The following is a 134,990-nucleotide window of genomic DNA, read 5'->3' on the forward strand; positions in this document are numbered from 1 at the left end:
CACTAATTAATCATGGACAGGAAATGAAGTCAACATTTACATTGGATAACTCGTCCTAGATGATATTGCCTTAGGTCGTTCAATGATAAACTAGGTTATCTATCTGTCAACTATGAATAGTATCATTTGAAAGTTTGGTAGGTAACTTTTGAATTGGAAGAAGAGTTGCAATTTTATTGAACTTCATCTTCGGAAAGCGCGTAATTTGATTTTCAGTATGATAATATGGTTGGTATTCGGTTTTAAACAGGTATAAAAGAATGTTATTATTACAATAATATATCATTTTCTATGTGATGAAGTTTTTTTTTTCTTTTTTTTTTTTGAGAGTACTATGTGGTGAAGTTAACATTTAGGTATTGTGAGATTTTTGTTAATAGGTAAACTAATAAGTATTCTAACTAGATAGTGTCATTTGGATCACTATGATTTCATTGAATTTTATTTTATTATATGTATTTTGATCTTGGGTGACAGGTTGGAGAAATTCGCAGTCATTATCTAAAAGTGTATCTTGCATAAACTATATTCATGTGTAATAGCATGCTAACTACATATGAGAGATAAATCACATTAGAAAGACCTTATGCAACCGACTTGAACGAGATGTATAAACTAAGAAAACAAATTTCAAATTTATCTTTTATGCTTTAACGTGACATTGGTAGTTGTGGGGGGTGCCCCCCCCCCCCCCCCCCCCCAAACCCCTACTCCACCTTAAAATATTTTAATAACTATTTATGTATATATTGATATAGTAGGGATAAATACACTTTTTTAAGTGAACTCAAAATATATATTAAAGTTTAAATTCATTAAATAGAAAGAAATAAACCAAATAATTAAAGTCACCATTTTCTTTTTATCTTATTTCTTTTATCAAGATTTTAATAATGGAGGGCATCAAATATCCATTTTATTTTAAAAAATCTCCAAATTTGAGATATATGCTTTAGTTTTATTAGTTATGTTGATTAATTAATTAATGATTTATTGTGTGTTTTAATTATTTATTTATGCTTTGAAGATGTATATTTGCTTGTTTAAATAATTAGTGTTGAAATTGTCAAAAAATTAATATTGATTGTTTAATTTGTGATATTGATTTTTGTCTTTTACCTCTCAAATTTTGAAATATTCTTAATCAGAAAAATGAATGTCAATTAATTATGAAAAAAGTTGGTGACAAAATAATTGACAAAATTTTTTATTTGATAAAAATTGACAATTTATATTTAAATAAATATTGTTGTTGTTATTATTATTATGATATTTTGTGTTATATGGAAAAAGTCTAAAGTAATGATCGACACTCGTGTCAATCTACTCATATAATTATATATTTCATACGTTATTATACAGAGTATAATTAGAAATCATTATAAATAATAATTACAATAATGTATAGTATATATAATAATATAGTACGATTAATTATAATGTTAACTAACACGGCAAATTTTCTCTAGCATATTGGCCCCCCCAACTGGAGTTTTCTGGCTCCGTCCTTGAGAACAATCCCCTCATATAAAAAGTATGGATTGATCTTAGCCACCCATCAGAATTCGTCGATGGTTAAGAGTTTTAGTAAAAGAAAAATATATGGCCAATTTTATAATTATTACAAACTTTCAAGTTTGCAATATTATAAACTAACCCCGTCATATTCCCCTTATTTTTAGCAACCATCAATCATTGATCTACCTAAATGAATTTATCATATTCATCCTCACCGTTTACTTTGTTCGATTTACAAAAAAAAAAAAAAAAAAAAAAANAAAAAAAAAAAAAAAAAAAAAAAAACATTTTTATCTGTTTTGAAGAATATAATAAACCAAACTAGAAGCCGAACTGGATCGGTTAGATTCGATTTGGGTAACCCAAACTGAAATTCCTAGGCCTAAGATTAACCCTAGGTACTTTTTTGAATTAATTATGTTTTAATTCTTTTTATATTCTAGAGTTTTCTTTGTAAAAGCCTCTTTTAATTAGCTTACGTGAAGAGCGCATTATTATTTTTTTTATTTTTTTTAACACTTTTGATTCTTTCCTTTACAAATTAGTATCTATTATAACTTTTTCAATTTTTTCAGCCTAACAAATTAATGCCCGACCACCCGAATTCGATCTTATAACCACGTACTCATTTAAAATACTAATACATGTGTCATCGCACTACATAGTAGTTGACGGCAAATTATACCGTGCACCACGGTGCACATCCACGTACCTAAACCACGTCGTTTTGAGTATTGTAAACTAATCGTCCGTTTTTTTAGAAATTATGTTTCCCGTTTCGACCGGTCTCTGTATTTATTATGTTAATATTCTGTGTATTCCAGGCAATCATTATGTGTATTCTAGGCAACCATTCTGTGTATTCTAGATAATTGTTATGTGTATTCATGTTAGTAACACATGTTGTGATGTGTTTGTGCATTCGAATGTTTAGGAGGATGAGTTCTGTGTATTTTGTGTCAATATTCTGTGTATTCATGTTATTAACACAGGTTGTGAAGTGTCTGTGCATTCGAATGTTGGAGGATGAGTTTTGTGTATTTGTGTCAATATTCTGTGTATTCTAGGCAAACATTCTGTGTATTCTAGGCAAACGTTCTGTGTATTCTATATAATGATTATGTGTATTATAGATAATGAATTCCCTGGAGTCATTCGCGTTCACGTCCGCGTCCATTAACATCTGTGTATTTTGTGTCAATATTCTGTGTATTCTGGGCAAACACACTAGTACATAATTGAAAATATAAGGAGGACTTTATGCTACACCTCTTAAATAGAGGTGTAGTGGATAGTTGAAAATGGCAATATCGTAAATACGCGAAAAGGTATATATTAAAATAATATATTAGTTTCCGAGACACCCACTACATGCGGGTGACGCAAAAAATTATATATTAAAATAATATATTATTTTATGAGACACCCACGTGACGCAAAGTTAAACAAAATAACCCCTCATCAGTAGGATCACAAGTAGAGTCTATACAATAGGAGTAATCTGGCCAGTGCTGCAAATGAGGCACTTGTGCTAGGAATTTTGTTGCATATTAGGGGATTAAACAGCATATCAGAAAGAGAGCAGTAGGTGAAGCTGCAGTTTTGAGAAATGCAGCTTCAGGAGATCAAATGATGGTGGAAGCCTGGGCAGTGTTTCATTTGATGGCACTAGTCTGGGCAATTTTGGTGAGTGGTGGCAGCAATGATACCCTGAAAGTTGGGGTTGAGCTGGTTTTGGTGTATTAGTATGCTAGCAGGGCTTTTTTATTTTGTTTGAGCATGATTACAGTAGCCGGAGCTGGGAGACTATTGCATGAAGGGTGGGTTCTCAAAGCTTAAATCTTTAGTCTCCCTGTCTTGTTATTATTAGCTTAATGTGGCACAGGTTTCTGGATAGCGTACACTCTGAGGTGGGAGTGCTTTAAGTGGTGATTGTTGAATTGTTTAAATAATGTTGAAAAATGATGAATGATGGAGGAATGGATGATTGACAGAATGAAAATGATGATGAAGGGAAGGGGCTGTGAGTGTTGGGAGAGCCATTGCTTGGCATTTGGATTATAAGGATTCCCCCCGGTAAAACGCAGGGCTCTGTGCCATTGGCCAGACTGCTATTTTCCTCTTTCCTATCATTGGTTGGGCCATGTATTTGATGGGAACTAACACAGTAATTAACGTAGCTTGTTAGAGTAACTATAATCTGCTGAATATGTCATCATCTTTGTTTATTTTCCAAAAACATTTTGTTATATCGTTGTGGTTTTTGAATCCTAATTTATGTTTCTTTTTATGAATAAGGATTGGCTTAAGAGATGCATGGATCTTGTCACCGGGGGAGCATCAGTGGGATGGGTGTCGCGGATAGCCATAATTTAAAATAATAAAAAAAACTTTTCGCGTCACCATATACGGTGACGCAGAAACTCTATACTTTCCGTGTCACTTGAATCCGCTACACCCCTACAGGTGTAGCGGAAACTCTTTTATGGGTGTAGCGAATTTGTATTTCTGTACTAGTGACATTCTGTGTATTCTAGGCAAACGTTCTGTGTATTCTAGATAATGATTATGTGTATTATAGATAATGAATTTCCTAATGTCGTTCACGTCCGCGTCCGCGTCCACTAACACCAAAACGACGTCGTCTTACGTACGTGGTGCACATTGCTATGTGCACCGTGGTGCAGGGTATAACGATTGGTAGTTGACATTGTATTCACTATTATTTCGGAAGAGATTGAACTTAGTTCAACTATCCAATTCCAAATACAGGAAAAATAATAGCGTTTGTTTAGCGTAATTAGCTATCTACTTTATAGTTTGGCATACGTAGGATCGTCATTCTATGCACAGGAGCTAACAAATGATCTCTTTTTTAATAGCAAGGTTTTCTTATTTTGATTATCTCGACTCTTGAGATACATTTTATGGGATAAAAAAGTTAATATGAGAAAATTTTCTAATTTTAAGAATAGAAATATCATGAATTTTAAGGATAACTTATATTTATAGACTAGAGGGAGTGCTAGCGACAAGAATTCGTACAAGGCTGGTAGAGGAGGGCTATATGATACTCCGTAGTTGATATGACTAGTTAATTTATTTGTACGCTGACTACCTCACAAAGGAAAGAGTTCGAGTGAGATAGAAGCTCCAGGTGAGAAGTAAGATAGAATCTCAGTCGTAGATCAAAAAATGCGCACTGGAAGCACAAAGATGTGAAACAATTATTGAAAAATTAAATTTAATATAGGATCATCATCACAAATCATAAACGATCATAAATAATAAACAAATAAACAATATTCAACTCAAATTAGTAATTAGTGATGAAGATTAATTGATCTTTTAAAAAAAGTTTGTCATCTACAATTTAAAAAAAAAAAAAAAAAACTCTAGAAGGCACAACAATTTGCACTATATGGCATAAAAATGTGCACTGTATGAAGGAACAATGTGCACTGTATGTCTGTATGGCACAACAATGTGCTCTGGTAGAAGCTAGGAACAATGTGCATTGGAAGAATGAACAATGTGCACTGTATGGCATAAAAATGTGCACTGGAAGAAGGGAAAATGTGCACTATATGGCATAACAATGTGCTCTGGTAGAAGGAACAATGTGCATTGTATGGCATAAAAATGTGCACTGGAAGAAATGGAAAAATGTGCACTATATGGCATAACAATGTGCACTAGAAGAAAGAACAATGTGCACTGTATGACATAACAATGTGCACTAGAAGAAGAGAAAAATGTGCACTATATGACATAAAAATGTGCACTCGAAGAAGGAAAAATGTGCACTGGAAGGCAACAAAATAACTTACACAAAATTACAATAATGCAACCGCATTTTTTTTTAAATCTCTAATTTGGACCCCTGATCTGAACCCAATCTACGAATACAATTTCATATTATTTTTCACCTAAGGCAATTGTTTCACAGGATACTTTATCACCTCACCAATATAAAACAAAATTATAGTAAAGAATACATCTCAATTTGTAATAAGGGTCTATATCTCCTCTGCATCATGCAATTTCCCTTCTTATCTACTATACTAATAAGAGTCAAAGAGTGTTAGGCCTAAAATGGGTAGAAAAAATGGCAGTCAAATTATTTAACCAAATGGATGGTTCAGATGAATTATTATTTAATCAAATAGAAGGTTAAGATAATTCAGATTAATATTATTAATAGAGATTACCTAATTTAACCTTACTTTTATGATTATCCGTTAAGTTTTCCGTTAAATATTCTCTTCTCCGTTAATATTCCGTTAACTTTTAACATACTCATTAATTTCTATAAGAAAGATCTTAGGTTCGAACCTCATCTCAATCAAATTTGACACAATTAAGTTTCTCACTCTATTTTACTCTTATTAAATTAAATAAATTAGTAGCTACAACAAAAAATGATACATATGTATTTCTTTAATTTAGAATTATGTGCCTACAATACCTTTATTTGAAAAAATTATTCATTATCAAAAAATTAAATTAAGTAAGAGAAATAATTTCATTAGTTATACTGTCTTTATTTTCTCTCATGCAAAGATTCTTTACATTCAAATTTATCAATTGATATTCATTACATTGTCCATTATCTTATTTTTACAATATCTTTTAATTAAATATCAAAGTTATTGTACAAAATAATGTTATATATTTATTTACCAAGTATTTTATTAATACTATGAAAAAAAACATTTTAAAATAATTTGAAGCTAATCATATTAACTACTTGGGGATTGGTTGACAAAGAGAGTACTCAAATAATAACCCAACAAACTGAAGCGGAAAAATAAATTAGTAGTTATACCAAAAAATGATACATATGTATTTCTTTAATACCATAAAAAAAATAAAAAAGAATAGTTTGAAAACAATCATATTAACTACTTGGGATTTGTTGACAATGAAAGTACTCAAATAACCCATAACCCAGCAAATTGAAGCGAGAAACTACCTTTTAATATCTTTGGAATACATAATATTTTAAGGTTTCAAATTTTTATTAATTTATTTAATCTTTTTTTTTAAACTAGGGATTTATTTATCCACAATAACTCATTCAACAATAATGGTTGAACCAAATGAACCCCAAACAGAACACCTAAAGGAAAGTCCATAGCTCCTCCTATATCATAATCCCATTGCATGGCGTTGTCATCTATGTTACCAACAATAACCGAATTGCAAATAACACACTACCAACAAAAAGAAAGAGAACAAATAGTAAAGATGAAGACAATCACAATGTTACTCAAAAGAGAATTAAGAACACTTACAAAAATTCAAATTAAAAGTAATATTTATTTAGACTATCATTTTTACACCAAATATTTAGACTATCAATTTTACAATGTTGCAAACATTTATCTTAGTAATAATTATAATGAATTTTTTATATTATCTTGGATTCATATACTTTGAGTTAGATATTTAAATAAAAAAAATTTGACATTCAATTACCCATGTATAAACTTCTCCTATATAATATTGCATTGATATACTTTCAAATATTTATTTAAATATAAACATTGGGCATTAACTCATTCGCGCAATACGCGTATAAAACTAGTAAATTTAACAAGTGTGTACGTTTTCTAAAGCGGGTTATTAGGTTGTTTCCCCTACGTACCAACTAATATGAAAACCAAGTTAACATTAATAACAAAAAAATTCCGTTTTAGAATGTCAAATGTCAATTTCTTTTCCCTTCTTTTAAGAGTGTTTTGAAAACCAAGGAATGTCTTCTGTAAAATGTTTTATGAAAAATGAATCATTTTTCAAAAAATAATTTCACTTTTAGTGTTTGGTTGTATTCTGAAAAATTATATTGGTATGTTTTGTGCTAAATACATTGTGGTCAAGCGGCACCCGGTGTACACTCCCAAGTGGAAGGGAGTGGGTTCGAGCCTCAGTGGAGGCATCTGACTCTTTGTGCTTCAGATACTACATTGTAACCGAGTCAGTAGCACTCCAAAAAAATTTTTATTTATTACAAATTTTTTTTTTTAAATCACCACTGATTTTTGTCGGAAACCAAGGTTGTCATTTTTGGAAGGTCTTTGGAAAATGACTTCCACCAAATTTTGGCAGAAGTCATTTTCCTCCAAAACAGGCCTATTATCCCAAATCAACGGAAAATAATTTTTGTTGACTTAATTTTTCAGACACTACCCAAACACTGAAATTCCGAAAAATAAATTCTAAAAATTATTTTTTAAGTTTCCAAACACACTATTTTTAAGTTTCCAAACACACTATAAACTCACCGCGCTACAGCGAGTTCAAATTAAAACGTAATCTCATTGGATAAACTGAGAATATCTACTATACTAATAAGAGCCAAAGAGAATTAGGCCTAAAATGGGTAGAAAAAATGGCGGTCAAATTATTTAATCAAATGGATGGTTCATATGAATTATTTAATCAAATAGATGGTTAAGATAATTTAGATTAATATTATTAATAGAGATTACCTAATTTAACCTTACTTTTATGATTATCCGTTAAATTTTCCGTTAAATATTCTCTTCTTCGTTAATATTCCGTTAACTTTTAACTTACCCATTAATTTCTATAAGAAAGGTCTAAGGTTCGAACCTCATCTCAATCAAATTTAACATAATTAAGTTTCTCACTCTATTTTACTGTTAATAAATTAAATAAATTAGTAGCTACAACAAAAAATGATACATATGTATTTCTTTAATTTAGAATTATGTATCTACAATACCTTTATTTGAAAAAATTATTCATTATCAAAAAATTAAATTAAATAAAATAAATAATTTTATTAGTTATATTGTCTTTATTTTCTCTCATGCAAAGATTCTTTACATTCAAATTTATCAATTGATATTCATTACATTGTCATCAACAATGTAATAGCAGGCCTTGGCTACACAAGAAATGGACCATTTGTGTTCTCTAGAAGAGATAATTGCGGGCGGTTAATTTTATGGAGACAAAGTGTTGTGCGGAAGATAAGCTATTATTATTGGCCAACACGGGAATGACAGCAACCTCGGAAACAATCCGTTCAGAAAAACCATGAATAGAGCTATCGTTATCGTTAGGAGCTGCCATGGAAGAAACCCAAAAACAACTTATACTAGATGAGGATGGGAATATCTGATGTTACATTTCCGAAAGACTGTACAAGAGTAATATAGAAATACAGAGTACTAGTCCTAACAGAATACAAACACTACAATCCTAACAAATACTACAAGGATAATTAGAGATGAGAAACTAATACAAGGAACAATCTACACCAATCACTCTCACACGTTTTTTATGTAGCATTATATTCACGAAATAAAACAAACTGATCTTTGGCAATATGTGTGTGAAACCGCATTTTTTTTTTTCAATATGACTATATCATTTTTATACTTTATAATAATATTGTAATATTTGCAAATATTTGATCACCACGATATTTTGTAAGTAAATTTTCTCTCTTAATCTTAACTTCTTTCAACCTGATTTTTCCCCCTCATATTTCTTTTGTCAAATGAAGAGTATTATCAAGGACCTTGTGGTCCAGTGGCATCAAACCCTTCCCTTTATACGGGAGGTAGTGGATTCGAGCTTCAGTGGAGTCAATACTGACTCTTGTGCTTCAATAAAAAAAATGAAGAGCATTATTTTTCTTCCTAAATTTAACTTCTAATATTCATTTATGATGTATTAATAATTTCTTTTTTATTCATTGATTATTCATGAACTAATTATCAAATACAAATAAAATTAAAAATAAAGAACTAAATTAGGTATGCTATAAAGGAGATGAGTGTACACGAAAATAAATATAATGTCTATATTATTTTATTTAACCGTATTAGCAATTTACAAATTACAAGGGAACCGAAAAAGAAAAAAAAAAACAAAATTTTAAAAATTATAAATATACAAGATATAGCCCTGTTTGGTAAATGGTTGTTAGCTGTTTGGTAAAATTTCTTTTCTCAAAAAGCTAATTGAAAAGACTGCCTTGAGTAGCTTTTTGAATTTTAGTATTTTGGAGTTACAAAATGGTTATTAACCAAACAAACACTTATATTGATTTTTTAACCAAGTCAAACAACTAATAGTGATCAAATAACCCAAAATTGGTTGATAGGCTGATTATTTACCAAACAGGGCCATAAGTACATTCAAGTTATCACTACAATTAATTATAGAGTTAATTCCAGCAATGGTCCTCCGACTATGTTGATTTTCCAAAATTAGTCCCCGACTTTTAATTTAGACAATTTAGGTCCCTTGACTTTCAAATTTTTTCTAATATTGGTCCTTTCGTCAAATTTTAGTTAAGTTGAGGTCAAATGAAGGGGTAAAATTGTCCTTTCACATGTTTAGTGTATTATTACTTGTATTTCTACTGTTCTATACGCTATATATATGAATATAATCTCATTATATGTCTTAGATTGAGACTTCGACTGAGATTATATTTATATATACAACGTATAGGACATGAAAAATAAGACTAATAATATACTAAATAGGTGAACGGACAATTTTACACCTTCTTTTGACTTCAATTTAACCAAAATTTGACGAAAGGACCAACGTTGAAAAGAATTTGAAAATTAAGGGACCTAAATTGTCCAAATTAAAAGTCAGGGACTAATTTTGGAAAATCAACATAGTCGGAGGACCATTGCTGGAATTAACTCATTAATTATATTAACATATTTTCTATTCATTTTAAAGTGTAATCATTATTGACCTTCATGTAATTTTTATATAATTTATTTTGTTAAAAACAAAAAGTCATTAAGCTAACTATAGTGATATACATTTTATTTTTTTTTGGTTTTTTTTTTTTTAATACAGATTTTTTTGTTATTTAAAATAATTATCCCTTTTTTTTTTAGAAATAGGATTCGCATTAATATCATTATTATATTACCTTATCAAATAAGGTAATAGATCAAATGAACAGATACTACATTTTAACAAAGTCAATAGTACAAAAAAAAAAAAGAAGGTAATAGATCAAAATAAATTTGTGCACTACATTCACCTAACTTTACTCACAATTTACCACCCTAAATTTGTGCACTACATTCACCTAAATTTACTCACAATTTACCACCCAAGAATTAATTGTTCTACTCACGAATCTTGTTCACCTAAACTTAGGGGGCGTCGATTATGTTCAAGTGATACCCGAATTTTATTGATATCCAAAAATTTCAGGTGATGTTTTTGACACCCGATATCCAAACCAAACTTAATTTGGATATGTCCAGTTCAGGTGAAATTATTTTGGGTTAATTCGGATATACCTAAAATTTTATTTTTATAAATGCTGAATTTTTTTAATGATTTGATTATTTTTGTATTTATTTTTCATATATTATCAAACTAAAAATAAGACAAAATACTAATAATTAAGTAAGAGACTTTTGAAAATTAATATATTATTAATTATGAAATACATTTAAAACTAAATATATAATTTATATTATTATATTTATAATAAAATTTTGGTTAATTCACGTTTCAGGGTAAGTATGATTAAAATTTTAACTCTTGATATCCAAATCGAATTTATATTTAAATATACCAAAATTTAAAATATTCAAATAGATACGGAGTAATTATTTGGATTCACCCGAAAATTTAAAATTTAATTTGAATTTCGGGTGTTAGTTCGGATCATCTGAATTATGGCAACCCCTACCTAAACTTAGGTTTGGGGGTGCTTGATTTACCTAATACGGAGTAATAGATTATGTTAAATAAGTTAAACCCGTTGCCTAAAACAACGGGGTGGAAATGTGGAATTGCTTTCGTGGTACGATAGAATTGTGAACAGTCAATTCAATACTTAAAGAAAAGAGGTCAAGTTGTCATTCACAGAGTGGGTTTAACAGTACAGCACTACAGCAGAGGAGTATACTGTAGTCAGAGAAAACAGAATAAACTCTGAGTTTCAGACCGACCAATTTCTCTGTAATGCCCGGCGTGCTGGAAAATTGAACCTTTCTCACCGGGAGAACTTCAGGGCAGCATGGGAGTGTACTAGATCCTTCTGCTCAGGTATTTGTCTTCAATCTTTCTTTTGAATATCAATATGAGCCCAATAAATAAATAAATAAATAAATCTTGAAAACCAAGATTAAGAAGAACTGATTTTGAATTTCACCAGATTCTGTTGTTTATTTCCCTATTTGATTTTGCAGGATGATTTCTGGGTTTTGAGGAGCAGAAGTTTGTGTTCAAAAAAACAAACTTTTTTACTGAGGTTAAGAGCTGAAATTGTGGTAAAATTAGCAGCTTTCCCAAATCCCAGTTTTGATTCTCAGGAATCCTTCTAAGTGAGATAATTTATGGTGTGATGGGTGTGGCTTTGTGGAGATTGCTGTCTCACTGATGTGCCAGTGTTTATTATATTGTGAAACCCATTGTAGAAAACATATAGGATATCTTTAACACTACCTTGTTCTGTCATGAGGTAGAATTGCAGCTTCCATACTTGTCTTTGTTCATTTTATTTGTCCATAAGTTTTCCTTTCCTTAGCTGAATTCCATTTGGATGTGAGGAATTAACTATGTCTTTAATTTCAGAAAAGAGTATGGTTCCATCAAGATTTCTTTCATGCCTAATAGCCATATCTTTGTTTCTTATAATCACCTCTTCTTTGGCCCTCCTTCATTTCAATACCAGTTCTTTCCTACCCAGATCAGTTTTCCAGTTAATTCTCGTTAACAATAGTACTTCGGGTTTTTGGAATTCAAACATTAGTGGTGGGGAAATTGGAACGCCTTTGTTTCCTTCTGAAAATGTTAAAAACTCAGAGGCGGTTCGCTCGACCCCCTCTTCCAATAACAGCCTGGGTAGTCAAGAACCTAATAGAAAGTGTGAAGTGAATCGGGCTCTTCTTCGAGTTTATATGTATGACCTGCCTCCTGAATTTCACTTTGGGCTGTTAGGTTGGAAGGGAAGTAAGGACAAAATGTGGCCTAATGTCAATGAACCAAGCCAAATTCCACGATATCCTGGTGGCTTAAACTTACAGCATAGCATAGAATATTGGCTCACACTTGACCTATTATCATCGAATATCCCAACTATTGCTAGGCCATGCACGGCTGTCAGAGTGCAAAATTCAACTGAAGCGAACGTCATATTTGTGCCGTTTTTTGCTTCTCTGAGTTACAATCGGCATTCTAAGATTCAAGAAAAGGAAAAGATCAGTACTGACAGGCTGCTGCAGAAGAAACTGGTTGAATTCTTGAAAAGTCGGGATGAATGGAAGCGATTTGGGGGTAGGGATCATCTGGTTGTGGCTCACCATCCCAATAGTATGTTGGTTGCGAGGAAGAGCCTGGGTTCTGCCATGTTTGTACTTGCAGATTTTGGAAGATATCCAGTCGAGATAGCAAATATTGAAAAGGATGTCATTGCTCCTTACAAACACATGGTAAAGACTATAGGTGCTGGGAATTCACGCTCGTTTAAAGAGCGACCTATACTGATCTATTTTCAAGGAGAGATATACAGAAAAGATGTAAGTTGCTTAATCTCTTTCTTCTTCCGTATATAATTTTTTTTGTGTGGTAATTGGTATTGACATTGTTAACGTGTTATTGACATAGTGATACTGCCAATTGAGATATTGTTAAGCTTTGAACTGACTTTGATGGCCTTCTTAGTGTGAAGTTCCCATCGTTTTAGTAACGATGGCATTTTGTTAACTCACAATTAGTTCTATATTTGCTGCCCTACTTTCCATTGGCTCTCAACCGAAATTAGATCCACTACATGACTTAAACCAAACCATCGATTTGCAGTTCATTCTATAGTCCTCTGACCCTCTGCAAATTATTACAGAAATTGCATTAATATGTCTGAAATTGGTTTATCTAAAAGAAAATCGAAAACATCCAGAAGATAGAGATTTGGAATTTTCGTGCTCTGGGTTTTTCATTTTATGTTACGAGGGACAGTTTTGCATGACTGCACATATCGTTTTTCTTATTGCCAGGGTGGAGCTATTCGTCAAGATTTATACTACCTTCTCAAAGATGAGAAAGGCGTGCACTTCAAGTTTGGAAGTACTCAATCAAATGGTGTTGTCTCGGCTAGCCAAGGAATGTCTTCATCAAAATTCTGTCTGAATATTGCCGGGGACACTCCCTCCTCGAATCGACTCTTTGATGCCATTGCTAGTCACTGTGTCCCGGTGATAATTAGCGATGAGATTGAGCTGCCATATGAAGACGTCCTTGATTATTCTGAATTCTGCATTTTTGTCCGAGCTTCGGATGCTGTAAGGAAGGATTACCTTCTGAATCTTCTTGGAGGAATCCGAGAAGACAAGTGGACCAAAATGTGGAAAAGGCTAAAAGAGCTCACCATACATTTTGAATACCAGTACCCATCCCAACATAACGACGCTGTGGATATGATTTGGCAGGCAGTTTCAAGAAAGATATATTCTATACAACTGAAGGCTCATCATGATAACAGATACCATAGATCAGAGCTCTTTTTAAAGAAACAATGATGAACGTTCCAAAGATTGTATTATCTATGACAGATATCAGCTCCAGGTTAGGCTTTACCTTATAGAACACTATCATCTGTATTTTTATTACCATTACTAGACTCTAGTAAAAGAAATTAAAAATAAAAGTAAAAATTCTTATTATGAAGCTTAAATATGACTTTTCTGCTTTAGCATATATCAGCTTTTCGTTCACTGCTAATATACTAGGTAAACAACCATTGTGTGTACCCTTAAATCCTATCGAGTTAGATGATAAAACTGCTTTATTTGCTTGTCTTCATCAACTTTCTTTTGGAAATTTTTTGCTTTAAAAACAACCATACAGTAATGATGTATTTGTGTTGGGTGGAGGCTGGTAAAGGGCCAAGTCCAGCAATTGGTAGCTAGGGGATTGTTGAGCGGAGGCCGGTGAAGGGCTAAGTCCAGCACCCTGCGTCTAAAAAATGTGATGGCGGTGTAAGGAAATAAAGTTGTGCCTTTGCTACGAGCTATAGCTTTTGGCATAGTGGTAAGCATTTGATTCTAACTAGTGGTATTAGAGCCAGATCACGGCTTTGAGTCCTGTCTCTCCGAAAATGTGGTGGCAAGTGCTAGGAGGGGGGCCATGTTGGACTTGTAGTGGCAGGTGTTGGGAGGAGGGCTAAGTCAGGGGGCCAAGTTAGACTTGTGGTGGCAGGTGCTGGGAAGGGGGCTAAGTCGGCCAAGTCAGGAAATAACTATAGCTTTTGGTATAGTGGTAAGCACTTAATCTAACTGTCCTCTAGGAAACACAGGTTTTCTCATTTGCTGGCAACATAAAAGCTACTGATAGATATTCATTCTACATGCACAGATGGCTAACATTTTTAGGTATCAATTGTTGATAGAATCTGAAACCAATCGGTAAATAAATATGAGAAAGCAAGAAGGCAAAATGTAACACACTACAAGAAACAGGAAATTAAACATAACATAGGAAATGAAATATTATGTGTAGAAATGTAGAATATAGTAAGTATGGCCATCCTAGTTTTTATGAACTTGACTGTCTAACTTTACACAGAAGGAAGGTATTGCTAGTCATTAGCATGCACTACACTTTTAGATTGAATGAGATTCATTCTTTTTCCTGCTTTAAAACAAAGGCCTTCAACTAAGAAACAACTTCTAATAATATTTCAACTTACCTACAACAAAGACGCTTCAAGGAAGCAGAAATTGCCCAAACTTAGTTCCTGGATTACTGAAAATAATGCACCCACCTCCTTTGTTTTGCTCTTGAACCTGTTCTGGTTTTATCCATCAAAATATCAGCATTTATTGTGGATGGGGTCGGGTCCTCTTCGTACTCTTCTTTTGTCTGATTGATTTGGATCAAAGGTCATTGAAGATACCGGGGATGAATTCACCTGTGTATGCAGGTCTTTCATGGTCTTTAAACCCTGGGAATTCCTCTCAAACCTTGATTTACTTTGTTCCCATCTGATACCAGAAACCTTTTCTGGTTGGATGAATAAGAACCCAACACAAAGAACTAGAATGATCAGCCTACAAGAAGGGCGGCACATTTTTATTTTTTATTTTTGCACCAGAAGAACAAGAAATGCTATCACTTGTCTGCTATAACCAGAGGGCAAGTGAAAGGCCTTTGTAGTATGTGGAGACAATCTCTGTTTATTCTTTGCCTTGGCATCTTTTATGGGATTTTTGCAGGACTGGAAGAATAAAGAACAAAGTGGGGCCCAAAACATCCACAGAAGTTTTTAAGATTCACATCAATCATATGCCTGCAATATAAGGCTGTTTGACAGACAGGTTTGAATGAAAAGTAAGTTGGTAACTTGTTATGCCATTCTTAGGAAGCCAAGAATATTTAGATGGGTTCCCCACATCCCTTTCAGTTTCCTTAGTATGTTGAACCAAATAACTGCAAATTAGCGTTTATCACTACGCCAAAAGTTATAATTCGTGACCTGGCTTTGATACCATTTATTAGGATCAAGCACTTATCAGTTATCACTATATTGGTACTACTTGTTAGGATCAAGCCCCTTGCTACTACATCAAAAGCTAAGCTATAGCTCGTAGCAAAGACGCAACTTTATTTTTATATACCATCACATTTTTTCAGAGCTGCCCAACAATCTTCTAGCTACCAATTGTTGTACTTGGCCCTTCAACAGCCTCTGTCCAACAGAAATTATGTTGGATTTGACTCTTTAAGTCTCCGCCTAACAATCTCCTAGCTACTAATTGTTGTATTTGGCTCTTCACCAGTCTTTGTCCAACCCAGATTATGCTTTCCTGTTTTCCAACACTTAGCAACCAAACTTATAACTTGTGGGTTGTGCTAAAAATAAAATAAAATTGCATTAAACTACACGAAATTATATTTATGTATGTATAAGGACAGGAAATAAGGCAGGCAAAGATGAGATAGGTACAGATGCAAGAAAGCCAGATAAAGAAGAGATGTATGTTGAGCAACGGGTGGAATAGGAAACCTTTTCAAAAGAAAATCCAAGAATTTGCTTTACTCTTGAACTCCACTTTGGAATTCCAAGCTCTTTTCTCCATGCAACAAATTAAAAACCCCAATGTTTTGGTTTATTGTGCTTTAGTGCTTTTTCTTGCTCTTTAGTTGCACTTCTTGCCGCCTATATATACAAATCTTCACTACCAAAACTCTTTGATTAGGCTTAGGCAGACCTAGAACTAGGTGAGCTTAGATTACTTATTAGGCCCGTTTGGTTCGCGGAAAATATTTGAAAGGAAGTGGAAGTGAAATTCCATGGAAAAGTAGTTACCAGGAATATGGATTCTATTGTTTGGTTGGTGGAAAAGAAGTTACTGGGAATATTGATTCCACTGTTTGGTTGGATTTAGAATGATAAGAAATAATATGTAAAAAGACCTATATGCCATTATTATTATTATTATTATTATTATTATTATTATTATTATTATTATTACTAGTATTTCCGCCCGTGCGTTGCACGGAATGGATTTGCTATAATATGTTTAGAATATTTAGACCAATATACAATTATGTAAATTATAATATCGAATATTATATAGTGCAATTGAAGAATTGAGTTTGATCGATTATGTTTTTTGATGTTATCATTGTTTGAATTTGAGCAAATAATTACCTAATTAATAGCCAATGTGTATATATATGCATTCGGTGTTGAAACTTTAGACATTTTATATATCAATGTTTATGATTTGTATTAATTGGGCTAATTATCTCGTTGTCCAGCAACTCAGTTATAGAAATTATTTATACGGATGATATATTTTCTGTGTTAATATATAGCAATTTTGTCATCTTTGTATAAAAAGAAAACATAATAGTATATCAATGTAACTGTTTTGAATTACACATTATTGAAAACATTTTTGTAGATGACATTGATAGTATATTATAAGGAAAAGGGTCAAATAAGCCCTCTGACATTACCTAAGGAGTCAATTAGGCCCCTGAACATTTTAAAGTAGCAATTTAACCCATCAACATTGTATTTTGATGCAAAAAAAAGTCCATAAACATGTTAATGACCTGTGATCACAGGTCATTGGGATTCCAGCCAAATTTCCGGCACACTCCGGCCATTTTCCGGCACAAAAGTCACCGGCGACCATCGAACGGTCGCTGGTGACTCACTGGAGAAGGCAACCCAGTGAGTCACCGGCGACTGTTCGATGGTCGCCGGTGACTTTTGTGCCAGAAAATGGCCGGAGTGTGCCGGAATCCCAATGACCTGTGATCACAGGTCATTAACAGGTTTATGGACTTTTTTGCATCAAAATACAATGTTGATGGGTTAAATTGCTACTTTAAAATGTTCAGGGGCCTAATTGACTCCTTAGGTAATGTTGGAGGGCTTATTTGACCCTTTTCCCTATATTATATATTGTTATTGTAAATTTTTATACTTATTTTAATTTACATCACTAATGAAGTAAATTATCTAGAATTACAACTTTTTAGTGCTTTATTTCAGAATTACTGGAGTAAAATATCCAGAACCTTAGTACTTCATGAATTATAAGATATTTCGAAAGCAAGCATGTATAGTACTCTGTTTTTTTAAGTGTATAGATTAACCTTATTTCATGAATGTTTGGTTTGTGGACATGTTTTATTTGTTGTGTGTTTTTGCGTAACAGTTGGACTGTATAATATGTTAAGAGCTATAATTCTACCTAAACATGTCAAAATTTGGCTCTTTAGGTTATACTTTATTTTTACTTAGGGTTTTATTTGTGTAATTAATTTAGTTAATTTTTTTTTAACGTGTTATAGTTAGACTTCTTAGAGTAAAATAATTATGTTTGCAAATAATATGGTGATCGGATGAAAACTGTATAGCTTAGAATAAAAAAAATACATTGGATAAGCTAATTTATTTATTAACATTTAAAAAAAATACATTGATAAACATAGAGTTCTAAAATTATGAACATGGACCCGAGTTGATAAACATAGAGTTCTAAAATTATGAACATGGACCCGAGTCCACCTTGATAGAGTTCTAAAATTATGAACATGGACCCGAGTCCACCTTGCAAGGTGGACTAAATTATGAACATGGACCCGAGTCCACCTTGCAAGGTGGACTCTGGTCTGAACATGGACCCGAGTCCACCTTGCAAGGTGGACTCTGGTCTATAGCATAATTTACTCACCTCTACCATGACCGTTCCCCCCTCTCACTCAATCTAAAATGAGCTCATATCTCAATTTACACTTGCGATGCACGAATAAATTTTTTTATTATATAATTAGATAATAAAATAAAAAATGAAATTATAAACAATTTTAATATTTGAAAGTGTACATTTATCTGATTTTAAGATTAATGCAAAAGTATCACTCAATTAATTGAACAATATATGATTCGTTTGTCTGCAATTATCTTGAAAAAATCTATGTGTAATTATATTATTACTAAAATAAATATGGTTAAAAAGAGAAATAATTTAATTGTAATTATTATAAAACTAAATACAACAGCTCATGTTTAGCTAAATCTATACTAACATTCGTGTATTTATTAACTTAATTAGCATAATTATTATTAGTCAATTATACTAATATCTATGCAATTATTCATTAATTACCATAATAATTATCAAATAATTAAATTAATATTATACAATTACACTTTTATACCTTAAGCATAAAAATATACATTGAGAGATTACCATAATAATTACACAGAAGAATATGAATGATTGTTTATTTTGTTCTCTCTCTCTCTCTCTCTCTCCCTCTCTCCCTCTCTCTCTCTCTCTCTCATATATAATCAAAAAATTAATTTTAATTATAAAATAAAATCAAACACCCCATGTTTATGTGTGTCTGTGTATAATTATAAAATAAAAATCTAACGACCCATTTTTAATTATAATTATATTAATATTTATATAATTATTAGCTTAATTATCATCACACTTATTAGTCAATTATTCTAATATATGTGTGATTAATATTTTAGTTACTTACCATAATAATTATTAGGTAATTATACTAATATTGTACAATTATAATTTTATACTTTTAAGTATAGAAATATATATATAGAGACTACCATAGTAATTAGATAGAAGAATAAGAATGCTAATTCATTTTGTTCTCAAAGTATTATACCTTAAGTATAATATATATTATATATATATATATATATATANAACATGGACCCGAGTCCACCTTGCAAGGTGGACTCTGGTCTATAGCATAATTTACTCACCTCTACCATGACCGTTCCCCCCTCTCACTCAATCTAAAATGAGCTCATATCTCAATTTACACTTGCGATGCACGAATAAATTTTTTTATTATATAATTAGATAATAAAATAAAAAATGAAATTATAAACAATTTTAATATTTGAAAGTGTACATTTATCTGATTTTAAGATTAATGCAAAAGTATCACTCAATTAATTGAACAATATATGATTCGTTTGTCTGCAATTATCTTGAAAAAATCTATGTGTAATTATATTATTACTAAAATAAATATGGTTAAAAAGAGAAATAATTTAATTGTAATTATTATAAAACTAAATACAACAGCTCATGTTTAGCTAAATCTATACTAACATTCGTGTATTTATTAACTTAATTAGCATAATTATTATTAGTCAATTATACTAATATCTATGCAATTATTCATTAATTACCATAATAATTATCAAATAATTAAATTAATATTATACAATTACACTTTTATACCTTAAGCATAAAAATATACATTGAGAGATTACCATAATAATTACACAGAAGAATATGAATGATTGTTTATTTTGTTCTCTCTCTCTCTCTCTCTCTCCCTCTCTCCCTCTCTCTCTCTCTCTCTCATATATAATCAAAAAATTAATTTTAATTATAAAATAAAATCAAACACCCCATGTTTATGTGTGTCTGTGTATAATTATAAAATAAAAATCTAACGACCCATTTTTAATTATAATTATATTAATATTTATATAATTATTAGCTTAATTATCATCACACTTATTAGTCAATTATTCTAATATATGTGTGATTAATATTTTAGTTACTTACCATAATAATTATTAGGTAATTATACTAATATTGTACAATTATAATTTTATACTTTTAAGTATAGAAATATATATATAGAGACTACCATAGTAATTAGATAGAAGAATAAGAATGCTAATTCATTTTGTTCTCAAAGTATTATACCTTAAGTATAATATATATTATATATATATATATATATATANTATATATATATATAATTGTATTTATATTATTATTATGGTAATGGTAATTATTACTATAATTATCATAATAAATATTAGTCAATTAAACTAATATTCTGTAATTACGTTTGTAAAAAAAATATTGTGTAATTATACTTTCATTATTCTTTAAGTATATAAATATATAGAGAGAAAGTAGCATAAAATTATCATAGTAATTACACAGAAAAAATAGAAAGAATAATTTATTTTCTACGTTCTTATAATATTATACCTTAAGTATAAATAAATAAATACATAACCATAAAAGTATCATAATAATTAAATGGTAGAATGGAAATATAATTTATTTTGTACTAATAATATTATTATACATTAAATATAAAATAAGTATATTAGGCAATTTTGCTAATAGATAATTAATATTTAGGTACATTAATTTCGGCAGTTATAAGAAATTAATTTTTTGTAATAACTGCCAAGATGAATGTAAATAAATATTAGTTATCAATTAACATAATTGCCTAATATACTTATTTTATGTGTAAGGTATAATATTATTACAAAATAAATTATATTCTCATTCTTCCATTTAATTATTATGACACTTTTATGGCTTTTATATATATATATATATATATACTTTTAACACTATATTTATTAGTATAATTTGTGTATATACTTTAGGAAACTATTCTATCATTAAAAAAATAATTTAAAAAGTAAATTATTAATTAGATTGTCTAATATAATTGTATTACTAATTGATTACGTACCATGCTACTATAATTCATATTTTTGAAGTCTTTTTATTACCAAGCTTAATACATATCCTTAATAATTAAGATAATCCTTAATCACATCCGTAGTACTAAAAGTATTACTTGAAATTTTTATAAATAAGATATAATATTATTAAACTGAAATAATTAAAAATAGTGTGTCTATAGGTACAAAATTTTATATAATTGACTTAATAATTAAGTATTAGTTTTTATTGCCAAATACAACTTGACAATTATTAAACATTATTTATGATATTTATTGTGTCTCTTGTAATATTAAAATTATTAGGTAGAATTTTTATAACTAAGATATAATATTATTAAATCGAAATTATTAAAAATAATGTTTCCATAGTACAATTAAATTATATTTTCTTTAATAATTAATATAATTATCTAATATAAATTTACATTTATTAATAAGTATTTATGGTAATTATTATTATGTATTAATAAAAGGGATAAAAAAGTTAAGAAGAAGTAAATGAGGAGGAAAGCATATATATATATATATTTATTTATTTATTTATATGCCATACAATATCGTAAATGATATAAAATTTAATAATTATTCCAAAATCAAATACAGAAATGTTTTAAGGAAACACTGAATTTTACAATTAAAAAGTGTGCTATTCTTTTATTGATTTCCAAAAACATCACCGTCGTCACCAACTATGACCCTTGTTTAGCAACTCCAGCAACACCATGTGTTCATACTGCAACAAATATTTCATACACATACATAAATCGAAGTATAAATATTGAGACTAATGTCAAAGTATTAAAACAAAAGCAATCTTGTGCTACAACAAATAATTATTATCTTAAAATCAGTATTGTAAAGTGATATTGTAATCGATATTATAATGAATGCAACACCAATCTATTCTATTTACAGGGCGGTGGAAGAAGAAAATGAGAGAGCCACCAAGATATGATTTCACAGAGAACGGGAAGAAGAGACTGACAATGCAAATTGAAGAATTATGATTTTCAAGATCAACGTACAATCCATTGTATTTATAGGTAGAAATGGTGAGAATTATAAATTTGTTAATTTTTTAAAAGGAATGTATAATTAATTACTTAACATTTTTAATTATTAATTCTAAATGAAATATTACCTTATTAATTCTATAAATAAAATTTTGTTAATTTTTCATATAATTTGATTTTATGATTAGAAACGTGGAAGGAAGGTTTATAATTATATTCAAATCCTATTCTATTTTATCATATAATAATTATCATAATTATTAATTGCCATAATTACTAATTAACATTACCTTAATTACTAATAACGAATTAAAACTAAATTCTATCATAATAATTATCATAATTACTAATTACCATTACCATAATTACTAATAATGAATTACAATCAATAATTAATATTATTCTATCATAATAATAATAATATAATAATAATAATAATAATAATAATAATAATAATAATTACTATATTACTAAAATACCCCTACGTTTGGNTGTATATACTTTAGGAAACTATTCTATCATTAAAAAAATAATTTAAAAAGTAAATTATTAATTAGATTGTCTAATATAATTGTATTACTAATTGATTACGTACCATGCTACTATAATTCATATTTTTGAAGTCTTTTTATTACCAAGCTTAATACATATCCTTAATAATTAAGATAATCCTTAATCACATCCGTAGTACTAAAAGTATTACTTGAAATTTTTATAAATAAGATATAATATTATTAAACTGAAATAATTAAAAATAGTGTGTCTATAGGTACAAAATTTTATATAATTGACTTAATAATTAAGTATTAGTTTTTATTGCCAAATACAACTTGACAATTATTAAACATTATTTATGATATTTATTGTGTCTCTTGTAATATTAAAATTATTAGGTAGAATTTTTATAACTAAGATATAATATTATTAAATCGAAATTATTAAAAATAATGTTTCCATAGTACAATTAAATTATATTTTCTTTAATAATTAATATAATTATCTAATATAAATTTACATTTATTAATAAGTATTTATGGTAATTATTATTATGTATTAATAAAAGGGATAAAAAAGTTAAGAAGAAGTAAATGAGGAGGAAAGCATATATATATATATATTTATTTATTTATTTATATGCCATACAATATCGTAAATGATATAAAATTTAATAATTATTCCAAAATCAAATACAGAAATGTTTTAAGGAAACACTGAATTTTACAATTAAAAAGTGTGCTATTCTTTTATTGATTTCCAAAAACATCACCGTCGTCACCAACTATGACCCTTGTTTAGCAACTCCAGCAACACCATGTGTTCATACTGCAACAAATATTTCATACACATACATAAATCGAAGTATAAATATTGAGACTAATGTCAAAGTATTAAAACAAAAGCAATCTTGTGCTACAACAAATAATTATTATCTTAAAATCAGTATTGTAAAGTGATATTGTAATCGATATTATAATGAATGCAACACCAATCTATTCTATTTACAGGGCGGTGGAAGAAGAAAATGAGAGAGCCACCAAGATATGATTTCACAGAGAACGGGAAGAAGAGACTGACAATGCAAATTGAAGAATTATGATTTTCAAGATCAACGTACAATCCATTGTATTTATAGGTAGAAATGGTGAGAATTATAAATTTGTTAATTTTTTAAAAGGAATGTATAATTAATTACTTAACATTTTTAATTATTAATTCTAAATGAAATATTACCTTATTAATTCTATAAATAAAATTTTGTTAATTTTTCATATAATTTGATTTTATGATTAGAAACGTGGAAGGAAGGTTTATAATTATATTCAAATCCTATTCTATTTTATCATATAATAATTATCATAATTATTAATTGCCATAATTACTAATTAACATTACCTTAATTACTAATAACGAATTAAAACTAAATTCTATCATAATAATTATCATAATTACTAATTACCATTACCATAATTACTAATAATGAATTACAATCAATAATTAATATTATTCTATCATAATAATAATAATATAATAATAATAATAATAATAATAATAATAATAATAATTACTATATTACTAAAATACCCCTACGTTTGGACGAGAAAATTTTGGAGAAGGATATTATTTTTATATATAGTATAGATTATTATCCTAAACCAATAAACTACAAGTCCACAGCCCTTATATCAATTTGGGGGCCCAATGTACTGTTAATACAATTAGGTTTACGTTCCTTCATTATTCATCCATTCTCGAAGCAGTCAGCAGATCAAAGCCAGAGGGCAGAGCCGGACTCGCGACGTCGAGGCGGAGGCGCGGCGTCGCGGCGTCGCGGCGAGGTAGAGGTGTGGATTTGCGGACTTGCGGCGAGACGGAGGCGCAGAGCTGCGGCGGCAGAAGACGAGACTGCGATTGGCGAGCTGGAGAGGAAGAAGAAGAAAACTGGAAGAGACGAAGAAGAAGAAAACAACAAGGGTAAGATCGTCTTGACGAACCTATTTTCTTCCCAACAGCACCGGAAAATAAAATACCAGGGTGTGGCTCGGATTTTGTTTTCCTCCAAAATGAGGAATTGAAGTTCCAATGGAAAACAAATTTCAGTGAGCCAAACACAGGAAAAGAGTAATTTCTTTGATGGAGAGGAACTCACTTCCTTTGGAAAAGCACTTCCAGCCAACCAAACATGCCCTTAGTGATTGATCAAAAACTTGCAGTTGAGAACATTGTAGCAGAATGGCCATCATGCTGTCTGAAAAATTGGGTCTTTGTGGCAAAAGAAAACAATCCTTGAGATAATAAACATGGATGGCAAAATTTGGATAATTTCTTCTACTCATGAATTGGGCTCAGTCTTCTAAACTTCTGAATCAGTTGTTAAACCAAAAAAGTTACACAGTGAGACTACCATGTAATGTGATGATATCTCGATTAGATACAAAAAATATGGTGATGGAACTAATTGACCAGGGATATGTAATTGACTCATAGTAGTATTGTATGGATTAATGTAAAGATATTACAAAAAATATGTACTGTAATGCGACTGAACATGATTTGTAATGTCAAGACAATAGCCTTTTATATAAAAAAAAAAAAAAAAAATTCCAACCGAATTAACTAATTCTATGGTAGGCCATAAGACTAAGTCAAGTCACATGTGATAGACCGCAAGACTAAGTCAAGGCCCATCATTTTAGGCTCGGAGACGGGCTTCAAATTCTGGACTGTTCTTGAGCTGCTCGAATTATCTTCTTGGGCCCTGGGCCTCCCGGACCCCAAGTCCCTACTATTGGACCATTCCCAATATATCCATCAATCATTATTGCATGGATCATAAATAAAAAGTACATTATTTTTGTACATAAAGTACATTATTTTAAGGTACATTATTTAAGTACTGAAATTACATTATTTTATATATACTATAAAATAATGTACCTTCAGTACAAAAATAATGTACTTTTAGTATAATAAAAATGTATCTTATATTCATGGTCCACACAGCTACACAGACCATAGTCCACACAATAATTTGCCAATCACCATCCTCCTTTCATGCATATTGCATAGTATCATCAACCGTATATAGCTGATGAAATCGCAAGTTAATAAATGATATACCTTTCCAACTTCCAAGGGATAAGCCATTTTAAATTCAAACAACGTCATGGATGAGTGAAGCTGCTATTTTTGTATTTAATTTAAATTTCAAGCTTTGAAATTAGCTCCAATTTCGAATGGTAACTGCCTGAAAATTCAAATGTTTTCTACAGCTAAACAAACTACTCTAGTGACCTAGTCGTGGTGTATACTTTGGATTTAGTTGATTTGAGACGTATTTCATGAAAAGTTATAAGAGTTCTCCACAATTTTCATGGTTTGAGTTTCCAAAAATTTGAAAGACATCAAGATAACAAATCACTTAGGAGGTGTTTGGTTCATGTCATATTAGATTACCTAGATAATATGAGTCTGGTAATGTTATATTGTCTTATTTGGTTAAGTTATGAGATTACCTAGTAATGTTATATTATCTTAAAGCTGATGCGGCGGCAATGTTTTAAAGTAATGTGATTATTAGATAATCTTAGATTACCTTGGGAGTGTTTGGTTATTGGCTTATCAGCCAAATTTTAGCTTATTTAATCAAGTTTAGCTTCTTTGACCTACCAATAAGCTATTTTGAAGTGTTTGGTAAATGGCTTATTGGGCCAATAAGCTGAAAATTGAAAAGCTAATGAATGTAGCTTTTTCTATTAGCTTGTTGGGATTAATGAGTATATTGACTATTTTGTCCTTTGAAATCAATGGAATTTACTTATAAATGGGTGGTGTGTTTGTTATATTTAAAGGTTGAAATAATACAATACACGCATACTCTTAAATGTCATTTTACATTCAATCAGCTACTAGTAACCAGCTAATTTACCAAACAGTTTTTTATAACCAGCTAATACAACCAGCTGGTCAAACCAGTTAACGCAATCAGCCGTCAACTACTAGCTAAACCAACCAGCTATCAGCTATAAGCCATCAGCCGTTTGCCAAACACCCCCCTTGAATATTCCAACTTTGTTCTTGTTAACTAATCCTTATACAATCAATCATCAATACTATTAATAAAAGAAAAATCATCCCCCTCAACTTTCCCGCACAAACTAATATTATTAATTACTCCCTCTGTCCCATTTTATCTGTCCTACTTACTATTCATTAGTCAAACCAACTATTTCTTCTTTGTTTATTTTCTTTATCATTTTTTACTTGTTTTTAAATTTGATTTTTTGTGTTTAATAGTAATTTTAGTGTAGTTTCTAAATATATAAATTTTGTATATTAATACTAAACTTAATATTATGAAAAATTGAATTAAAAATAACTTCAGTCAAGCCTCGTTAACCGAACCAGACACATAAAATGGGACGGATGGAGTAATTGGTAAAAAAAATTAATAAAGTTTAATTGGTAACAAAATTAATTTACCAAATTCTGAGAATAGTTAAACCATTATAACAATGAGAATTATGGATAGATATTATGCGTAATTCTATAGGAAAAAATAAGGTAAAATTGCATTTTTCGTCTCTAAGTTAAAGGGTAATTGTAGAATTCGTCCCTAAGTTCTTGTCATGCTCACTTTAAAGTCACGTACTCAAATTAACAAGACCCCAATAGTCACATGACCAAAAGTGTAATTAACTCATGCATTTTGCAAATCCACGTTCGATAGTAGAGCTCGATATATATTTATTTTTAGTATGTTACTTATATTTTGATACACATTTATTTTTAATGTATTGTATATTCATTTTTATTATATTGAAACTCAAAATGAACCTATAATATACTAAAACTAAATATACACATATTAAAAATGAACTTGTATTAGACATTCATCTTGTTACATAGACCATGGTCCACGATATAAGCATTGTTAGTTACTCCGTATTAAATTAATATAAAATATTTAATTTTGTCCATGTAATTATCAAAATTACTATATTGCTCTTGATCCATATAATTTCAAAGATCATTATTTTGTGGACTGTGGTCTACACAGATGTGTGGACCATAGTCCAAAAACACATAAAGTACATTATTTTAACTCATAAAATATATTATTCTAACACATAAAGTACATTATTCTAACTCATAAAATACATTATCTTACCCCATAAATTTCAGTATTCTAACACATAAAGTATACTATACATTATTTTAACTCATAAAATACATTATTCTAACACATAAAGTACATTATTCTAACTCATAAAATACATTATCTTACCCAAAAATTTCATTATTCTAACACATATAAAGTACTTTATTATAACTCATAAAATATATTATTTTATCCCAAAATATTCATTATTCTAATACACGCAAAAAACAATAATTTTTTAATATAAAAACAACATCATTTTGAACCGTGAGTCCACACAATAATTTTTCATAATTTCAGACTATATTATTAAAAGAAATTATACGGAGTAATTAAGTCGCATGTCAAGTAAATTCTCTCACCAATCAAGACATTTAATATGATTTGATTTGTAGGTATGAACACCAGCTTGCATTGGACTTTCGTCACGGCAAAATGGAGAAATATAACAAAAAAATATTAAAAAAAATTAGCAATTTCTCTTTTCTTTTTTGGGATAATCGGTGCATTTGGAGATTTTTTTTTTCTTATTTACTTGTTTAAAAAAAACTTAAATGACAATTTCCAAGGATGCCCTCAGTCTCTTCACAGTTCACATCATACGTTATCTACGTGCCATGATTGCAATTTCGCCACGTGTCCAGAAAAAAAATACTATCTCTAGGTACCACGGTGATTAAACGCCGTCAAATGGGCCCCGACATTTTATACAACGGCGTTGAATTTTGGCGTTAAAATAACGTTACCGGGGCTAAAAATGTAAAACCCACCTGAGAGGTTCGAACAAACCACATTCAACCTATGTTCGTATAATTCTCGATGATGTCCAGAAACCATCAACACTATATTGAAAAACGTTAAAAGTACTCTATTAGCTGTATTCAATTACGCCTTATATTTCAAAGCAGAGTTTTGCTGCGACTTTTGTCCTCGCTTTCGTTTCTCATTCACAGCAAGAATCGCGTTTCTACAGGTAAATTCAGCTCCCCGTCACTGAAGTTTCTTGGATTTTTAGTTATTTCAATTTGATTTCTTGTTCTTGTTCTTCAATTTTTGATCCTTTCTTTTTTAAATACTTTTTTTGGTTCTTGAAAGTGGTATTTTGGACTTTTAGCTGCAAATTTCTGTTCTTGAGTTTGTTCAATGGTGTTTGGTGTCCGAGAATGGAGTTAAAAGAGAAAAAAAATGATGAAATTGAAGAAATTGTTGCGCGTGTTTTTTTGGGGGTTTTATCAGTATCCTTATCATATTGTTTCTATAACGCTAGACGGTTCTTTTTTTTTTTTTTTTTTGTTGAGGGTAAATATGAATTAAGAAACTCATACACTTACTAAACGTTTAAATTTTAGTCGAAGTAGAATTCATATTTTTATAGGGTACCATAACGCAAAGAAAATGCGGAAAAATCTGTAAATGGGACTGTGAATTTGTTGAAATTGATGTGAAGATATGTTGTTTGTGGTATATTCAGGATTTTATTGATAAAGAAGTAATGGGAGAGCACTTAGTTTTGTGCGTTGACCGACTCATTACCCCTGAATCGGTTCAAACACTGCAATGGTCAGAATCTGCAGGACCTTCAGGAGGTAGTTCTTACTCTCCCAAGGACCATAAGGTTGATATTGAGGATTTGAAACTAGAGGGTGCTGGTGAAGATAAGCCGCTGCTGCTTCAGAGTGTTGAATGCCGCATTTGCCAAGAGGAAGATGATCTTAGCAAATTGGAAGTTCCTTGCGCTTGCAGTGGCAGCTTGAAGGTACTTTTGTTTTTTGTTTGGTTACCGACTAACATTTGTATTATTTACTGTCTGAGGGGGGATTCGGGAATGTATTGTTGGAAAAAATAGCAAAAATGATATTGAAAGTGACTATTTTATCATATACATATATGTAGTGTCTATTTTCGATTTGGGTCGGGTTAAAGTAGATTTGAGTTCTTTGTAGTAAGACTAAAAGATTGATATATTGTATGCTCAAAACGAATAGTAGGTGAAGGAGAAATTGATTCTCAAAGTAGACCCATTTGAATTGGAAAATGAATGTAGAAAGGCTTAATAGTAGCTTTTGTCCCACATTGGAAAAATAAGGGGATTTGCACCACTATATATACAAGAGTCTTTTAAAGGTATGTTGAATTGTATAGCATAAAGGCTTTCTTGCTAACTTTTTGAAAATATTTTCCAACATTTTTAGCCACTTTTTGGGGTATCGTTTTGGATTTTAATTCTAATGTTACGGAATTAATTACAAATTAATTTTAATTTTAAATTTTTGAATTAATTTTCAAAGTAGTGGTTGTCAGTTATGAAGGTTACAGTCTGGGTACTAAACCAGTGTTGAATGTCATGTGAATTGCTATTAATTCCTCATCTTCTATATATGCATGGTTGATCAACACATTTTGGACATAACAAATCTTACGTTTTCAGCTCTCAAAACTCTTCACAACTTTCTCCAAAACCTTCTTGTGTTCATCTCGTGTTCTTGTTTGTCGGGCTCATTTGTTTTGAGTGCTCAAACATTGAGTCATAGTACGTTTTATCCTGGGAAAGCTAGGGCAGTGTTATCAAGGCGTCGCCTAGGCGTCCGGTCGGTCGAGACCGAACGCCTAATGTGCTCGCCTCGCCTAAGTGCAGAATACAACCCCAAAACTCCAGAAAACATACATGGGTAGAACCTACACACTAAGGCGAGTCTACCGGTGTAATTTCTAGCCAGAGAAGTCGCCGGAATCGGCCTCACGCGCCGGCGCGTGGAGTCGGAACGGCGGCACGGCGGCGGCGCGTGGAGGAGCGTGGTGGCTCCGATGGCGGAGTGGTTCGAGCTCCGGCGTCGTCCTCCTCTTCCGAGCAAAGCCCACTCCTCTTTGTGGAAACATTATGGAGCAAAATAAGGATGTTTGCATCAGTAGAGTTAGTGCTAATAGTGGGAGTAGTATTTCTGGGAAAAGAGTCCCTTTTTGTCTCAATTCCTATGTATATATATGTGTAATCAGGTATATATATGTGTAATCAGTGTGTAGTGGTAATACATAGAAATATACAAAAGCTTTTAATTTCACACTCTTCTCAAGGTTACAACTTCCTAGAGTAGAGTAAATATGGCTGTTACAACTCCCTAGAGTAGAGTAAATATGGTTGCCTATTTCCAACACACATCATACCTAATTGCCTATTCACATCCTCTCTCTCTCTCTCTCTATATATATATATATATATTACTCATCGCCTAGTCGACTAGTCGATTAGGCAATTGACGGCATCTCGCCTAGAAAGTCCGCCTTGATAACTATGAGCTAGGCTACAAGCCTACAATGCTCCTAGCACTTTTGGGAAATAACAAATAAGGTTTTAAGGAGAGAGTGTTTCACTCGACTTGTACCAACACTCGAGACCTTTTCTTTGCTTGTGCTTGTATTTTCCAGAAATAAATATTTTTATAGGATTTTTGCTACAACCTTAAAACCTTATTTATTGTATCTTTGATATCCAGAAAATGGAGAACCCAATATTGCCTAACAACAACAATGAAGATGAAAATGTTGGAAACAATAGTGGTGGGAGTGGCAACAATGTTGCACATTTCCACCACGCACCGGTGAACACTGGTTCACTGTCCGGTGGTAGCACCGAGGGGTACATTCCCACGATACGGGTACCAGTTTCGGTACCAAGTGGTTCGGTTGAGAAGCCGGAGAAGTTCACTGGATCGAACTTCAAGAGGTGGCAGCAAAAGATGCTGTTCTACTTGACAACTCTCGGCTTGGCACGGTTCTTGATCGAGAGGGTTCCTGAGTTAAAGGAACAGGATGCACAATCTGTGATAGCGGTTGGCATATGGAAGGATTCTGACTTTCTTTGTCGTAACTACATTCTTAACGGATTGTGTGATGCGTTATACGATGTATATCGCAAAATTGGCACAGCGAAAGCGTTGTGGGAAGCCTTGGATCATAAGTACCAAAACGAGGATGCCGGCGCAAAGAAATTTGTTGTCGGTCGTTTTCTCGACTTTAAAATGGTTAATTCCAAGACCGTGCTTAGTCAAGTTGAAGATTTGCAGTTAATCTTTGACGAGATCCATGACAAAGGCATGGTAGTGAGTGAAGCGTTCCAAGTGGAATCTGTAATCCACTTGTTGCCTCTAGGATGGAAGGACTTCAAGCATTACCTGAAGCAAAAGCGAAAGGAAATGAACTTGGAAGACTTGATCCAACGACTCTGAATTGAGGAGGGGATCAGGAAAGATGATGGGAAATGTCCTGTCATTAGTGGCGCTAAGGCTAACGTTGTGGAGCACGGTAAAAGCTCCAAAAAAGTCAAGAAAGACAAGCAGAAGCTAGGTCCAAAAGGAGGCGTTGCCAAAACAAAATTTTATGGTAAATGCTTCAACTGTGGCAAGAATGGCCACAAGTCAGCTGATTGCAAGGCTCCAAGGAAGAAGACCAAGAGCTTACGTTGAGGAGCGAGAAGGTGTAGATAGGAAACTCTGAGCTCTGCTTAGTCTGTTGTGGAGGGCATGGGCAAGGGGTTCTAAAGATGACTTCCTGGAAGGAATTGACATTGAGCGCATGTGTATGTTCCAGAGCTAAGGAAGAATCTGGTGTCTGACTCGTTGTTGAACAAGCATAGTTTCAAGATGGTCTTTGATCGGATAAAAGTAATTTTTTTTTAAAAACTAGGAATGCTTGTTGGTAAAGGTTATGTACTTGATGGGCTTTTTAAGCTCAGTGTTTTGCCTATTTTCATTAATATAAGCAAAGTTAATTCTGTTTACTTGCTTGAGTTTTCTAATTTGTGACATGATAGACTAGGTCATGTTAATTTTAATTCTATACGTAGATTAATTAACATGAACCATATTCCTAATCAACACAAATAATAAATGTGAAATTTATGTTGAGGCAAAACTAATCAAGGCACATTTCAAATCAGTTGAAAGTAAAAACTGAACCATTTGAATTAGTCCATAGTGATTTGTGCAATTTTAAGTCGATACAAACGAGAGGTGGTAATAAGTATTTTGTCACATTTATCAATGACAGCATACGTTATTGCTATGCGTATTTGCTAAAAAACAACGATGAAGCGTTGAAAAATTCATTCTTTATAAGAATGAAGTTGAAAACTGTGAAAACAGTTTACATTCTAATGTTTTTTGTATTATTGCTTCATTAATTGATACACCTATATATACAAGTGAGAGAAGAACAAACTTGCTCAGATCCAACATTATTATATGATAATGCTCCACTATTCCTTAATTTCCTCCACTCTGTCTAACACTAACACATCCACTCTGTCTAACATTAACATATAGGAATAAGAAAGCACAATAATTCTCAACATCCCCCTGAAGCTGGAGCGTAAATATCAAAAGCTCCAAGCTTGTTACACAAATATTCAACTCTGGGACCTCTTAAAGCTTTGGTGAAGATGTCAGCCAACTGATCATTTGTACTCACGAATGAGGTAACAATTTCCCAACCAATCTTCGATATCTTTCTGGATCTGAAAAGGGCTTCCCTTGTTCCACTACAACCTTAATATTAGGATCTATGGGAGTATCAATTGGTCTGCAATCAAGCATACCCGTTTCCTCTAATATGTCTAAAGCATATTTTCATTTGAGATATACAAATCCCTTGCTTTGACTAGGCAACTTCTATCCCTAAAAAGTATTTCAATTTTCCAAGATCTTTTGTCTCGAAGCAAACCGTGATAGTTAGATTCACAATAAAATCAAAGCTGATAGCCTTAGACAAATGTTATGAAGAGGCTGAATGGTTACGCCATTTTCTCGAGGATATTCCTCGTTGGGAAAGACCGGTACCTCTAATATGTTGCATTGCGAAAGTCAAGCCACAATTGGTAGAGTACGGAACAAAATGTATAATGGTAAGTCTAGACATATACGTTGTAGACATAGTACCATTAAACAACTACACAACTGATGTTGTCTCGGTTGACTATGTGAAGTTAAAAGACAACATAGTGGATCTGCTAACCAAAGAGTTGAGCAAATAAGTTGTGGAGAAGTTGACACGAGGAATGGGTCTAAAGCCCTTGGAATAAATTCTAAGCGGACACCCAACCTAGCTGGCACCTAGGTTCAATGGGACAACTAAATTATGAAACGAAGCGTGTCACTATGGGGGGTCTCAAACTCCCTACCACTCCTCGTTAGAATAGTGATTCCCGCACGAGGCTAGCACGTTGATGCTTTAATGATTCGAATGTCGGTTGACTTGTGTGAGTATGCGGGATACTCGAAAAAAAATCTCCTATGTGAGAGAGAAATGGGGTCGCTTCAAAGGAAAATTGATTAGGCTCAATTCTTTAGAAACTCTTGCAGAACCAGGACGGTGACCCATGACCAAAACGGGCACAGTCATAAAAACAGAATGGTTGGGAGGTTCCAGTGTGAGATATACCATCATCTACACAAACGGTAGTCAGTTCAAAGACATCGCATTCTACCGAACAAGCAGTAGAGTAAATATATCTTCACAAGGGAAGGTTCAAAGGGTCCTACCTATCCTATGCAGAGATCGACCTTTGAACACAGTCATTCCGTTTTAAAACACCCTGAAGGTGGAAGGTAGCTTTTGTTCCACGTTGAAAAAATAAGGGGATTTGCACCACTATATATATAAGAACCTTTTAGAGGCATGTTGAATTGTATAGCATAGAGGCTCTTTCTCGGGGTGTAAATAAAATCCCAGAATGAGCTTGAAAAAGGCTTGACTCGTGTACGCCGGCACTCGAACCTTGACTGTCCGAAAGCAAATAAGGTTTTAAAGAGAGTGTTTCTCTCACTCGATTCGTACTAACACCCAAAACCTTTTCTTTGCTTGTGCTTGTATTTTCCCGAAATAATCTTTTTCGTAGGATTATTTTGCTACAAGCATTCTGTATTTTTGAAAATTTGCAAAAATCATTTGTAAAATAGGTATTAGTTCTTCCAAATTCCAATGGAAGAGATTGGAGTTCTCTTTGAACTATTACAGTTTAGTGCTTATGGAATGCTTTCTGTGCCTCGAGTTCTTTCAAACAATTCCCCTGAATCATGCTTCTTTTTTCTTTTCTTTTTTTCTCTCTCTTTTTTGTATATAAAACCAATTGTCAGAGTAATGTAATGTTCTACATTGGAGTGGTTCTATTTGTAATGAACAGGTCTTCTCAATTCTCATCATAGTTTTCTCTATTTAGGAATTAGCACTACCAATATAGGTAGCTATGTCGCTTATCGCATATTCTTTGACTATGCACTTTCCTATTTACTTCTGACTGTTTCTTTGACTGGCTAGTTCCTGTGTTTTTGTTGCATTAATTTCTTTTCCCTTCATGGTTGTTGAAGGGCGTTTCTGTGCTCAGAATATTTTCTAAAAGTGATTCTGGCACTTAAAGCTAGGCTGAAACATTTGTAACATAGAGTTTAACATTTTGTCTCATTTCAAAATTGCAGTTTGCGCACAGGAAATGTGTCCAGCGATGGTGCAATGAGAAAGGGGATATAACTTGTGAGATTTGCCACCAGGTTTATTGCTGATTCTACCCAACTATGTCTTTTAGAAATATATTCTGTATTCCAGTAACAACACGGGATACTTCTTACCACATTGGCCTGGAAGTGTTGTATCTTCACTTTAGTTATTAATCAATAATCGAAATGCTTTCATTGTCACTTCTTCATAGACATTCTCCTGTTTGTGCAGCCTTACCAACCGGGCTATACTGCTCCACCACCCCCTCCATCTGAAGATACTGACACTGATATCAGGTGAGTTTCTGTTATTTGCTCCCCATTTGCCATTACGATTTCATAATTTGGTTTACCTTTGACTCTTTGAGATCAAGTATTTTAACCACTAGTCTAGGTTTTCTAATTCCTTATTCCTTTCGTGTATGTGCATGCAAGTGACAGATTTATCTATAGGGACGAGTTAGTGATTTCCCCAAAGTGTTGCCCTAAAAACATTGAATTTTCATAATTTTGTGTACTTCATGTTTTATTTGATTTCTTTCTTGAATATTTTTGTCATTATATCAGTCTCATCTTGAAGACTGGCTATTTTATCTGTTTTATCCTTAAAATGTTAAGAATTGCACCTACCTTGTTGTTGTAAAGCTCTTTTATGAACAATTTTTGACATTGACTGTTCACCATTGGGTATTTGGGGCAAGAGGGCCAAGGTTTGAAATTCGACAGTGGTAGTGTGGGGATTATGCCCAAAGTGGACAAATCCCTTGTGCTCATTGGCATTTGGCCCTACCTACTGAGCCATTGAGTTTCCGTGATTTACATCTTCCCAAATGCTCTGTCGGGCCGGGGTATGGGTGGCCTTTGGGATTGGGGATTCAACCTTAAATCTTAATATTACCATTGGGTATACTCAGATATCTTTCAACCTTAAATCTTAATATTACTATATTGTAACTAGTAAAACAAACATTAATAGAATGTAACTTTATCTCTGTTATGCTCCTGAAACCTGTGAGGTGATTCAGGTTAACCTTTTTGGTATCAATTTATCCTCATTGTCAAATGTCAAGACATTCTTCTTTTAGTACATTGCATTATTTGATTTTCAGTCCTCTTTTATTTCCTTTCTTTACCCTTTGTGTGAGTTGGGGATGGGGCAATGTGTTCTACCTTGTCGTAATTTCTTGGTCTTTTGACCTTTGATGCTCGAGTCATTGGATGTGACAAAATAAAAGCTCCAAGAAATGATTCATTATGTCTCTGGGAAACCTCAATCCTCTAAATTGTTCTTGCTATAAAATTTTGTGCTAGTAGCTGAATTGGCTTGGGATTCTATTGCAGCCCGCGCTGGACAATGGCTGGAGCTCAACTTGACATAAATGACCCTAGGCTTCTGGCCATGGTTGAGCGCCGTCTTCTGGAGACTGATAATGATGACTATGCTGATTCAAGTGCAAATGGAGCTGCATTTTGTCGCTCAGCTGCTTTAATTGTAAGCAATTAGCACTAAATATGAATTTTTAAATTTTCTTTTTTGAAGTAGTTATTGCTAGATACTTGTGACATTTCTGCTCAAATGATTGCAGTTAATGGCTCTTCTACTTCTGAGGCATGCTATGATCCTTGGTAACGGTGATGGGGATGGTGACGATGAAGTTTCTACCTTTTTCTCTGTAAGTCGGGCCTGTCCATGTAAACAATTTGTTTGTTTCCCCATATCGGAGAATTAATTCTGAGGTTGGTATTTCACAGCTTTTTCTGCTACGGGCTGCCGGTTTTCTTCTTCCATGCTACATCGTGGCTTGGGCTATTAGCATATTACAACGCCGAAGGCAAAGACAGGTTAGAGAGACTTCAGCCCACAATCAGCTTCTTCTGTTCAAGTTTTCCTAGTATTTACCAAGGCCTTTACATATAACTTTACATGCATTTTCTACATTCTAATTGCTTTTTCTTGTTTTTGATATCTGTTATGTTATAATCACATAATGATTATATATTACAGTAATCATCATGACACTTACGGCACATTTGGTTCGCAGAATAGGCCTGAAATGGAATAATATTTCCAGTAATAGATAATATTCCCAGTAATAGGCTTATTCCTTTGTTTGGTAAGAACTTCTATTCCCAGGAACATTGTTTCTGGGAATGACCTATTCCCCCTGTAGGGGAATAGCTATTTGGTTACTGAAGTTACTTGCCTTCCCCATAATGCATTTTGTGACTTTGTTGCTTGACTCGAACAAAAAAATTATCAGGAGGCAGCAACATTGGGCGCAGCCGAAGTTACTTTTATGGTTCCGGCAGGGCAAAGCAGGGGTTTACACGTCACAATCACGCCAGGACCTCCGGTGCCTGCAGCCGCGCCAGAGGCGCCAACTCCTCATCAGCAACTCCTATAAGTCGTTTGGCCGGCCTGTTTCGTCTGGGACCGAGATGTCATCCCATCATCCTTAGCTGGTAAGGAAAGTTGTAACTGCTTGATTATGTAACTCTTGTTCTGTTGTTGAATGAATGCTGCAATGCCATCCAGTTGCACTTTTGCACTGTGATGATGAACTTTAAATCCGTGGTTGTGTATAGGATTCGGTTCCAGTCTGTTTTTCTTCTGTCTGACGTGAGTTGGAATAATAATGAATAATAAATTTGATTGTTGCAGCTCGCAATGATTATGCAATTCATTCTAAAATGAGTAAAATCTAATAAATCAAATGTTCCTGTTTAATAACATATGTTATCATATTTAAAAGTTTTTTTTATTACATATAAAGAGAATTATTTTTTTTTGAAAACAAAGAACCAATTTGATTAATGTAGGAAAGCAGAAATAGAGTCAGGCGGGAAGAGTCCCAGTGCAGAGTACCAATCTGCAAAAAAGCCAATGCGGCAAAAGTATGTGCTATGTTGTGGTTTTCATTATATTCCTCTATAAACAGTACTTATATCTACAATGGTACAGAGTATGATTAGAGTGAATAGAATACCGATTAACTATATGATAATTGATAATTGAATCAACACAAAAAAGTTAGTTTTGGTCAGTTTTGGTCATTGATATTGAAAAACTTTATAGGAGAAGGCTCCTATGAGATCACTTATTTAGGTGAAATTACCAACTCCGTTTGTATACACTTTAACTTGGAATCTTACTCAATCTAGACCATTAAAATATTGTGAGATAAAATCTTGTGCACAATCTAATAAATTTTAATAGTCTAGATTGATTGACACACTCGCTTCGTTTGCACACAGTTAATCACCATTCGCGCACATTTAATCACCGTTCGCGCACACTTCAACTTTGAATCTAGACTATTAAAATTATTATATTGATGCACAAGATTTGATTTCACAATCTCACCTAAACAGGTGATCTCATATGATCATATATATATACTAGTTCTCACACTCGCGTTGCGCGATTAAACCAATGTCCAATGCGTATTTTTAAATTAGTGTTTCTTAATTGGTTAAAGTAATCATATAATAATGAGAGAAAAAAAATGCTAAATTAATAAAAATCAAAGAAATAGTCTCGATGCTTATATATTTTAATAAAACATAACGAAATTGTAAATAGCTAAATTGCAACTAAAATAAGTAGAAACAAATAAGCCACTTACATGGGAGCAAATGGCGTGTCATCATTGTCAATTGTTTGTACACCGGTCCGACCATTTAAAATCCATGTGAAATTTTATTTGTGATCAAGTACTTTATAGTTTGTCCGGACAGGTTTGACAATGACATTTGAGGTGATGTACCATTTGTTGGTTTGTAAAGTGATATCATACATTTCAATGTCATTATCAAACACTATTGATTGAATCCGAGTTGCTTGCATTGACATATACCATTTACAATGATGTTGGTGGTGAATGAGAGCATCTTAATAATAATAATAATAATAATAATGATGATAATAATGATAATAATAATAATAATAATAATAATAATAATAAAAAATAATGGAGAAACAATTTACTATTTACTTACAGTTCCATCCTCAAGTACGATGAGCATATACTTTTTCTCAGGCGTTTCAATAGCAATTTTTTGGTTCGTTTTTCTTAATGACATGAATTGTACAACTCCAGCCCACAGTTTGTGTGTCAATAACAATTAACTTTACTGCATTTGTCATTACTAATATCCTTGTGTCATGGAAAATATGTTCATAAATGATGTTATGAAATATAATATAATGCATGGGAAGTTGGGAACCGCAACATAAATTCAGAAACCATAAATTAGGGAGTTAGGAGTAACTAAAATGTGTAGATTATAGAGGAATATAATGAGAACCACAACATTACATACAAGGATACAAGTATAAAACAGATTATACAATAGATATATTTACATAACGATATTGAAGTTATACTAATTAATGAGTATACAATCATTGATTTTATTTTTTTTTAAAAAAAAAACTGTAATCATTATGAATGCGGATACAAATAATAGAATTAGCATGATAATATTTTGACAATCATACCTATAAAATGTCAAGTAGATGGTGCGTTGCAGAATATGCTAGGTTTAGTTTTGGGTGAATACCAGTGAGAAGGGGAGGGGTTTATATACTGTTGTTTTGAGTAGAATAATGATTTAGTTAGGAATCTATACAAAATTGTATTATAGAATTTTAATAAGACATCAATATTCTAATTTTAAGTTAGGAATCTATACAGAATTGTATTATAGAATATTGCCAATTTGTTTAAAAACTGCAATAAAGAAACAAATTGCCTAAAGAATTTACATGTTAAACTTCTGTTATATTTAACGGAAAAATTTGGTAAAATTATAAAAGATTAGGATATATTAGGAATTTAATTGGAGGTTGCACAATAAGAACACAAAGTACAATATGTTATAACAGACTATTACACCAACATTTTTTTAGTTCCAGTTAAGGGTCTAACATTATTGACTCTTATTATAAGTGTAGATGTAGATATATATATATATATATATATATATATATATATATATATATATATATATATATATTGAGAGTTAATACCTAAAATGGTCCTCCGACTATAGCGTAATACTTGATTTAGTCCCGAAGTATTTTTCGTACCCAATTTAATCCTCTGTCTTTTAAAACGGTACCCAATATCGTCCACCGTTAGAAATTGAGCGTTTCCACCGTTATTATCAAGGGCAAAGTTGTCGTTTAAAATTATTTAGCCAATTCCTTCGTTGTTATATCCATTATTTCTGTCCAGAACTGAAAACACAGCATCGCATAGCATAGCTTTCCTCCTCTGCCCTAGGGTCAACCCATTTGCGATTACACTCACAGAAATTGAAGATTTGCTCAAGCCAAGGAGGATGCATAACAGAGAGGCTTCTTCATCATCATCTGGGTCAGTGAAGCAAAGATTACACTTTGGAGAAGTGATTCATATTTTCCATTGTAATTGTGGTAATGAGTTAACCCTTCAAACCTCATGGAGTTCTGAGAATCCTGGACGAAGATTTTGGAATTTTGTTGGTATCAATGTAAGTAATTAGCTATAATTGTTGGTTTTGTTTTTTTTTTTTTTTTTTGGTTGTCTTTTTTCTTTTCGGAATTGTGCAGGTTCACTTAGTAGTTCATAGTGTAATTCACGTATTGATTTTTGATTTTTTCGAATCTTTTGTTCCTTTTGGGTTTAGGGTTACCCATTGCCAATTTTGAAGGAGTAATTGTGTGTATACAAGGAATGCACTCGTGTGGATTTTTTGCTTGGTTTGATCCTCTAATGTGCTTACGATCGAAGAAAATCATTCCCGGATTGTTGAAGAGGGTGAACCGAAATGAGGAAGAAATTGAGAGGCTCAAAGCATCCAAATTACGAACCGGCAATGGTCCAAAAAAACTGTAATGTGAAATGGTTCAAATGATTGTTATTATTAGCACTAGGAGTAGTAATAGGACTACTAATGAGTAATGTGGTGCCAAAGAAATGTGGACAACCTAGTGATCTTTATAGGTTGCCATGACCAATATGTAATTGTTCACTATTTTGTATGTACAATGTTCACTATGGTTCTTAATGCCATGTTTTATGTTGTGTTGATATTGGTGTTTGAGAAAGACAATGCAGAAAATGAGCAAAAACATAGAATATATTAATTGAGCAAAAAATGCCCCTTCCAAAAAATGCAATTTTACATTGGTGTTTTTGTATCTAACATTCCACCCAAAAAACCATGCTTCTGTCATGGTATTGCCAACCTAGGCAATAGAGGCCCTTCCAAAAAAACCAAGGCTGAAGACTGCTAACAAAGACAAAAGAAACCATGGCAACAGTTTGGTTTTTCCCCTTTCAGATATTAACAAAACCATGCTAACTATACTACCCAAAAACTACCATCAATTCTACCAACACTGCCCAACATTTCACCCAAGTTCAATTAGTTCACTGAAATTCCCTTTGCATTTGGACTTGAACCCCACGGTAGACCTTTTTCTGTATTGTCCTATAGTGCTTAAACTTCCCTTTGCATTTGGACTTCCACCTCATAAACCTTTTCTTCCCTTCTTCTTCAACAACATTACTCAATTTAACCAAAGAAGTTGTGTTTGGGTTAGTCCTTTGTATCTCAAGGTAGTAGCTCCAAAACTTGTTGAAATGATCCTCAAGCTCTCCCTTAATTGCAGCCCTAGCAAGCTTCATGGCCTTTATTGCTTGCCTCTTGGTCACAGTGAAATGCTCATCACTACATACTTTGGCCCTAAACTCCTTAGTTGTCCATGCAGAATGGCCTTTTACTTCATTCTTCCACCTTTTTGCCAACACGGTTGCCTTCACCATTTTGTTTTCTTTCACCCAAGGACAATCAATATGGGAATCATTAAAGGTAGTAACCCTCCAAGTATTAGGATGTTGCTCTAACCTAAGAGTGATTGACCATGGGCATCCAATGTGTTTGCAAGTCACCACATACCGAACCTTATCATTTCTGGAGAATTTTAAATCCTTCCCATTCTTAAAAGCATACTGTATTATAGCATCTTTAAAATCAGATTTAGAAGCAAATTTTAAGCCAATACTAAACACAGGACATTCCTTGTCAGTACAAGCCCTAAAATGTGGGAATTTCTCTTTTTCCCCTTCTTCATCACTACCATATGGTGACCCTTCATCAGAATATTCAATCGGAGGGTCAATATTTTCCCACTGGTCCTCATCTTCACCCACACCTTTCTCACTTGGCAATACACCATCATACTCCACAATTGGATCAATTGATCTTGCAAATTCAATGTCATCACCTTCTTGTTCATTGTAATCAATATTACAATCAAACAAGACATCCTCACTACCCTCCTCTTCACTTACTGCATCCAATTCACCCAAACCAACCCATAACTCAACTTCTCTTGCCCTACCTTCAAAATCTATTAAATCCCATGTCTCTAAATCTGAAATCACCTTAGTCAATTTATCCTCAACCACTGCATATACATTACAATCCTCAATGTTGAATCCTAAGTCATTTAGTAGATCCTTAATAGTCATATAACCCCATTCATCTACTTCAACATTATCAAAATAATCACAATACCCTCCCACATAGGAAGTAGATCCAGAATGACTTAAGTTTCCCCCATGTCTAATCTTAATTGTGAACAGTTCATTTTCTTCTCCTGATTTCAATAGGTCAACAAAAAACTATATAAATAAACCAACAAACATGACAAAGCAGCAATAACTCAATTCAATATGTATTTCAAAAATATGTCGTCCCAACCTAATAAAGACAACAAAGCAGATGACAGATTTATATTGCAGCATTTCGAGGTTTTAAACAAATACTCCACACAATGTACAGTAAATAACTAAGCAAAGCAATACAGCTGGAAAGTAGATGATCCCTACCATTACCACCAGCATACAACTCTAAAAAAATTGCAGTAAAGAACAAACCATGGACCCTACACTAAGCTGGAAAGTACTTTCCGCTATACAACACAACATTATATATACCAAAGACCTCCAATTTACACTCACTTTGGCACTACAACAATCGAACAATCAACAAACAACGTCAAGAATTGCATACCGTAATTTGGGATTTCACCGCCTCCAAGCCTTCTGCTATACCCCATTGTTGAAGCAAAATCATCCAACCCTAGCTAATCGCAGTGCAATTTCCAGTCGACTTCCAGAGGTTTTGATTTCTACCATTTTTACACTTAGCAAGAAACGGGTTTTGACTTTGGGTAATATATTATGTGTTTAAGTGACGAATAGCGAAGAACATGAAGTCGTGACAGAGACCAGACCAGAGGAAGATACTAGAGGAAGAAACGGGTTTGGACTAAGTAAAATGACAAGTTTGCCCTCAAAATAACGGATCATTGACGGCAATTCTAACGGTGGACGACATTGGGTGTGATTTCAAAAGACAGAGGATTAAATTGGGTACGAAAAATACTTCGGGACTAAATCAAGTATTACGCTATAGTCGGAGGACCATTTTGTGTATTAACTCTATATATTGAAATACTCTCTAGCCCACATCCAACTAGCCCAACACAACCTGCTAAGCCCAAATTCCAATCATTATTGTGTGGACCATGGTCCATACAGTTGTGTGGATCATATTATCAAATTAATGTATATTTAGTACACAAATAATATACTTTTAGTATATTAAAAATGTACATTATATTTAGAGAAAGTACATTATTTAAGTACTGAAAATATATTATTTTATATAATATATATTTAGTACACGAACAATGTATTTTAATACGGAGTATATTAAAAATATGCTCGCATGGACAGCTCAACTTGTGATAGGGGTGAAATTTGGGAGCAAAATCAGAGATTGAGTCTCACCAGCGACGGCGGTGTTGGGTAATCTCTCAAAGTGAAGAGACTTTTTGTACGCAATAAGCAAATGTCTTACATTTTCTCAGATGCTACGTTTTGTCGGACCCTTGAATTGAATTCAACCTCTTAGAAAAAAAAAAATTTTTTTTTTTTATTGTGGTCCACATGTACCATTGTTCATGCAATAATTTGCTCCAAAATTGCCAATAGCTATTCCATATTCCCCAACCCAAACCCTAACCCAGTCCCCTTAATCCCTTTTCCACACACCAAGTTCTCGGCTTCTGCTTCTTCCGTTCTTCCACTTCTCCGTCCTCCCATGATTCCACTCCACAGGGCACAGACCACGATTCCTCTGTTCTCGGCTTCTGCTTCTCCGTCCTCCGACGCGGCGAGGCGCCGAGGCCAACGCCCTCGCTCCCGTCTCCTCTCACTCACGCTCTCCGTTTCCAGCCGACGCCCTCGCCCCTCAGGCCTCAGCCAGTCAGGTAAAATTTTATTCTGTAATATGTTATTTTTAATTTTTTATACTGTTTATATATTTGACATGATTATGTATTTATATTTGGAGAAATTGACTTCTCAATTTAATTGTGTCAAAAAAATACTTTAATTTTTTTTAATAATATGATATATGACAGATGGATGAAATATAGGAAAGAAGATGTTAGAGTGATTCTATAAAGTTTATATAATTCATACGAATATATAAGAGATGTTAAATTGATTTTGCAATGATATCACTTTATATATGACTTACATGCATATATGTTAAGTTTCTGGCACTCTGGCAGTGGCCAGTGCCTTATACTGCCAGTGATTTAATTAAACATTGTGTCAATTTTTGGTTTTTTCGGCCGATAAAACTAACTGAAATCGAAGGTGTTTCGGTTGGTAGGTTATTCGTTTTTTTGGTAAATTATGTGATTGACATACCGTTTGCTCACCCCTAAATAAAATGTATGATTTGAAACTAATAATCTTAAATAAAATATATCATGTAAACCTAAAAATACAATTAACAATATATATATATACACACGCGTGCTTGTATGTGTATGTTTATATTTTTTTAGTTTATATTTTTTTAGTTTATATTAAAGTCGATAAATGGCTATTATGTCAATAATCTAAATAACAAATAAATACATAAATATAGAAAACATATTTTATATATAAGTAAAAAAGTTTTATAAATAAAAAACATAATAAATGTGAAATATATATTAAAATAATACAGTCAATTACAACAATTTTAAGCCAATTATTTTTCTAGCCCATTTGAATACCAAAGCCCCACCCATCCCAACCCTTAGCCCTAACCCTAACCGTTTAAGCTTGAAAACCCTTCAATCCTTCAATTCAGTTTTTTTTCACTAGGGGAAAGAACAATTGAAGAAGTTCTAGGAAAACATTGAGCTTTTAAAAAGGCGGATGAAGGCTCTTTGGAAAAGGCAGGATCCAGGAGTCATGAGTTTATTTATTGAGGCACAAAAAGAATATCTTTTGTTACTTGAACAACAAAACTGTTTTTGGAAACAACGGGCTAAAGAATTCCTACTTCAAAATGGGGATACAAATTCTAAAAATTTTCATAATACTGTTAAGTGAAGAAGAAAGTTAATAGGATTTCAATGGTAAAGAATTCATAAGGAAATTGTGTTAGTGAAATCGAGGATTTGAACACAGTTCTGGTTGAGTATTTTCTAACAATTGTATAGTCTATCCCAAGGTAATATGGTTTCCATCCTCATTTGTATAAGCCCGACCATAGAATAGAGTCAGAATGCCCAAATACAAATCTTATTTTTAATGAAAGATAAAAAGCATCAATTTTAAGAGTAAAGGGACAATTTTATTTTATTGGGATTAGGGCTTTGTTGGTAGCCAAGATTAATTGATATTGTTGGCCGATTGGACAAACTTGACTACTCAAGAGAAAATGGGGAAGAAACGACCGAAATTGTTAAAGATATTAAATTGTACAATATAATAATGTAGTTGAACTTCCCATATATTTTGTCAATATGTTTTTTATAGCCTACCAAATTAAAAATTAAAATTTTGTAGGGTTAATATAATATCTAATTATTTACATATTTATATACTTTTATAAAGGAAATTTACATAATTAAATTGATTATTTCTAATCCATTTCATATACATTATAATTCCAACAATATGAATAAAAATTAAGGAAAATATATATATAGTTTTTGAAAGGAAACACCTAAAAGTATATTAATGAAGCAAATGATGTAAATTTTAAATTTTGTATGAGTAGATTTGGATGTAATTGAATGTATTTCCTTATAACAATTATAGACTGATATCAACATTTTAAAGATAAAAAGGGACTTCTTTGCAAAACAATGCTTGAAAATAAAAGCATCAAATTTTAGAGCAGAGGGTTTAGGTTTTGTTGGTGCTAAATTGATTTGGCCGATCATCCAGAAAATGGGGAAGAAACGATTGCAACTGTTCCTGTACAATAGCATGACAAAGCATAAGGAAGTTTTCAAGCCGAAAGAGGATGGTAAGGTCGGAATGTATATATGTGGCGTCACTAGCTATGATTTCAGCCACATTGGCCACGCTCGAGCCTATGTAGCTTTCGATATTCTCTACAGGTCCAATTTCCTTTTTTTCAATGTGATATACTTCATAGTGAATTTTAATTTGAAATTTATGTTGTGTTGATGTTAATTGTATTTGCAAGTTTGCTTCTTGCATCGCGTTTTCATGGACTGGATTATCTTTGTTTATATTTTATGGTTTGGCAAATGATATTTAATTTCAACTGCTTCTAAGATTCTTTAATGGAATTGATTGAGATTTCAGACAATTGTTTTTTTTCCTGGTGAGTATGGTAGTGTTTTCTATATTGAACTTGAAACTCTCTTATTATATATTCCTAATTGAAGTGTCTAACTATCACCTTTAAGGGTTGTTTGAATAAGTTCAGGTTTTATCTTTTGGCATATGGTAATGTTGCTTGCATATTGCAAATGAGTTTAATTTCAGTTGCTTCTAAGATTATTTGAATTGATTATGAATTCCGATGAATTTATTTTTTGATCATTTGATGTTTACATTTATGAGTGATGTCCTCTAATTTCTATTGTACTTGAAATTCTTTTATTGTGAACATTAATTGAAGTGCATTAGTATCATCTTTATAGGTTGTTTGAATCTAACCAATAATTAGGAATGTTTCTTGTTCTATGATAAGCGCTCATTGGAAGAAGAATTAGTGCGGTATATGTTTTGCAAACCATTTATTGTGATGAACTTACGTTTATGTCTTAGACATACATGTTTGAATTGCTTTAGTACAAGCATTTAATGATTTCTAATTTTGCTTTGTTCTTTATTCAACCATATGATAAGAATTTCTAGTACTGAATGTTCACAGATATCTAAGATACTTGGGATATGAGGTGGTTTATGTACGTAATTTTACGGATGTGGATGACAAGGTGAGATATTTTTCACCCTAAAGTTTGTTGTTTCTGTTGTATACTAGCTTTTTAAAGTTCCAAGAGTTAGCTTCATGTATCTGTTATTTGTGATGCATAATACATCAATACTAAAGTTCTTTTAATGTTAGTATCTCCTTAGAACTATGTTATCGGATTGAAATGACTCAACTAGATACTTTTGTATATTGCCATGAGATAATTTTATTTATAAATGACTAATATAGACCATGCATAGAAGGAAACTAATCGAATCATTCAAAAGGAAAAATTCATGGAAGCATATAATCAGGGATTTACTAATTATGTAATCAGTAATTGATATTCCTTATTTTATGATCATGTAATAAGGAATTGATTGAATATGTAATCAATAATTCATGCTCCTTATTTATTTTACATATGGTAATAGATTATAAATAGGGACCATTCTTAGAATAGAGAGCATCCAGCTCTAACTAGTTGTTGGCAGGAATTTATCATTGTTTTCTTTTCCTTGTGTATTACTTTAAAATATCATTGTTGAAAAACAAAGGGTTGTGTCTGTTTTTGAATATGCGCTTACTAAAGAGTTATGTGTCTCAATATATTTGTGTGATGTTTCTTCATTAGAAACATAGAATTATAGTAATATATTGTAATCTTTCAGTCTTATATACATTTTCTTATTCCTTGATTCTTTATCTATGCTTCCGCCTAACTGGCGTGTGGTTGTTATTCTCTACCTGCCAAGCCATCTTTCAAATTCAACAATCATAATTTCCTAAATTTCTTGGTTCAAATCCATCTTGGATGATTTTTACTCCTTATGAATGACCTCCCCTAATTAGGCTAAAGTATCAAGAACCTTGGGATTTTTCTCATGATCGTGAAGTGGGTCCAGTTTGTGTATCTCTAACACAAAACTATATATTTATTGAATGCAACAGCTTTGTTTTTGGCTACATATAAAACTTTTAATAGCATATATAGTAATAAGTTATTGTATAACTATGTTTTAATTGTTCTAGATTAATATGTTATCAACAATCCTAGCATTGTTTGGGTGATTGGATCATCTTGCCTATATCCAGGCTGAATTCTTGGAAATTTGGGTTCTTGTCAATTGCAAGTACATGAACCAGAAGAGTGTCCAGTTCTAAGTCTAACCAGTTGTACCTGTTGTAATTGGGTTGTGATTTTAAAAATATTAGTTCTATATTGGTGTGAATAGATACTCAAAATTTTGAAGGCTTATAGCTGAGTTTGTCTGGACATTAACAAAAACTAGAAGTTTAAAAATTTCAAGGCATGTAGCTGAGTGTCTGGGAAAAAAACAATAGTGTGGAACGTAGAAAAACATGGCAGCTTCTTCAGAGGTGGGCTTGCTCAGAGTCTGCAAATATCACCACTTAGTGACTTAGATAGCGTTTAGTTGAGTTATATTACTTTATGAGAAAATATTGTTCAGTGGTATATCATATAACTAGTGTCATAGTTTTATAGAAACATAAACTAAAATGTCTGTAGCCATTTCAAATTTGTTAGTTTTATGTTTGATTCCTGTAACATTTCTTTGAAGTTTTTGCTTTTTAGATCAGATCCTGTTTTTATATTAGTCATATTTAATTCCCTACTCCCTGCTCTAGCCTTTGGTAGTTAAATTTAACCTGTTATTTTTCTTTCACAAGCCCTTCAACATTTAAGTCTGTGTTGCAATTTGTTAAAGCTTAAATTATTTCTTATTCAAGTCTCCAGTGTTGATTGTTGTGATGCCAAATGTATATATATATATATATATATATATTTTTTTTTTCTCAGATAATTAAAAGAGCAAATGAACTTGGGGAGGATCCAGTAGCACTGAGTGGTCGATTTTGCCAAGAGTTTCTTAATGACATGGTTGATCTCCATTGCCTCATGCCCACCCATCAGCCACGTGTTACAGATCATATGGATCAAATAAAGGAAATGATAGCACAAGTAACTTTTCAACTTGTGCCTGTGTGAAGTTATTGTATTTGTTGTTGGTTTGAGCAGTGCTAAGTAAGCCATGATAACATGTATTTTGAGATATGAAAGGGTTTTTCTTTTTTTTTTTTTTTCCCATTTATTAATGGTGCTCAGAATTAAGGAATATTATTTTATGTTCTTTCAAATCCGGGAATGAGTTTTTTCCCCCTTTATATTCTCATGTACTATATGCGTTGTCACATTTTGTTGGGTATTGTAGGAACAAGGAACGATGAAAGGTATTTGTTTTGCAGCTTAATTTCTTTAGCATTGTGCATTCTGTTTCTGAGCTTGGTATTCCTCCCTCAAAATTCCTTTGATTCAATGCTCATCTCATTTGCAGATAATGAACAATGGTTGTGCTTACACAGTTGATGGGGATGTGTATTTCTCCGTTGATAAATTTCCAGAGTATGGTAAGTTATCTGGACGGAAATTAGAAGATAACCGAGCTGGTGAGCGAGTTGCTGTTGATTCTAGAAAGAGAAATCCGGCTGACTTTGCCTTGTGGAAGGTGAGAAGGTTCTGTGAATTAATAACTGTAGTTACTGACTTACTGTTATTGATTTTATATGCACTTAAAATATTTTCACTTCTCAGGCTGCAAAGCCTGGCGAGCCAAGTTGGGAAAGTCCATGGGGTCTTGGAAGGCCAGGGTGGCATATAGAGTGCAGTGCTATGAGTGCTCATTATTTGACTCACTCGTTTGATATTCACGGTGGTGGTATGGATTTGATTTTTCCTCATCATGAAAATGAGATTGCCCAAAGCTGTGCTGCTTGCTCTGAGAGTAAAGTGAACTATTGGGTACACAATGGATTTGTCACTGCAAATGATGAGAAAATGTCAAAATCACTTGGAAACTTCTTCACCATTCGTGAGGTAAATTTTGGTAATAATATTAATGTTAGTTATATCAGTATACTTTCAGATCATGTGGCCTGTATGTTCTTGTTTTGTAGGTTACCAAGCTCTACCATCCCTTTGCATTGAGATATTTCTTGTTGGGGACACACTACCGTTCTCCGGTCAATTATTCAATATCACAGATAGAAATTGCATCAGAATCTCTGTTCTATATATATCAGGTAGAAATATACTTTCGGTGGTCTGTATTATGTCAAAGTTTTGTAGTATATGTATGAATTCTATCCCCATTTTTATGTTGCCTTTACCTTGACATTTGATTTTTAATTTGTGATCTAGACATTACAAGATTGTAAAGAAGGCGTTTCAAAGTTACAAGATGGTATTGAAATGAAAGGAGGTCGTGTAAGCGCTGCTGCTCAAGAATGCATCAAGAAGCTGCATAATGAGTTGGAGTCAAAACTTTCTGATGATTTACACACTCCATCAATATTAAATGGTGCCCTTCAAGAAGCCTTGAGATTCATGAATAGCTCTTTGAACACACTGAAGGTTGATTAAGAATGGCTTTTTTCTTTTATGTTGCTTCTTTGTGTGAATTTCTTGTTACTGAGGGTTTTCTATACAATGTTTTTACAGAAGCAGAAAAAGCAACAACTTGTATCTGGTATCACCTCCATTACTGAGTTGGAGAAAGAAGTGAAGGCAGTGTTGGATGTTCTTGGATTGCTCCCCGATTTAACTTACTCTGAGGTGCAACCCGAGGTTTTGTACTAGTGAAACGTCTGGCACATTACAATGAGATTCTGACTTGTTCCGTTGCACAGGTTTTGCAGCAATTGAAAGATAAAGCATTGATAAGAGCGGAGTTGACTGAAGAAGATATTCTGAAGTCAATTGCCGAACGAGTAAAAGCAAGGGAAGAAAAAGATTATGCTAAAAGCGATCAGATTAGGAGTGATTTGGCTGTTAAGGGGATTGCTTTAATGGATGTTGGGAATGAAACAATCTGGAGGCCCTGTGTACCAACCCAACAAGAAAGCAACGAGCAAGCTCAACAAAAACTTCCTGCTGCACCACCACAAAAAGAAGAGTCTGCTACTCCACCTCAGCAAGAAAAACCAGCTGTGCCACATCAACAAGATCAGCAAACTGTCACCACCAGTGTGCCACCTCAGAAAGATACAATTGTGTCACGTCAGTTGAGATGAGAAAACTGTCACCACTAGTGTGCCACCTCAACAAGTGGTAAGAGTGCTCTACTTACAGCCGAGAGGTTGGAGGTTCGATCTTCAAATCCTTGAGTTTGAGCCGGTCAGCTGCTCTACTTACAGCCGAGAGGTTGGAGGTTCGATCCTCAAACCCTTGGGTTTGAGCCGGTCAGCTATGGGTAACCTAGGTTAGTTTACCTCCTTGTGGTCCTTTGCCGGCTAGGGTCACAAGGCAAGATTAGGCTACCAGCATCTGACAAAATAGCAAGCAATTTCTGGACATCATCTTTTTGTATGGTTTGATGCTCTCAACTTTCTGAACAAATGGTTTCATAGAATAGATGATCACATAAGCTATATATTGTATCATTTGTACTAAAAAAATTGTACCATTTTGATATGAGCTGTTGCCTCATTGTTGAGGCAGTAAATTATCACTAAATTAAAGAACACAGTTCAACATTTTTATTGTTTCCAGTTGTGTTTTTTTTTCCTCCTGAGCTTAAAGTATCATTACAGTTGTAGAAATTTGATTTTCCTAATCTTAATTGAAGATGCAATAGCTTGGTGGCAAATTATACTGTGCACATAGCAATGTGCACCACGTACCTAAACGACGTCGTTTTGAACATTGTAAACTAATCATTCGTTTTTTTTTTTAAATCATGTTTCCCGTTTCGGCCGGTCTGTATTTATGTTAATATTCTGTGTATTCCAGGCAATCATTCTGTGTATTCCAGTCAACCGTTCTGTGTATTCTAGGCAACCGTTATGTGTCTTCATATTAGTAACACATGTTGTGATGTGTTTGTGCATTCAAATGTTTAGGAGGATGAGTTCTGTGTATTTTGTGTAAATATTCTGTGTATTCATGTTATTAACACAAGTTGTGATGTGTTTGTGCATTCGAATGTTAGGAGGATGAGTTCTCTGTGTATTTTGTGTTAATATTCTGTGTATTCTCGGCAAACATTATGTGTATTCTAGGCAAATGTTCTGTGTATTCTATATAATGATTATGTGTATTATAGATAATGAATTCCATGGAGTCATTCGCGTCCGCGTCCGCATCCACTAACATCTGTGTATTTTGTGTCAATATTCTGTGTATTCTGAACAAACATTCTATGTATTCTAGGCAAACGTTCTGTGTATTATAGATAATGATTATGTGTATTATAGATAATGAATTCCTTGAGTCATTCGCGTCCACGTCTACTAACACCAAAACGACGTCGTTTTACGTACGTGGTGCATATTGCTATGTGCACCGTGGTGCAGGGTATAACGATTGTAGCTTGGTGATAGTAGTGAAAACTCTATATTTCAAGAGAAATACAGAGAGAAGGCTATGATTATCAAAATTAAAGTAATACTTGTTTCCAATTGAGCTGAGTAGTCCAAATTGGGCTTTACTATGATTAAATTGAAATGTTCTAATTTGTTCAATTTAAGATCTTAGCGATGAATCAATCCTTGCAAAGCCTCACTCAAATTATTGGATCTCTAAGAAATGGCATGGTGCCACCAGTGTTAGTGTAGAATGGTTTGTTGAATGCATTATTTTTTAGTCTTGGATAGAGTTGAAGGTGATAATAAGATAGTGATTTATTTCTAGTCATTATTATAATGAATTGAAGCATACCTAAACCATGGCAATTGATAAAAGTTAAGGGTAGTACATGATGGGGTTCAAGGATGATGAGTTGTTATCATGTTGAAACATACCTAAACCATGGCAATTGTAAAAGATTATGTTCATATTTCTATAGGTGACATTCTCATTGGTTTGAATCCCATTATGAACTTTGCTAATAAATAACAAAGATTGTCCAACCTTAAATTTCCAGGTTAGCTTATCCTACCCAATAGAGGTGCCTACGATCCAACAAGGAGATTAGTCACTGTGTTTGACGGTAGAGACCCTGGGCTAAAAAAAAAAAAAAAAAAAAAAAAACATTGTTTTAGATATATTTTAGTAATCATAACTGATAGATTATATACTATAATCATTATTTCATGGACCATGGTCCACATATTTGTATGAACCATAAATAAAAAAGTACATTTTTAATATATTAAAAGTACATTATTTGTATATGTAAATTATATTATTTGAAAGTGTAACATTTCTACTTTGAATATGGTGCAATTATGGTCTTCAATGGCCATAATGTGGTACCATTAAATCAGATATTGTAACGGTTGTTACAACCGTTACAATGACCTATATTGATGGTTCTATAGGTATAAAAGGGATAGGTCCCCCACTGCTCAAGTTACAGACTACAACACATACACCATCTATTTTGAACCTGAGAACAAGTGGGAGACACTCTGCAGAAATACACAGACAATCAAAGGCATCAACAAAGGTAATCTTAAGGACACTATGGCTGGAGGTTAGTACAGTTATGTGTATTAGTCTTACATTTGGTATCAGAGCTATGTTATCTCTGCCTCCTGAATATGATATGCAATATACTTTTCTTGAAAATCTATTATGCCTATTTGAATGCATATAAATGTGTATTTTCGTAGATGTATGAATTGTGAATATCTAGATGTATGAATGATGATAATTTGTACACTGCAATAGTTTTACTTTTTGGAAAAGGGATAAGGTTCAAATTGGCCATTGAACGTAACCTAAAAGTGCAATTAGGTCACTAAACGAAAAAAATGTGCAATTAGACCATTGAACACTCCAAATGCATGCAATTTTACCTGATAACAGGTTACCTTCCATTTCATCAAGTTGCTTGCTTGCATGGTGAATTGACATTTAAAAATATTTTTTTAATAATAAATTTTCAAATTAAAAATTAAAAATTAATTAAAAATATTAACAAATTAATATTAAAAAATATTAAAAAATTAATATAAAAAATTTGAATATTTTTTAATTTTTAATTTATATTTTTAATATTTATTAAATAATAAAATTTAAAAATAAAAATTAATTAAAATTATTAGAATATTAATATTAAAAAATTAAAAATTAAAAATTAAAAATTACTAGTAGTATTTTTTTATTTTTTATTTTTTTTAATATTTATTATTAAAAAATTATTTTAAAATGTCACATCACAATCAACTTGATGAAATGGAAGGTAACCTAGGTAAAATTAGGTGAAATTGCATGCGAGTGCGAATGTTTAGTGGCCTAATTGCACATTTTTTTTTTTTTTTACGTACGGTGGCCTAATTACAATTTCAGGTTACATTCAGTGGCCAATTTGAACCTTATTCCTTTTGGAAATTATATACAAATTTTTTCGGCATAAACTTTGTATATATACACTATTTTTCGAAATTTCCTTAAATAATAATAATAAAAAAAAAATATGAGGCATATGGATTTGGGGGTTTCGGCCGGCAACCATTCGTATGGTCGCCGGCGTACCCCCTATCCGGCGACCGCCGTTGGCGGCGGTCGCCGGTGCGCTTCCTATTCCGGCGAAATCGCCGCCATGGGGCGGTGAAACCATTAAAAAAATTAAAACCTGTTGGATCGGCGGTCGGACTGCGCCGTTTTCTCGTCAATCCGGCGGAGAGGCGGCGGCTTCCCTTCTTTATTCGGCCACGCCGGTGACGGACGCAGGAGGCGTCGTGGCGGCGCTAGGTCTTGCGTCCGGGTGGAGAACGGCGGCGATCTGTTGATACGGCTGGGGATACAGCGAGAAGGGCGGCGCCGGGGCTGGGTCTCGGCTTAGGGCGGCGAGCGGCGGATCTCCGGGCTACCGGCGGTCGGTCGGTCTCCCACTTGCGGCGCTGCATCCCCTATGCTTCTGCGTTTCTGCGTGTGTTTTTACCGTTCTGCAGTTCTCCGAGCTATACTACCAGCTAGGTTTTAATTTTGTTAAAGTGCTGATGGAGGTTTTGTTGGGCCGGGTCTAGCCCTTTGGGCTTGACCATTTCATTTAATTAATAACAATAATTTGTTTTGGGCCTGTTTGCATCAATCTGATTTTTTATACTCTTTAATATATTTGTTTATATTATTTTGGGCCTACTATTTGCATTGTTAATAAAATTTTATTCATATTGCAGTTGGGTAAAGACTTGAAAATTATATAGTTTTTAAAGAAATTTTCATGCAAATTGCAAATTGAATTTAAATTTTATTATTTATTCATATTTGTTAAATTGCTATATTGTTTTGTGCAATTTTTTGTATAATATGATATTTATGTCATTGTAATATGCATTTTATGTCCATTAGAATAATATTTATTTTTAATTATGCAATTTATATTATGCCTTAGAAAAGCATATTTAGGAATTAGTGAAATTCTTTAGGTTTTTGGACATTAGCATATTACGTAGTACATACAGTTTAGTACAACTACGGTAGTGCCTGAAGGTTAGTACATTAAGTTCAAAAGTTTACCTACCCTTAAAGCCTTTTTCTAAACCGTGAACATCATTAACACCTCCAGAACAAATATGCTATAATGTGAAATTGCATGCTTGGGGAAAAGTTTATTGGGAAGAAAACTTGGTTTCAGTATCGAGACTTGTACCAATGGGATTTTCCTTTAATTTTCAAGACAAGCGTTTTGATATTTTTAATAAATCAACTTGTGTTGGATACGGTACATTGTCTGATGGTCTTTATCGTTTGCATTTACAAAACAATACCACTTGTGTTGGATACGGTACATTGTATAGAAATATTATTTTACTGTTTAGTTCATGAGCTTCCATTAGATTAAATTTTTTTTACCTTTAACTCTAAAATTTTTCAAACTTATCAGACCAACTTATCAATTTTGGACTAAAATTCACATCCTAATTGTATTAGATCTCTCGTGCCTAAACGTGGATACCAAATAGAAGATCCAACACCGTGAAAATTCTAGTAGAAAATTTCATGAGAAAAATGATCAAATACATCTCAAACTTTATATGAGGAATCAATTAGGCCTTCGAACTTTTGAAAGTTACAATTAAGCACATAAACATGTCAATTTAATGCATCATGACTCAAAATCTATTAGTGACCTGTAATAACATGTCAGTAAGGTTCCAAAGATGTTTCGAGTGAAATCCAATAACGAACGACCAACATGTCATCGAAGAAGGCATCGCAATTGGTTGCCTTCTCCAGCTGACGGAGAAAGTGACCAACTTGTTGCCGAGAAGGCGACCAATTGCGATGCATTTTCCGCGCAACATGCTAGTTGTTCGTTGCCAAGTGGAAATAATTGGAACATCGTCAAATAACCACCTGAGCCCTAGTGACCTATTATTACAGGTCAGAGTTTTTTCCCAAAATGGTCCCTCGACTATTGCTCATTCTCAATTTTGCATTTCGACTTTCAATTGCACCTAATGTGGTCCCTCGACTTTCAAAAACTCACCCAATTTGGTCCTCTGTTACATATTCCGTCAAATCAGTGTTAAAATGGAGGGCATTTTTGTCCATTTACCTATTGTTAGCCTAATAAACATTGAGAAATAGTTGATGGGCCATTTTGAGAATAGTCAAGGGACCATTTTGGGAAAAACTATTTTATTAATTTCATTTTTTAGACACTATAAAATTAGAATTTCTATACATTTTTTTCTTACAAATATAAATAGTTAAAATCGCGCAATCCAACCTCAAAATTTTTAACTTTCTTTACAGACTTTTCCCTCTAAATATACAAACTATTCCTATGAAGTTTTACAATAAGTTACGTAAATTTCATAAATACTCATATACTTTTTTTTAATGTTCATAGACAATCAATCACTATGTATCACATTAAATATTACTTTTACCATTGAAAAGTAAAATCTCGTCAATGTTTCCTGCAATATTTTCTGTATTTGATTTCGAAGTAATTATTAAATTTTATATTAATTTACATTATTTAAGATATTTTATGACATCTTTTATATGTTTTCCTCTTCTTATTTTTTTATTAATTATTAATTATTAAGGCAAGTATAATTTATTTTGTAATGTGGACACATTATTTTTAATAATTTTGATTTAATTAAATTATACCTTAATTATAAAAATCCTACCTAATAATTTTAGTATATTACATGAGACACAATAATTATTATAAATAATGTTTAATAATTGTCAATTTGTATTCAACAATAAAATTTATAGTTAATTTTTAAGTCAATCATAAAATCTTTTGTGCTGTGGGCACATTATTTTTTAATTATTTGAGTTTAATAATATTATATCTTATTTATAAAAAAATCCAAAGTAATATATTTAGTACTACGGATGTGACTAAGAATTATTTTAATCAGTGCTTAAAAAATGAGTATTTATAAAATTTACGAAACTTATTATAAATCTGCATAGGAATAGTTTGTATATTTAGATAGAGGGAAAAAGTATGTAAAAAAGTTAAAAATTTTTAGGATGGATTGCATGATTTTAACTATTTATATTTGTAAGGAAAAAAATGTATAGAAATTCTTATTTTATAGAGTCTAAAAAATGAAAATAAACAAAAATGAAATAAATAAAATAGTTTTTTCCAAAATGGTCCATTGACTATGCTCAAAATGGTCCCTCAACTATTTCTCAATGTTTATTAGGCTAACAATAGGTAAATGAACTAAAATGACCTCCATTTTAACACTGATTTGACGGAATATGTAACGGAGGACCAAATTGGGTGAGTTTTTGAAAGTCGAGGGACCACATTAGGTGCAATTGAAAGTCGAAATGCAAAATTGAGAATGAGTAATAGTCAAGGGACCATTTTGGGAAAAAACTCATTACAGGTCACTAGTCAATTTTTGGACATTAATAAATTAAATTGACATGTTTATATGCTTAATTTTAACTTTAAAAAATTCGAGTACCTAATTAACTTATCATATAAAGTTAGATGGTGTATAAGTGTATTTTACATTTTCTCAAATTTAATTATACTTGTTTTATATTCGATAAAAATTGAAAAGCCCAACACGTGAAATTCGGGTAGAAAATCCCGCTCTTGTATAGCCAGAAGTAGGGCTTTTCAAACCTCAGTTTTCACAGCCATGTCAGAATCTGCACAGGAAGTCGCCAAACCCTTATCCGAGGACATGGATATTGAATCCAACGCCGCTGAGGACTCTGGGACTGAGAACGGCGGCGCAAAGCGGCCAAGGGAGGAGGGAGGCGAGCCGGAGAACGGTGACAATGGTGACGCCTCGAAGAAATCAAGGGTCGATAAGTCTGTTGAAGAACAAAGACTGGAAATTTTGGAAGGAAACGAAGTTGGGGAGGGAAAGAAGAAGGAAGAAAGATCGGGTCCGGTTACTCTGGGTCCGAAAAGCTTTGGGTCGTCGGTAGAGATGTTTGAGTACTTCTACAAATTACTCCATTACTGGGCTCCTAATCTCGACATCAACAAGGTAGGAAAAGGTTCCAACTTTAAAATAAATTGTCAATTCGGAGTGAGTTAGTTTTTGGCTTATTGTATATGTATGCTTGTGAAAAGAATTGATCTTTATAGTCAATTTTGGGCATCTTTTTAAAAGATGAATTTTTTAAAATCAGCTGCAGTCCTGCAGATGTTTATTTTTCCGTAGTTATTTAAAAAGTGAATAATTGGTATATTAATGTAATGGATTTTGTTTTTGGCTTCTTTTCTTATAAGAATTTTGTAAAAAGAATTGCTATTAGAATTTTTTAGGGCTTCTTGTTAAAAGAAGAATTTTTGAATGATTAGCTGCATATCCCCAAATCGGCATTACTTTGTTTCAACTAGTTTAGCTGATTATTGTTTTAGCCTATTATATCTGCTTGACTGTTCCCATACTCTGTTTCACTTTGAAATAAACTATATTTTAGAACCTATGTCTTTCTAAAGGTTTAGTTTTTGCCTAACCTGAATGATTGAGTATTTGAGTTTAGTACCTCTAGTGAGAGAAGTGAATCTTTTTGAAGAGGACAATGGCATTGAGGCCATGAATTGTTGATCTCTCAGCTTTATTACCTTTTCATTCCCTGAATTCCATCACCCCTTGGATTTTTCCGATGTAGTTCCATATTTTTGGTAAGTTAATGCTGATAACTATTATTTCTAGACTAGACTGTTGATATCCTCTTTACATCGGTATAGGTTGGTGAATCATTTTCTGTCTTCAAAATCATATCTGGTCTTTAGTTATAGAGTTGCTGCAATTATAGTTTTTGAGTGTATTCTATAGTTACAATCTTTGGTCCTGTTTAAATTCCATATATGTTAAAAGGTGGTGATATATAGTTTCCGGATATTAGTGATGTTTAACTTTTTCAATACTTCTCTTGATGTATTTGACATTTTTATTGTTAGTTTGATGTATATGCAGACTTGAATCAAGGTGTAATTTTTTGTGTTTGGGTTTGACTCATTGTGGTGTTAATTGCAGTACGAACATATGGTTTTGCTGGAGCTGCTTAAGAAGGGTCATGCAGATCCAGAGAAAAAAATAGGCCCGGGAGTTGGTGCATTTCAAGTTCAAAACCACCCTGTATTTAAAAGTCGCTGCTTCTTCATCGTAAGGGTGGATGGGTCCGCTGATGACTTCAGCTTCAGGAAGTGCGTGGATCGGATCCTTCCCTTGCCAGAGAGCATGCAAATAAAGCATAATGCTAATAAGGCCTTGAGGGTCGGAAAAGGCGGAAAAGGCAGTGACAGAGGTGGAAGAGGTGGAGGTCATGGCCGTGGTAGAGGAAAGTCGAGAAACTGAGTGTGTTCGTGTTCGTGTTCGTGTTCAAATGAATTTTCAAGCATACACTCTGAAGAAGGAAGGGTACTTGCTTGCTAGCTTTCTAGTAAAATCCAGATTTTTACCTTTTTGACCTTTCTCCTCTGATATAGTTTTGGAATTGTCTTCTCCAAATTAATCAGTTTATGCCATCCTGACTGTCACAAGGCCCCCCTTTGTTTTGGTTTTCTTTTCTTAAATCTCTTGCTACCTTATTTTGGTGGATGGAAGTAGGCAAAACTTAACTTATATTCTTAAATGTAAAGTATTTTGGCATTGTGCACAGTGCCCTTTTTTCGTCTCAAAATTATGAGAACGTAGTGATCTTGTTCCACAATTAGCCATTAGTGCATAATGGATGGTTAGCTTATTGTGTTAGCGGTTTTGACCATTGAACTGTTTAAATAGTTTATAAACAAATATTTGGTAAAAATTAGCTACTTATAATTAGCAGTTAATATTTGAAAAAAAAAACATATATTGACATGAGTACATTTTATAAAAATAATTCTTTAATTATTAATTATATAATATTTTTAATTATAAAAAGTTTAAATTAAATAAATAACATTTGTTATTAATATTTATAATTTTCTTATTATAATATAATTAAAAAAAAAACCTGGAGCATGAGACTCCCTTCTAGAAGGGGAGCCTCATGCTCACTTTGGGCCGTCGTTATATCGTGGACCATGGTCCAAAAGCAGTATCGTTTCTTTAAATAAAGAAGTCTCCTAAATGAAACTACTGTCTCACATTTGTCATTTGTTTTTAAATTATCAAATAAAACGATAGTTATATCGAAATGTTTATCTCAAATGATACTGCCTCACATTTGTCATTTGTTTTTATATTATCAAATAAAACTGTAGTTATATCGAAATGCAACCGTAGTTGTGTTGAAAGAAAACTGCAGTGTATATAAAATTAAACTGAATAACAATTTCACATGTTTGAGTGTATAATGTTGAATGAAACTGTAATTATATCGAAATGAAACTGTAGTTATGTTGAAATAAAACTGCAGTGTATATAAAATGAAACTGAATAACAGTTTCACATATTTGAGTGAATATTTTCCAATGAAACTGTAGTTATATTGAAATGATATTGTAGTTGTGTTGTAATGAAACTATAGTGTATATATAATGAAATTGATTAACAGTTTCACATATTTGAGTGTATAATGTCGAATGAAACTGACAAACTGTCGTTATATCGAAAAGAAACCGTAGTTGTGTTGAAAAGAAACTGCAGTGTATATAAAATAAAACTGAATATGTTATATACACAAAGTTAATTTTTTCGGAACGACGCAGAACGGGTGCCGTTTCTTTTCATTAAAAGAAACGGCACCGTTTTTATGCTTGGACTATCATGCATTGTGGACCGCGGTCCACAGTAAAATTTGCGCACTTTGGGAGCCTCATGCTCACGATGTAGCATTTGTGAAGTTAGCGGGTTGTCATAAAAAAGTTGCCCTAATCAATTATTAATCAAACAAAATTTTCGACGTTTTGATCAGGTCAAATCGTTAAAGTGGTCAAATTCATCAAAGTATGGCCAAAACGCCATTTACAAAACAAGGCTAATCACATGGTCACTTTTTCTTGTCCCTGGCAAGAGTAACATAGTTGTCCAGATTAGAGATGACAATTCTACCCGCACCAGATGGGTTCCTCGCATCCTCGCCCCAACGAGTATTAAAATACTCAAACGACTTGGGTAATGGGTACCGCCGAGATGGGGGAATTTTTTATACTCGCGTAGGTATGGGGGCGAGTACGGGGAGGTATCCTCACCCCGCACTCGCACTATATATATAGCAAATACTAAAATTTTGGTCCGATGAGTATTAACAAAATGACAGTTTTGGTCAACATGTTTAATTCCTACAAATTGTCATCTACGATTATTGTTTTAGTACTAATTTCCATCCACGACAATTATATTCTTTTAGTGCCAAAATTCATCACGCTGATCACTCATTCATTTAAGACATGTCGAAATCTAAGACTTTGATGAGTCTTTTTGTCCTTTTCAACTTTTTTTTTTAGAACCAATAAACTAACTTTCATTCTAGAAAACAAAGAACTTACAATAAAAGAAGGAGGACCAAGAAACACAACCAGACAAAGAACCAGTCTCCCTAGAAACCAAATGGGCAACCTGGTTCGCTGATCGTTTAACAAAAAGAAATTACAAATCGTCAATAGAAGTTGCAATGACTTTAATATCATCAATAATAAGATCAAAATAGGACTCTCTCACCTCTCCACACAATGCATGAAACACCTCATGTGCATTCATCTCCACATCAACCTCTCGAGCACCCACTTCCTTCAGCCAACTCAGCACCTCCCGAACCCTCAATGCCTCCGCCATGCGAGCTCCCTCCGCCACACCTCCCGGAAACACTGTAGCTACAATAAAAGCACCATGTGAATCCCGCAAGACCCAACCGAAGTTCGCCTTGCCACACCTCCCCTGCAAAAGGTTTTGCCAACGATGTACTTGATTCGTTCCCAGAAGTAGCCCCTCATATTCCATTCATAATATTCAATTAACATATTATGTGACTGTGAATAAATTGAAGACACATAATTTGTTACTTATAGACACATCATATGTTAATAATTACATGTGTCTAATATATTAACTGTAGACATATAATGTAATAAATTATAAACTAATATCGTGTTAACAGGTAGTGTGATAATTGTCAGGTCTAAGTAGTACTAAAGCATCGCATATATTATCTTCTAGACAAGACATTAATAAATATTCTTAATATTATAACTGTGAACAGATTACAAGAAAATTATTTTGTAAATCTATTACTGCATTATATATATTGTGGAATGTAACTCATCTCCCCACTTACAGTGCTTTAACTACCCTAATTAATAAATCAATGATGAACGTATACACAACATGCATGGATGGATTAACCCAAATTCATTGAGTAAGCCCCACTATGCACTAAATTCCATAATATCTATCTTCTTAAACATACATATATATGCCCATCATATCTATATATCTCCTTCCTTCCTTCCCTTCCATCAGAGTTGCAGCATTTCCAGAAATCAAAACCCTAAACTACAATAATAATCATGGTGCCAGGAGAAAATAACCTGCAGCTTTCTTTTCCTGTTCAATCATGGTCTGATAATAACTTAGCTTGGGACTATGATCATGATGATTATGATTATGATTTCCCCATGCAAACTACTCATCACTACACCTCTTTTGATTATCATTCTTTTCCCCTCATGGACAATTACATGTTTCTCATCAACGATCCTCTATATTCACATCCAACCCAATCCATCATCCAAGGTTTTTTGTTTTCAATTCTACCTTTAATTTATACTTACTTCGTTGATGAGTTATATTACTGAATAATAATTGAGAAAATTTTAATTTGCAGGAGTGTATGGTGATGAGGGAGTGGAAGAGGAGCAGAAGATGGGGGATGGTGGAGGGAATAATAAGAAGAAGGGTAGAAATGATTGTTCATCAAAAATGTTGTGCAGAGAAACAATATCAAAGTATTTCTATATGCCAATCACAAAGGCTGCAAGAGAACTCAACGTTGGGTTGACATTGCTGAAGAAGAGATGCCGGGAGTTGGGGATTCGCCGCTGGCCTCACCGGAAGTTGATGAGTCTCCAAACCCTAATCTCAAATGTTCAGGTCAGATAATCACCTCATTCAATTCAATTCATTTGCTATTTAATTCTTTATTATTCCTCATCGATCATCACTATCTCCCATATATCTATCCTAATATATAATTAATTTCAAATTGAAATGCACTGTAATTATATATGTATTGTGAAAGGTGCTGGGGAAGGATGAAGAAGAGGAGAAGTTGAGAGAAGCCGTACAGTTGTTGGAGAAGCAGAAGAGAGAGATTGAAGAGAGTCCAGATATGGAGATGGAGGACACCACTAAAAAGCTCAGGCAAGCTTGTTTTAAGGCAAACTATAAGAAGAGGAAGCTTAACGTCTCCGTCGCCGGCGCCGGGATGCTCCAACCTTTGCCGTCGTCGTCGCCGTCATCTGCGCCGGCCATTTCAGCTGGAGCTTCTGCTGCTACTGCTGATTATGAGGAAGATCATCAAATGGATTCTCTCTTATCTTATTATTTATCCTCTTCTTCTTCTTCTTCTTCTACCGCCATTGATTACTAAAATATTATGCACGCTACGTAGTCTTAATCTACCTATAATCGGTAAAACTTTGTGTCTTTGACATATATGCATTTCGACTTTTAAAATATTTATAGTGTATTTAGATAATTAATATTTATAGACTTACATATATAAGTCCAATGAGTTGAGATGGTTTTGCTCACGACGTGTGATTCTCTCGTCTCAAGCTCCCACACTCCAGGCTTATATAAATTAAATCACAATAACATATTTCGGACTGATAAGATAGTGAAGAGGTACACTCCAAGCTTATATAAATTAAATCACAATAACATATTTTGAACTGATAAGATAGTGAAGAGGTAAATGTGAGAAGACTAGTGTATAATGCCCTGATAAGATAGTGTGTGTGGGGGGGGGGGGGTGCTGNGATTAACCCAAATTCATTGAGTAAGCCCCACTATGCACTAAATTCCATAATATCTATCTTCTTAAACATACATATATATGCCCATCATATCTATATATCTCCTTCCTTCCTTCCCTTCCATCAGAGTTGCAGCATTTCCAGAAATCAAAACCCTAAACTACAATAATAATCATGGTGCCAGGAGAAAATAACCTGCAGCTTTCTTTTCCTGTTCAATCATGGTCTGATAATAACTTAGCTTGGGACTATGATCATGATGATTATGATTATGATTTCCCCATGCAAACTACTCATCACTACACCTCTTTTGATTATCATTCTTTTCCCCTCATGGACAATTACATGTTTCTCATCAACGATCCTCTATATTCACATCCAACCCAATCCATCATCCAAGGTTTTTTGTTTTCAATTCTACCTTTAATTTATACTTACTTCGTTGATGAGTTATATTACTGAATAATAATTGAGAAAATTTTAATTTGCAGGAGTGTATGGTGATGAGGGAGTGGAAGAGGAGCAGAAGATGGGGGATGGTGGAGGGAATAATAAGAAGAAGGGTAGAAATGATTGTTCATCAAAAATGTTGTGCAGAGAAACAATATCAAAGTATTTCTATATGCCAATCACAAAGGCTGCAAGAGAACTCAACGTTGGGTTGACATTGCTGAAGAAGAGATGCCGGGAGTTGGGGATTCGCCGCTGGCCTCACCGGAAGTTGATGAGTCTCCAAACCCTAATCTCAAATGTTCAGGTCAGATAATCACCTCATTCAATTCAATTCATTTGCTATTTAATTCTTTATTATTCCTCATCGATCATCACTATCTCCCATATATCTATCCTAATATATAATTAATTTCAAATTGAAATGCACTGTAATTATATATGTATTGTGAAAGGTGCTGGGGAAGGATGAAGAAGAGGAGAAGTTGAGAGAAGCCGTACAGTTGTTGGAGAAGCAGAAGAGAGAGATTGAAGAGAGTCCAGATATGGAGATGGAGGACACCACTAAAAAGCTCAGGCAAGCTTGTTTTAAGGCAAACTATAAGAAGAGGAAGCTTAACGTCTCCGTCGCCGGCGCCGGGATGCTCCAACCTTTGCCGTCGTCGTCGCCGTCATCTGCGCCGGCCATTTCAGCTGGAGCTTCTGCTGCTACTGCTGATTATGAGGAAGATCATCAAATGGATTCTCTCTTATCTTATTATTTATCCTCTTCTTCTTCTTCTTCTTCTACCGCCATTGATTACTAAAATATTATGCACGCTACGTAGTCTTAATCTACCTATAATCGGTAAAACTTTGTGTCTTTGACATATATGCATTTCGACTTTTAAAATATTTATAGTGTATTTAGATAATTAATATTTATAGACTTACATATATAAGTCCAATGAGTTGAGATGGTTTTGCTCACGACGTGTGATTCTCTCGTCTCAAGCTCCCACACTCCAGGCTTATATAAATTAAATCACAATAACATATTTCGGACTGATAAGATAGTGAAGAGGTACACTCCAAGCTTATATAAATTAAATCACAATAACATATTTTGAACTGATAAGATAGTGAAGAGGTAAATGTGAGAAGACTAGTGTATAATGCCCTGATAAGATAGTGTGTGGGGGGGGGGGGGGGATGGGGGGTAAATGTGAGAAGACAAGTGTATGATGCACACAAGGAACCCACCATATTAAAAGCATCCTCAATAGTTAGGTTTTATTTTTTAGTTTTTGAGGAGTTTTTGCAGGTACGATTTGGAAAGAGAAGATGGAAGGAATAATAATTTAAAAAAAAAACAAAAAAAAAAACAAAACAAAACTGAACAACATTTTCAATGCACACACCCGCTGGGCGCTGATTTGCGTTGCATGCAACTAAGAAGAGAAAATCGAAGGTTTTAATGGATCTCACATATAAAAACTCATGTTTTGCAGAAAGATTTATTTTATATCTCTCCTCACCCTCTCTCCTCCACATAAACTTCCTTAAAAACCACACAAAAAACTACTATTGATATGCTCACAAGTAACCCACTACATTAAGTGTAATTCCCACATTGTCATAACTCAATCATGTATCCTTACTCACAATCTATCACTCAAGAATCAATTAAATATGCAGGCGAGTTAGAGATATTCTATACCCCCATTTCCGTGCTACTTAGACCATTCCAAAAGTTAAGTCCTTACAAAAGAAACAGAATGAGAGATCATTTCAATGTAAGAAAAAATAAAAGAATACAAAAGGTTAGAGTTTGATTCCCGCACAGCCGCATAGGTATGTCATCTCTTGGTATCAAACAAGAAAAAGAATAATCACTAACTACATTACTTCAATGACACTACAAAACTGGGAATTCTGATGCAATTCTCAGAATTACTTTATTCCTCCACTATCATCATCCCTGTGTACTAACTCATGCAATTCTAAGCGGTTGCTGCTTCTTTCTGAACAAAACTAATCCCTTTCTCAATACTGGCTTTCAACTCCGGCTTTAGGGCTTCCAAAGCTTTTTCTTCATACTCAGTTAACCCGTGGAGGTCAGATGAGATAAAAGCCTCGACACCATTCCTCCCTAATTTGACCCTAGATGCAAAGAACGGAAGGTCTGTAAGATCAGACTGCACATAAGCACACTCGTACACATCACTATCGCCATCAAGAGCACGGAGTGAGGACTCGAGAAATCTTGCAGCAGCATATGCCATGGAAAGAGTAGCTGAGCCTGCACCGGCCTTTGCCTCTACAACTTCCGTCCCACCATTCTGGATCCTGGCAGTCAGCTCTTGCACTTCTTCGTCGGTGAAAGTGGTTGATGGTTTTGCCTTTGACAGTAATGGTAGAATAGTTATTCCGGCATGGCCTCCAATGACAGGGACATCGACGTCAATGAGCCTCAGGTTTTTCTTCTGAGCAACAAATGTGTTTGCTCTGACAACATCCAGGGTTGTAATACCAAACAGTTTCTTGGGATCATACACTCCCTTTTTCTTCAGAACTTCTGCTGCTATTGGGACTGTGGAGTTCACGGGATTGCTGATAATGTGGATGAAGGCATCGGGGCAATTATCAGCAACAGCTTCAACCAAGGTTCTCACAATGCTTGCATTAATGTTGAACAGGTCATCACGGGTCATGCCTGGCTTCCTTGGAACGCCAGCAGGTATTACAACCACATTTACATCTTTCAAAGAATTGGCCAATTCAGAAGCTCCGGTGAAATCTGAAACCTTAGAGGGAGTGTTGCAGTGGCTGAGATCAGCTGCAACTCCTTTGACATTTGCTATATCGTAAAGGTTTAGGGCAGAAACTAACGGAGACATCTTGACCAAGAGAGCTAGTGGCTGGCCTATGCCACCTGCAGCTCCAAGAATGGATACTTTGTACGATGCCTGAGGTTGAATGTAGTTCCAAGATCTCTTGTTTTCTTTTTGGGCCTTGAGAGCAAATGATTGTCGAAGAGCTGCACTACTTTCCTTTCCCAAAAAGGATGTTTCTAATTCACATCTTACAGATTCTGCAGCTCTCCTTGAGTTGAACTTCAATCCAAAGGCTTTTTGGCGTGAAGGCTTAGACCCAGCAGATGTAGTTGGACAAATTGAGAAAATAGTTGCTGATGTTGCCGCCATTTTTCACACTGCAAGGGAGAAAAAGGTGATTTTTACTTCTTTCAGTCAAAGTACCACCATGATACAGAAAACATAATAAAGCACCATATGAAACACAACATATCACAAAACATTAGATATATTAGAGTACATCAGTAACAGGAAGATTAGTTACTCAGACAATGAAAAGAAACAAGTTTATGGAAGAGCAGTCTATTTAGCATAGAACCCAAGTGGCAGACTGGCAGCAGCAGGTATGCAGAGAATATTAGGAACAGTATTGGGGCATTAAAACCGATACAGTTACTGGATAAATCAAGTGATATCAAATGCAAGGATTCTTCAAACACTCAGGCCATCAAATACCACAAATATGCACCAATTATTCCCCTAATCCGGTCAAGCATCTTAAAGAGTATTGTACTATTGCAACCCAATGAACAATATTATCCCATTCAATTAACAGGAATTTATAGGCAAGAATAACTAAAAGTAAACGAATCTTGAAATAAACTCAGTCAAACAAAAATGTCAATCAATTCACTTTTACCTTATATTGCTAAGTGCTGCGAAAAGACAAGCAGAAGTATTTCTATCACACACGTACACTCAAACCACCCAAGTATAAAAATAAATAAATGAACAATAAAATGAAAACTTGGGAAGCTGTTCACTTGCCTTAAGGTCCTCTCCAATGAATACGGTAAAACACCAATTTTGTGTCAAATTTGGTGCAAAACTTCCTCAAAGGAACACGCCAAATTTGACACCAATTTGGTGCAAGTGAACAGTGTAGCACCAAATATGGTGGTGCACCGTGCACTATTAACTTTGCACCAAATTGGTGTACTTTAAAAAAAAAAAAAATCTTTTGTCCTTCATTTTCTTTTTTAATTCCTGTTAGAGATATAGGGGTTAGTTGAGAGATCTACTCTTAGCCCTAGGTTTTAGTGTTAGGAACCTGTCGCTAGAGTTAGTTCTACACTAGTATAAATAGCTCTACTCTCCTGTACATATATACACAGAACATATATACGAATATTTAGTTGAGTTTTCTAGATAGGTATTCTATTGTTTAACATGGTATCAGAGCCCAATGGGTATTGATCTGCGCAACGAGGCGACGCCGCCGGAGGAAGCGGAGCAGCCAACAGAGCCAACACACGCTGCCACGCGCCACCGCTGACCGGAGCTCCGGTGCCCACGCGCCGGCGCGTGAGGCCTTTTTCCGGTGATCTTGTGCAACGGCGATCACACCGGGAGTCTCGCCGTGAAGAGGAGGTTCGACCTAGGTGAAGAGTGAGAAGTTTTGTTGGGGTATTCTCCACAGGTTTGTGTCGTTTGTGCCGTGAACAGCTATGCTGCCAACACTGGACAACAGCAGTAGATGGTGGTGGACAACAGTAGTAGATGATGGTGGTGGGTGTGGCCGGTGGTTTGGAATTGGTGATGACCGGCAGTTTATGATGGAGATAGTGGAAGATGTGGCGCAGACAGCAATAGGTCTGTGCTGGAAAATGACCAACCCTAGAGATGGATAAAGTTTATAAATAATTAAGCAGTAGGTTTTTGTTTTGAGTTGTTTGGGTTATCTCGTCAATAAGTCTTGAAAGTTTATGTTTGATTTATCGTATTTTTCTGGCTTGTTTAAGTTAATTGAATATGAAGTTAGTATCATATTTGGAGTAGTGCCAAGGTGTGAGAGTTGGAGGCAGTCCTTGTACAGGGGTGTTGCAGTGATGGGCAGCCCAGGTGCCAGGGGTGGTGTGAACCTGGTAGATGTCGCCGCTATTGTGGAAGGGCGGCAGCTGAAGAATGGTTCAGGAGGAACTAGTTTGTGCGCACGCAACAAGAAAACCGGAAAACACTGGTGTTAGGCAGCGGTGATAAGGGTTTGTGGAGTGAGAGGCCGGTGCGCTGCGATGTTAAGCAGCGGTGATAAGGGTGTGGGGTGTGAGAGGCAGGTGCGCTGCGGTTGTGGTGTTTGGCCTGATTTGTAGCTTTGTGGAAGCTTTGTTGGTGCGACAAGGTGCATTGTGGACTGACTTGGCACAACATGGTTCGAAGGTTCAAGTGGTTCAAGACTTATGGTTCTAGATGTGGAGTCTTATGGTTCATGTGACACATATGTAAGTATGTAACAAGTTAGGCATGATTGAAATCTATGCTCCAACTTGAGGGGGGGTGTTAGAGATATAGGGGTTAGTGGAGAGATCTACTCTTAGCCCTAGGTTTTAGTGTTAGGAACTTGTGGCTAGGGTTAGTTCTACACTATATAAATAGCTCTACTCTCCTGTAGATATATACATAGAACATATATACGAATATTTAGTTGAGTTTTCTAGATAGGTATTCTATTGTTTAACATTTTATATCCCTGTTTCGTTTTTATATATTTACATAATTTGTTAAATACTGAAATTTAAAATTCGTATTATTAGAAACAAATTATAGCATTTCAAAGATCTCATTAAGACATTTAAAACAATACTAATATTGAATATATATTAATTAAAAATTAAAATACATATAACATAATTTAACCAAAATAAAATTTAGTACATTCGAAATTAAATTTAAAAAAAAATAAAGTTTAATATTATGAGTATAAATTATTTTAATGTATGAATAAATTTTGGTATAAAGGGTTGGAGATAGAATAAAAGTTGGTGTAAGAATATACTGAGAATATTCATTTTGGTGTAAAATTTAGTGTTTTGGGTTGGAGATGATCTAAGTGTCTAACAATAACAAAAATATTTAATGAATGGATTCTTAAGGGTGACAATAACATCACAGACTATTTTTTTCTGCTCACTACCTTAAACCAGATGCCTATAGATGATGCAAAAAAGTAAAACCTTAAACTAGAGTCCTATCAGCAAGTATCTGCTACAATCATTTAACACATACTGATTCAGGCAACCACACAGCTTGACCAAATTAATTCCTATAAGAAAACAGGCACTAGATTTTGTACTGACCACATATGCCTGCTAAAAAATGCTCCCATAGTAGATAACAAACAAAATATAACTCAGATTCAATTGCCTAGATATAAAAAACACACTGCATCTACAAAAACTGAGGCTTTAGGGTCACCTACAAACTCAAATCAAAATCATTACAGGGTGTGCAGAACAACCAACCCTGCACAAATCCAGATTCAATTGCCTAGATATCAAAAACACACTGCATTTACAAAAACTGAGGCTTTAGGGTCACCTACAAACTCTGCATTTACAAAAACTGAGGCTTTAGGGTCACCTACAAACTCAGCATTTACAAAAACTGAGGCTTTAGGGTCACCTACAAACTCAAATCAAAATCATTACAGGGTGTGTTGAACAACCAACCCTGCACAAATCCAGATTCAATTGCCTAGATATCAAAAACACACTGCATTTACAAAAACTGAGGCTTTAGGGTCACCTACAAACTCTGCATTTACAAAAACTGAGGCTTTAGGGTCACCTACAAACTCAGCATTTACAAAAACTGAGGCTTTAGGGTCACCTACAAACTCATATCAAAATCATTACAGGGTGTGCAGAACAACCAACCCTGCACAAATCCACAGTGCCAATAAAGGAAGAGTGATGGAGGAAGTATGAAGTAGTGCCCTACTAGATAACAAATATATAGCACTTCCATTAAATTGCCTAGATATCAGAAACACAAATTGCTGGTAGTCTCATACAATAACTAAGATGGCATGTCACCTACAAATTCAAAGAAATATCATTATACCCGCACAAGCTTAGCTCACTAGTTTTGTAGGCAGTATTTGGGAGAAGAGACCAAGTTTCGAAACTCATAAAATTACACGACAGCTACTGCATTACATTCATAAAATTAGCGACTCAAAATGAAGCAGAAACTAAGCAAATGATTCAGAATGAAATGAATCGGACAAATTAATTTCAGATCTGAAAAATTCATGAACAAAAAAGCGATAAATGTTTTACCTGGTGAAAGATGAATGGAATAGATTGAAGTAGGATAGAGAAACCCCAAAGGAAATGAAATTGAATGTGGTTTTCAGGTTATTCTGAGAGGATTATAAAAAGGTGGCGCTGGCGCAGAGACACGCTGCTTTACCTTCTCCGTTGAAACACCTCCTACCAAATCTACTGATCAACCGCGGTTTGGGGTTGTCCGGATTATCCTTTAACTTTTTATTTAAAATATAACATTTATTTTTTTTTGCAAGCAAATACGGAGTATAACATTTATAATTTATAATAATATATAATAATAATTTTAATATAATAAAAATAACTAATAAGATGTTAAAATAACCAACTAAAGTGTTGCAATTTAAAATAACAAATCAAAATAACTAAAGTTTTACCATCTACAATTACGAACAAAGATTACTAACCAAAGTGATTGCGATTATAGTGGTAGTAGTATGGTGGTGGTCTGATGGGGTGAACTCCGATTTTTTAATAGAGTTTTACTACATAGAGTTTCGTTCCCTATTTTCTCACTTTTTATTCTCTGATGTTGTAAAAAATGATAAGTTATTTTCATTATGTGAGTTTTAAGAAAAATTTCAACATTAAAATTTTGAATTAGAAAATAAAAGTATTAAGTGGAACTTGAGAGTCATAATAGTGTTATAAGAATATAAGAAAATATATGATGGATGTATGTGCATGGTAAAATTAATGGAAACAGAAATTATAATGGTAAAAAAATTGTATAGTACAATTTTAAAAACACAATGTACAATAATTAGCACTAAAAATGAACATGAATTAGGAATATAATTTTGATTGAGATGCTTTTAGATTTGATTTGATTCAAATTGAAGAAATGAAAAGATTTTGAAAAAAAATATGTTTTTGTTGGAAATAAAAAAAAATGTTTATTGTCATTTTTGGCTCTTTCTAACCTTTTCTTTTCTCTCTTTTCGCTCGTCTCTAACCGCTCCTCGCTCCAGTCTCCATCTCTACAGCTACAGCGTATATCTCCGCCGTCCTTCTCCGTCTTCCTTCTCCAACGTCGCAACCTACGCCTCCGGCCAAGTCCCTAACTCCCATTTCCGGCCACCGTCCCTAACTCCCATTTCCGGCCACCGTCCCCGGCTTCCTCTGGTCCGAATAACAACTTCAACACCACGAACCACGAACTTTCCAAAATCTTCACTAGGATCTTGTCCAACTCCAAATCGTAAGGTATATAATCATCTAGATCTCTTTTTGCAGTGATTAAACCCTATTTGAGTTTCTAGGGACTAGGGTTCCAATGGTTTTCTTATTTTCTTCTTCTTCTTATTATTATTATTATTATTATTATTTTTGCAGTGATTAAATCCGGAATCCGTCTCATCTTAGTATCTTACATTTCTCTCTAGTCGAATTAGGCAATTAAGAGCTGCAGGAAACGCGATGAAGCTCCGGTACGCAATGGTGTGCTCTTCCAATCAGAACCGGAGCATGGAGGCCCATTCGTTGCTTAAGAGAGAGGGTTTCGATGTCGGCTCTTACGGGACTGGGCAGCACGTGAAGCTCCCCGGACCTTCCCTCAGAGAACCCAACGTCTATGACTTCGGTACCCCCTACAAGCACATGTTCGATGAACTCCGTCGCAAAGACCCCGAACTGTATGCCAATTTCCTTTACTACGAGTATTATTATTAGTATTATCATTATTTAATGAAATGTATGATTAATTGCTAACTTCAGTTGAAGTCAAAAGTTACATTTTGCTGGAAGTTTATGCTTTTCAATGTAATAGGAATAAATAATACTAATAATAATAACAAAAACAATTAAGTTCTATGTTTATTGATAGTAGAAAAACTTCCAATTGTGCCTTGTATACCAGCATTTGAATTTCTCTGGCTGAAATTCATCCTCCTTGGGGAGTTGGGGCTTTATTTGTTGATAAAAAGCTTAATCCTTGCAAGGTAAAGCACAATCGTACATAAATGATAAGCTAGATTTTGTCATGGTATCTTAAAATTTCACATGTTTTGGAATAATTATCAGCCCTTTTAATTCTATTGTGATGAACAAAAGTTGCTAAACAACACCACATGTTAGTCTAGTAAGATCAAGCTTCACTAGAATAGGGGTTGTACAGGTACAAGAGAAACGGGATATTGCCAATGCTCAAGAGGAACTTGGGTGTAAAGCATGCACCTCAACGCTGGCAGGATAATGCAGAGGATGGGCCTTTTGATGTAGTGCTTACTTTCGAAGAAAAAGTTTTCGATATGGTGATTGAAGGTCTGTATGTGCTTCATCATCCTTTCTTTGAGAATGTACATATCTGACATGAAATTTCAATAGCGGGTAGCATATTTTTCTTCGCTGATCTCAATCAATCAATTTCCAACAATTGTTCAAGACAATAACGACTATTCTCCATGACTTTTTTTTTTCCTTGGGTTAAAAGAAAAAGAAAAAGAAAACAGTTATCAATGCATTTTGTTGAATTGTATATTGGAGTAGTTATTTAGTGAATAAATACTATAACTTTACTTAATAATGTCTTGTAGTTCATTTTGAGTTAGTTCTTCCTTTTGAATAATTGAAATATTTGCACACAACTTGAGATGATCTCCGCTCATAAGATGAACTATCCATTAACAATAGGAAATTATTCTCATATTCCTATTCATTATTCACAACTTAGTACTTCACACTTTATTGTATTGCCTTTTACCTTTAAGATATTGAGCATATATGCTTGACTTTATATATCGAATAGGGAAAAAACACTCCAATTGCTTAAATCTTGGCCTATTTGCCCCTATAGCATCAGTCAAAGTCAATGAGAGTAATGCTTGTGGGGGTGTGCCTTCAATAATATGCAAGCCAAGAGGCAAATTGACTTTGATTTGTGCTTATAATAGCTGTGTGTAAAATGGTTTTAACTGTTGGTAATGTTTTGGTTTTGTTTGGATCTTTGAGAATAGAAACATGCTTGATTTCCTAGTTTGTCTTTAATGTAATTGGTGAGTTTATGAAGATGAGGTTAGATGAAAAAGGTTTCTAGGATGGGTGGGGGTGATTAATTTTGAGTAATGAAGGAAAATATATATGAAGGGTAGGGTTAAGGATATGCGTTGGGATGCATACAGAGTTAAATGAGGGGAGGGAATACACCAGGGAAGATTTTAGTGGGATTAGCAGAAGATGCACCTGAGCCTCTGGGGTTAATTAAGAGAAGTGGGTGGTAGGATGGGGTTAGGCTTAGTGGTTGATGGGGTGGACCGGTGGCGGTGGAGTCAATTTAAAGCGTATGTGGGGTTAGTCGAGAGAGCTAGGGTAGGGGTGGGGGCTGGTGGTACAGGTCAATGGGTGGGGTCAAATACTTGTTGGTTGGTTGAGAGGAGATATATAATTGAAAACAAAAGCAAAAGCAAACAACATTATTTTGTTTTCAGAAATAAGGCAATAAGCTAGTGTCTTGAAAATGTTTTTTTAGAAAAGGAAAACAAAAGTGAGGAACATTACCATTTTTTATTATTATTATTATTATTATTTTTTTTAATTTTTAAAAAAATTGCTCCAAAAAAAAATCTGAAAAAACAAGAGAAAGTAAGAAAGGAAGAAAAAAATGTTGCCAAATTGCTCTCCTAGTAAATGTGTTGTATATGTCATAAGAACACCTGAAACTGTGGAACTTTGGTGAAAGGAAATGTCTTTCTTTCATGTTTTAATCTTCAGCAATTATATTGATCCTATTGAGAGCCCTTGCAATTCTCCTATCATCCATTTTGTTTTTGTTGGCATAACATTTGACTATCATGTAACTATGTGCAGATCTCCATAACCGTGATCAATTTCTGATGAAGTCTGTTCTAGTAATCAACTTGGAAGTAAAAGACAACCACGAGGAGGCAGCAATAGGAGGTCGTCTTGCTTTAGCATTGTGCCAGGAGGTACATCACTCATGTGTTTTGTTTTGTTCACAATACTCTAGGTGTCAGCATGGTATTGGGTATTTTAGAAGAGAAACTTAATTACTATTATTTACATGATTTTGCAGATTGATGGTGTTGAAAATTGGGAGGACACAATTGATGATATCATCAACAATTTTGAGAGAAAGAATCGTAGGAAGCTCCTGTATAGCATCTCATTTTATTGAGTCCATGAGGTAAAGAATCTCAAACACATAGGTGTAGGTTTTTTTAGCCCACTATTGATCTATGTTTGTAATGTTTCCCCGTTGAGTATTTGATGTACTCTGGATACAAGAGAATGCCACACTCCTTGATAAACTATATATATAGTTTAGTTTGAAGTGATTCATGACTATGTGAACTTGTTGAAGAAAGCAAATAGCGCCTTGGTTCAAACACCTTTTTCCAAGAGAATCTTGAAAGTATTTCCAGTAACGGCAAGTGTTTATTGGAATAGGATTGATCTTTGATCTGCAGTTCCAAGGGAGGAAGAAGATAATCACATGAAAAATTAGATCACATGCTTTTAAGTCTTCTAGTAATGTTCACATTTATTCGTTTACAACATTATTACTCCGTATTATTATTGTTGTTGTTCATTTAACTGTTTTGCATAGTGTCACATGACATAATTGAAATTAATTTAAGGGTGCGCTTGGAAATCAGGAAAATGAGTCATTTAGAAAATATTTTTCTTTTCAGTGTTGCATTTTGGAAAACTGTCTTGACGTGTTTGGTTTATTTTCTAGAAAATGAGTAGAATTGTATAATTAAACATTTTAATTATTTTATTTAAAATATACAAATATTTGTAATAATATTAAAAATAATTCACCGGAAACCATAGCATGGTGGAAAGCAGACCACCGTGGAAACTAGACCAAGCTTAGGACCCAATTGCGGACATAATTGCTCGTTGATGTAGTTGTGGTCTGTGGAAAATGACTTCCTGCCAAATTTTGGTAGAAGTCATTTTCTCAAAAACAGTATTGTTTTCTCTTTGATCGAGAAATGATTTTCATTGACACTCTTCTAAATACGGGAAATCTAGAAAATGATTTCGGAAATCATTTTTCGGGTTTCTAAACACACTCTAAAAGAGAAATATCCTCTATTATAAATATTTTATTGGTTAAAGTGTCATCTAGTACCATGAACTATATCTAATTATTCATGTAGCACCTTCAACTTTCATATCGTATATATCGAGCTGCAAACCAAAATAAAAAATTCACCTAGAACTTTTAGCAGGTTTCCAGGTCTTCCTGCTGACATGGCGCAGGTTTCCAAGTGATGTGGCATTTCTTTTAACCTTATATTGTCCATGTAAGCATTTATATATTAAAAATATTTTTTTTTTAAAAAAAAATACAAACAAAAAAAATTAGCATTTCTATAAATTTGGAAAATTAAAAAAATACTAAACAATAAATTAGCCAAAAAAATATAAATTGTGAAAAAAAAAACTGAAACATTGGAATTGCAAAATTGAAAAGTATACATTATGAAAATAAAGAGAAGAAAATTATGGTTATTTTAATATAATAATTTTTTTTTAATTATAAACATGTAAACGTTTACATGGACAACATAAGGTTAAAAAAATGCCACATCACTTGGAAACCTGCGCCATGTCAGCAGGAAGACCTGGAAACCCGCTAAAAGTTCTAGGTGAATTTTTTATTTTGGTTTGCGGCTCGATATATACGATATGAAAGTTCAATGTGCGACATGAATAATTGGATATAGTTCATGGTGCTAGATGACACTTTAGCCTATTTTATTTGATATCCACAATATCCCATTGGAAATATATTTTTTGCCGAACAGCATTCACTTCATCCATTTGTTTCTGTCATATTTCCCAAATAGGAAAAGGTAAGTTCAGAAAAGCATTGTTGGAATTAAAGAACCAACTCATTGACATTTACATTTCACATGTCAACTTTAATGAATTGAATTGAATGCACAAGAGATTAACTGGTCCACATCATGCCTCAAATCTGCTATAAAAATTTATACAAAGTTGATCCTATTTTCTGGTTAAGATAGTGGCAGAACTACTATGAAATAAAAATTATATTGTGGACTATGGTTCAAAAGGACTTTGCTTAGTTCAAATTTTCTATTTTTGATTCTTTTCTCTCTGCATCACTGCATTATATTTCACAGATAATAATTGTGACTGCATAGATTATCTTCTCTAGTTGCGTAGATTATTGTCCTCGAATCATCTTTGTCTGCATCAATTCGTTCTTCTATTGTATTATTATGGATGGTGGAAGTGACGAGTTAGACTTGGGTGTTTACTATTATTCTGATTTGGGTTTTTAATTTTTTATTTGTTTACTATGCTTGTTTCAATCTAGGTTAGCATTATTTTTATGATTTGATTGTTTCGTGATTTTCTTGTTTCAATTTAGCATTATCACATATAAATCTAGGATCTAAATAAAATAGGATCTAAATAAAATCAACTCAATGTAAAATATTATATTCTTAATCTCCTATTACAAAGAAGTAAACAATAAGGGGCCTTAAAGTTATATTAGATTGATTAGAGTCATTTTCAATTTTGGTCCTACTGTTATTGGAGCATTGCCAATTTTAGTCCACTTCATTAATTTTTGTCACATTGCGGCCAGTCTTATTTAGTCTCTGTCACTTTTGGTCCACCGTTAAAAATTTCGTCAAATAACCGTCTAAAATAGGGGTATTTTAGTATTTTCATGCTTTAATCATCTCCTTTACCATTTGCAGTGGTTTTCCTTGCACATTTTCATCCAATGAAGAGGTCTGGCGTAAGCCATGACTTTGTAATGTGGCTCACATGGCTTTTGCCGGACCTCTTCATTGTATGAAAATGTGTAAGAAAAACCACTGCAAATGGTCAAGAAGATAACCAACGCATAAAAAGACCAAAAATACCCTTGTTTTGGACGGTCATCTGACGAAAATTTTAACGGTGGACTAAAAGTGGCAAGGACTAAATAAGACTGGCCACAATGTGGTAAAAATTAATGAAGTGGACTAAAATTGACAATACCCCAATAACAGTAGGACCAAAAATGGAAATGACTCGATTGATTATATAACATTCCTATATTTTGTTGGAGTTATATAACATTCCCTTGGAATCAAATATAGCCTCCATATAAGATTTTTCCATGTTTTTAAGGGAATGTGATTCTCTTATCAACCTTAGGTATTGTGAGATTCCCTTCTCATTTTATATTCTTTGCCCTTGAATTTTTAACTTTTACAGACGACATTCTCTTATGTTGTTAAGTTTTTACTTGCTTTATTCAATCCATTCTTTGTCCCATAGAAAGGTGAAAGTTTTACTATAATTTTTTTTTTTTAATAATTATGAACCTTATTTTTTTTATTATTTATTTTGTAAAGAGGCCTAGATATGGGAAAACATAAATTTGAAAAAGAAAGAACATTATATTGTGCGGAGTAGCAATTTGACATCTTTTCCATGTTTGCAAGGTGATTTATAATTTGACGGTATTAAAATAAAATAATCATTATAACATAAACAATAACTTATCAACCAAACAGATTTATATCACACAAGAATATAACATTTTTAATAATCTAAACACTTCGTGTACCAAGAGATAATTTCAGGGAGGACCTATATAGTGAGAAAATATTATATCAGTGTTGATTTGTATGATTTTATTTTCTGTTAATTGTAAACCAAATAAGGTGGTTGACTAGACGTTGATGCATATAATAAATTTAAGAAAATTTTAAAGCCTAATTTAGCTTACATTAAACCAAACTGAACTCATATATAAATCTCAATCACAAATACATTTAAGAATATTTATGCATGATTAATTATAATAATAATAATAACAATTATACGCTAAGCTTGTCCATCTCCTTCCTAAGCGCATTGGCCCTAACCAAGCTCCCAATAGTGTTCACCGCCAACTTCAAATCCTCAATGGGGTTTCCCGGCGCCACCTTCTTGTACAGATAGCTATCAAACGTCATCTTCTGAACATAATCGTCGGCGCACATCTCCACGAACGCCTCTCTCGCCGGATTTGATCGGTAAAACACTTTCTGCAAAACATCTAACACCTTGTAGGTCGGCCAATATGTTTTGTCCCATTTTTCTAAGTACTTTCTCAGGTCGGATTCGTCCACCATTCTCTTCCCGTTCTCCGATCCCTCCACGATCGCCTCCGCGCACATCCGCCCGCTTTTGGCCGCGAAGTAGATCCCCTCGCCGGAGCACTTCGTCACGTACCCAGCGGCGTCGCCGACCAGGGCGACCCGGTCCTGGACGCGGCGGGGACGCGGGTGTTCCGGGATTGGGTGGGCCTCCACGCGGATGATTTTGCCGCCGGTGATTTTGGCGGCGGCGCGTACGCGCGTGGCGAGCTGGAATTTCTTGATGTCGGGTTTGTGGGTGACGGTGCCGGTGCCGACGGCGACGTGGTCGCATTTGGGGAACACCCAGCCGTAGAAGTCCGGGGAGACGTCGTCGCCGACGTACATCTCGGCGAGGTCCTCGTAGTAGGTCATCTTGTCGTCCGGGATGCGGATGCGTTCTTGGAAGGCGATGGCGTACTCGTAGTCGCCGGCGTTGATGCTCTTCGCCACGCGCGAGTTGGCGCCGTCGGCGCCGATCACGGCGTCGACTTCCAACGTCCGCCGCTCTCCGCCGCCGCCGCCGTTGTAGGCGGTGTACTGGAGGACGTAGGGGGAGGTCGGCGACTTAGGGAGGTCCATTTTCAAAAACAGCCCGTTGAGCACGGTGGCGCCGGCGCCGGCGGCGCGTTCACGGAGGTAAGCGTCGAGAACTTCGCGGCGGACCATTCCGATATACTCGTGGGGCTTAAGCGTTCTGCCAATATCCACGGCGACATTAGAGGGAGAAATCATTTTCATTTTGGTGACACGGCGATCAATGATGTCCAACGGGAGGTCAAACTCGCCGACCATACAAAGCGGGATGGCCCCACCGCAGGGCTTGCAGTTATCCATCTTCCGCTCAATCAAGAACGTCTCTATGCCGCCCTTCGCCAGAGTCTCGGCGGCGCACCCGCCGGCGGGGCCGCCGCCGATGACGGCGACCCGGAGATTCCGGCCGGTGACACGTGGGCTGCTGTTGGAGGCATTTATGCGGAGCACCCGACGGTTAGTGTGGGGTTTGGGGAGAGGCTTCGAAATGGAGGCGTTTTCCGGCGGGGATGATTGACGGAGGCCGGTGAAGGTTTTGAGAGCAATGGAAGCCATTTTAGTGGAGAGTGGAGAGTGAGGATGAAACGGAGATTTTGGTTTCGGAGTTTTTATGGAATCTGTGTCCCCGTGATATTTTTGACAGTTCGGTGGATATGGTTTTAGATATTGATGGGATGAGGACGGTTGGATGATTGGGGATGGACGGTTGCGATTGGATTTGGATAATGGGGGAGATTTTGGTTTTTGGATCGTCTTTGCTAATTGGAGGAATTATTTTGCAGGATTTGCGATGCGAGTGGTTTGTGTTTCGACACGTAAACATAGCATGTCTGTGGCCACTATTGCTTACACTTATAACCAAAAAAACAAAAAAACATTTACTTTGAATCTTTTGTTGTTAGTTGTTGTTGTTGTTGTAATGGAGGGGTACCTAAAAAAGAAAGCTAGTTGGTGATTTTTTGGCTCATTCTTAATTAAGTTGGTCGAACAATTAGTTTAATTATGATAGAAAATATATCTCAAGTATACCTACTTGGTGCCTATGAAACACCTTATCTGATCCGACTCCATGCATGGAGAGGGGCATTTACCGACCATGTCTAGTAGCTATTGGTCAGTCAGATATTCATCACATGTGAACACCGCTCCTTAGTTTTCGACTCATTGTCTTAATTTTTTGTTTGTGAAAATTGAAAAAGTACAACACAAATAACATAATGAGCAAACACTTAATACAATTTATACTACCGACACAATTTTAGTTATAATTAAAGGCTAATGTTATTGGCTCTTATTAAATTTTAGAGTTCTGTTCAACTTCTCGTCGAGTGCATGAAGGACACTTGTCATGCATGCCAACTTCTTGGCATGCGTCTTCTCCAAACTCCTAAAAATACCGCATTAATTGCTTGTAGAGGGGATTTTTTTCATTCACTGTCTAGAGTACTTATAAGCTCGGGATCCTCCGACTTTCGGTCTATTATACTCGAGCTAATATACTACATAAATCCTCATACATATTCGTATATCTAAGAGTATTTACACTACCAAGTTAATTATAAAGTTTTAAGTTTAACTATTTGTAAGAGCTATCTATTTATGTCAAGTTCAACTTTCAATAGGCTCTAAGTTGGCTAGAATATTTTCAATTGAGTTGGTCAGCGACATGGTAACCACATAGAGAGAATGATAATTTTTTTTTTTTTTTTGAGTTGGATAAGATAATGATGATATTATATTATAACATAATTACAAATATAATAGCAAATTAATGCCAATCAAATACTTTAGTTAACCAAATGCCTTGTGGTCAAGCGGCATAACTGAGACCTCTCAAATGAGATGTCTCAGTTTGTCTTTGTGCTTAAGGTTGGATAGATGTATGAATAGATACTTATATTAATGAATGGCTATATTTCTAATAAATGAGACTAGATAGTAGACACTAAAAAGCATAGGGGCCAAACTTTTGATGATGAGGCCTTTTCATGGCGAATAGAGGAGGCTCTGGTAAAAGATTGAAAAGAATACCAATTACATATATGAAGGTTTTACTAAAAGTCTAAAACCAATGAAATTTTATTATTTTCATAAAATATATATATTTACGTAATTTAAACGATTATAATGATAAAATAAGCTCAAATAATAACAAAATTTAAATAATAAACATTAATTTTTTCATTTTAAGAAGACGAAAAAAAATTTAGGAATAAGGTTCAAATTGGTCACTGAACGTAACCTCAAAGTGCAATTAGGCCACTGAACGAAAAAAAAAATGCAATTAGGTCACTGAACACTCCAAATGCATGCAATTTTACCTGATAGCAGGTTACCTCCCATTTCATCAGGTTGTCTGCTTACATAGATGGTGAGTTGGCATTTTAAAATATTTTTTTACTACTAAACTTTAAATATAAAAATAAAATAAATAAAAAATTTAAAAATTTAATTAAAAAAAAAAACAAACAAACAAGCAGACATTGTATTTTTCATTTTTTTTGTTCATCTTTTAATTAATTGTTTTTGGAAAAATTGTAATTTATGTCCATCTATAATATGTCAATTATCAATATCACCCCTGAATTATTAGTGGTGTAAATGTTGCCCCTCAATTTTTAAAACGATACATATATTGCCCCGCCCGTACCGTATGGGAGGGGCAATATATGTACAATTTTAAAAATTGAGGGACAACATTTGCACTTGGGAGGGGCAATATATGTATCGTTTTAAAAATTGATGGGCAACATTTACACCACTAATAATTCATGGGTGATATTGATAATTGACATATTATGGAGGTGGATAAATTACAATTTTTTTTTAATTTTTTTTAAAGCAAGCAGGCATTTAATTTTTTATTTTTATTTTTAATGTATTATTAAAAAATTATTTTAAAATGTCAATTCACTATCCACATAAGCAGACAACCTGATGAAATGGAAGGTAACCTGATATTTGGTTAAACTGCATGTATTTGGGGTGTTTAGTGGTCTAATTGTATTTTTTTTCGTTCAGTAACCTAATTGCACTTTCAGGTTACGTTCAATGACCAATTTGAACATTATTCCAAAAATTTAAGACAAAAGAAGAATGTTGAGATCGTAAGGACCAACAAGGAGAAGACATAAAAAGAGTTAGGAGTTGTTTTCAAATCTTAATCTAAACTTATTTCCTTGATCTCCCTGAGGTTGTTAAGAATAATGAAATTGTACTGTGGGTCTTGAATGTACAATTTAGCTAAAGGTTCCAACTTTATTTTAAAGGAAATATTTATCTGAAAGAATAAAATTATAAAAACAGATAAATAAACAACAAGAAAATAAAGCGATAAAAATGGAACTAGACACCAGAATTGATCACGCAGTTCGGAGCTCCACTCCTACGTCTGCGGGGCACTTCACGTCAGCCCAATCCACTAGATGATCACAAGGGTTACAAGGAGTCTAACAACAACCATCCTACACTAATAGTTACAAAAAAATACTTCTAGCTAAGCCTTCCTCATCTTGGAGTTGACACTGTGCAATACATCACGATTCACCAACACGGCTGAATCTTCAAGCAACCAGAATAAGAACACGTGAAGAACTGTAGAAAAACCAGTATGAAATCCTCTTATAGAATCTGATTCAAAAGAATAATGGAAGTGGGATTTAGAATAGTAATTGGCATGTTAGAATCCCATGTGATAGAGCTATATTTATAGCCAAGCCATTAACCAATCATCCCTTAATATTTGCAGCTGAAAACCACTCCAAATAAGGATCAGCCATAAGTTTAGATGTGAGTAAAATGAGGATCATGATGACTGAATTCTGATTTGACTAAAAAGAACTGTTCCAGCGAACTGACAAAACCACCTAATAAAATAACCTATGTTTTTGACTAATAATTCAGCCAATTAAAGGTGGTCCAAATGTGTATCATTTGTACACTTACAAATAATCTTCTTAGTTTTTTTTTTTTTTTTTTGAAAGCATATTCTTCTTAGTTAGTGTGGTCAGTTTGTTCACTCAAGTAGGGTTGTGTAGTGGTAATGTGGACGGGTTCGGATGGTTTGAATGTATGAATCGTCAACCTATTTAGATTTAGGTTTCGCTTTAATGATTTAAAATCGGTGGATATTTAATTTTTTTGGATTCAGGTGGTTTTAATTGGATATTGTATTCAGATTGAATAAAAAATTCAAAAGTACAAAACTTACTACTTTTTTTTGAAGAAAAAACAAAACTTACTACTTAAAGAGTTGAAGTTACAAACTTACAACCTACAAGGCTACAACGGGCAAAAATTTACTAAGTTACAACTTAATTGTTAAATGAAATTAAGTGAATTAACTTACCAAAGGTAAAAATTTGTGTGAGATTGTCTCACGGATTTTTGTCCGTGAGACAGGTTGGGTCAAAATCAAATGTAATGCTTATACTGAAAAATGTAATACTAATAAGGGATAAAATGTTTATTACTTTAGAAAAATGTAATTCTTTTTAAGAAAAAATTAATACTTTTACATTTTGATTTAAAAGTATTACATTTTTCTCTTATAAGTAATAACCACTTGCTAACATTACTTATAAGAGAAAATGTAATACTTTTGATGAAAAATATAATACTTTTACATCAAAATGTAAAAGTATTACATTCGTCCTCAAAAGTATTACAAGTGTGCTAAAAAAGAAAAAAAAAAAAGGGGTCAAGATGCTATTTTTCTATATCAAGGTAGGATTGGGGGCAAATTACTACTTGAGTTGTGAAACAAAACCCAAAACTTATAAGCAACATACCAACCCAAAGTCCTTTGATTTAGACAAATGATGGAAGCATCACCATAGCTAACAACTAAAGTTAGTAAAGTTAGGGGTGTGCAAAAATTCGGTTAACCGTAATTAACCGACCGAACCGATCTTTTTCGGTTAACCGTAACCGAACCGAATTTTTCGGTTCGGTGAAGGTTAAAGGATTTCTAAAATTTCGGTTAACGGTTAATTCGGTTCGAAACAGCCGGTTAACCGAATTAACCGAACGGTTAACCGAAAATTTTAATATATATATATATATATATATATATATATATATATATATATATATATATATATATATAACATGCCAAATCCCTACTTTGTATTTAAAGAATTTATATATATGAATGGATGGAGCATCCAGGATGTTTGGATTTACTTTGTATTTAAAGAATTTCAAAATTTGATTTAAAACTTTGGTTAATCGGTTAACCGACCGATTAACCGAAAAAAATTTCGGTTCGGTTAATTCGGAAATAGAAACTTCGGTTCGGTTAACGGTTAAAGGGTTTGACAAGTTCGGTTAATTCGGTTTTGTTAGTTCGGTTCGGTTAACCGAATGAACACCCCTAAGTAAAGTAGTAACAATTAAATTGCTATTGAATTGATATTGATATTTTTTATGGAAAGGAATCAGGGTAGCAACAATTAAATTGTTGCCAAGCCATTGTCCTAGTTGTTAGTTTGTATCACAATTCACAAAAAGAGATAAGTAGTCTCCAAAATCAAAAGAAGATAATAGCAAATCGCAGATTCATAGAACTGGAATGAAAGTTGAAATAAATAAATATTACAGTAACGCTTGGTAGGGAAGATTTAGGTCTACACTAACAGCTCCAGTACATCAAGTGGCCAACTTTTGAAATGAAAATCATTAATTAAAAACAGAAAGTAAGAAGGATCGGAACTTAAAACCAAAAAGCTAGAACAAAAATGAAAAGGAATTGCATTTTTCATACCTTTCAGCCTCATAAAGATTTTCCTCAATCTGTTCTAGTTAATTTGATAACCTCAACCAATCTTGTGCACATATTAGGGCTTCCACAGTTTTAGGAGTTAAAGGAACTCTTAAATGCATCTAATACGCTACCCTAGTATTGAATGCGCTTTTTGAGGTAACTGTAGATATAGGAATTGCTAGCACATCCTTTGTCATTTTTTAGACAATAAGAAATTAAATCCCTCATTGTTTAGCTTCCACAATCTAAGACATCAAAATTAGCACTTTCTTTCACAATATTTTAATTCAAATAAACTTGCAGCTTAGTATGTTTACTGCTTCCACCACTCCTCATTCTTTGTCTTTTCAACCTAGAATGAAGCCTACTAATTGTAGTTTGAGAATGGACATGTTTGCACAATAGAGGCACTCCCCTTTAACAACTTTACTCTTAGCATTTAGGATATTTTCAAAATGATTCTAAACTTTGGACCTAGACTCAACATCTTTTCTCTTCTTTGTAAGAACAACTAGAGGAGCAGAGTCACAATTGGATGCTGAGTAGTTGTCTTAGTGCCATGGGCTTCCACTCTATGTTCCTCTTTAGTTGAGGTTTTAGGATGTCCGAATACACTGATGCTTTCTAGACCATCTACAAAGATGGACATCAGTATTCATCAGAGAGACAAACATCAAAAGCTCCCACAATACATATTTAACCATAATATATTCATGTATTTTAAGCACATAAATCACAAAATCATAACATATTTTTATCATAACACTTTTTTTTTTGAGATTTCATCCCATATATTTTTTTTACGTGAGAGCTCTTTCGCATTTGATCTCTTATATATATATGTGTGTATGTGTGTGTGTGTGTGTGTGTGTATAAGAAACGGATCAAATGAGAATGCTCGGCCAAAATGAGAATGCTTGGCCAAGAGAGAAATAGAAACTCATCGTAGCCGTCCGATCCATCTAGATAGATCTAATGAATCATAAATATTTTTCTAAAGCGGTGGCACTTGCGTAAATAATTGAGCTTTGAAGTGCAAGTAAATTGTGTTAAATATGTAAATAAAAGTTTCATAGAGTGCACTTAAGTGCAAGTAAAATATATTAAAAGCGCAACAAACAATGTACATTGGGCAACAATATTAAGTGCACATAACGTTAAGTTATCATTTGTTGCATCAATCTTTATCATTAAGTGCACCAATGTGAAAGACGTTATCTTTAAGTGCACTAATGCGAAAAGGTAAATTATTTGTACTATTAAGTGTAAATAGTTACATTTTTAAGTGATTTTACTTGCATATTCTACTTGCACACGTGCATCTGTTACTTGCACTTTTAACATAAGTTTTTTTTTTTTTTGAAAACAACTTTTAACATAAGTGATTTACACTCAAATTTTCAGTTATTTACACAAATATTACCACAATACATTTTCTTAAATTACTTATGATCTGTTGATCTTTTCAGATAAACGACTTAGATTAGTTCCTATCTCTCTTCTAAGTTCATGTTATCACTGGTGTGTGTGTATATATATATACACACATGTCCCGATATTGAGAAATCCGACCCAAACTGAATATATCACAGATTGAGTGATTCGGATGGAGGGTATAAAAATATATATGCCCCATCCAAATATCCAAAAATATATAGGTTTAGGTAACCCTCATATCACATTTTATTTGTAAATTGAATCAACCACTTGCATAAGTTGGAAGGATTTGATTTCTTTTAATACGGAGTAGTTTATGACTTTTTAACAATGCGAATTAAGTAATAAGAGTTGAAAGAGCTTTTCTCAAATTAATCTAACAATAACTCAACTCTAAATTGGTTAGAAGCCAATAGAAAAATACTAGTGGACTCCAAATATTTACTCCTCATTTGAAATTTTAATTTGTTGCTGACATTTTACTTATTATCTTTAGTCACATCAGGGATAAGAAATTATGAGTCCATGTGGTAGAACTCAAGTCAATATTGGTACTATATGTCAAGGTAAATTATACCGTGAGGTATGATCCACCTTACATTTTGAATTGGTCTGTGATCGAAAATGATATTGACGTTATGTGTCTGCACTTAACATAGTATATGACTATGAATAAATTGAAGCTAATTAAGGTACATTAATGTGTTCATTATTGACACATAATATGCAATAGTTAACATATTATAGGCCTGTAGTTAACAAATTATATATCTTCAAGACACATAATATGTTAACTGTTTAGATCAAGATCTACAATATAAGGTAGATCTTGGTCCATTGTATAACAATTGATATGCCAATCGCCCTCTCACCAATATAATAACTCCCAAACAAAGTAATAAAAACATTCTGCAGATTGGTGCACTAGTTGAGCCAACTTATAGGAAAGAACACATAACTTCAAATCTTTGAATCCAGATGATAGGCAGGTAAACTCACCAGTCACCATAACGTACAGTTCTAGCCTTCAAGGTCAACACTTGAGTCTATAAACTGTTATAATCTCTGACAAGTTGGGCTTATTTGATAATAATGGTTGTAACAGAACAAGGCAAGGTATGGTAGTTGCAGTTAGGTAAGACTAAAAACACACCAAAACAAAAAAATAAAAATAAAAAAAAAATATACCGGTTGGTTTATCAAACTCTGTCTACCATCTTAAATTTCCCCATGATTGGCCCGACCTCATGTTTAAATTCAGAACATATAATTTAGGACGTGAAACAGTATGGTATTGCAATGGAGTTGGGTGTGGTTGTGAGCATTATTTTAAGCGTTATTGTGTTGGTCCAACAAGGTTGTGAGTCGAAGGTTGTCCAGTTCATCTTCGGCGACTCCCTGTCGGATGTTGGGAACAACCAGTACCTGTCTAAGAGCCTGGCCAAGGCTAACTTGCCATGGTATGGCATTGATTTTGGCAATGGATTGCCTAATGGCAGGTTCTGCAATGGCCGCACCGTAGCTGATATTATAGGTAAGCCCTCTAGATTTATAAGTATTATTTCATTTTTAGTTTTTTTTTTTTTTTAAACATTCCAGATTGGTATTAGTATTATTGTGCTTGACCAGTTTTGATCATCTATCAACAAATATATTTAAATAACTTTAAATATGATGACATTTTAATCCTTTTTAATACAAAATGGACTGATCTGCTATTATTATATATTTATTTTTATTTTAATGAAAAAAATCCTTAATTCACGGGGTCAGAGCGTTCTGTCTTTTTCAAGTGCAATTTGTGCATCAGTACAACAATGGTAGATGAGAGAACACAGTGGGAAGAAATTCAAGCTGATAAAATCTCTTTGTATATAAATATTGTGGGTCAACTCATTTTGTATTAAAAGGATCGAACTGTCATCGTATTTAACATCATTTAAATATGTTTGTTGACCAAAGACAAAAATAGTCATACCACAATAATATTACAACTAACAGGAGATGTTTTGAAAAAGTAGAATGATACATACAAGTCTATAACAAAGATTATGCAATAACAATATTTTTCCATTCCGATTGTTTGTACGTGCAGGTGATAAAATGGAACTTCCAAGACCTCGAGCTTATTTAGATCCATCATTGTCCGAAGATGTTATTTTGGAAAATGGAATCAACTTTGCTTCTGGTGGCGGTGGGATTTTGAATGACACCGGTAACTTATTTGTAAGTCAAATTAATTCTTCCATGAGGACATAAACAGGTTGAGTTTTTATAAGGAAACTTTTCAATTCTTAATAGGGAAAATGGCATCTTTAGTCCCTGAGTTATAGGGGTAGTATAGACTCAGTTCCTAAGTTGTGGCTGTGTGCGAGTTTAGTCCCTCAGTTATTCACAAAGTGGCGAGTTTAGTCCATGGACATTAAATTTGACGAAAAAATTAAAAAATATTCAAAATTTGAGGGGTAAAATAAGAAATTCACATTTTATTATTATTCTTATATCAAAACCACTTTTACAACATTATTTTTCACTTCTTAGCCTAATTATTTTCAAGATTTTTCATTTTTAAAAGCATTTTAATAACTTTCAAATGACTTGTTAGTAACCTGACTCTCGTATAACACACTTAAAACCTAGCACAAATAAAGAAATGCATGATCATTGTATTTAGGTGTATGAAACACACTATTCTAACAAGTTTTTATTTTTTTACTAAGCAACAAATGTAATACAATTAAAACTTTTGAGATTTTTTTACACACTATCCTATCTCAAAAGTTTAATTTTATTACATTTGTTACTTAGTAAAAAAATAAAAACTTGTTAGGACAGTGTGTTTCATACACCTAAATACAATGATCATGCATTTCTTTATTTGTGCTAAATTTTAAGCGTGTTATACGAGAGTCACGTTCCTAACAAGTCATTTGAAAGTTATTAAAATGCTTTTAAAAATGAAAAATATTGAAAATAATTAGGCTAAGAAGTGAAAAAATAATGTTGTAAAAGTGGTTTTGATATAAGAAAAATAATAAAATGTGAATTTCCTATTTTACCCCTCAAATTTTGAATATTTTTTTATTTTTTTCGTCAAATTTATCGTTAAGGGACTAAACTTACCACTTTGTGAATAACTGAGGGACTAAACTCGCATACAACCATAACTTAGGGACTGAGTCTAACTACCCCTATAACTTAGGGACTAAAGATGCCATTTTCCCTTCTTAATATTACAATTTTAAAAGTTTTCCATCGGCTTGGCCGCCTCGAACAATATCGGAATCGACCTTCTACGCTGTCGGACGCTAGCCGGCGAATATACCCTGTGCGCCGTGTTAATATATGTTTGAATTATATATGGTACAGATGCAGAGGTTTTCCCATTACAAACAGATAGAGCTATTCCGAGGAATCCAAGAACTAATACGAGAAAAAATTGGGAGCAAAGAAGCAGAGAGGTTTTTCCAGGAATCGCAATACGTGGTCGCATTAGGTAGCAACGATTTTATCAACAATTACTTGATGCCAGTTTACCCCGCTTCTTGGAAGTACAATGATCAAACCTTCATCCCTTTCCTAATGGACACTCTCCGATCCCAACTCATTGTAAGTTTATGTGTTTCCTTTCAAATAAAACTCTAAATTTTTTCTTTCAAAATGTTGAATTCCCAACCTTAAAGACTTCACGACCTAACCTAATATAACATGTAAGAAGAAGTAAATCACAGTAACTATCAGTGGTTCAGTAGAAAAAGTCAAATGTGGCACAAGAGATCTAACTACATTGGGTATAATCGTCATATTGCCGTTGCCGAATTTTAAACATTGGTCTCTTCTCTCAAATATTGCATACTAAACCACTAAGCTAAGCTCGTGCGAGCAAATAAAAGTCTAAACTAATGGGCTTGACGTGTGAGGTCAAGTAATTTTTGACGGGCTCCAAATAACACAGATCATAGTCTCTTAGCTTTTTTTATTAAGTTGTGCAAAGATTCGAACCAATGAGTCTCTAACCTCTTGTAATGCATTGGTTTTGATACCAAATTAAAGCATTTACTCATTTCCAACTAGAAATTGAAGTTGATATTTGAACTGCACGTTTATATTCTCATCAACAAATTTTACTTAGATTCAATTTTCTTTACTTTGCAGATGTTGCACAGTTTAGGGGCAAGAAGATTGATAGTATTTGGGTTGGGGCCAATGGGGTGCATTCCACTTCAAAGGGTTTTGAGTACCAGTGGAGGGTGCCAAGACAGGACAAATCAACTAGCTATGGCCTTTAATGAAGGAGCAGCCAATCTTGTGAATGAATTGTCAGCCACCCTTCCAAATGCAAGCTTCAAATTCGGAGATGCCTATGATGTTGTCAATGATTTGATTACCAATCCAAACAAATATGGTATGCCGTAACAAACTTTAATTTAATTGATTTACTTTATATTGCAAATTGCCACTACACATTGAAATGTGTTTAAACCAAAAGCTATAGCTGGTATGAAAGCGTAACTTTATTTCCTTATATCACCACATATTTCAGCACCAATCAATTTAACTGTACTGTGACCTGTCTCATACCACTTTAGGATTAAGCACTTAACATTACGCCAAAACGTAGTGAATGTGCAACTTTATTATTTCTTTATATCGCCATGTCACACATTTCAGCACGAGCCAGTTTTAACTGCTCTATGACTGGTTTGCAGGGTTTAGTAACTCTGACTCACCGTGTTGTTCGTTCGGGAGAATCCGGCCGGCGCTGACGTGTATTCCGGCGTCGACGCTGTGCAAAGACAGAAGCAAGTATGTGTTTTGGGATGAATACCATCCCACAGACAGCGCAAATGAATTGGTTGCAAATGAGATGATAAAAAAGCTTGGGTTTTTGAAGGTCAATGGCACAGATAATGCTTCTTCCCCTGGACCAGCCATGCCTCCTTCCTCAAATGATTAAATTATTATCCAACGTTTTTATACATTTCAAACAAAATCTCAAGAATTCTTGTTTGCTCAGCAATTTTATTTTATTTTATTTGTAATTTTCTCTTTTCCTGTCATCTAGAAAATGTTTTATTGAGTTTTTAGAATCATATTTATTTTCTTCCATAACTATTCATCTGTTGTTATTTAAATTATTAAGTTTTTTTTTAGTACTATCGACTCTATTTCAAGGTATGTGCCAACTGAGCATAAGTACTTTGACACCTAAATTATTAGCTGCTTAATCATATGAGTTAATGCATTTCACGTTTGGTGCAATCTTTGGTTTAAGTAAGTTTAGGTCAATGAGAATCTAATTTCATGATATTAAGAAAATGAAACATTACATTAGCATCTTGTATGTTTATATTCTCATCTTGATCTAAACTGCTGCGATTTATTTTAACCCTAAAAGTTTTCATATTCTCATAACTTTGATCCCTATGTGACTTTTTTAGTATAATATTCATAGATCTGATTGAGTAAATTAAGAAAGCGTTAAAAATGTAATTCACGATAGTACATCTTTTTAAAAGAATCATCCTCAAATATGAATGGTAAAGTGATGCAAAATTTAAGTTAAACACAAACTAGTAAATTTGTTAAGTTTTCTTCTTTCTCTCATTTCGTACTTGAAAAGTACTTTTTTAATATTCCATCATCCAAAGAAAGAGATAATTGAGATTTGATATCATTACTATTATATCCCCCAGAGGTACTTTTGGTGGAAGGTGGGATGAAATCTATTACTCTTTAAAAGAGATTAAATATTATATTCAAGGGACTTTCAACTTATTACTTTGAAAACTACAATCTAATTTTGAGAAAATCAGGTATCACTCTTTAATTATGAATGAGAGCTTACTATCACAATAAGAATTGCACTCGAAGGTAGGAAGAATCTGACATCACAACTTTATCCTTCAGTTATACCCCTTGTACATGTTAGTGATAGTATGTTGTTACCTAGTCTTAAGTCTTGACCCAGTTATTAGCCTACTGTATAGCGTCAGTTAAGTTACTGAATTATAGCGTAAGCTCTGTATTATCATTGTGTAATTGAATGAGAGAGGATACTACAGTTTATTTGGCATCAAACCTTTCCTCTCTCTCCCACCCATGTTGACTAATTCAAGTGAACGCATAGTGTCTGTCGCCACCGTGCCGCCTCCCGCTATCATTGTGTAAGGTCATTCCCATTAGCATTTTTTGACACAAATCTTAAGACAAAAACCTGACACATGCTTTTTCAAAACAAATGTGAATTGTATGTTTTGGAGAAGTCTTTCTCCTGCAATAACCCTTTCATGTCAGTTTTTTTTGTAAGAAACAAAATAAAACTGTCACGTCCAAGTATCCAACCGCCAAAGCATTAGTTCTCCTTATTTTTATTAAATTAATGGTGGGCCCAAAAAAAATGAGAAAAAACTTAAAACTAATGAGAAGAATGGTTTTGGGGATTGAGTGAGATAGTAAATGATGAGGTGGATGGTTGCACCCACAAAAAAACTTGAGAAAAAACTCAAACTATTGAGGAAGGCCTAATTGAATGAGAGAGAATACTACAGGTCATTGTACAGGCTTAGTCCATGGGTTATATATGTGAGTGTATGACCATTATAACACTTAAGTTATACACGAAGTGATAATTTTAGTCATTCAGAGACTATATTGCCACCAATTTTTTGATTAATAAAGTGGTTGATTTGTTCCTTTAAGAGTTATATATATATATATATATATATATATATATATATATATATATATATATAGGATCGCGTCCAGGTGCGTACTGGCCGCCCAGGAACTGCGGACGAATCACAGCGCGCCACGTGTCCGGAATATAGTTGCACCTAACGTTATAACTAGGTGCACGTAATGTTATAACTAGGTGCACCCAAGTGCATAAATGTTAATAACCAGGTAAATTACTTGCACCTGTAAGTGAAAATAGGTGCACACGTGCAAGTAAAATGTATTACAAGTGCAAGTAAATTGTACAATGAGCATCAATACTAAGTGCACCTAATGTTATAATTAGGTGCACATAGGTTGCACCCAGGTACATGAATGTTAACAAAGTAAATTACTTGCACAAGTGCAAGTAAAATGTATTACAAGTGCAAGTAAATTGCACATTAAACATCAATACTAAGTGCATCTAATGTTATAACTAGGTGCACTTAATGTTATAACTAGGTGCACCTAATGTTATAATTAGGTGCACCTAGGTTGCACCAGATGCATGAATATTAACAAGGTAAATTACTTGCATTTGTATGTAAAAATATTTGCGAAAATAGGTGCATGAATATTAACAAGGTAAATTACTTGCACTTGTAAGTGAAAATAGGTGCGAAAATAGGTGTACTTGTAAGTGAAACTAGGTGCACTTGCAAGTAAAACTAGGTGCACCAAAGTTCCAGTTATTTACGAAAATGCCACCGCGTCATTTTTTTAAAATTACATCTGATTCGTTGATCTGGACACGTGGACAGCTGTGGAGCGTTCTCATTTCTTACTTGGGTGGTAGTTCGCACGAGAGTGCAACCCTATATATATATATATATATATATATATATATATATATATATATATCGGAGTTAATTCCAGCAATGGTCCTCCGACTATGTTGATTTTCCAAAATTAGTCTCCGACTTTTAATTTGGACAATTTAAGTCCCTTGACTTTTAAATTCTTTCCAATGTTGGTCCTTCATCAAATTTTTGTTAAGTTAAGGTCAAATGAAGGGGTAAAATTGTTCGTTCACCTGTATAGTGTATTATTACTTGTATTTCTCCTAGCCTATATGCTATGTATATGAATATAATCTCAATCGAAGTCTCTTCGACTGAGATTATATGGCTTCGATTGAGACTTCGACTGATATTATATTCATATATACAACATATAGGACATGAGAAATACGAGTAATAATACACTAAATAGGTGAATGGACAATTTTACCCCTTCTTTTGACCTCAACTTAACCAAAATTTGATGAAAGGACCAACATTGGAAAGAATTTGAAAGTCAAGGGACCTAAATTGTCCAAATTAAAAGTCGCGGACTAATTTTGGAAAATCAACATAGTCGGAGGATCATTGCTCGAATTAACTCTATACACACACACACACACGCACGCACGCACAACCTTGTTTTGTTTTGTTTTTGTTTTTTTTGTTTTTTGTTTTTTTTTTGGTGTGTCTTCCGCCTAGGCACAAGGTGGGCCTTTGTTGCCCGATTAGGGCCTAGCGTATTTTGCGGCAAATTATGCTATGGATCCGGGTCCACATTGCAAGGTGGACCTATGTCCATGTTCACAATTTAAAAACTTTATGTTTACAATTTTAGAACTTATGTTCATAATTTTAGAACTTGATATTCACAATTTTAAATCTTAATATACAAAATTACATCACTCAATATTCACAAGTTTTGAACTCTATATTCACAATTTTGTTATATAGATTCAAAAATTGTGTTGTATTATTGAATATAGAGTTATAAAATTGTGAATATAGAGTTTTATAATTTTGAACATAAAGTTTTAAAATTATAAACAGAATTCTAAAATTGTGAGCATAGACCTAGGTCCATGGTATAACAACTGGTATTTTGCAACCTTGCTCTAGATCAACCTCATATAAAGATAAGTTGGTAAATTGAAGGATATCAATATTTTCAATATTCAAGAAATTATCATTACAAATACTCACATTGTTTTCGGCCCAGGAAGCTGAGGACACTATTTCTTTCTTTCTTTCATTTTCATTTTTTTAAATATGGGCCGGAATAATAAAATTGGGCCAGGAACACTATTCTGAATTTTTTGATTTGGGTCGGATTTTTTTTTTTTTTTTCCAAGTTGTACCGGATACACATTTCCAATATTTTAAAAAAATTAATTCTCTTCGTGTTTTTTTTTTTTTGTGTGTTTTTTTTCTACACTTTTCTCTTTGTTTCAAGTATATACTCCTTAGCTCTTCATAGGGGTATGCATTTAATTTACCGAACTGAATTAATTAAAATTTTTAAAACTTTAACCGCTTAAAGGTATGGTAAACAAACATCTAGACCTACCTATCTAAATAATTATGAATATTTTCTTCTTGCAACAATGACATCTCCACATACTCTTTTTATAGTGATATCCTATGACAAGGTCTCTCCTTAGTTCAAGGCTTTTGCCATGAACGTTCTGGACATTCAAGAGCCTAAGACATATAGTGAGGCAATTAAACATGATTGCTGCTGGAAAAAGGCAATGCAAGAAGAGATGAACGATGCTTTACAAACTAATAATACTTGGGAGCTCACAACCATTCCACCCTCTAAGTGGGTTAACTATGTGGCTTATAGGGTGCAAATGGGTGTATAAAGTGAAACATAAAGTAGATAGTACAATTGAAAAGTGTAAGGCTAGGCTTATGGCAAAAGAATATATTTGTAAAGTTCTAAGCAAAACTCGCAATGGAGGTATCAATAGATTTTTACCAATTTCACATGAAAAGAAAGGAATTAGGAATTTACCCTTATAGCGTGCCTCATTGAGGTAAAACTTGAGCAACCCCAAAGAACTGATCAATTTTTAGGTTTCTAAGTTATTCACCTGTCTAAAGTAGAGAGAAACACTTCTATTTTTGTAGAATTATCTTAACTTTGCATAGATAGGCTAAGGGAAATAGCCCTTTGGGATTTTAAAAGTGTTAACATTTTCAAACATCAACTTACCCAAATTAACCTAGTGACTTTTATAAATTATTAGGTCACTGGCTTTGATTTTAACTCTATTTTGGACTTTATGTTTTTTGTTATGCTAACACAATTGCCTTTTGAAGTGTAATGTAATGGGATCTATCTATTATGCTTGGAATGCAATTGTCAGATTGTGGTACTCATATTCATTGCAATTTTAGTGGTCATATAGTATGCAAATATGTGCTTCCATTACAAAACATAAGGTTCTTGTTTTCTCTAGGTACATTCACTGCTATAACTATAAATAACACAATGCATACTGCAATGATACCAATTATCCTAATATCATTGCCATGTCTACCATTGCTTCTTTAATTTTGACATCAATTTAGCACAAGCTTGTAGCCTCGTTTTCAGCCTTGCAATCTCTTCTTCATTTCGATTGATTCTTCTCAATAGCCTAGGAATAATTCTTCTTGACCTTGCACACATAGGAAGATCATACCATCTAACAAAACCACACATTTACCCTCCCTACACCAAAAACACATAATTGCATTAAAAGTTGAAAAACAAAATACTACTGGAATTAAACCATCTAAAAGTTGCTGGAATTAACTCAAGTTGAAAAACATATTGCCTTCACTTTTAGGATCATATCATCTACAAGTTGCCGGAATTAACTCAAGTTGAAAAATAAAATACTACCTTCACTTTTCGAATGGAAAAAAAAAAAAAAAAACTTAACATTAGACTGGAACAAAAACAAAATATTAACAATAATTAAAACACTCACATTCGCAATACCATCTACTAGGATTATCATTCATCCAAGATGTTTGTAGCTTCAAGCTCACATTGACAATTTGGAATGGAAACCAATTCACCATAGATGTATTCTTGCATTCTTGAAGACGAAGAGCTTTCGCTGCTATACCTTGTAGACATCTTAATAATGGAGGAACTTACCAATTGAGTGTGCACTTAGGAGGAATTATACACTCAGTAGTCAGTAAACAAGGGCTACGATCATGGGAACAAACCAATTCTAAGGCTTCGATTGACTTCTATCTTCATATATATATATATATATATATATATATATATATATATATATATATATATCGCGTATACAAGGAAGAACGACGAGGATTATACACTAAGCAGGTGAAAGGACTATTTTACCCCTTCATTTGACGTACACTTAACGAGCTTCTGACGGAAGGACCAACATTAAAAAGAATACGATAGTCAAGTGTCAAAATTGTCCAAATTAAAAGACGGGGACCAATTGTGAAAAATCAATATAGTCGAAGGACCATTGCTGGAATTAACACTTTTTATTAATAATTACTTTATTATTTATTATAATAACAATGTGATTGTCTATAAGCTTATTTGGTTTTAAATTGTTTATTCATTTTTATAAACTATAATTATTTATTTATGAAGACACTGATGCGGTTATTGATTATTTTGAATTTAGGAAAGCATCCAAAATTGTTCTCATGCGTATGTAAAATTGTAAAAACCATTTGAATCTTATTTCAATTTATATTTCATTAGTATTTTTTTCCTTTATTTAATGTAAATTAATTTCATGCAGGATTCATTTTTCTTGCTGTGCCCCGGACTTATAAAATGATGGACCAGGCGAGATGGTAGTATAACATTTGCCTTTCTATAGTTTTATATATGTCTATGCTAGGCCTTCATTCCATGTATGCTCTAGCTTGTGGAGGGTATTACCACTTCAACACACATGTCATTCCACATAGCTCAGCACTCTATCCCTTGCTGCCTCAACTATTTCAACTACCTAGCTAGCTAGTTTAATTTGTTGGAGCAATGCAAGAAAAAAATCTAATATTCAACATAAACAAAAGAAGGTACCAAAACAAAAATAACAATTTTCTATAGGTACTTACCTTTTGGCTGATTTTTGCGCCGCCTGTCTAGAAGGAATTCTATAAAACACAATAAATGTGGTTAATTATTGTTGTTCTATCTCTATGTGTTACCCAACAAGCATTTTGCAAAATGAAAGAAATGATTAAATTAATAAATGTGAATATGTAATACTATGTATATGATTCATTATGAAGATTTTGATTTATTTGAAAGAGAGAAGCAATATTTGGTAAATGTGATCTCTATATTTTAAAAAGCTAGAAGTCTAAGAGGATTTTATTTTATAGGATAAATTGTTGTGTGGACCATGAATGTAATGTATATTTTTTAATATACTAAAGTACATTAAATTGTAAACATTTAATATGTAAATAGACATGAGTCCACCTTACAAGGTCAACCCAGATCTATTGTAAAAGAACCATGTTATCACCCCCTTACTTGATTTATCAATACTTTATAGACTTGTTTTTTATAGTTAATTGATACATAAAACTTTTTTATAGCATTATTTATTTTATTAACTCGTAAAATAATTAAATTACACGTAACAATGAAAATAAAGAGTTTTTTTTTAAGAAAATTTTTTTTTTAACAAATGTGATATTCGTAAGATGTGTCTACAAGAAGCAAGACAAAACAATTAATTACTAACTTTTCCATCATACATGCTTGGGCTAAGGGGGTAGAGAGTTCCCCCTCCCCTCTTTAGGATAATTCTGTAAAGGAGTTAATTCCATTTTTGGTCTATAGGGGGTTGTTATGCCGTGGACCCAGGGACCCAGGTCCACCTTGCAAGGTGGATCTGGGTCTACATTTACATACACTATACTTTTCATTTACATACACTATACTCCACATTCACACATTACAGGATTATATGTTTAGTAACTATACTCTACATTCACATACACTATACTCTACATTCACAATTTGTAATCTCCACATTCACACATTCAAAACTCTATATTCACAGGTCCTATACTCCACATTCACAACTTGAGAACTCCACATTCACACATTACATGGCTACAAGTTGCTAGAACTTCTTAACTCTATTACAGATTCACACATGTATAACTCTACATTCACGATTTCTATACTCCATATTCACAATTTGAAACATCCACATTCACACATTTCTGGCAACTCTACATTCACACAATCATAAATCTACATTCACGATTTCTATACTCTACATTCACACTTTGAAACCTCTACATTCACACATTTTTGGACAATTCTATATTCAGCAATATGTTTACTAATTAAAAAAAAAAAGACGACAAAAACGACGTAGTTTTGGACCCAGGTCCACCTTGCAAGGTGGACCTGGGTCCACAGCATAATTTGCCGTCTATAGGTGACAATTCATTTTTAGTCATTTTTTATTAGAATATCATCATTTGGTACTAGTATTATTGTGGGCTTGTGGCATGATCAATTTTAGTCCTCCAACAACAAAATCATTAAAATATCGTTAAATACAAAGACATTTCAATTTTTTTTATACAAACTATGTTGAATTGCTATATTTTTTATGTTTATTTTTTTTTGAAAACATTCATAATTGAATAACGAAATGTCATTGTATTTAACGATATTTACACTGATTCATTGATAAAAGACCAAAATTGGTCATGCCACAATAATACTATGACCAAAAGTGGATGTTTTAATTAAAAAAAAAGACTAAAAGTGGATTGTCACCTATAAATCTAGGACCAAAAATGGAATTAACTCTTCTATAAAGCTTCCGTACGTATAATTTCCTTAGGATGGAGCCGACACCCACCATTACCAATCATTATTGAGTGGATTCTGATCCACACAATCTAAAAACACATCAAGTATATTATTATAACTCATAAAATATATTATTCTAACTTTTAAAATACATTATTTTACCCCAAAAATTTCATTATTCTAACAGATAAAGTACATTATACATTATTCTAACTCATAAAATATATTATTCTAACTTCTAAAATACATTATTTTACCCCAAAATTTTCATTATTCTAAGAGATAAAGTACATTATACATTATTCTAACTCATAAAATACATTATTCTATCACATAAAATACATTATTCTAACTCATAAAATACATTATTTTACTCTAAATATTTTATTATTCTAACACGTATAAAGTACATTATTCCAACACATAAAATATATTATTTTAACTCATAAAATACATATCTTATCTTAGAATATTCATTATTCTAACATACGTGCGGAACAAAGAATTTTTTTAACATCAAAATGATATGGTTTTGGATCGTGGTTCACATAGTGTTGTGTGAACCATAACAAAAAGTACGTTTCTAATATACTAAAAATATGTTATTTTTATACTGAATGTATATTGTTTCGACAGTATGGACCACACTATGTGGACCATGATTGCACAATAATGATGTGGATCAACATTTCAAAATGGCATAATTTACAAGTAAAAATTTGGGCCGAACACCTCATGGGCCTATTATTTGGAAAGTCGAACTTCAGATTGTATATATATATTTAAGAAAATGCTTTCCTCTTATTTTATTCTATTATATTTTTTAGGAAATTAATGATTTAAGACAGTCACACTATTTTTTTTTTTTTAACTAGTGCGTAATTATTATCGTAGTGCAAATTAGTCTACTTTCACATTTTAATCTAATCACCATGATTTACGGCAAATTATACCGTGCACCACGGTGCACACAGCAATGTGCACCACGTACATAAACGACGTCGTTTTGAGCATTGTAAAATAACCGTCCCTTTTTTTAAAGATCACGTTTCCCGTTTCGGCTGGTCTGTGTATTTATGTTAATATTCTGTGTATTCTAGGTAATCGTTCTGTGTATTTTAGGAAATCATTCTGTGTATTCTAGGTAGCCGTTCTGTGTATTCTTGTTAGTAACACATGTTGTGATGTGTTTGTGTATTCGAATGTTTTGGAGAATGAGTTCTGTGTATTTTGTGTCAATATTCTTCTGTGTATTCTAGGTAATTGTTCTGTGTATTCCAGACAATCATTCTGTGTATTCTAGGCAACTGTTTTGTGTATTCATGTTAATAACACATGTTGTGATGTGTGGGTGCATTCGAATGTTTAGGAGGATAAGTTATGTGTATTTTGTGTCAATATTCTGTATATTCATGTTATTAACATAGGTTGTGATGTGTTTGTGCATTCGAATGTTAGGAGGATGAATTCTGTGTATTTTGTGTTAATATTCTGTGTATACTGGGCAAACATTTTGTGTATTCTAGGCAAACGTTCTGTTTATTCTAGATAATGATTATGTGTATTATTGATAATGAATTCCATGGAGTCATTCGCGTACGCGTCCACTAACATCGAAACGGCGTCGTTTTGGGTGCACATTGCTATGTGCACCGTGGTGCACGATATAACGATGGATGTTTTACACTTCAACAAAAATTCAAGCTACCCCCTCACCAACCAAACACATGTTTGATAACCTAGGATTTCGTTTTATAAAAAAATTCGCATAACCCATATCCATAAGCAATTCCTTATTCATTCCAAAAATTTATATGATTTATACACTACAAATCAATATCTTTTTTTTTTCACCTGATTTTAGAAGAGACCACTACTTTAGACGTTTTAAAAACAAATCAATCAAAGTACAAATATCTTACTGACTAGTGGTTGTGATATTCAAACCTAAAACCTTTGACATGCTTTAATATCATATTACACATCAAATAAATGTTAAGTTGTTTAAGAAAATAAACATATGTATAATATATTGGTGTAGGAGAATTGTCAAAAAACTTGAAATAAAATTTATCAAGAAACCATTCTAAATAACCAATGACAAATCTAAGACATGTAAAACACACTTTTTCTTAAAACTAATTTGCCTCCTCCTCAAGGTATTAGGAGCGTTGAAGCGTCAATTTTCAAAGATACAATGGATTACATGCATATATTTGAGCACTTAAATATGAACGTTTCAGCAAACTTGAACAACGACACTTTTCATAATTTTAATAAAAAGTGTTGGCAGAATAACGAGAGAAGAAGAGAATGTTTTTAATGGGATAAAAAATTAGAACGTTCAATTCAACACAAAGTACTTTAACGAAAACTTTACTATCAATCTTTATACTCGGGAAAAATAGAACACCATGCTACATAATTCAAACTCCTTAGAAAGTTTAATTGAATGAGAGAGTTTTGGAAGAAAAATTGATAGGATATGAAAGCATGTGTATGTGTTGGCATAATGTACATCTCCACACAGATAAAAATAAGACTTGGAAGTGACAAAATGTCAAAATCAACAGGCCTTCACCTATCGCATTTTTCTTCAATTTAAAATCTTATCACCTCACCACCTGGCCGTCCACCATTTTTAAAAGGCCTTAATTTTAAAATAAAATGTCACTTTTAAGCAACTAATCGCCCAATTAAAACCCTTACTTTTCGCTAATTATTTTTTTATTTCTTTTTAAAGAGAAAAAGTAGAAAACACTCCCCTAATAATCTTTATTATTTTATGCGAAAATGTTGACACCGAAAGACGCAAAAAGGATGTGCCACGTAACCCCTTTTCTTTACGTTGTACGCGTGGAAATTCTTTTTTCTTTTTTTTGAGAATATTATAATTCTCCCCGATGACGGAACACGTGTCGGTCTCTGGAATGTTCAGTTAACAATGTTGGATTAGCGAGGGATGATTTACACGTGTTGTCCACTAAGACGCGTGTCGCGTTGTTAATTGCTGTGGTTAAGACACTAATGTCGAAAATTCAATGTGTTTGTTTTCAACTGCCAACTGACAGCGTGGCTATTCTTTTTCTCTTTTTATTTTGCTTTTCTAATTCTTACTCCATCCGTCACTTTTTTTTTCTTTTTGAAAATATGATACTTTTCTTGCTGAGTTATATGTTTATAGTATTTTTTTTCTCTCAATTATTCATGTATTCACATTTGTCCACTCAGTTATGTTAAAACTAACAATTTTTTCATCTTTTATGTTAAGGACATTTTTACCCTTAAAAATAAGTATAAATATTTCATTTTTTCCAACAAGTTATATTGCTTATATGTATGGATAATCGTCGTTCGGTTCTAACCTAACAGAACATTGTAGCAACTGAATCGAAACAGTAGGGACGGTTCTAGTTATGATTTAGAACCAAAAAAATAAAATAAAATAATTGTTGCATTCAGACTATTTTAAAAATAAGAAATATAATTTACTAAAATAAATAAATTTTGAAATACTTATTTTTTGGAGAAGAATTGATGGGAAAAATAAATAAAATACTTATTTTTTTTAAAGGTAAAAAAATGCTCATTTAACAATAAAAGGGGAGAACTCCACTTTTAACATAACTGAGAGGGCAAATGTAGATACATGAATAATTAAGGAGAGAAAAGTGTTATAAGCATATAACTCAATGGGGAAAATGTCATTTTCTCTCTTCTTCTTCTTCTTTTTTTTTTTTTAAAATAAAAACTTCATCCGTCACTTAATATTGCTTTTTACTAATATTTTTTAGAAAATGGTCAAATAGCTCATAAACTTTACTAAAAAAAATCAATTAGGTTTTTAAACATGTAAAAGTTACAATTAAGTCCTATTACCATGTTATTTTGGTGCATTGAAGTCTAAAACCGGTTAGTGACCTGCAATAGCATGCCACTAGGGTTTCGGCGATGATCCAACACTATTTCGACGATAAACACCAGCGATCGACGACCATGGAACAGTCGGCGGTCACTATTGAAGAAGGCGACCACTAGGTTGCCTTCTCATTAGAAAAGCCGACCATCTAGGTTGCCTTCTACCCGTAGAAAAAGAAGTGGACCAAAATATCTATCAATGGCTCAAAATATCACACGTTAATGCTTACTTAAGCTAGTCACTACCATATCAAATAAAATACTAAACTAATTAATCACAATTTACAAGACTATTTATTTCAATGATGTTATGAATTTAAAAAATAAAATAAAACCTTTTTTAAGAAAAAAAAGTTTATTGATTTTTTTTTTGAAAATTAAGATTAAAAATAATAATGAAATTCTCTCCCGACACTTATTATCAACATTGTTCTCAATGTTTAATTGAATATAAAGAGAATGCAAAAATAAATAAGAATGCAAAAATAAATAAATAAATAAATAAGTAAAAGAATAGAATAAATCCATTTAGGTTGCCTCTTGTTGGCTTGTTTCACTCGTAGTTTAGGCAAGGTTCACTACCACACGGCCTAACTACAAGTCTAAGTAATTAGTCTCACAAATCACTTAGTTTTCTAGTTAAGTGTATAGAAAAACAAGGGACAAACTCGCACATGTTTACAACTAAAGACAACCTTTTGCAAATGCCCAATGACGACCCGATTGTGGAGTGATTGTTGGGAATCAAGAGTAGAAAAATGTCGTAGAAGATTTCTACATTTACTGTGGGCTGGCTTTTCAGATCGAAGAAAGAAGAAAAATTTTGTGACATGTGCGAGACACTGCCTTAAAAGCAATTTGCCTGGTATCGGTCGCTTCCGACTGGCTAACACAGAAACGTTGCGAACTAATTCACAATTAGTCACACGTAATAGCTTAGACTCATAGAGGAGAAGGTGAGAAGAGGAGAAGAGAATAATGAAATGGGATGATTGGAATGCTCTAGGAAGGCATGTATTTATAGCTTATGAAATAACTACCTTCCAAATGTCAGACTCAAAGATCGCGCAAAAAGAACGCAGAGGTAGAGTCATTACAGGCCACGAATTGGAGAAGTTAATTCTGACTCCACAACTTTTAACTCTGGATGGAAAAATTCGCGGAAATCTCGGAAAATAAAATTCGCGGAAATTAAAAGGAATGGGACGCAAAATTTTACTACACTTCGTACGTGTGCAAACCAAATCAAGCAAGCGGCGACGCGAGCGTGGGGTTCCCCCTTTCCTTTCTCTCCATAATAATTCAAATGCTTCATTCAAGATGGTATTAAAAAGGTGGGAAAGTCTTTCCAACAAAAGCAATGTGGGACAAAGACTAGAACTAAAGTTACTCCTTCTTGAATGGGAATTCCAACAATCCTCCACACATTCAAGCAGGAGTAGACCCGGGTAATGTTTGAACAGAACGCGAGAGCTGATCTTAATATCAGTGAGTAAACATGAACTGACACGTAGTGACTTGAGTAACTTACTCCCCAAACGCCCCATGTGCAACCAAATTAAAATTTCCACAGCCTTTGGAGGTGCAGAATAGTCAGTCAAACTGGCAGCCTGAAGTCAGCAAAATCTGCATATGACCTCATACCAAATGTTATCAGTCACTTAATCTAACGGACGATATTTCCATGCCCTTTTTGGTTGGTAGAGATATACTCCAATATTATACTGTTCCTTCAATACTACGGAGTATAATTTAAAGAAATTTATTCTAAAAAAAGAATTTTTGCCAACTAGGAGACAACTATTTACTAACGCAATAATTTTTATTTTATTTTTCAATTGTATATGGATATATGCCAATCATAACTCATTACCACCACTTGTCATAATGGCAAATAAGGTTTTATTTTTATATTTTTGATAAAATAAGAATGTTGAAGAACTAAAATTATTTCTTCACGTGAGTTCATAATAGTTAACAAGTGTTTCTTTTAGTAAAATTAGTTTATAGCTAATTGTTGTTATTATTTAATAGTATATTTGGCTTACCGGAATAATTTTTAAAAGAATAAGAATCATATTTTGTAGAGAATGAAATAGGTAAGGAATAGAATGAAATTTTATTTTATTATTTAATTTATGGAGGAAATAGACTTCAAAAATAGTGCTCCGTATTATAGTGTTTGGTCATTTAATGGATAAAAATGAAATAAACATTGTTGGGCGTCAATCAGGTTGGCTAAGTTCAGTTCCTGCTCGATTCGAGACGTAGTATTGTGGTTTATCATAGAGGGATGTAGTTAAATGGTTAATATCTACATATTTATTATAGTTAATTCCATTTTTGGTCCTAGATTTATAGGTGGCATTCCACTTTTAGTCATTTTTTTTCAAAACATCCACTTTTGGTCCTAGTATTATTGTGACATGACCATTTTTGGTCATCCGTTAAGAAAATCATTGAAATGCTGTTAAATACAATGACATTTTGATCATTTTTATACAAAGTAGGTTGACTCGCTATATTTTTTATGTTTATTTTTTGAAACAAAATCAAAATTGAAGACTGAAATACTCTTGTATTTGACGAAATTTAAACTGTTTTGTTGATGGAGGACCAAAAATGGTTATGCCACTATAATACTAGGATCAAAAGTGGATGTTTTGAAAAAAAAAGGACTAAAAGTGGAATGCCACCTATAAATCTATGACCAAAAATGGAATTAACTCTATTTATTACTAATTGGTCTTAAGTGGATATGACAACCAGATAGCTAAAAAAATCTATGGTTAATCGTCTTGGACTTGCAGCAGTCACAGGATGTGCGACCCAATAAGAAGTAAGCATAGTGTAGCGCGCTGAGATCCAACAAACATTCTAGGTAATCCACCAAGATCCAACAAATATTCTCTATTTAAACGATATATATAATTTTTTGTATACATGTAATTATAATATTGTTGTTGTTGTTATAGAATATACTTTTAATAAATAGAGTAACAAAATAGAAAAGAGCAAATTAAGCATTAAAATGTTGTTTGATGATTAAGAATAACCTAATACCATCCCTTGCAAGGAGAATAGCTTATTTTTAAGAACATTATTCTCATAAATAAAATGACTTACAAAATAGTGGAATATATTTATTTTCAGGAATGGCGGAATGCTATTCCAATTTCATGAATTGAACGTGCAATAAGTTATTAGTTGATTAAATTAATAAAGTGTTTGGTTAACAGCGGATCCGTCGAATTTTGGCGGATTTGACCAACTTTAGCGGTTTGACCGAGTCAAACCGCTAAAGAAGGCGTTTGGTTAACAACAGTTTGGAGCAACGGTTTGCTCCAAACTGCTGAAATCCCAAACGCTGCTAATTGGCGTTTTGGGGAAGAATTTTCTTCCCCAAAACGCCCTCCATTTTATTAAAAAAAAAAAATACTATGTTGTTTAGAAGCCTGCCTCAGGCTTCTCTTCTCTTCTCTTGCCCATTGGTAGGCAAGAGAAGAATAAGGGGCGTTGAGCTCCCTTTTATAAGGGAGCTCAAGGCCCTTTTTTTAACAGCTTACACATCTTTTTACTGTTTTTGTTTTTTTTTTTTTTTTTGGTTTCTTTTTTTTTTGTTTTATTAATTAATATTATTATTATTATTATTATTATTATTATTATTATTACTATTATTATTATTATTATTATTATTATTACTACTACTACTACTACTACAACGGAGTAGTATTATAAGTATACCCTTTTGGTCATTGTACATGTTAACCGCTAATCTAAACGTCTAATTTTACCAAACACATTTTTACAAACCGCTAATACATTCCGCTAGTCAAACTCGCTAATACAATCCTCTATTTGATAACCGCTAACACAACCCGCTACCGCTAACTGCTAACCGCTGATAACCAAACAAGCCCAAAGATAGCTTATTATGAACAAATGAATAATACAAAATCACTTAAAATGATTTTTTTTAAAACAAAAAACCTGAAGGGAAATGTTAATGTCAATACGGATGATAAATATTAAGTAAATTAATCCAATTCTATATATGACTAAAGATTTATCTGATCACTTGGCTTTATGTTAAAATATATAAATTATGAATGCATAATAAGATATTTAAGATTTAAATAAATTTATATAAAATTGAATTCTACAATATGCCATTATTTTTATATTCTTAATAATGCAAAACAAAAGTCATTTACAAAATTAGAAGTACATTTACTTTTGTCCAAGTTAACAAGACAAATTATATATGAAATTAAGCGAAGTCTCATGGTAACAACTTGTATAGAAGGCAAACAAAATCATATTTTGGTCATATTATATATGAAATTAATGAAATTAGGGATGTCAATTGGGCCCGAACTCGATGGGCTAGCCCAAAAAATTCGAAATCGACAGGGTTATAGCCCGAACGGGTTAGCCCGATAAAAAAAAAATTAGCCCGATGATCCGAAACCTATAAGCCCGATGGCCTGATAGGGCTAGCCCGAAATTAAGTGGGTTAGCCCAATAGCCCGAACAATTGAAAACTATTCTTTATTATAAAAGTGATATGAAACATAATATACATGAAATTAATAGGTGAGTTCATCTTTAGTATTTTTTTTTATCACTAGGTACATTTTAAATAAAATTATATATATATATATATATATATATATATATATATATATATATATATATATATATTTATTTATTTATTTATTTATTTATTTATATTATATAAATTATATATATATAAATTTTATTGGAAATTCATTCTAGTAAATTCACTGGAATAAATTTCCAGTTTGGAATTTCATTCCAAAATTCTGGAATGGAATTCCAGTTTTGGAAATTCATTCCAGAAATTTTTCCAGTTCTAGTTCTGAAAATTCATTCCAGTTTCCAGTTCTAGAATTAAAATTATGGTTTTTTATTTTTTTATTTTAATTTGTTTGAATTGTTAATTTGTTAGGTTGGTATTTAATATTTAGATATTAGATTTTGGATTTGGGTTATGTGATGTTTCATGCATAGTTATTATGACGCTTCGTTAAGTGTGGCGCCCCTTGACCGCCTTATCGCCTAGGAAATGTTAAAATTTGGGGTTTTTAAACCGAACCGAACATCAAACCGAAACCGAACCGTTGTAATTGTATTTGTTAAATTTTAATGTGCCAATGCTCATCTGGTTGACTCGTTCTAACTTTTAATGTTCTATCGAATATTCAAATGTAAGTATTCATTTATCTTTTGATTTAAATTTTAAAGTGTCAATGCTCATCCGGTTGACCCGTTCTATCGAATCTGGATCTGGTTGACAACTTGACCCGTTTTATCGAATGTAAGTATTCATTTTCGATTTTAGTTCAAATAATCTAGCCCGCCCGATAAGCCCGACAACCCGAATTTTAGAGTTAGGGCTAACCCGAATCCGAGAATAAAATAATAATTAATCGACAACCCGAATCCAATAAGCCTGACAATCCGACAGGACTAGCCCGAAACCGACAGGGCTGACTCGATTGACATCCCTAATATTATACATGCAATTAACGAAATTTTAAACATTAAGAAGTTAAAACAATAATTACTAATTTACCAAAACCCAATGGGGTAGCTCAAGTGGCAAGCGAGCTCTCTTTGTGGGTACAAATTCTGGGAGAACCTGGGTTCGATACCGATAGGTGAAGATTTCCCCTAGGCCAGCTTACATCTCCTCCCGGATCCCATTAAACGGACAGAGAAATACCAAAAAAAAAATGTTGAATTTGGTTTTTTTTTTTTTCCTATTTTACCCTATAAAATGTTGGTTTAATGGTTTGTTGAAATGAATGGTTCATATTATTTTAATTTTAGTATTTTTTTTCCTATTTTACCCTATATTATGTCATTTACTTTTCCTAAATACCTCTTGCATTCCGTTAGTGTAAACTTTAGTAATGAAATACTCCGTTAACTATTCTTTGGTCAATTAATTAGAATCACACATTGAGCATTAAAGAAACGGTACCCCTAATTTACAATATATATTCAATATAGATGAGAAACTATGGCTATTATCATTGTTTCTTTGCGGAAGGAGGATTTGGTTATGTTTTTGAAGGTGCACTACGCCAATGCACTAAAATTGCAGTGAAGCACACCAGGGGACTAGATCAAATCAAGAATTCATTTATGGCGAAAGTGGCAACAAGAGGAAGCATGAATCATGCCAATTAATTAATAGTTTTATGTGTTGTAAAAACTATGCTTGGGTACTATCTAGTGATTGTGCTTCTCTCTAAAACTTCTAATGCACCAGTAACCGAACATTTCTGCCACAGATCATAGTTATACATTCTTGAAATATTTATTTTTATGAAAATTTTGATAATCTTGCATTGATATACTCCATGATACCGAATGATACTTTAATAAATTCTGAAACACTAATTTAAAAATTACACATTGGGCATTAGTCATTTGCGCAATGCGTGTGTGGTAACTAGTAGCTTTATAAGTATCATGCAAGGTTCTTAGGGTGCGTTTGATTCGCACATGAGAATCAGAATGAGAATGAGAATCAAATACTTGGTAAAGGTAATGTGGTTTGGTGAAAGTATTTTGCATGTTCGGTAGTTGGGTGAAATTAGAATGATTACCATATTGATATTAGGTTGTGTATGACTATATGATGTGAATAAATGTTTTAAGTATACAAAAACAAAAAGTCAAGACAATTGATCCTAATATATATAATGACATCCAAAGCATCATATGAACAAAAAATCAAAACAAAAATCTAAAAGTACTAATTCAAACTTAAAAGTTAGATTACCAATAAGATGAAATGATACCCTTTTTAATTAGGGAATGAGATTTTTAATTGATAGGGTAATCAAATCTTATAATTGTGTTTTAAAAAGTTGTTAACTAAACACTAAATATGATTTGATTCTCATTCCTAGTATGTAAACCCATGAATCAAACACACCCTTAGACCATCTAGGTTAATCAATCTACTAATTCTACCTCCATGCATAAATAAATGTTAATTTTAGTATTTATTTGCTCCATCTCACTAAATTTTCATCTAAGTTTGATGTACATACATAAGTATATACTGTATTATCAAGCAAAAAATTTGGATATTAATTAGAAACTACGTATTATATACTACTAGCTAGTTCCAAAAGATCTAAAATGTTTTTTAATGATACGATTTAAAATATTAATTAATGTTAGATGATATTGACTTTCAAGTAACAAATTAAAACATCAACTATTTTGGGGACGAAAAGAGTAATTAATTATTATTATTATCTAAATCTAAAAACATAATAAGTATTAATCAAAGTTATATCCCTCATTTATGTCCATATTTTTAGTGCTAACTATTTTGTACATTATATTTTTAGAGTTGTACTATACAATTCTTTGGACAAAAATACATTTATCGTTAGAGTTTTTTCCCAAAATGGTCCCTCGACTATTGTTCATTCTCAATTTTGCATTTCGACTTTCAATTGCACCTAATGTGGTCCCTCGACTTTCAAAAACTCACCCAATTTGGTCCTCCGTTACATATTCCGTCAAATCAAAGTTAAAATGGAGGGTATTTTCGTCCATTTACCTATTATTAGCCTAATAAACATTGAGAAATAGTTGAGGGACCATTTTGAGAATAGTCAAGGGACCATTTTGGGAAAAACTATTTTACTTTTTTCATTTTTGTTTATTTTCATTTTTTTGACTCTATAAAATTAGAATTTCTATACATTTTTTTCTTACAAATATAAATAGTTAAAATCGCGCAATCCAACCTCAAAATTTTTAACTTTCTTTACAGACTTTTACCCTCTAAATATACAAACTATTCCTATGAAGTTTTACAATAAGTTCCGTAAATTTCATAAATACTCATATACTTTTTATTTATTTATTTATTTATTTATTTTTTATGTTCATAGACAATCAATCACTATGTATCACATTAAATATTACTTTTACCATTGAAAATAATATATATTTTTTCAAGCGTAGACACCCAAAGAGTGTAAAATGTAGGGAAAATATTGGATCGAAAGGTAAATTTTTCTAGTAAACTTCTCAGGTGAGCCGAAAAGTAAAATCTCGTCAATGTTTCCTGCAATATTTTCTGTATTTGATTTCGAAATAATTATTAAATTTTATATTAATTTACATTATTTAAGATATTGTATAACATCTTTTATATGTTTTCCTCTTCTTATTTTTTTTTATTAATTATTAATTATTAAGGCAAATATAATTTATTTTGTAATGTGGACACATTATTTTTAATAATTTTGATTTAATTAAATTATACCTTAATTATAAAAATCCTACCTAATAATTTTAGTATACTACACGGGACACAATAATTATTATAAATAATGTTTAATAATTGTCAATTTGTATTCAACAAAAAAATTTATAGTTAATTTTTAAGTCAATCATAAAATCTTTTGTGCTGTGGGCACATTATTTTTAATTATTTGAGTTTAATAATATTATATCTTATTTATAAAAAAATTCAAAGTAATATATTTAGTACTACAGATGTGACTAAGAATTATTTTAATCGGTGCTTAAAAAATGAGTATTTATGAAATTTACAAAACTTATTGTAAATCTGCATATGAATAGTTTGTATATTTAGATAGAGGAAAAAAGTCTGTAAAAAAGTTAAAAATTTGTAGGATGGATTGCACGATTTTAACTATTTATATTTGTAAGAAAAAAATGTATAGAAATTCTAATTTTATAGAGTCTAAAAAAATGAAAATAAACAAAAATAAAACAAATAAAATAGTTTTTCCCAAAATGGTCCCTTGACTATTCTCAAAATGGTTCCTCAACTATTTCTCAATGTTTATTAGGCTAACAATAGGTAAATGGACGAAAATACCCTCCATTTTAACACTGATTTGACGGAATATGTAACGGATGACCAAATTGGGTGAGTTTTTGAAAGTCGATGGACTACATTAGGTGCAATTGAAAGTCGAAATGCAAAATTGAGAATGAGCAATAGTCGAGGGACCATTTTGGGAAAAAACTCTTTATCGTTATAACTTCTGTTATTTTTTCTATTAACTTTAGCATGCACATGCATCCATTGTATCTTTTCTTATATTATTTAATGATAATAATATTTGTAGACATTATATATTAGATTAATATACTAAATATTTTTTTCATTTACATTTTAATTAATAAGAATTTATTAATTATTTTTTAAAATATAAATATTAGGCATATATTTTTGCCTTATAATAAAACTCATAGTTCAATATAAAAAATTTTGACCATTTATATAATTTCATTAATGAAGAAAAACGTTTCGTGGTAGCCCATTGATTAGGTCAAATGTTTGACTCTCATCAAGTCCTTAGGCTGCTAAAGTTCTAGCCACCAATTAATAATTATACTTTAGTCTATGGTATTAATAAATGCATTTATTCAAATAAGAAAAAAAATAAATAAAATAAAGATATATGAAGTAAAGCACACCAATAAATTCTATGGGAAGGGCTAGCATCTAGGGGCAACTTGGTAAATTCATAATCATTTTCTTCTGTTTGTGCTGCATTTTTTTTTTTTTGCTTAGTTGATTATTGACTAAAGAAAAATTTTATTTTCTCTTACTAAAATTATTTACAAAATAAATAATTTTAGTAAGAGAAAATCTTCTTTATACAAACTATTTTGAGATAGAATGAATATAAAATAAGTGATTTTTATCACTTTTTGTCTAAACATTAAACTAAAATAAATAAGACAATTAGACTAATTACTTGTAAATAATTTACGGAGTAAAAGCATTTCTAACAAATATTTTTGGATGGTTTTTTTTTTTTTTTGTGGGACCATGCATATGTGATGGAGAGAGAAAGCGGAGAGTAAAAATTTGTGATCTTTGCCGAAAATATTTATTTTTTGTTTCAACATTGGACTTCACCTAAAAAATCAAAACAGTCGACTGGTGCACGTGAGGCGCACTAGAAGCTCCTAGCCGGACATGTTAACCACCTTTTTTTTTATTTTTTATTTTTTCTGAAAACTAATTTTTCTTTTTATTTTTTATTTTTATTTATTCTTCCCTCCCAATAATCCTGAATAAAGCAGCCATTATTTAAGGGAAGATACACAGTACTGAAAAGGCAGGCAGTTGAGACAAAACTTGACTACCGTGCACTGCGTGGCGGCTTATGATTAGCGAGCCTGACTAATGTGCGCGCTGCGTGTCTTTCTGTCATTCTCAAAAGTTCAGCTCTATCTTCTAACCAACCAATAAGCTTCTTCCATGTCACTGGGACAGTATCAGTTTCTGTGCAACCCCGAGGTGCTAGATTTGTGGGTGCACCCACTTTCCATGCAACTAACGAATCAGCTACCTGTAACTGTCCAACCTTATTATTAATTAATGATATTATTAAATATAAACTTTAAATTTAAATTAATGCTACTCATCTTTCTTCCGTGTACTTCAAATTTTATATATATAATCAAGAGAAAAAAGGTTAAAATAATTTGTTCCCTACAACATTATAAAGCTTTAAATCTTTTTTATTAGTTTACTTTAAAATTTTATATTTGAGATATTGACTTACGAGGATGGTAGAATCCTAGTTTGTAGCATGATTTTTTTTCCTTGTGTAAAAAAAACAAGGAAAAGTATAATTATTTTTAAGGGAAGAGTGTTTTTAGTCTGCCAATTATCCTCAACTAAAAAATTTGAAAGTATATTCTAGGTGAAATCCATATTATGATCTTAATTGGCAAGGACCATAAGGAGTTAAACCAGGATCGACTCAAATCAATAAGAATAGATAACTCTCATGGGCAGTCAAACTTAGAACCTTATGGTTACTAAACTAACTCGATTGCGATTTTTTTAGTTTCCTTTTTGTAAATCATATTGATAATATTCTCGCGAAGAGTCAAACTTAAAACTTAATGATAATCAAACTAATTGTCTGACCAACTTAATTAGAATTGTTCCTAATCTTAATCGTTTTTGCTTAGTAACAGTTGTGCTAATTTATATTGGCTGAGATACTCAAAAAAAAAAAAAAATATTGGCTGAGATACTAGCATAGTGCTCATGACACGTTACGTTGCCTTGTGCTCAAATGACATCTTTATCTCTTTCCTTGGGGATGTCACATGATTAAATCTGGACTTTAAATTGTAACAGATATATATTATTTTGTAATAGAGTCAATAATATTAAAAAGAAAGCAAAATGGTAATTATTTCAATTTTAGAAATATAATGGTAAGATATTGAGTTTAATAATAAAAAATGGTGAAGAATGTAGAGAAGGGAAAAGATTTTATGTATTAAGTATAAGGGCCACAAGAAAACTTGTGGCTGAGAAAATGAATGGGGCGGTGACGTGGCACCCACATTCTCCCTCTCCCTCTTTTAATTAAACGCCCCGATCAAAATCACAGTCCTTAGCATAGCCAACGAGGCCTTTTTAAATTTTAACAAATACAATCACTCTCCCCAAACGCCCCCTTAGCTATTTTCTTCCTTTCTTTTTTACGTTTCCCAAACCCCACTCGCCGCCGCCCACGGCGGAGCGTTGCTAAACCACTAATTCATTTTTTGTGTACCGAGAAAGAAAAAATGAGAGAAGTGAAGGACTCGGAGATCAAGCTGTTCGGCAAGAAGATTGCCTTGCCGGAGAACGGCAGGGTGGTGCTCTTCGACGGCGCCGGCGAATACGCTGAGTCATGTGAAAACGACTGTGGCTCCGAGCGCGATCGCTGCTCGGATGACAGCAAACTCAACGGTAGCGCTGGGAAGGGAGGAGCTGATGTTGACGAAATTGATACACAAAAGCCAGAGGATGATGATAAGGTAATACTCCGTATTCGATAATATAATTCCGGAAATTGGATGAGGACATGAAATTCAATAATCTAATTCCGAAAATGATACGCATAAGTAAAATTTCAATAGTTTAGTTTAATCTCTACTGATAGAATACGGGTTTTCCTTTCTGTTAAGTTAATGGGATTTCAAACTTTTCAGAGTGGTTCTGATTTCATAATTTTGGGGTCTTTCTGTTTAATTGGCAGATTGAATTGTATAATAAAAATCTTTTTTTCTTTTTTGCTTAATTAGTTTCAGAATTATTGAATTATCTGTAGCTAATTTGTAATTGCTGATTTTTCAGTGTTTTAAAATCATTTTAAGACTTCAATTAATCTATAATCTTCAAATAGTTGATCTAATAGCAACATCAATCTTAAGGCTATCAGCCAGAAAGCTGGAAAAAGTTTTTTAAGTTATCAGTACGGCCTTTCTCTCTGACAGAGAGTGTATGGATTCTGCTAACTTGAAAGTTGAAAGTGCGCTTGCTTGGTTGTTTGCTTCTGGAAGTTTCCACTTCCACCATGGCTCCAAGAGTATATGTCTGTGCTAGTTCCTGAATTGATGGCATCACTTGCTATTCACATCTCATGTTTATGCTTAGTTGAGTGTGTTTACTATATATGTTAATGCTTATTTCCTATGTACCTATCAGTTTATCACTATAAGTTAAGTGGTGTTTTTCTTTGTGATTTTTGGTGTTTTTTAGTCTTTTGGTATATCTTGTAGCTTTACCAGATATAGGTAGATAGAATCAGCTTCTCTGCATTGTTGTCTTTGCCATTTTAGTAGTGCCACTTCTTGGTAGTTTGTGTTCTGTTTTAGGGCGTTATTTATAGCAATTTGAGAGGCAACTCATAGAATGTTTGTGTTCATTTTCTTAGGAACTTTTATCAGAAGAGTTTTCTGAAGAGAAAGATCAAGATCAGGACATGGATGAGTTAGAGAGTACTAAGAATGAGTCAGAATCAGACAACAATGTCAAAACTCCCCCTGCTGATGAAGACTCTCCTTCGCCAAAAACTTCCAAGACTGAAAATGATCAAACTGAAACAAACAATTCACAGCAGAAAACTCTGAAGAAACCTGATAAGATTCTCCCTTGCCCTCGTTGCAATAGTATGGATACAAAGTTCTGTTACTACAACAATTACAATGTCAACCAACCGCGTCACTTCTGCAAGAGTTGCCAGAGGTACTGGACTGCCGGGGGTACCATGAGGAATGTGCCGGTGGGGGCTGGTCGTCGCAAAAACAAAAATTCTGCGTCTCATTGCCGTCATATTACCATCACTGAAGCCCTCCAAGCAGCACGGATTGATGCTCCAAATGGATTTCACCATCCAACATATAAACCCAATGGCACTGTCCTGTCCTTTGGTCCTGAATCACCACTTTGTGAGTCTATGGCATCTCTTTTGAATCTTGCTGATAAAAAGGTGCCAAATGGGATGCGGAACGGTTTCTACAAGCATGAACAGGGGAATTCTCCTAATAAAGTTGGAGAAAATGGGGATGATTGCTCTAGTGTGTCCTCAGTCACTACTACAAGTTCTGTGGCAGGAGGTAAAAATCTCCCCCAAGAGGCAGTTATGCCAAATATAAATGGCTTTCCTACCCCGGTTCCTTGCCTTCCTGGAGTCCCCTGGCCTTTCCCATGGAATGCGGCAGTTCCTCTGCCAGCCATTTGCCCCCCTGGATTTCCTATGCCGTTCTGCCCTGCACCTTATTGGAATTGCGTAGTTCCTGGTCCATGGAGTCTTCCTTGGTTGGCTCCACCATCTCCAACTGCAAACCAAAAGGCATCAAGTTCCTCTCCTAATTCTCCCCTAGGGAAGCATTCTAGGGAAGGGGAGTTGCTTAGTCCCAACAATCCTGAGGCTAAAGAATCATCTGAACAAAAGAGCTCTGGAAATTCAGTTTTGGTTCCAAAAACTTTGAGGATTGATGATCCTGATGAAGCTGCAAAGAGTTCAATATGGTCAACACTTGGGATAAAATATGATTCCATTAGCAGGGGTGGGCTTTTCAAGGCCTTGCAACCAAAAAGTGATGAAAAGAGTCACACAGCAACTCCTCCTTCAGCATTGCAGGCTAATCCTGCAGCACTATCTAGATCTCTCAGCTTCCAGGAAAGCGCCTAAAGTGGGACTTGGAAGACTGTCCAATTCAGAACTTGGCTACTTTTTTTTTTACAACTTTTACCTCCTTAAAAGTGCATCTTTGTTCCAGGAAAGCGCCAACAGTGGGATATAAAATGTGCAGAGACGAGACGCTAAATTCCCTGAAAGCCACAGCCTCTAGTTAAACTGGAAAGTGACTTGGGAAAGCTAATGTTAAACCTAATGTTATCCTAGAACAATGGTGCCTTTTTTTGTTGTACTAGATGGGTGTGTTTTCATGTATATAACTTCATACAGCTGACAGTAGAATGGGAAGGAGTGAGATATTAGACTAGACCTTATATATGTTGTAACTATTCTCAAAGTGGCTTTTTTGTTTTGTGGGTATTTTCTTAGTGGTTTGAATAAAAGTGAACTCTCTTGGAGATTCTGCATTCTCTAGATTTGTATTGATCCTCTTCTTGATGGCTACTTCCAAGTATATTAGCAGATTGGCTTAAGAATAGATGACCAAATCCCAGCAAAAGAGTTTCAAACATTGTCCTAGTTAGAAAATATTCTAGTAGCACAGTGCAATTTAGATTGGGAAATTATATAATCATTAAAAGGTTAAAACTTAGAGTGTTGAAATCATATGATTTCTCTTTTTGACTAAACTTGGGTTGAAGTGGTGTTGTATTGTGGTCAATACATGCCAGTGCCACCAGGCTTTGAAATTCTGTAATGCCCCATTTTATGCATAGAGGAGCTTTTTAGAAATCTAGAAAAAGGCAAGCATGCTTTCCTTTTCAAGTACAGGCAATGACACAACTTGCAAAAAGAAGGTGGAAAGATGATATATGAAAGTTCATTTCCCCCCTTTCCTTTTCCTCTCCTGGCCCTAGGGGACCACAACAGATAAGCAACTTATAAATTTTCTTTTTCTCATTTTCTTTTCTAATTATCCAATCATATATAAGGATTTTATATATATAAAAAATCAAATAATCACTATTACTATTCATCTTACAACATTTTTTATTCACCGAATAAACTTTGATAAAATATGAATGTTATTCTATAAGAATAGAATAGACAAGAAATAGAGTAGGAGTTATATATTTCATTGTTTAATTTGTGGAATGAATAGATTTCAGAAATTGTGTTATAATATTTGATTAGTTTAAGGAATAAAAACACAGTGACATTTTCATAAATAACTTGAACTTTAAGTGCAAGTAATAACACTATGGAGTGCACTTAGTAGCATCATAGAAAGCATCGCGCAAGAGAGAACTAGGAACCAATCAGATCCGTCCATCTGGCCGAAAAGATCTAACAGCTTTAAAGCAAGGAAAGAGATAAAAATGCGGTGACACTTTCGTAAATAATTTGAACTTTAAGTGCACGTAATAACACTATGGAGTAACCCAATGGGGTAGTTCAAGTGGCAAGTGAGCTCTCTTTGTGGGGAAGAATTTCGGGAGAACCTCGGTTCGATTCCAACAAGTGACGATTCCCTCTTGGCCAGCTCACTCTTAAACGTCGGAAGAAAGACCCGGTGGATTTACCCAAAAAAAATAACACTATGGAGTGCACTTAGTAACATCATAGAGTGCTTTTTAATTTTTTCTATTTGGTTTAAGGGTCACTTTTTACTATTTAAGAGATTAAATTTTATGGTTTAGTTTTGGATTTAGTGTTCTAGATTTATCCGCAGAGGCGCTGTGCGGTTTTACTTATTTGCACTTTATAGTGTTGTTACTTACACTTTAAAGTTTGAGTTATTTACAAAAATATTACCATATTTTTTTTCTATAATTGCTTATGATCCATTAGATCTTTCAAGATGTATAACATTGATTAGTTCCTAGTTTTCTCCTGAACAGCAGTTCTCACAGGAGCGCGCGCGTGACACACACACACACACAAAGTGAGAACTAATAGTATTGTGAGAGCGTGCAGACTAATCTCATTCGTCCATCTACGATGATCAAGGATTGAAAATTATAGAAAAAATACGGTGATATTTTTATAATTATGGTGGTGAATTTGGAAATAGTTGATAGTGCTTCCATCGATAAGTGATAGTGAACTCATGATTTATAATTAGTGCACTCACGCGTGTGCATTATTAGTTATCCGTGGATGCACTATCATGTGTTTCCAAATGCACTATCATGTGTTTCCAAATGCACTATCATAATTACTATAGACATGGAAATTTTGACAGGATTAAACTAGTTAATTGTATTGGACCGCATATTATTTGAGCTTGTATATCAATTACTTAAATTAATTTGGGTTATGTTATTTGCCTAATTAATTTAATTATTTGATAAAGATTTAGTCAAATTAAATATTATTATTTAAGATATTATAGTTGTGATAGGATCATGAACCTAGACATTATGGTGGCTAAATACATTTTGGATAACTCTTTATATTATCTCAAATATTTATTTATTAATTTGGGATAATATCAAAAGTTTGAGATAAAGCAGTCATTATACCGTGGATCGCGGTCACTGATACTACAGTTCATCTCAAAAGATATTGCCTTACATTTGTTTTTATATTATCGAAAAAAACTGTAGTTATATCGAAATGTAACTGTAGTTGTGTTGAAATGTGACTGCAGTGTATATGAACCGATACTGAATAACAGTTTCAGATTTGTGTTTTTATATTATCGAATGAAACCGTAGTTATATCGAAACGTAACTGTAGTTGTGTTGAAATGTAACTGCAGTGTATATGAACTGATATTGAATAACAGTTTCACATTTGTGTTTTTATAGTATCGAATGAAACTGTAGTTATATCGAAATGTAACTGCAGTTGTGTTGAAATGTAGCTACAGTGTATATGAACTGAAAGTGAATGGCGCGGAACGGAGGTCGTTTCATCTGTCTGTTTTCATTAATCAAAACGACGTCGTTTTGATGCGCGGTCCACAATCCGTTGTGGACCGCGATCCACGATATAATTTGGGAGTCTCACATTCTCACCCCTATAAATAGAGGCATTTATTTCATTCCAAGCATCACTTGAAGTTCCACTCTATTTCTCTCTGGAGTAGACACACTTGTTGAAGATCCCTCAGAAGTCATGGAGAAGCTCTGCAGGAATACATACTACATACTGAAGCTTTGCAAAAGTGGGCTGAGGGTCAAACATTCAAGTGTTCAAGTAAGCTAAACTGGAATGAAGATCAAGTCAATTTAAAACTGGAGGCCTTTTAACGAAGATTAAGCAACAAATCAGGCCTTCATTGAAGAACAAGCTGCATTCCGGAGGACCGAGGATCAAACATTCAAGTGTTCAAGTAAGCTAAATTGGAATGAAGATCAAGTCAATTTAAGACTGGAGACCTTTCAACGAAGACTAAGCAAAAAATCAAGCCTTCATTGAAGAACAAGCTGCATTTCGGAGGCCCTTCAGTTAAACGTTCAAGTGTTCAAGCAAGTCAGTGAAGAATTAGAGGACTTTCTTGATAAAGATTTTGTACCCGCACTTTTGAATATATATATATATATACTAGTAAATTACCTGTGCGATGCACGGATAAATTTTTTTTTATTATATATTTAAATAATAAAATTAATGATTTCGAATATATATATATATATATATATATATATATATATATATATACATTAGTATTTTGTACGCGCGATGCGCGAAAACTCATGCCCAATATTAAAACATTAATAAATACAAATAATTAAAATTTATAATTCGAATTACATATACACAAATAATATATGCATTTTATACACACATATATGATTTACCATTAATAGAAATTTAATTAAAATATGATCAACCATTAAATTAATTATATAATGATTTTAATAAAATGATAATTAAAGAATAGGAAAAAGCTATGATAGATATAGGTGTATGGTAATAATGATGGAGTTAAAATTAACAGTGTTATAACGGTGTAAGGGTAGTGTTGTAATACAAGAATGTAGTAGGGACATTTTTGTCTAATAACATTGAAGTGTACAACATTTAAAGCAAAATGTATACATTTATTAGCATAAAAAAGAGGGACATAAATCAAGGATATAACCTTGATTGAGACTTATTATGTTTTTAGATATATATATATATACTAGTAAATTACCCCTGTGATGCAAGTCAGTGAAGGTTTAATTGAGCTTTTTTAATGTTGAAGTGTTTAATTGAACTTTTGGATAATGTTTGAGGGCTTATTTTACCATTTTTCCATTTATTTTTAACTTATTCGGTGAAACAAACATGGTGTTTGTTTCTTATGAAAGCAAAGAGCAAGAAAGTTAATGATATACAGAATCTATTAATAAATACATGTGTCTCCATTTCATTGAAATCTGAAAGAGTTTCCAAAGATTGAGTGGGGAACTCTACAACAGTACAACATATAAATAAGGAAAAGTTATTTATATCAAATATTTTTGTATCATTTAATATGTGAAAATCGTTATTTTTTTTATTTTTCTTAATTTACCTTTTGACATAATAATAAAACTCTTTATATTTATTAATTGTTCATAAATTGAGCACAAAAGATTTATCCACTTTAGATATAATCCTCACACTATCACTGTAAAGTTTCAAATCTTGTTCTCTTCTTTTAAATATTACCTACTGAACCAGTAAGCTTAGTCTCTTCTCTCATATATGTCTTGTGATATATTTATGGATTAATTAATGTTATTACAAACAAATGTGATGAAATATATATAAAATCCAATACAAAAAACATTTGTCGCCTTTCATTCCAAAAGGTTGAATCCCCAACCCCAAGACCCCCCACGCTTGAGAGGATGTAAAAATCATGGAGCTTCCTTCACTTTGAGAGGTTACACCCACAATGTCGCTGAGACTCAATCTCTAATCTTTTTTATCAAATTTTACCCCTGTGATCAACTGAGTTCTCCAGGCTATCACAAACAACATTTGTTGCCTTACAATTAGGGGAAAAGGATTAATTTCCAAGGAGTTGTTGATGTGGACAGTTGAAAGTTGAAATTGGGTGTGGTGGGCACTTGAGAGAGAATACCAAACAATATGTGCACTGTGCAGGCAGTGCCAGAGAGAATTGATAAGTACAAAACATGGAGATATTTTGGGTTGGTTTAAACAAATGTAAGCCACATATTTAGTTTGCCTTGGGGACCACATCCACTTAATGGCAAATATGCTTTTGTCATTCACATTCTTCAACTTTTTTCCTTTTTTTTTTTTTTTGCCCTTTCCCTTTTAGAGTGGCATATATCTGGGTGACAAAATTATTTTTTTATCCCTATATGCATGTGCTTTTGTTTTCTTTCCTTTCCTATTCTATGGGGCATTTCACTATACAAACTCCTGATTATTCAAGGTGGGGGAAAGCTAGTCATGACCATTCCTTTTTCATAAAAATCTGCCAATTCAATCTTGTATTTCTATGTATAACTAACATCTACAATTTGGTCGTAATTGTTTTGACTCCTTGCAGGAGTTTCATGTTTTATAACGCCTTTTTAGAGATTTGATTTTTACTATGATGTTAATCAGGTCAGTTCGTTAGTTTCGGGCTAGCTTTATCGAACGGAAGGACTTATCAGTTCAGCTGTTCGGGACTTATTAATATTTTTTTATCGGGTTAAAAATTCTTGATCCTAGTCTTAAAACCTCGAATTTTCAAGCTTATCGAACGAACTCAACTAAAACTTTTGATATTTTAAAATTAACATTTTGAATTTTCAAATTTTATTAAACCAGTGCGTTTATACTAAAAAAAAATATAAACTTATACATCATTCGACCTAAACCTCCATTTCTAAATTCCAACTAAAAATAATTAATATATTTACATTATAATATAATAATTATAATAACTTTTTCATAAAAAATATTTTATTTTGTAATAAATTTATTAATATATTTATTAAAATGTTATTTAAAAGGTTAATATAAAAATACTAAAAATGAACTTACATATAAACTCCTTGTATATTTTGTTCCACATCACTTTTGAAATAAAGAATAGCCTTAAGTGTCGTCAACATGTAATAATCATTTAAAGATCATAAACTTATATTATTCCATCACAAAATTTTTGGCAAGTGAACTTTCTTTCCTAAAAACTTGAAACATATATGTGCATTTGTGCACTCCAATTTTATTATATTTAAGTTATAAAATGCTTGGTATTTTTTTTAGATAGTGAAAACAATAAATATATCAATTATAATCGATGAATAAACTCACTCATTACAAAAAATTATAAGAACCAAATATAATATATCTTTAAGCAAAGTGTGGATCAGAGCTAATCATAGTACAAAGAAGAACCATACAACATAACATTCTAGTAAAATTCTAACTCTTAATGAAAGATTTTGGCTTCAAAGATTAAATGATGGGTACTAATAATTTGGTTTATCATTACATTAGCCCATAGTAATCACAATAAATCAAAACCATGGTATAATATCTGTATATCCATTTATAAATAAGTCACACTTGCATTATCACTTCAACTCCAAAAGTCAACAACTCCACTTTAAAAATTCAAATAATTCATGCATGTCAAAGCTTAGTGCATTTTAGGTCAATCTTCACATAATCAGATTGAATATAGATTAAAAATTTCATTAAGCAAAAGGTCAGCCATAATGCATTTCATGACCCACACACACCTGAATTGACCACCACATATATCAGATCAAATTCAATTTTAATTTGAAACCGTGTTAGAATATATATAGGTCTGGTGCAGGTGAGAATTACTACTTGGGTGTGAACCTGTGAACTCTTATGCACTGTTGAGATGTGAGATTGGACAGTTGAGATCTGAGGAGTGGTGCAATGTTGCATCTGGTACAGTGATGTATATTTAAACAAGATCAATGATGCACAATGGTAAACAAGTTCACATGTTAACAGAGATTCTCATTTAAACCTATATATATATATATATATATATATATAGGCTTCTCAACCCTAATCGATCAGCACTACGCAAGTTAGTGCACGAGTTGATTGGGTGAGTGACATCTATATGTACAATTAATTAATATATTTGTGTTCCATATGGAGTTCACATGTTATGCATGACAGGTTAAAGTGTTTCTTTACATACTTTTTGCCTAGTCTTAGGTTTCAAAGTTTTCCCATCATCAAGTAAAATAGCGCCCCTCAATTATGAATTAATAGTTTTTTTGTTCCGAAACAATTTAGTATTTAATCCTCAATTATGAATTGAAAATTTTAATTTGACCTCCATATAGCAAAACCAGTAAATTCAGAACAATTAGGAAGAGTATTTATAGGTGATATTTCACTTCTAGTTTTTCTTTTCCTTTTTCTTTTTTTCCAGAAAATTCTTGGTTAGTTCTAGCTTAGTATTATTGTGACATTATCATTTTTTGTCCTTCATCAACAAAACTATTTAAATGGCATTAAGTAGTGAGCATTTCAATTTGTTCAGTTCTAAGTGTTAATTTTTTATTTTTTTTTGTCGTAGATTTATATGTGTCATTCCACTGCTACAGAGACTAAGGTTGTGGAGGCTCTACTGTGGTTGCAATTGAAAAAGATAGGGAACTCCAGCTATGAATTTTGAATTTTTTTAAATATAAATATAAAAGTCCAAAATACCGTCATATTTTTTTTTTGAAAAAAAATACCGTCATATTTAACATCATTTAAACAAATTTGTTAATAGATGACAAAAACAATTATGCCATAATAATATTATGAGCAGCAAGGGATATTCTGGAAAAAAAAAATTTAAGTAGAACGACATCTATAAATCTATGATAAAAATTGAATACTTCTAAACTTTAAAGGTTATAAAATACACCCCATAATTTCAAAATTGTCCTATTTTTCTTTTCATGTTAAGACGTATTAGGTAAGGGAGTTTCATTCATGATTAGTAGTAGTGGCCAGGAATGATTAAGCATGTTCAATCAAGGAATGCAAGCATCAATCCCAAGTTTCAGCTTACCATAATGTTTGCCCATTTATGTAATAATATAATAGTGGTGAAATTGAAATTCCATAAAAAGTGAGGGATCATTTTTTATAGAAAAAAAAAGTGTGGGTGTAAAGAGCCCTTTAGAATTATTTGACCAATTTTAAAGTGGCAACTTTACAAGAAAAAAAGAGGCATATATAGAGTTGTAGACTTCCAATTTTTCCCACTATATTAATCTTTTTGATACTTTTTCCAAGTGGGGACTACGGAGACCATGAACTAGAAATCAATAAATAAATAATTAATTAAAAACAGATTAAAGGTGATAAATTTTCATCAAGTCAAGTCAGAAGATAAGTTTTAAAAACAACCAAAAGCCCCAAGTAATGGAGTGTTACCTTAACATGGCTGACTAGGAATTATATTAAGGTAATAATGAGGATACCTAATTGTCTTTTCTTTTTCTTTATGGATTGATAAAAGAATTGAATTTAAAATTTCTAATTATAAATGATAGTTTGGTAAAGTTCATTTCATCCTAGATTAAAGGAAAAAATAGTCAAATAGGTCTCTAAATTTTATATAAAAAGTCAATTAAATTCTTAAACTTTTTAAAATTGCAATTAAACTCATCAACATGTTATTTTCGTGCATTGAAGTCTAATTAAAAACCAGTAAATGACCTGTAATAGGCGGTCACTGGGTTTCGACAAAATTTCGACTACTGAGTACTGACGACGACGCTTTGACAGCTAACAATGGTCGCCGGTTGCCTACTTCGTCAGAGAATGTGACCAGTTGGTCTCCTTCTCCAATGGAATAATCTAAATATGAAAACTTTAACCAAATATGGTTGTCTTTTCAAAAAAAAAAAAAACTAAATATGTTTGGATAAATCTAAAAGTGAAATCTGGTACTAAATTCAATTCTTATGTGTGCATTTGATGACCTCAAAAAATCTCCCCTACCTAACATATATGTGACAATGTTTCAGTTTATACAACTAACTTTTTGCAACTGAAGGAAGGTACAAATAATTGGATTTTGTGGCAGACATATATGGCTCATGAAATACAGATATTTTGACAAGGAAATATAACTACACTCACCTTTATACATATATCTGGTTGAGGTTGAGAAAGAAATCTCAAACATCAACGAGTCATCTGTTTGGCAACCATCCTCATCTGTTCATTTGTACAATCACCACCAATCTTTATAATTATGGAGCGTTCTGTAAATAGCTGTTAGCATATAGTTGATAGCTGATTGAATATAAATGCATTGTGTTAATAGTAGTAGGGTGTTTGCTGCCCTTCATTTTCTCTCTTTTAAATTTTAAAAGCAAATTATTCATTTTTAAAATATAATAATAATAATATAGTTTTAAAAACTATTATAAAAGAAGAAAGTGGATAAGAGTTAAAGAGTACATCAGTCACATTCTACTTATCAAAAATATGTCGTGAATGAATTAAAAAATTGGATTTGAAGACAGCGGGTCTCACCAGACCCGTTGCAAGGCAATTTAGGGACGTTTCGAGGAAATTTTATTCGCCAGAACGTCATTCCTAAACGCTGCTCAAAGCAGCATTTCGGGGCAAAACACTGTTCGAAAATACTATTTAATCAAACACTTTTTTCCGTTGATTGGATTGGTCAAAACGTCAAAATAGCTGATCAGCCATTTACCGAACACCCTGTATCCTTTCCGTAGGTTGTAGCATTATAAGCAAGAAGTTGCAGAAGCAATTACTAGCTTGAGGTATTGACAGAAAGCACAGGATCAGCTACATACCAAGCATAAATGCCATTATATTGAAGACAAATAAACTTCAAATGAGACATTGAGACCTATGGTACTTCAGTTAAACTGTGCTAGCTGTCTAGTCAGACTACATATGAGTTAATACCTTAGTTGGTCTGTAGACTATTAAGATTTTACCACTTTGATCATCGACTTTCAAACTTGTTCAATTTGATTTCCAACTATGCAATTTTTACATAAAATAGTCTTTTGTCCAAACCAAAATAGTCCCTTATTAGAATCATTTTAATTAACAATTGCATGGTTGGGAATAAAATTGAACAAGTTTTGAAGTCGAAGATCAAAATAGTGGAATCCTAATAGTCGAGGTACCATTAACTTGAATACATATTATTAGCTAGAGTACAGAACCCATCCAATTCTTTGAGAAAAGAAAACGAATAAAATCCCATTTCAAATTTTGCAGCATCACTATCACTGAGTTTTTATTCAGAAAAGGGGGAGCATATAGAAAATGTTGAGCCTATACAACAAGCACTTGAACAGAACTTCACACTATTACAACTACTTAAACTCATGCATTGATCGAATTGAAAGGGTTTTGTCCAAACCATCCAGTTATTTAAGAGCTGGTTTTGTTTGTTTCATGGAAAGTACAAACAGGTAAGCAGGAAAATAAATGCAGTCTCTGTGCATGTCTTTTACAAATTGGTGCAGTAGGAGCAAAAGGAATATATTATCATATATATATAAATAAATGGAGTTGGTCTTTTTGCCTTTACTATAATCTTTATCGTATCCTTCAAGCAAACTGTTTGTTATAGTCACTTAGTATCTAATCTTTTTTCACATTACACATCTATTTTCTTCAGGAAATGTCAGTTTTTTTTTTCTTGCCATCAAGTTGTTCATTTTAAAAATCTATGTACCAGTATTAGTAATATGTCTTTAAGATGAAGCTTCATATCCTCGATACATGCAAAACCACACTAAAAGATTAAATCCAACCAATTAGCTAGTCTAACCTATAGCCTTATAAACCCATATTTGCTCTCTTTATTTTATCAATGTGGGATTCTTAACACAATTGCATTGAATCTTATGGTTAGCTAGAGGCCGGTGAAGGGACAAGTCCAGCATCATGTTTCTAGAAATGTGGTGACGGTATATAAGGAAATAAAGTAGTGTCTTTGGCGTAGTAGTAAGTGTTTAATCCTAACAAGTGGTATTAGAGGTAAAATTGTGCAGTTAAGACAGGCAGGTGCTGGGAGGGGGAATTGTTGGGCGGAGGCAGAACACTTGTGAAGATAGGCACAAGTAGCAGAGCAAGTATAGGTCCTGCACAATGTATCTATGGATTAAATCTCACTAGTATTGATATATGACTATAGATCAGGTCTCACAAATCATTTGTAGATCATTTTCTTCATAGCCTAGACTTATATTTTTCTATAAATCATTTCTAAACTGTTCCCTATCCTTCAAACTTCTTTAGCTAAACAAAATTCACAGGTTAACTCCATGAATCCTGCACCAAACCTTCATTGCAATTTTATCAGTTCCATTAATATATTTTTACGAATTTTCAAGGAGTATATTCTTTGGAATAATGAACTTTCATGGTTAAGACTGACAAATGACAAGAAGATAGAGCTTTCCAGTTTTTGAGAATATGGATCCTGATCATGCCTATCTACCTCACTTATATTCTCCCTTTTTTATCTTTTATCTCTTGATTCTGTCAACCACTTGCCTATTGTATGTGCCCTTTTTTAGGAATTACTAATAGACATTTCTTTGTTCCATTTTGAGTGAAACATATCACATTCATTTCAACAAAATATTTATGTTCCCTTTACTGATATTTGTTCATTTTCTTTAATTTCCTTACTTCCTCAATAAGATACTTAACACTATAGGATTTGTAATTGTTGGAGTGGTGAGCAAAATGCATCCATTTCTTATGGTCTAGTGGCACCTGGTGTTCCAGTTTACACTCCCACATGGATGATGGGAGTGAGTTCGAGCCTCAGTAGATTGAGAAAGTAGCTATGAACAGGTACTGACGGTAATAATGTGTTACCGGTATGTATTTGAGTATTTGAGTACAATAGAGTGCAGTGCTCAGTGTACAAATAAGTTGAGTGTTGTTTTGTCTAAGTTCAAGTGTCGTAAGAAGTGTCCCCCTCCTTCACTATGTGGTTGTGAGTCTTTTTATTCCCTTCAGCTCAGTAACGGAGCATTGATGAGGAGTTGAACGTTGGACATCAGTACCTGAGGTGTTGAATGCTGAGGAGCTGAACGTCGGTCATCAATGCTGATGAGCTGAACGTTGGCCATCAATGCTGAGGAGTTAGATCGTTGCGCATTGATGCTGAGGAGTGAGGTGTCTTGGGTAGTTTGAACGGCAACTGTCTTGGTCAACGGTTCCGGGTCGGGTACCCAATTACCCTGTCACCAGCCCCCCACTCCCTAGCTAGCGAGAATGGCGGAGGTAGTTAGGGAGTATCAGCCTGTCACTTGTGCTGAAATTTTGGTATGTTCAAATTTTTTATTTTTTATTTTACGCATCCTCACCTCGGTACCGTGCCGGGTCACACAACTGTGACTTCGGCACGGGGCCGAGGTCACATGACCTCGGCGCTGGGCCGAAGTCACGCGGCGATGTGACTTCGGCCAGTGCCGAGGTCACGGGCGTGAGACGCCGAGGTCACGCCGAAGCGTGACTTCGGCCCTGGCCGAAGTCACATGTGTGGCGAAAGGAAGAAGATCCTGAGCCTTTAGCTTCCAACACCAAGAAGAGGAGGTGCGACCTGGGCGAGGAAGCAAGAAACAGTGAGCTAGAGGAAAAGTCCGGCAACGCAAAAAACATGTAATTCGCTGATGGCCCGTCAAAAAACACTCCGACTTGGCCGAGGTCAGTCCTCGGCCAATCTTGCGCTCAAAAAAAAAAAAATCAGTCCTCGGCCAAGTTTTCGGTTAAGTTTGGCCGAGGTCAGTCCTCGTCAAAAATTAAAAAAAAAACAAAAAAACAAAAACAAAACAAAACAAAACAATAATAATAATATAATTGGCCGAGGTCAGCCCTCGGCCAACACTTGGTCGAGGCCCGACCTCGACCAACACTTGGTTTGAAGTCGGCCACCTCATCAAGTGGCGCTGCTCCTCAAGCGGGCGTCACCTCATCAAGCTGGTGCGTCACCTCATCAAGCGGGTGTCACCTCATCAAACTGGTGTCACCTCATCAAGCGGGTGTCACCTCATCAAGCTGGTGCGTCACCTCATCAAGCGGGTGTCACCTCATCAAAATGGTGTCACCTCATCAAACGGGTGTCACCTCATCAAGCTGGTGCGTCTCACCTCATCAAACTGGTGTCACCTCATCAAGTGACGCTGCACCTCACGCAGCGTCACCTCATCAAGTGGTATCACCTCCTCAAGTGGCGTCACCTCCACGAGCAGTGCCACCACCTCGAACAGCATCACCACCTCGAACAGCGTCACCACCTCGAGCAGCGTCACCTCATCAAGTGACGCTGCTCCTCAAGTGCTTTTGCTTCCTCCACTTGTGCATCCGCCTCCTGCACTTGTGCACTCGCACGCCTCCTGCACTTGTGCACTCGCATCCTCTACTGGTGCATCCGTCTCCTCAAATGCGTCTATCGCCTCCACTTGTACATCTGCCTCCTTCACTTGTGCGTTCACCTCCATAAGCAAAAGGACTCAGTAGTTGGTCATGGTCTGCCCTGATCAATTTGGTTAAAAAACAAAATAATAATAAAAAATCTAAGCTCTAATCCCTTAGGGCCGGCACGAGATCCGATCTCGCTAGCTACCTAACGGGAGANCAAAAAAAAAAAAAAAAAACAAGAGAACACTCACCAGAACCTGAAGTAAGAATGGCTGCTCCATTCTCTCCTGACATAATGGAAGTTCCTCTTCCAAAAGACTTTCGACTACCCACCATCAAGGCCTACACTGGCACTTCGGATCCACGTACCCATATGACAAGATACAAGGCAACCATGGTCATGATTGGGGCAAGCGATGCCATCATGTGCAGAGCATTCTTGTCCACTTTGGACGGAACGGCTCAGGATTGGTTTAACACAATCCCGGACGGATCAATTCAAACTTTTGCAGAGCTATCCAAGAGTTTCTTGTCCTATTTCTCAGGAAGTATACAACATAAGAAACCATTCTCACATCTCGGCGGGGTAAAGCAGGATAAGGGGGAAAGCCTGCGAGACTTCTTAAGCAAATGGAAAAAAGAAGTCAACAGCGTATATGACTTCGACTCGAAGGCAGCAATTCTCACCTTCATCCAAGCACTGAGGTCAGGCGATTTCCACAAACAACTGAACACCCACCACCCACGCTCTTATGAGGAACTCATGAGAACGGCCAACCGGTACGCAGACGCAAAGGAGGCTGACAGGAGAAAAAAGGATGATGAGGAAGGACGAAAGAGTGGGCGACCTGATAAAGCTGGTCCGCCCAGCCAGGCACCACGACCAAACCAACCACCCTCAACGAAGGGAAGAGATGAGCGACCTCGTCTCGCCTCACCGCGGCACTTAACACCGCTTACTCACCCGATTAGCGTGATTCTAAGTCACGCTGAGGAAATGGGAATGGTGCATTTTCCCTCAGAGTGTATGGCAGTTTCTACGGGCGAGGACCAAACTAAGTACTGTCGGTTCCACCGGCAGGTTGGACATGATACTAACGAGTGTCATACTTTAAAAGGACAAATAGAGGAACTGGTGCAGAGAGGATATTTTACCCAATTCGTTGAGTATCCGGGACAGTACCAGCATCAACAAAGCCTACCCGACAATGTGTGGCGAAAGGAAGAAGATCCTGAGCCTTTAGCTTCCAACACCAAGAAGAGGAGGTGCGACCTGGGCGAGGAAGCAAGAAACAGTGAGCTAGAGGAAAAGTCACGCGTGGCTTCGGCGCTGGCCGAAGTCGCGCCACGGCGTGACTTCGGCCTAGCGCCGAGGTCACGGGACCTCGGCCCCGTGCCGAAGTCACCACACTCTAGTCCCCGTGCCGGCACGAGATCCGATCTCGCTAGCTACCTGACGGGAGAGTTGACCTTTGACCGAACCTACGAATGGTCGAAGTGAACTCACGCAAGAGTCCTGAGCAAAAAAAAAAAAAAAAAAAAAAAAAA

At 33.5% G+C, this 134,990-nt stretch overlaps 13 protein-coding genes and 1 long non-coding RNA gene across 16 annotated transcripts in view; 10 read left to right on the top strand and 4 right to left on the bottom strand.

Annotated features, from left to right (window-relative positions):
- LOC116010762 (zinc finger BED domain-containing protein RICESLEEPER 2-like) overlaps positions 1 to 3,264 on the top strand; it is a 13,217-nt gene extending 9,953 nt beyond the window's left edge. Inside the window, exon 4 of the mRNA XM_031250273.1 lies at positions 3,073 to 3,264. Within this exon, the coding sequence (XP_031106133.1) occupies positions 3,073 to 3,264 (192 nt within the window). The remainder of the gene's footprint in view (positions 1 to 3,072) is intronic.
- Positions 3,265 to 11,335: 8,071 nt separating this feature from the next.
- On the top strand, positions 11,336 to 14,239 carry LOC116010341 (probable arabinosyltransferase ARAD1). The gene is made up of 3 exons (XM_031249701.1): positions 11,336 to 11,592; positions 11,736 to 13,064; positions 13,542 to 14,239. Exons 2-3 carry the CDS (start codon positions 12,105 to 12,107, stop codon positions 14,061 to 14,063), a joined length of 1,482 nt encoding a protein of 493 aa, XP_031105561.1. The 5' UTR covers positions 11,336 to 11,592; positions 11,736 to 12,104; the 3' UTR covers positions 14,064 to 14,239.
- A 14,768-nt stretch (positions 14,240 to 29,007) lies between these two features.
- On the top strand, positions 29,008 to 38,396 carry LOC116011156. 2 transcript variants are annotated; one of them, XM_031250680.1, is made up of 8 exons: positions 29,026 to 29,201; positions 29,700 to 29,984; positions 35,695 to 35,766; positions 35,945 to 36,009; positions 37,054 to 37,204; positions 37,299 to 37,385; positions 37,465 to 37,554; positions 37,974 to 38,396. In XM_031250680.1, the coding sequence occupies exons 2-8, from the start codon at positions 29,721 to 29,723 to the stop codon at positions 38,115 to 38,117; spliced, it is 873 nt and encodes a 290-aa protein (XP_031106540.1). In that variant the 5' UTR covers positions 29,026 to 29,201; positions 29,700 to 29,720; the 3' UTR covers positions 38,118 to 38,396. The 2 variants fall into 2 exon arrangements, with proteins under 2 accessions (XP_031106539.1, XP_031106540.1); XM_031250679.1 differs by lacking the exons at positions 35,695 to 35,766; positions 35,945 to 36,009; positions 37,054 to 37,204; ... (1 more) ...; positions 37,465 to 37,554; positions 37,974 to 38,396 and adding an exon at positions 31,720 to 32,989 and having other exon boundaries at positions 29,008 to 29,201.
- A 3,735-nt stretch (positions 38,397 to 42,131) lies between these two features.
- LOC116010763 lies at positions 42,132 to 43,825 on the bottom strand. The gene is made up of 2 exons (XM_031250274.1): positions 43,780 to 43,825; positions 42,132 to 43,363 (listed from the first exon to the last, which is right to left on the bottom strand). Exons 1-2 carry the CDS (start codon positions 43,823 to 43,825, stop codon positions 42,132 to 42,134), a joined length of 1,278 nt encoding a protein of 425 aa, XP_031106134.1.
- Positions 43,826 to 44,772: 947 nt separating this feature from the next.
- LOC116009879 (cysteine--tRNA ligase 2, cytoplasmic-like) lies at positions 44,773 to 52,575 on the top strand. Its single transcript, XM_031249057.1, has 10 exons — positions 44,773 to 45,043; positions 47,010 to 47,185; positions 47,971 to 48,034; positions 49,835 to 49,996; positions 50,370 to 50,540; positions 50,627 to 50,908; positions 50,989 to 51,114; positions 51,233 to 51,445; positions 51,533 to 51,646; positions 51,721 to 52,575. Exons 2-10 carry the CDS (start codon positions 47,013 to 47,015, stop codon positions 52,102 to 52,104), a joined length of 1,689 nt encoding a protein of 562 aa, XP_031104917.1. The 5' UTR covers positions 44,773 to 45,043; positions 47,010 to 47,012; the 3' UTR covers positions 52,105 to 52,575.
- A 1,119-nt stretch (positions 52,576 to 53,694) lies between these two features.
- LOC116010617 lies at positions 53,695 to 55,922 on the bottom strand. Its single transcript, XR_004096944.1, has 2 exons — positions 55,611 to 55,922; positions 53,695 to 54,034 (listed from the first exon to the last, which is right to left on the bottom strand). It is a non-coding gene; the product is annotated as an uncharacterized LOC116010617 (long non-coding RNA).
- A 3,118-nt stretch (positions 55,923 to 59,040) lies between these two features.
- Positions 59,041 to 61,182, top strand: LOC116008903 (protein EMBRYO DEFECTIVE 514-like). The gene is made up of 2 exons (XM_031248718.1): positions 59,041 to 59,466; positions 60,466 to 61,182. Exons 1-2 carry the CDS (start codon positions 59,110 to 59,112, stop codon positions 60,784 to 60,786), a joined length of 678 nt encoding a protein of 225 aa, XP_031104578.1. The 5' UTR covers positions 59,041 to 59,109; the 3' UTR covers positions 60,787 to 61,182.
- A 2,738-nt stretch (positions 61,183 to 63,920) lies between these two features.
- On the top strand, positions 63,921 to 65,002 carry LOC116010764 (protein RKD1-like). Its single transcript, XM_031250275.1, has 3 exons — positions 63,921 to 64,146; positions 64,238 to 64,503; positions 64,652 to 65,002. Exons 1-3 carry the CDS (start codon positions 63,921 to 63,923, stop codon positions 65,000 to 65,002), a joined length of 843 nt encoding a protein of 280 aa, XP_031106135.1.
- Positions 65,003 to 65,564: 562 nt separating this feature from the next.
- LOC116010765 (protein RKD1-like) lies at positions 65,565 to 66,646 on the top strand. Its single transcript, XM_031250276.1, has 3 exons — positions 65,565 to 65,790; positions 65,882 to 66,147; positions 66,296 to 66,646. Exons 1-3 carry the CDS (start codon positions 65,565 to 65,567, stop codon positions 66,644 to 66,646), a joined length of 843 nt encoding a protein of 280 aa, XP_031106136.1.
- Positions 66,647 to 67,581: 935 nt separating this feature from the next.
- LOC116011325 (malate dehydrogenase, chloroplastic-like) lies at positions 67,582 to 73,143 on the bottom strand. The gene is made up of 2 exons (XM_031250876.1): positions 72,973 to 73,143; positions 67,582 to 69,033 (listed from the first exon to the last, which is right to left on the bottom strand). Exon 2 carries the CDS (start codon positions 69,023 to 69,025, stop codon positions 67,823 to 67,825), a length of 1,203 nt encoding a protein of 400 aa, XP_031106736.1. The 5' UTR covers positions 69,026 to 69,033; positions 72,973 to 73,143; the 3' UTR covers positions 67,582 to 67,822.
- A 760-nt stretch (positions 73,144 to 73,903) lies between these two features.
- On the top strand, positions 73,904 to 77,447 carry LOC116006972 (RNA polymerase II subunit A C-terminal domain phosphatase SSU72). Of its 2 annotated transcripts, none has more exons than XM_031247526.1 (5): positions 73,904 to 74,187; positions 74,317 to 74,615; positions 75,098 to 75,243; positions 76,786 to 76,904; positions 77,012 to 77,447. In XM_031247526.1, exons 2-5 carry the CDS (start codon positions 74,401 to 74,403, stop codon positions 77,111 to 77,113), a joined length of 582 nt encoding a protein of 193 aa, XP_031103386.1. In that variant the 5' UTR covers positions 73,904 to 74,187; positions 74,317 to 74,400; the 3' UTR covers positions 77,114 to 77,447. The 2 variants fall into 2 exon arrangements, with proteins under 2 accessions (XP_031103386.1, XP_031103394.1); XM_031247534.1 differs by having other exon boundaries at positions 74,367 to 74,615.
- A 3,240-nt stretch (positions 77,448 to 80,687) lies between these two features.
- LOC116010427 (geranylgeranyl diphosphate reductase, chloroplastic) lies at positions 80,688 to 82,272 on the bottom strand. Its single transcript, XM_031249836.1, has one exon. The coding sequence runs from the start codon at positions 82,188 to 82,190 to the stop codon at positions 80,802 to 80,804; it is 1,389 nt and encodes a 462-aa protein (XP_031105696.1). The 5' UTR covers positions 82,191 to 82,272; the 3' UTR covers positions 80,688 to 80,801.
- A 7,842-nt stretch (positions 82,273 to 90,114) lies between these two features.
- On the top strand, positions 90,115 to 93,873 carry LOC116011182 (GDSL esterase/lipase At1g74460). Its single transcript, XM_031250711.1, has 5 exons — positions 90,115 to 90,370; positions 90,932 to 91,062; positions 92,206 to 92,445; positions 92,992 to 93,241; positions 93,546 to 93,873. Exons 1-5 carry the CDS (start codon positions 90,136 to 90,138, stop codon positions 93,791 to 93,793), a joined length of 1,104 nt encoding a protein of 367 aa, XP_031106571.1. The 5' UTR covers positions 90,115 to 90,135; the 3' UTR covers positions 93,794 to 93,873.
- A 23,677-nt stretch (positions 93,874 to 117,550) lies between these two features.
- LOC116010393 (cyclic dof factor 1-like) lies at positions 117,551 to 120,545 on the top strand. Its single transcript, XM_031249781.1, has 2 exons — positions 117,551 to 117,966; positions 118,866 to 120,545. Exons 1-2 carry the CDS (start codon positions 117,733 to 117,735, stop codon positions 120,123 to 120,125), a joined length of 1,494 nt encoding a protein of 497 aa, XP_031105641.1. The 5' UTR covers positions 117,551 to 117,732; the 3' UTR covers positions 120,126 to 120,545.
- Positions 120,546 to 134,990: the final 14,445 nt, after the last annotated feature.

The sequence above is a fragment of the Ipomoea triloba genome, chromosome 2, assembly GCF_003576645.1.
Source record: "Ipomoea triloba cultivar NCNSP0323 chromosome 2, ASM357664v1".
In the NCBI taxonomy this organism is placed as follows: Eukaryota; Viridiplantae; Streptophyta; class Magnoliopsida; order Solanales; family Convolvulaceae; genus Ipomoea; species Ipomoea triloba.

Coding starts and splice junctions, on each gene's coding strand:
- LOC116010341 (XM_031249701.1), top strand. CDS start 12,105: ATGTCTTTAATTTCAGAAAAGAGTATGGTTCCATCAAGATTTCTTTCA. Junction 13,065..13,541: donor GAGAGATATACAGAAAAGAT/GTAAGTTGCTTA, acceptor TCTTATTGCCAG/GGTGGAGCTATTCGTCAAGA.
- LOC116011156 (XM_031250679.1), top strand. CDS start 29,721: ATGGGAGAGCACTTAGTTTTGTGCGTTGACCGACTCATTACCCCTGAA. Junction 29,985..31,719: donor CTTGCAGTGGCAGCTTGAAG/GTACTTTTGTTT, acceptor TTTGATATCCAG/AAAATGGAGAACCCAATATT.
- LOC116010763 (XM_031250274.1), bottom strand. CDS start 43,825: ATGGGGTATAGCAGAAGGCTTGGAGGCGGTGAAATCCCAAATTACG. Junction 43,364..43,779: donor CGGTGAAATCCCAAATTACG/GTATGCAATTCT, acceptor TATTGAAATCAG/GAGAAGAAAATGAACTGTTC.
- LOC116009879 (XM_031249057.1), top strand. CDS start 47,013: ATGGGGAAGAAACGATTGCAACTGTTCCTGTACAATAGCATGACAAAG. Junction 48,035..49,834: donor TTACGGATGTGGATGACAAG/GTGAGATATTTT, acceptor TTTTTTTCTCAG/ATAATTAAAAGAGCAAATGA. Junction 51,115..51,232: donor CTCTGTTCTATATATATCAG/GTAGAAATATAC, acceptor TTTGTGATCTAG/ACATTACAAGATTGTAAAGA.
- LOC116008903 (XM_031248718.1), top strand. CDS start 59,110: ATGTCAGAATCTGCACAGGAAGTCGCCAAACCCTTATCCGAGGACATG. Junction 59,467..60,465: donor CTAATCTCGACATCAACAAG/GTAGGAAAAGGT, acceptor TGTTAATTGCAG/TACGAACATATGGTTTTGCT.
- LOC116010764 (XM_031250275.1), top strand. CDS start 63,921: ATGGTGCCAGGAGAAAATAACCTGCAGCTTTCTTTTCCTGTTCAATCA. Junction 64,147..64,237: donor AACCCAATCCATCATCCAAG/GTTTTTTGTTTT, acceptor TTTAATTTGCAG/GAGTGTATGGTGATGAGGGA. Junction 64,504..64,651: donor CCCTAATCTCAAATGTTCAG/GTCAGATAATCA, acceptor GTATTGTGAAAG/GTGCTGGGGAAGGATGAAGA.
- LOC116010765 (XM_031250276.1), top strand. CDS start 65,565: ATGGTGCCAGGAGAAAATAACCTGCAGCTTTCTTTTCCTGTTCAATCA. Junction 65,791..65,881: donor AACCCAATCCATCATCCAAG/GTTTTTTGTTTT, acceptor TTTAATTTGCAG/GAGTGTATGGTGATGAGGGA. Junction 66,148..66,295: donor CCCTAATCTCAAATGTTCAG/GTCAGATAATCA, acceptor GTATTGTGAAAG/GTGCTGGGGAAGGATGAAGA.
- LOC116011325 (XM_031250876.1), bottom strand. CDS start 69,025: ATGGCGGCAACATCAGCAACTATTTTCTCAATTTGTCCAACTACATCT.
- LOC116006972 (XM_031247526.1), top strand. CDS start 74,401: ATGAAGCTCCGGTACGCAATGGTGTGCTCTTCCAATCAGAACCGGAGC. Junction 74,616..75,097: donor CGTCGCAAAGACCCCGAACT/GTATGCCAATTT, acceptor GGGGTTGTACAG/GTACAAGAGAAACGGGATAT. Junction 75,244..76,785: donor TTTCGATATGGTGATTGAAG/GTCTGTATGTGC, acceptor AACTATGTGCAG/ATCTCCATAACCGTGATCAA.
- LOC116010427 (XM_031249836.1), bottom strand. CDS start 82,190: ATGGCTTCCATTGCTCTCAAAACCTTCACCGGCCTCCGTCAATCATCC.
- LOC116011182 (XM_031250711.1), top strand. CDS start 90,136: ATGGAGTTGGGTGTGGTTGTGAGCATTATTTTAAGCGTTATTGTGTTG. Junction 90,371..90,931: donor CACCGTAGCTGATATTATAG/GTAAGCCCTCTA, acceptor TTGTACGTGCAG/GTGATAAAATGGAACTTCCA. Junction 92,446..92,991: donor CTCTCCGATCCCAACTCATT/GTAAGTTTATGT, acceptor TTTACTTTGCAG/ATGTTGCACAGTTTAGGGGC.
- LOC116010393 (XM_031249781.1), top strand. CDS start 117,733: ATGAGAGAAGTGAAGGACTCGGAGATCAAGCTGTTCGGCAAGAAGATT. Junction 117,967..118,865: donor AGCCAGAGGATGATGATAAG/GTAATACTCCGT, acceptor TCATTTTCTTAG/GAACTTTTATCAGAAGAGTT.